The 144,179-nt window shown below is 44.4% G+C and overlaps 2 protein-coding genes across 2 annotated transcripts; both read left to right on the top strand.

Annotated features, from left to right (window-relative positions):
* The first annotated feature begins 24,775 nt into the window (after positions 1 to 24,775).
* RETREG2 (reticulophagy regulator family member 2) lies at positions 24,776 to 49,842 on the top strand. Its single transcript, XM_073634311.1, has 9 exons — positions 24,776 to 26,750; positions 29,308 to 29,414; positions 30,973 to 31,003; positions 32,958 to 33,102; positions 35,412 to 35,496; positions 35,584 to 35,715; positions 38,024 to 38,118; positions 40,490 to 40,625; positions 44,828 to 49,842. The coding sequence occupies exons 1-9, from the start codon at positions 26,485 to 26,487 to the stop codon at positions 45,322 to 45,324; spliced, it is 1,494 nt and encodes a 497-aa protein (XP_073490412.1). The 5' UTR covers positions 24,776 to 26,484; the 3' UTR covers positions 45,325 to 49,842.
* Positions 49,843 to 66,811: 16,969 nt separating this feature from the next.
* ABCB6 (ATP binding cassette subfamily B member 6 (LAN blood group)) lies at positions 66,812 to 134,752 on the top strand. Its single transcript, XM_073634310.1, has 20 exons — positions 66,812 to 67,075; positions 74,800 to 75,341; positions 78,574 to 78,711; positions 88,919 to 89,102; positions 90,966 to 91,058; positions 91,159 to 91,351; positions 91,808 to 91,929; positions 96,424 to 96,533; positions 103,759 to 103,824; positions 107,310 to 107,435; positions 107,523 to 107,599; positions 109,611 to 109,674; positions 113,571 to 113,656; positions 115,831 to 115,888; positions 117,823 to 117,927; positions 120,693 to 120,867; positions 128,003 to 128,115; positions 131,153 to 131,247; positions 131,365 to 131,433; positions 132,244 to 134,752. Exons 2-20 carry the CDS (start codon positions 74,823 to 74,825, stop codon positions 132,398 to 132,400), a joined length of 2,550 nt encoding a protein of 849 aa, XP_073490411.1. The 5' UTR covers positions 66,812 to 67,075; positions 74,800 to 74,822; the 3' UTR covers positions 132,401 to 134,752.
* The last annotated feature ends 9,427 nt before the right edge of the window (positions 134,753 to 144,179 follow it).

The raw sequence follows: 144,179 nt of genomic DNA, 5'->3' as shown, positions 1-144,179 counted from the left end.
TATTTGAGGGGGCCTTCCCCCTGCCAACCCATCTGTTGGGGATTGGTCAGGGCCCTCATGAATACTCCAGGCAGCTCCTCCTAACCTCTCCCCCATTCTTCTGGAAGTTTCCAGCAAGTTCCAGAAGTAGGGGGAGGTACCAGTGATGCTGCCTGCTGAGTCATACCAGCCCTCCCTGGATCACTCACCCGACCCAGATTAAACACAGGCTTGGCTGCCAGCCAACCCTAAACATTTTACCTACTCTAAAAAAAAAAAACCCTATCATTACCTATTCTAGCACACTAGCACATTAATTTGCCTGCATTAACACTAGTAGCACACTAGAGGGTGCTACACCTAACTAGGAGGGTGCTACATGACGATGATTCAACATTGGTTCCTATGGAAGACCATCATAGCCAGGCCTGTCTTGCTTGCTTGACATGGTAGACATTCTACATTCTATGAGGATTAAAGTCTAAATTTTTCATTCTGATATGCTGGCACTTGCACCCTGCAAATGAGGCTTTTAGTCTAAAATCCAGCTGGCAGTTGCCCTCTGCATCCACCAATGGGAAAGGTGCCGAGACAAGAGGGCATCTGAGACTAAATCCAGGTCTGGAATATCTTTATAAACATGTCCCCATGTATTAGAAACTTATACTAATCCCTTGTTTCTGCTGTAGGTTTCCCAAGAACTCTCAGCGACTGTCCGATGACTTATTCACAGATCTCCCTACAGAATCTGACACAATTCTTTCCATATTTTCCTGGCACCAGAACTCTCCATGGGATCAGCAAATTCTTGAAATAGTGATGAATATTTTATCACTGCAGACAAGATACAGCAACAAATCTTTGCCTTCCAATCTGGCTACAGCAGACGAGCAATAAAAAATTATCCTTCAGAAAAAAAAAAAAACCTGGACCTTCTGCCAAACTTACAGCACGCGGCTACTCATCAAACCAATGGTCGCGGTTCTGCCGCCGCTAACTCCTCAGATCCATTAAAGAGACGCTGACGGGTTTTAGGTTTTTCATCAAGAAAACTTACTTCAAAAACTTGGATGGGAAATTGTGACATCCACCCAAGGTCATTGTCTGATATAGGCAGAGCCTTAATCAGCTCCACAGGAAACGCTTTACAAAGGGAATAGATCGCCTTTTCAGCGCTTATTTTAGATACACAAGTCAAAGAAATCTGCTTAGAGTGGACTCTGCATCAGATATATTTTTACATTTTAGGTGCATACATACTAAGCAATGTGTAGGCGTCACCCTTCCGGATATTTATTTAGTACTCCTGACAATGCTTTCTTCTGCTCTTCTTTCCAGTAGGACTGAACTATCTTTGTTCAGGTATAATATAGCGGAGGGGTCATCAAACTGGGTCCCATGGCCAAAATGCGACCCACTGCAAGACTTTAACTGGGCCTTTGATGTAAGGGGGGACCCTGATGGGGATTCTCATGTATAGGGGGGCTCTGATCTAAGGGGTTTCTGATGTAAGGGATGAATGTGATGTAAGGGGGCTCTGATGGGGTCTCTGATTTAAGAGAAGACTCTGATGTAAGGGAGGCTCTGGTGTAAGGGGACACTCTGATGTATGGGGGGACTTTAATGTAACGGGGCAGTAATGGGGTCTCTGATGTAAGGGGGACTGTGATATAAGAGGTCTCTGATGTAAGGGAAGACTTTTATGTAAGGAATCTGATGTAAGTGGGACTGTGATGTAAGGGGGGCTCTCATGTAAAGGGGACTGTGATGTTAGGGATCTCCTGATGTAAGGGAATACTCTTACATAAGGGGGCTCTGGTGGGGAATTTGATGTTAGGGAAGACTCTGATGTAAGGGGTCTCCTGATGTAAGGGGTCTCTGATATAAGGGGGCTTTGATGTAAGGGGTCTCCTGATGTAAGGAGCACTCTGATGTAAGGGGGCTCTGGTGTAAGGGGGCTCTGATGTAAGGGGCACTCTGATGTAAGGGATCTCTGACGTAAGGGGCACTCTGATATAAGGGGTCTCTGATGTAAGGGGGCTCTGATGTAAGGGGGCTCTGATGTAAGGGGCACTCTGATGTAAGGGGTCTCTGACGTAAGGGGCACTCTGATGTAAGGGGTCTCTGATGTAAAGGGCACTCTGATGTAAGGGGGCTCTTATCTAAAGGGCACTCTGATATAAGGGGTCTCTGATGTAAGGGGGCTCTGATGTAAGGGGGCTCTGATGTAAGGGGCACTCTGATGTAAGGGGTCTCTGACGTAAGGGGCACTCTGATGTAAGGGGGCTCTTATCTAAAGGGCACTCTGATGTAAGGGGGCTCTGATGTAAGGAGTACTCTAATGTAATGGGTCTCTGATGTAAGGGGGCTCTGATGTAAGAGTCACTCTGATATAAGGGGCACTCTGATGTAAGGGGGCTCTAATGTAAGGGGTCTCCATGTGTGTGTGTGTGTGTATATGTATGTATTCTTTCTGCTGCCCAGACCCCCCCCTCCCCCCACAGCACTGCTGCCTTCCCTCCTCTCTTCTCCTACCATCTGCTGTGGGGGATTTTTCAGGATGGAGTGTGTCATTTACTGACCCCTTCCTTTTGTGAATGAACATGGTACCAATCACTCACTGTGTGCATTTATAACTGAAGCATAGTAAACTGTGCTTACTATGCTTCAGTTTATGAATGAACAGGAAGACGCTCTGTACAGAGCACTTCCCATTCATTCACTGTCAAGTGGAGCTGAGGCTGCAGAGATTGGGACTGTGAAATCTATGTCCTCGGTCCCTTGCTCTGTCCCAAAAGTGAGACCTCAGGGGTCTTATATTTCACCAAAGCCCCCCCCCCCCCCCCCCCCCAACAGGGCTTTTATTAATAAAAATAAAAAAACTACTGACACTACTGACACTATCCACTGTCCTACTGACATCGACCTCAAAGCGGAGTTCCACCCAAAAATGGAAGCTTCGCTTATCTGTCCCCCCCCCTTCCGGTGCCACATTTGGCACCTTTCAGGGGGGAGCGGGTTCCTGTTTTTGGCAGGTACCCTGTCCCCACTTCTGTCGGGCCTCACCGCAGTGAGGTACGTCAGAAGCCCGGCCCAGAAGTCCGGCCCTGGTTCCCTACTGCATGTGCAGTAGGGAACCGGCTGTGAAGCCGCAAGGCTTCACTCCCAGCTTCCCTTACTGGCTATGGCGGTGGCAGCACCAGAGAGCCGATGGAAACATTGGCTGGGGTGCCAACATCGCTGGATTCCAGGACAGATAAGTGTCCATCTAATAACAGTCAGCAGCTACAGTACTGTATGTGTAGCTGCTGACTTTTAATTTTTTTCCTGCTGGGGATGAACACCGCTTCAAGTGCACAGTCTATTTGCCTTTAGTAAATCAACCCCAATGCCTCATCACCGCCTGTCACATGTTCTCTTAAAAGTGATTAGAATGCAAATCACTCTTCAGAGAGTAAACCTCTTGTGAACAAGCTCTAAGCTGATGTTTTTTTCCTCCATTGAACAATGATTTATAAAATACTGGGGCTCCTTTATTGCATATTAAATTTTAATAGAAAGGTGAACTGATCCTTTAATTTTTAAGCACGGGACAATGGTGCTTTTAGCATTCCTCTCCGAAGCAGTGTGCTGACTTGTACATTTGTATACATTCCCAGTCTATAGGAAGCTCTGTACAAACATTAACAGAAGGCTCTTCATATGATTAAAGCCATCCATTCTCTTTATTAATGTTGTTTCCGGTCACTGAACTCTTTCCAGCTTCATTCTGTTTTATTGATGACCCTAAATTTCTCTGCACATTCCAGAATGGGAAACACCGCCGATATATAGCGCACGCCGCTCATTAAAGAACCATTTCCATTTTTGTAGCATATTAACGCATGTTGTGTTGAGGCATTAAAATGTTACTAAACCCAGGACTCTGCATTCACTAAATCTGGTCTCCAGCAGTACACAGAACATGGAGATGCAATTATTTTAGTAAATATAATCTGCTAAATATCTTTTCTCATCAACAGCATATAGCAGTCTTGTGACTTCGATCAGTGTCTGGGTAAAGCTTGTAGGAGGAGCTTTCATTCTCCTCTGACTGTCCTATGAGGCTGCAGGACCCCTGACCCTCTGTCTGGACAGTGCTGATTGGCCTTGTGCTGATCACATGCACCCTCCCAAGAAAAAAATAAAAACTCTCTAGCAATACACACCAAACTGAGCATGTGCAGAGTGCCCACAAGGCTCTGTCTTATAAGGAGATGGATTGGGGACTTAAGAAGAAGGGGAGGATCAGAGAAGACAGGATCAAACAGCCTTTTTACATTCTAGAATTCCCCATAGGTGTACGATTGGGTTCAAATCAGGAGATATACTTGGCCACTAAATCACTTTCACCGTGTTCTTCTTCAGAAATAACAGTGGCCTTAGATGTGTGTTTTGGATCACTGTCATGTTGGAAAAAAGCGTGATGACCAATGGCATGAAGTGATGGTAGCATCTTCTCTTTCAATATAGAGCAGCACCTTAGTGGATTCATGATATCAATGAAATGCAGCTCTCTGACACCAGCAGCACTCATGCAGAAGGACACTGCCACCACCATGTTTCACAGTGGGCACCATGCATTTTTCTTTGTACTCCTCACCTTTTGCGACACCATACAGTTTTGAAGCCATCCGTTCCAAAAACATTTATCCTGGTCTCGTCACTCCAGAGTACAGAGTCCCAGTAGTCTTCTTTTTTTTAGCACGGGCCCTTGCAAATTCTAGGTGGGCTTTTTTTTGCATGGTTTTTAGGAGAGGCTTCCTTCGTGGAGGACACCCATGCATGCCATTCCTCTGCAGTGTGCGCCATATTGTGTCACGGGAAACAATCACCCCAGTTTGTCTTTCTACTTCTTTGGCCAACTGCAGTGAACATGCATTGTGATTTTCTTCAACCCTTCTCATCAGAAGACTCTCCTGTCGAAGGTGTTAACTTCCGTGGACGGCCTGGACGTCTCTGTGAGACGGCTGCAGCTCCATCTTTGTTACATTTTTGTATCACTTTTGCTCCAGTATTCTGACTGATAAGTAAAGCTTTGCTGATCTTCTTGTAGCCTTCACCTTTCTTGTGTAAAGAAATGATTTTCTTGCTCAGTCCTTGTGACATTTCTCTTCCATGTGGTGTCATTGCTGACAGCATGAAATGGGAGGGCTTTTCTTTGTTAAGTAACGCCCTTTATAATTAACTGTCTGCTGGACAAATTAGACTCATCTGTAATTGCATTCTTGTTAATTAGGATTTTGTTGTCTAAAATTTAGCTTTACTCCTAAGACTTTATTTATACAGCACGGTCTTAAACAAATTTGTTAGGAAAAATACTTTTCGCAACCAAGGTTAACTAATCTTGGTTGCGATCAATGGCCCGCATTTGAGGAGTATTTTATAGTATAGTGTCCCATAGAAAATGTTGATTCTGAAAGGAAAGTAAAGGTTCTTTTACAAATCTGTTGGGGTGTACTTATTTATGCTGAGCACTGTATATCTGAAAATTGATCAATCCTGATGTACTGATGGCCTATCTTATTTCGTGAGGCCTGATAATGCCAGGACAGTATAAATACCCCCCCCCCCCCCATGTATGAATCCACCCCCCCCCCCCCCCCCCCCCCCCCAAATGACCCCTTTTTGGAAAATAGACAGTCCAAGGTATTTAGTAAGAGGCATGGCAAGTTTTTTGAAGTTATATATTTTTGTCATAGTAAGTAGGGAAGTGATCAGGATTTTTTTTTTTACACTTTATCATTGTTTATACCAGTAAATTTCATTGGTATAAGCCAGTGGTTCTCAACCCTGTCCTCAAGTACCCCCAACAGTCCATGTTTGCAGGTTTTCCTTTATTTTGCACAGGTGCTTTAAATAAGAGTCAATGCCTTGGTATTTTGGACAGCTATTTTATCTAAGAGAAATTCCCAAAACATGGCCTGTTGGGGTTGGGAACCACTGGTATAAGCAACCATTTTTACTGAATGAAACGTATTCATTCAATGAGTATTGTTGTGATTAGCAGTGATTGGCCAGAGCTAATCACATGGTACAGATGGGCTGTGATTGCCCCTGTCTGTACCACGTGATCACTGTGACCAATCACAGCTGGCAACACAATTGTACACAATGAATGCATTAAAGGAAGCCATCCATTGTTTACAATTGTCATGTGATTTGCTGTGATTGGTTACAGTGATCCCGATCAGGGCTCTGACAGTGCTCTGTGCCCTAATTGGCAAAGCCTTGCACTTGACCAGCAGTCAGGTGCAAGGCTTCATCCAATTAGGGCCCTAGAATGCACTGTGAAGCGCGCAGTGCATTGTGAGGCACTCAGTGGGCGAACATCCCGCCGAGCGCCCTGCAAATTCATGTGTTTGCTGAACAGGCGAAGTTCGGGCTGAACTTTTGCTCGGCCCGAACCGTTAGCCCAACACTACTCGGGAGCCACTGTCCATTACCAATGTGGAGGAGGAGAGGCGAGGCAGTGGCTCAGTGTCCGTCTTGTTCTGCCTGTGTATGCCGGGCTAAGGATGGCGGCACGTAAGGATGTAGTTCTGAACAGGAGCATGTAGGCAGGTGCAGTCTATTTTCAGGTGGCGCTCAACTGCAGCAGCATTGCAGGGGAGAGGAAGTCAGGAGGAACATGCTTCCATTCCTCTATGGTTTCCAGGGTCACTGGGGAAGCTATCTGATTGGGGGCTGCCGCCCCATGTGACTCTAGCTGCCATCTTGGGTCAAGCAGAGCCTAGTTAAAGTGATTTTAAGTGATTGTCACCTTGTAACACAACCCATTCAGTGTAAAATAGAAATGAAAGGCACAACATTTTTGTATAGATATATCACATGTGGGTAGTGTAGGGACAGGTCACCTGCCTGACAGGGACAGTGATTAGCGGCAGGAAGAGTAGGGAAAGAATTGGGACACGCCATCCATACCATTTGAGTTCGGACTGGCCAGGCCGCACTCTGCCCCTCAAGACAGAGGCTGTCGTTGTCAGGACATCTTTGACCTGCTCTGCTGCATGTTGCTGTCACATGTCCGGTGTCTTTCCGCCAGGTCTGTTGTGAATTTTTGGAATCTACATTAATACAAGTTCTGTTCTCTACAACCAGAGTCTGTGTAATTACTGCCGCTGCACCACGCTGCACCTCCCCACAAGCAGGCACCTGGGGGAATTCCAGCAGGACTCGATAGGTCTTGGCAGGTTCAGGTGCCATCCACATACCTGGAGAGTGTGACCTGTGCACAGCTAGAAAAAGCTAGTTGCCTGGCTGTCATCCTTGGCCAAAGTGTTCAGTACTTTTCCCATCACTGTCCAAGAACAGGCATACAGATCAGCAGTTCTGACTTTTTCTGATTTCACTAGCTGCATGCGTGTTCCAGGACAGTGGCTCCATATAATCAGCATGACAGCCAGTCAACTAGCATTTTTAAATGTTTAGTTATTGCAATTCCTCTATTTTCTTAATGCTGGCTTCCTTGAAAATAAAGGGGAAAAGTAAGTGACTTGGCAGATTCTTACAGATGATGTATATATATATATATATATATATATATATATATATATATATATAGATATAGATCTATATATCTATATATATATATAGATATATAGATCTATATCTATATATCTATATATATATATATCTATATATATATATATATATAGATATATATATATATATACCATGGACAGCATTTGGCTCTGTACAGCTGATCTGTGAATGCCAGTATAGGGATCCCTCTGCTGGCACAAGACTGTTATGACAACTGAATGAAGTTTGAACAGATACAATCAAATTTTTTTTTTATGGACAGTGGCGGCTGGTGCTCCATTTTTTAGGTAATGGAGGGGCTGTGGGGCTGGCGGGCTGGCAGGCGAGTGGGCGAGCGGGGGGGTGGGGGTCATCCGGTACACAGGATCTGTGCTGGAAAGCAAACTGAGCTGCACATGTGATGGGTAGGAAATGTATACTACAGCATATAGTAGCAAGAGAAAGACTTACCCAAAACTCACCGCTATATAGTATAGTTGGTGTGTAGAGTAGTCGGTGCTCTGGCTAATTAAGCTCACAAAAGATCCATAGAAAGGAGAGGCCGGCAACTCGACAGCTTCTCCATAGAAAATATTTATTTGAGCATTACAGCAATAACATCATCCAAAAATTCTGACACATTGCTTTTGATAAAGGCCTAAGGCCGAAACGCGTCAGAGTTCTGGATGATGCTATTGCTGTAATGCTCAAATAAATATTTTCTGTGGAGAAGCTGTCGAGTTGCCGGCCTGTACTTTCTATACTACAGGATATGATTTATATAGACTTATAGAATACATGTATGTATGAGGCAGCAATACGATTGTATACATTGATTTTTAAACTCTTTTTATATTTAAGATACGACAAAAGCAGATGGAATTTAATAGTTTATTGATTGTGTTAGTAAGTACTGTACCTTAAAAGTGTTGAAAATGTGTGCTTTTTGTCCTTGGTTTATTGCATTTATAAAGAATTTGCTGTACTAATGTCTTAGCCATTGCAAATAATCCCCGTAATGTGTCTAATGTGTGTAGCCCCTCTGATTGTCAGCTCCATCTATTGCCCATAATGTGGTATTTTCCAGAAATAACACAATCAGGAAAATACCGCATTATGGCCACTAGATGGAGCTGATGATCATAGGAAATATTAAATACATTTAGGCCTATTTCACACGGGTGCCTCCGCCTGACGGACTCCTCTTGCTCAGTGGGGGATCGCTCTGATGATCCCCGCTGAGCAGGCGGATAAGAGGTCGGTCTATGCTCACTGTGCAGAGCAGAGACGGACAGAGTCCCACTCTCCTCTATGGGGAAAACGAGGGGAAAACGGACCGCCTGTCCATTTTCATTCGATCAAATCTGATCCAATCCGCCAGACAGATGGAAAATAGGACCACCATCCATCTGGATTATGCGGGCAAGATCGAATCGGACGTCACCGCTGACATCCGCCACACCATAGGGGAGACTGGAGGGTCTGATCAGCTCCGTCCGAAAAACTGACAGGCGGATCTGATCGGACAGCCCGTGTGAAAGGGACCTTAAAGCGCAGTTCCACCCACATTTTGAAGTCCTCACCATCCTGCAGTAATTACAAATTGGCATATCATTTTTTTTTCTGAATCGCTTACTTTAGTAATTCTTTATTCTATTCTCACTTCCTTCTTCACAGCCCCGGCCGCGCACGTCATTTCCGGCTTTGCAATGTCTCTTGGGAGATGCGTGTCATCAATCCTAGGAGACAACAGATCATCTTCGTAGACATAACGGGGCGTGCTCTTCCTCTGTCGCCGCCCATTGTTATGACAACAAGATAATCTTCCTGTGGTACGCCCTGTGCATACTGCGCACGTGCAAGATCGGGAGGCCATGCTGGGTAGCCAGCAGCACCATATCCTGGAACAGAATCCTGGTGGGCTTCACATGGCCACAGTGAAGATGGAAGCAAAAGAAGAAAACAAATGTGAGTACATAAAAAATCCAGGAATTGAATAGCGAATTTATTAACCACATGCATTAAAGTATTTAATGCAGCGTGGCAGAACGAATTAGCGAAAAAAAATTTAATAAAAAAAAAAAAAAAAAATCTGAGTGGAACTCCGCTTTAAGTGTTTTTTTTTTATCTTAATGCATACTATGCATTAAGATAAAAAAAATCTGTGTACAGCAGCCCCCCTAATACTTACCTGGGCCACATCTCAATCCAGCGATGTGCCCGAGAGACTTGGTTGTCCGGGACTCTCCATCTTGATTGACTGAAACACAGCAGCGGGAGCCCGCTGTGGTCATTCAAAGTCAGTGAACCAATGAGGAGAGAGAGGGGGTGGGGCCGAGCCGCGGCTCCGTATCTGAATGGACACACAGAGCAGCAGCTCAGCTTGGGTGCCCCCATAGCAAGCTGCATTGCTGTGGGGGCACTCAGCAAGAGGAAGGGTCCAGGAGTGCCAGCGAGGGACCCAAGAAAAGAAGGATCTGGCCATTATAGTTTAAAAAAAAAAAAGTTTTTAAACTTTGGCTGTGTATTTCTTGTCATTCCCGTGACTCGTCACCAGCAACCCAAAATTAATTTTCCCACATATACAGTATGTGCGTTATTTGTTGCTTGTAGCAATTAGAAAATAATCCAAACCGCTAGAAAAATATTAATGTGCGTTGGCGGCTTTTTTTTATTTTTCTGTTCATTAATGAGGCATAAATAGTTCCCGTCCTATAGGATGAGGGATGCTGATCATTACAGAGGAACAGGCAGGAATGAGAATGACTGTGAAAAGGTCAGATTTGCTGTCACTGCCTCTTTATGTCTAATTAGAGCTCCCATAGAAGTGTCTCTGTAATCAGGGTGATGAATATGTATATGGAGTCGGAAAGGATGTGCAAAGGCACCGTACGTACTGAAGTCACAGAAACATGTCAGAGCTCGTATGCACACGGCGGATTGTTGTTACAACATCAAGTAGAAAATGTGGAGGATGCTAACAACCGATATGTCAGTAATCACCCAGAGGTCATCATCCCAGAATATACTTATAACTAAATGTAGCAGCCTGGCCCTAAACAGGGCTGTTAATAAATATACATGTAGCAATAACTCTCAGTGGAGCTGCTGGTTTAAGCGGGCTGTTACCGTCACCTTCGTTACCTTTATTTCACCGGAACCGGGTCTAGGATCTCGTTGAGTTTAACATCAGTCAATGTAGGCACCGGACACTTGAGTATCTTTTCCAATGCTTTAATAAACATGAATTGAAGGAAGTAGCAGGTAATGCCGCGTACACACGAGCGGACTTTACGGCAGACTTTGCCCGGCGGACTTTTCGACGGACTTTATGACGGACTTTCTGAATAAACGGACTTGCCTACATACAATCCACCAAAGTCCATCGAATTCGTACGTGATGACATACGACCGGACTAAAACAAGGAAGTTCATAGCCAGTAGCCAATAGCTGCCCTAGCGTGGCTTTTTGTCCTTCGAACTAGCATACAGACGAGCGGACTTTTCAACCGGACTCGAGTTCGACAGAAAGATTTAAAACATGTTTCAAATCTAAGTCCGTACAACTTTTGAGCAAACAAAGTCCGCTGGAGCCCACACACGATGGAATTGTCCGACGAAATCCCGTCCGCCGGGCAAAGTCTGCCGTAAAGTCCGTTCGTGTGTACGCGGCATAAGAGGTAGAAGGAAAGTTGCAGGGAAGTTCAAATACCTTGTCTTAGTGTAGTATTAGGAACTGAAAGCTTGTAAATGGATATATTCTCTCTGTAGAGTCTAATCTTTGCCCGCCTGGATAGGTTTCTCTCACTAACCTAGCAGCCAGAACGCGACACGAACAAAAGTCTCTGCCACAGACTTGATTGGATTGAAACCCATACAGTCCAGCAAACACAGCACTAGAACCTTTAAGCCGACCCGGCAGTACTATGCGGTAGGGTTACTTTAGGATACGTCCTCCAACTGAGTTACCAGGCCCCTCTCCAGACCAGCACTCTGCATGATCCTTCCATGATGGGTCCTCCCCTGGGATCTTCTCAGTTGTCCAGCTTCTTCCCTCTAGGACAGACAGCCCAGGACCATTCCTCGGCCAGGAGGGTCAGCAGGTGGAACGAAATGAACCCCCAAAAATGGCATCTGTCCCATAAATACCCTCCCCAGAATGCAACTCGGAGGACCACCTCCACCGAGTTATCTCCGGGACAGAGGAGCACTCATACGCTTCAGCGTGTTGCCTTTCCAACACTGATCCATGGCGACAGTGACACCCACAGGCACAGTGTGAAACTACATGCAACTCAGCCAAGCTGGAACAGAGGCAAATCTGACTATGTATGAAACAGATAACCCACTAAATTTACCTATCAACAGTAGATTAAAAATCTACCAGCGCTACATACAGTATCTCACAAAAGTAAGTACACCCCTCACATTTTTGTAAATATTTTATTTTATCTTTTCATGTGACAACACTGAAGAAATGACACTTTGCTACAATGTAAAGTAGTGAGTGTACAGCTTGTATAATAGTGTAAATTTGCTGTCCCCTCAAAATAACTCAACACACAGCCATTAATGTCTAAACCTCTGGCAACAAAAGTGAGTACACCCCTAAGTGAAAATGTCCAAATTGGGCCCAAAGTGTCAATATTTTGTGTGACCACCATTATTTTCCAGCACTGCTTTAACCCTCTTGGGCATGGAGTTCACCAGAGCTTCACAGGTTGCCACTGGAGTCCTCTTCCACTCCTCCATGACGACATCACGGAGCTGGTGGATGTTAGAGACCTTGCACTCCTCCACCTCCTGTTTGAGGATGCCCCACAGATGCTCAATAGGGTTTAGGTCTGGGGACATGCTTGACCAGTCCATCGCCTTTACCCTCAGCTTCTTTAGCAAGGCACTGGTCATCTTGGAGGTGTGTTTGGGGTCGTTATCATATTGGAATACTGCCTTGCGGTCCAGTCTCTGAAGGGAGGGGATCATGCTCTGCTTCAGTATGTCACAGTACATGTTGGCATTCTTGGTTCTCTCAATGAACTGTAGCTCCCCAGTGCCGGCAGCACTCATGCAGCCCCAGACCATGACACTCCCACCACCATGCTTGACTGTAGACAAGACACACTTGTCTTTGTACTCCTCACCTGGTTGCCGCGGCACACGCTTGACACCATCTGAACCAAATAAGTTTATCTTGGTCTAATCAGACCATAGGACATGGTTCCAGTAATCCATGTCCTTAGTCTGTCTTCAGCAAACTGTTCGCGGGCTTTCTTGTGCATCATCTTTAGAAGAGGCTTCCTTCTGGGACGACAGCCATGCAGACCAATTTGATGCAGTGTGTGGTGTATGGTCTGAGCACTGACAGGCTGACCCCCCACTCCTTCAACCTCTGCAGCAATGCTGGCAGCACTCATATGTCTATTTCCCAAAGACAACCTCTGGATATGATGCTGAGCACGTGCACTCAACCTCTTTGGTCGATCATGGCGAGGCCTGTTCTGAGTGGAATCTGTCCTTTTAAACCGCTGTATGGTTTTGGTCACCATGCTGCAGCTCAGTTTCAGGGTCTTGGCAATCTACTTATAGCATAGACCATTTTTATGTAGAGCAACAATTATTTTTTTCAGATCCTCAGAGAGTTCTTTGCCATGAGGTGCCATGTTGAACTTCCAGTGACCAGTATGAGAGAGTGAGAATGATAACACCAAATTTAACACACCTGCTCCCCATTCACACCTGAGATATTGTAACACTAACGAGTCACATGACACCAGGGAGGAAAAATGGCTAATTGGGCCCAATTTGGGCATTTTCACTTAGGGGTGTACACTCAATATTTTACATTGTAGCAAAGTGTAATTTCTTCAGTGTTGTCACATGAAAAGATATAATAAAATATTTACAAAAATGTGAGGGGTGTACTCACTTTTTTGAGAAACTGTAGTTGTGCTAGGTAGTAACTAGCCTGGCTAATTGGTAGGTTTATCCACTGATTCCTGTCCTAAGTCTGAGTTTGGTGTAGTCTCTCTCTTCTGCCAATAGGTGACACTGTTGCTTTTGGCATTAGAATGATGGATTACCATAAATTTAGGTAATGGGTAACTAGGTTGTCTCAACCAATCAGCAGGAGTTACTTTAACCTCTGTATATGCTGGGATAGGCTATTTATTTGGGAGGAGTCAGGTGATCGGGGTTCTATCCCACCAGAGGCTGCAGCCTGGGTGGGTGTGTGTTGAGAAGCTCCTGGTTGCTAGGCCTGAAGCCTGAGGCCTATCCAGGAGGCATGCTGGCTGCTAGGTCCACAAGGCCTATCCAACAGTTCAGGGTTCCGCAAAGGAGGAGCAGCCAAGGTTAAGCCTGAAGCCTGGGGCGGAACCAAATGTGTTATGCCCCGTACACACGGTCGGATTTTCCAACGGAAAATGTGTGATAGAACCTTGTTGTCTGAAATTCCGACCGTGTGTAGGCTCCATCACACATTTTCCATCGGATTTTCCGACACACAAAGTTTGAGAGCAGGCTATAAAATTTTCCAACAACAAAATCCGTTGTCGGAATTTCCGATCGTGTGTACACAAATCCAAAGCACAAAGTGCCACGCATGCTCAGAATAAATAAAGAGAGGAAAGCTATTGGCTACTGCCCCATTTATAGTCCCGGCGTACGTGTTTTACGTCTGAATGATCGGATTTTCCGACAACATTGTGTGATCGTGTGTATGCAAGACAAGTTTGAGCCAACATCCGTCGGAAAAAATCCTAGGATTTTGTTGTCGGAATGTCCAATCAATGTCCGACCGTGTGTACGGGGCATTAGAGGCTCTGCCTGAAGAGAGCATGTTCGTTGGTGAAGATAAAGGAGAAGAAGTTGCCACAAACAAAGACTTGGGGGGCACACCCTAAAAAATGCATTACATTAAAGATGGTGCAGCTATAAGACCATACAAACAGAACAAAAGATTATAGCGCACACATACAAAAATTACATTTAAATCCTGCAAGGCTATTTAAAACACCTGAACATATTCAGCAAATAGGCAAAAATGTGGAGATTTGGTCACACCATATGGACATATGGTGCTTAAGCCCACTACTGCGTCAAAGTACCCATTATCAGTGGGTCCTACACTATTCATAGAATGAAAGATCCTGCTTCTCGACCATGGGAGAAATACACTTCTCTATATGGGAGAACTAAAAGTACTCCTCCTATAACACAGGTGGACACTAATTAGGGATAACGGGGGGATGCATAGTTGCCAACATTGTAAAAAAATTATAGGGACACTTTTTTGCCTGTAGGTGGAGTCTTATTATAATTAGGGGTGGGACATTCGTTTGTAGGCGTGGCATAAAGGGGAAAGAAAAATGCACGTTGCTGCGAAAAATTAGCGTGGTTAAAGCGAAATATTGGGCATGGCTTAAAGAGGGCGTGGCTCAAAGGGGGTGTGGTTAAAGTCTGAGCTGAACGAGGGATGGAGGGAGAGAGAGAGAAAGAGATAGAGAGGGAAGGAGAGAGGAGGAAGGAAAGAAGGAGGGATGGAGGGACAGCAGGCCCAGATCCTACACTACAATAGAAATATGCGTATTCCAGAAAGTTTAACAATCGGCAGATAAAGACACCTGGTGTTAGCGCTTTAATCATCTCGACACCATGGTTGTTATGGTGTCAGGATGATTGAAGCACATTATTTCTATTATTACATTGTAATATAAAATGAAATAATTCAACTCACCATAAGCAGAATCAGTGGGAGCCATGAGTGTGGCACCTGCCAGGTCACCTGCCACCAGATGCCATCAGGTGCCCCCAACGGAGTCCCTTCTTACATCAAGCATTCTCAGCATAGTCCCTCCTTACATCAGGTGCCCCCAGCAGAGTCCACCCTTACATCAGGTGCCCCCTGCGGAGTCCATCCTTACATCAGGTGCCCCCAGCAGAGTCCGTCCTTACATCAGGTGCCTCCAGCAGAGTCCCCCCTACATCAGGTGCCCCCAGAGTCCACCCTTACAACAGGTGCCCCCAGCAGAGTCCGTCCTTACATCAGGTGCCTCCAACAGAGTCCCTCCTTACATCAGTTGCCCCCAGCGGAGTCCCTCCTTACATCAGGTGCCTCCAGCAGAGTCCGTCCTTACATCAGGCATTCCCAGCAGAGTCCCTCCTTACATCAGGTGCCCCCAGCGGAGCCCCTCCTTACATCAGGTGCCCCCAGCAGAGACCCTCCTTACATCAGTGTCCCCAGCAGCGGAGCCCCTCCTTACATCAGGTGCCCCCAGCAGAGCCCCTCCTTACATCAGTGTCCCCAGCAGCGAAGCCCCTCCCTACATCTGGTGTCCCCAGTAGCAGAGCCCCTCCTTACATCAGGTGCCCCCAGCAGAGCCCCTCCTTACATCATTGTCACCAGTAGCAAAGCCCCTCCCTACATCTGGTGTCCCCAGTAGCAGAGTCCCTCCTTACATCTGGTGTCCCCAGCAGCACAGCCCCACCTTACATCTGGTGTCCCAGCAGCAGAGCCCATCCTTACATCAGTGTTCCCAGCAGCAGAGCCTGAGTTCTTACATGAGTGTCCCCATCAGCGGAGCCCCTCCTTACATCAGTGTCGCCATCAGCGGAGCCCCTCCTTACATCAGTGTCCCCATCAGTGGAACCCCTCTTTACATCAGTGTAGCCCCTCCTTACATCAGTGTCCCCATCAGCAGAGACTCTCCTTACATCAGTATCCCCATCAGAGGAGCCCCTCCTTACATCAGTGTCCCCATCAGCTGAACCCCTACCTTACATCAGTGTCCCCATCAACAGAGCACCTCCTTACATCAGTGTCCCCGTCAGCAGAGCCCCTCCTTACATCAGTGTCCCCATCAGCTTAGCCCCTCCTTACATCAGTGTCCCCATCAGTGGAGCCCCTCCTTACATCAGTGTCCCCATCAGCGGAGCCCCTCCTTACATCAATGTCCCCATCAGTGTCAGTGTCTCATTGCTCATAGATAGAGTGATAGAGTATCAGCCTGGTCTTTTGACACTTCCCGCCAGCGCTGTGAGGGTTAAAACAGACTTCATTACAGATTTGGCGCGCTGCAGAAGCAAACCAGTTTCTAGAAAGTATCTGCACCAATCCACTGGCAAGAGGAGGACCCTCTGCTCTGCAGAGGAGGATAAGGAAGTGCTGCTACGTGTGCCTGGTTGTGGGTTGGAGAAGATGGTGCAGATTGGAATTACTATAGTGGATTAGAAGATGTGCGCTCCGGGTGTTGGTTTCGGTCTGAGAGAGTCAAAAAGCTTTCTGACTGACAGCGACTGACAGCAAAGTGCGGTATACACCTAAGGGTATCCTTGCCCTGTATACGGCTGGAGGCTATGAGGCCTTGGGACTGAACTGCGGGAAGTGTTCTGGTCTGGCCACGCATCTGAGGCCTTGGATCGTCTGTGGACGCTGTGGGGAACCCCTGCTCGAGGTAGTCTCACCAGCCCAACCTCCATGGATACTGCAGGCAGATTGGGAAAAGAATGTCGCTATCCCAGCTGGGAGTGATATCAAGAGCCCACCTGCCATCACCCGAGTCATGCACGAAGCTGCTCCTCCTGTCTTGGCGGCTGCCCCAGGACCCAGCGCTTCGGTCGCTCCTCGAGGCCGCGGTCGGGCCCACCTGCTTGCTCTGATGTTGGCGCCACAGAGGAAAAGGGTGGTGGAGTCGGGTAAGCCTGCAAGGGGTGAAAGCAGTGTGCCTGTAGGGGAGATAATACATGTAGCCATTAAGGGAGACAAAATGGTTGTGCCGGTTAAAGCCAGTGCCGAGCGCAACTACCTCCCAGCCGAAGAGTGTTCCACCATAACCAATTCAGACATCCCCTCTGATGGATTATCTGAGCTGTTTTCAGACACTTTGTCTTGGATGGGGAAGTGGAGTGAAAGTGACGAGGAGCAAGAGTGTGACATGGAGGAGGATGAAGTTTCTCCTGCTACTACTGCTAGTGTTAAGATTGAGCTGTCTGCCAATGCAGCTCCGCTGGTGTACATTACTAAACCTTTTGAGGAGGATCGGTGGGCTTGATGGGTCTCCAAAGCTCGCGATGCCAAGCAAATACCCGTTAATAAGTCTGATTGCAAGCCAGATGTTGTTGCTGGGTACCCGGTTTAGCGTGCTCCAGATGCACGGATCCTACCCGGGTATGGAGATCCTAGGATCCTGCCCAGGCTGTCCAAGGTGCAGCGAATCATCATAAGGAAAGTGGCTGAGGAATACGGGTATCTGTACCTCTACTTACTGGCTCATCTAGAGGAGGAAACTCTGAATAAAGAGACCCATTGGTTAGATGAAGCTGTGCGCAGTTTCCTCCGGATCCCTCTACAGGTAGAATTTCCGAAGCTGTCACCAAAAGTTGCTGAGAGATATGTTTCAGTTTTAGCGAGTAAAGCGAGCCCCGCCACAGAAGAGAAGTAGAGCGAGCCCCACCACAGAGGAGGAGGAGAGCGAGCCCAGCCACAGAGGAGATGTAGAAAGAGCCCTGCCACAGAGGAGATGTAGAGAGAACCCTGCCACAGAGGAGAAGTAGAGCGAGCCCCGCCACAGAGGAGGAGGAGAGCGAGCCCCGCCACAGAGGAGGAGAGCGAGACCCGTCACAGAAGAGAAGTAGAGCGAGCCCCGTCACAGAGGAGGAGGAGAGCGAGCCCCGCCATAGAGGAGGAGAGCGAGCCCCGCCACAGAAGAGAAGTAGAGCGAGCCCCGTCACAGAAGAGGAGGAGAGCGAGCCCCGCCACAGAGGAGGAGAGCGAGACCCGTCACAGAGGAGGAGAGCAAGACCCGTCACAGAGAAGGAGGAGAGTGAGCCCCATACCCTGCTCTGTCTACTCTGCTCTGTATACCCTGATCTGTATACCCTGGTCTATGAGACTGATCTGTATACCCTGGTCTGTATACCCTGGTCTATATACCCTGGTCTGTATACCCTGATCTGTATACCCTGATCTGTGAGACTGCTCTGTATACCCTGATCTGTATAGCCTGGTCTGTGAGGCTGATCTGTATACCCTGGTCTGTATACTCTGGTTTGTGAGGCTGATCTGTATATTCTGATCTGTATACCCTGGTCTGTATACCCGGGTCTGTGAGGCTGATCTGTATACCCTGGTCTGTGTCGCCGCCACCCCCTATTCAGGAGCCCGGCCCCTTTTCGGGCGCTGGGCACCTGAATTACAGCGACTGGGTTTTTTTAAGCACCTGAGCGAGCCCCGCCACAGAGGAGGAGAGCGAGACCCGTCACAGAAGAGAAGTAGAGCGAGCGCCGTCACAGAAGAGGAGGAGAGCGAGCCCCGCCACAGAGGAGGAGAGCGAGACCCGTCACAGAGGAGGAGAGCGAGACCCGTCACAGAGGAGGAGAGCAAGACCCGTCACAGAGAAGGAGGAGAGTGAGCCCCATACCCTGCTCTGTCTACTCTGCTCTGTATACCCTGATCTGTATACCCTGGTCTATGAGACTGATCTGTATACCCTGGTCTGTATACACGGGTCGGTGAGGCTGATCTGTATACCCTGGTCTGTGTCGCCGCCACCCCCTATTCAGGAGCCCGGCCCCTTTTCGGGCGCTGGGGAACACCTGAATTACAGCGACTGGGTTTTTTTAAGCACCTGATTAGAGCCATAGGCTCTAATAGGCATCAAAAAAGCGTCAAGCATGGCGCTCGCAGGTCACTCAGCTGTATTAGAAAAGTGAATGAATATTCACTTTCCTAATACTAAACCGCCTCACCGCCAATCAGGTGCTCGGATCTGTTACCCGTCACCTGATTGGCGGAAACGACAGGCGCTGTGATTGGACGCCTATTAGGCGTCCAATCATAGCAGAGGATGGGAAGAGAGGACGGGAGAAGACATCGAGGAGCATCGAGGAGCATCGAGGAGCTGTCCCACCAAGACAGCTTAAGTGCAGACGGCGGGCGGGAGGTACACTAGCAGCATTTTATTTTGGCACTGTGGCTGCATTTGATGGGGCACAGTGGGAGCATTTGATGGGGCACAGTGGGAGCATTGATGGGGCACAGTGGGAGCATTTGATGGGGCACAGTGGCAGCATTTGATGGGGCACAGTGGCAGCATTTGATGGTGCACAGTGGCAGCATTTGATGGCACAATCAGAGCATTTGATATGGCACAGTGGCTGTGTTTGATGGGCACAGTGGCTGCGTTTGATGGCACAGTGGCTGCGTTTGATGGCACAGTGGCTGTGCTTGATGGTACAGTGGCTGCGTTTGATGGCACAGTGGCTGTGTTTGATGGTACAGTGGATGTGTTTGATGGCACAGTGGCGGCAATTGATGGGCACGGTGACTGCATTTGATGGCACAGTGGCGGCAATTGGTGGGCACAATGCCAGCATTTGATGGCACAGTGCGGCAATTGATGGGATTTTTTTTCAGAATTTTTCAGTTTGTTTGCGTCCCCCCAAAAATTTTGAGCACCAGCCACCACTGTTCTACTGGTAAATTATATGGGATTGTTTCTGTTCACTAAACCCTTGGATTACAAATGTGTGCTGTATGGAGTCAAGGACGCTATGCTGGAAGCCACTTCACTTTTGAAGAAAATCTTATTGCTAGTGGAGAACATTCCTGCGGCTGTACTACTGAGCTTTTGCTGGACTGAATGCTGCCAGCACATACAGGGAGTGCCCACTTGAGTCATACTTGCCAGTGTTCTGAAAGTTGCCAATGTGCCTCCCTTTGAAAAGTAATCTGCTTATGTGACGTTCGGCAGGTTTGCTCCTAACTAATGAGGAAGTCTTCCTCAGTCCCTGGCTGTCATGCGGACAAACTGAGGTCATTATTGCAAGGGGACCTGTGTCCAAGAGTGCGGTCCCTTGCACCATGGCTGGGCTGCTTGTTGTCTCAATGCAGCTGTGCCTTTTGTCCCCAGAGTTACCCTTAAAGGAGGAAGGAAACTGCTGGGAAATGTTGTTTTACCTCACATGAAACAACTTTGATGGACTGTGAAACGTCAAAGACATTGGGGTATTCAGCTAGTTAGGTAGAATGAGCTGTGGCAAAGGGGCAAATTCTCACCTTACAATTCAACGATGGACTGATCAATGTACCAGGACTGTTCTTATGCTGGTCATCAGGCGGCGTGAGCGGTGCTGACCTAAATAAACCTCTATTTGCGTTATAAGTAAGTGATAGAATAGGCTAAAGGAAAGTTTCTGTAGACTAGTTGTGGAAGGGGGTGGCATCTTCGGACGAGGATGGGACCCACTTTGATTTATATGCATATAGTTTAGACATATCATAGGGTGTATTTACACTGCTATGCTGTTCTCGGCTCAGGACAATTAACAACTTCTTAAAGTTCACCTATGTACATATTACACTGTATTATCAAAGGGATAGGATGCATTTGCATTGCTGTTTATTTCTCTTTCAGGTGTTCCTGCACCATCGTGTCTTCCTTGGACAAGGAGAGACAGTGACCTGATATGGATAATTATGCTAAAATATTCATGCCCTTATTACTGTATATATTAAATAGATAGTTAGGATATAAGGCTAATGTTGACATGTTTCCCTTAACCAGTTGGGTGGTACACTGCACGTTAAAGTGGTTGTAAACCCTAGCAAAATAAAAAAAAAACCTGCATGACAAAAGCATAATGAGCTAGTATGCAAAGCATACTAGCTCATTATGTATTACTTACCTTAGATCGAAGCCCCCGCAAGCGGTCCTTGTTCACCGCTCTGGCTGGCGACATCGCTCCCGGAGTTACTTCCGGGTATCGAAGGGTCCGGCGCTGTGATTGGCCGGAGCAGCGATGACGTCACTCCCGTGCTTGCGCGCGGGAGCCGCCGGTATTGGCACACTCACTGAAGCAATGGCACGTACAGGCCATTGCTTCAGTTTGCTTCAGTGCGCATGTGCCGATGACGTCGGCACATGCAAATACAGGGGATATCTCTTAAACCATTCAGGTTTAGGAGATATCCAGGGTAGCTATAGGTAAGCCTTATTATAGGCTTCCCTGTAGCAAAAAGTGTGTTGTAAGGGTTTGCAACCACTTTAAACTGTATATATATATATATATATAATGCCTGTTATTTATCTACCCTGTGTGAATTACCATTCGCCTATGTATGTGTTACGCATGTTTATTACCTGTGATATGCTATGTGCATTACTTGTTATTATTATTCCTTTCCTGTTTCCCCACCGATCCCAGTTTTTGCCAGGACATTCGCTCTCAGGCTGGCTTGAGAGCTCAAATTATTTTTGCAAACTCCTAGACGTTATTTTGTAAGCAGGGGGAGGATGTAGCACCCTGATGTTTAGGAAGGGTTGCTAGTAAATTTACCTGCCAGGTATAGTCGCCTTGGCCAATTGATAGGGGATCAATTGATTCCACCCTCATTCTGGAATTGCTGCACTTCTCTCTTTGTTCACTAGATGGCCGAGTATCTGGTGGCATTAGATAAGACAAGGGCATTCCAAGGACAGATTAGGAATAGATAGGGTATCTCAGCCAAGGGGCAGTGATCTTCTTTGGTCCCTTGGCCTGCTGGGAGAGACTATTTATTTGGGTTAGGTCAGGTGATCGGGGTCCTGTGCCACCTGGACGGCTGTCTGGGTAGACGTGTGTTGTGCTGCCCCGGGCTGCTAGACCAAAGCCTGAGGTCTATCCTGGAGACATCTGGCTGCTAGGTTGTCTGAGGGCCTATCCAGAAGCAAGAGAGCAGCATAGGGTTGGTATTGCGGCTTGCAGTCCAACCAGAAGTGACGGTTCTGCCGGCCGGAGAACCCGTTGTGGTCGGAGGTAGAGGGGAAGCTGTCGCCACTGACATGCCGCAACAGCGATCGCCGTGATGCGCGCCCCCGGGGCGTCATATGATGTCAGCTCAGGATATTGCAACCACTTTGCCGACGTCATTTTGCTATATGGCGGGCGGCAAGTGGTTAAGGTGAAAAACCTTCTGTGCTGCAGCTGCCCCCCCCTTTTCCTTACCTAAACCCGATCGTTTCAGCGATGTGCACGAGCCAAACGACTCCAGCTGCTCATTGGATAGATTGATAGCAGTGAGAGCCATTGGCTCCCGATGCTGTCAATCAAATCCAGTGACAAGGGAGCAGGGGGCGGGGCCGAGCCCTGCTGTCTGTGTCAATGGACGCACAAGTGCCCCCCATTGAAATCTGCTCTCCGTGGGGGCACTCGATGAAGAGGAGGAGCCAGGAGCGCCACCAGGGGACCCCAGAAAAGAAAGATCAGGGCTGCCCTGTGCAAAACCCTTGCACAGAGCAGGTAAGTATAACATGTTTGTTATTTTAAAAAAAAAAGATAAAAAATATGAACCTTTACAAACCCTTTAATGGAGACATTTGGGGTCAATGAGACCCCAGATATTTCCTTTACCCTGGAAAGCATGAGATCAAAAAAACTGAAAAAACATTGATCTATGTTCTCCAGGGGAAAAAAAAACTGGCAGTGTTTACATCTGCCAGAGCAGGAAGTGAGGTCACTTCTGGCATCCCAGGAGTCATATTGATGGCCGGGGACCACAGAGTGGGACACGGGAGCGAGCGCACACCAGTGCCCCTGCAGCAAGCGGCTTGCTATTGGGGGCACTGGTCAAGGGGGAGGAGCCAGGAACGCAGACAGGGGACCCCAGAAGAGGAGGATCGGGGCTGCTTTGTGCAAAACTGTTGCACAGAGCAGGTAAGTATAACATGTTTGTTATTTAAAAAAAAAAAAAACCTTTAAAATCACTTTAAATAAAATAATAATTTAATAATTATTATTTCATTATTTTAATTTATTTTAAGAAATGTAAATTTAGAATCACTATAAGTAAAATAACATTTGAATAATTATTATTTTATTAGTATTATTTAATGACTGTTTTAAATATAATTATTTTAATTTAATTTTGATAAATTAAAAAATAAAAATAATTAAAATAGTGACTAAAAATAATGAAATTAAAAAATCAAGTGTTTGTGTGCTGTAAACTTCAGTGTATTTTTTTAACTTAAATTTTGGGCTTGATGAACCTTCGGCCAATAATTGTGCGACATAAAAATTGGACCTACCACTATTTTATTCTCTGGTGCCTCTGCTTGAAGAAAGTTAATACTTTGGGGTTTTAACAAATCTTCAGGCCTAAAATGATTTTGTAAATGTGTGCAAACAAAATAAAAACGCAAAAAACCGAAAGGGCAGCAAAAGCGTTAAAACAGACCTGCCGTCATGTTGTTACTTTAATATTTCATGATTTATTTTTAAATAAATGACAGTCATACTGTAATATCAATCCTGTGTCTCCTCCTACCCCAGCACCTGAGTCATTGTCACCGCCTAGACTCCTCTCCCACACACACCCAGCCAGCTGCTGGACTCACTACAGTGCCCGTAACAAACATGGCCACCGCTGCCACACCACGCCCCTCCCATACAGACGTAAACATGTCACAAGACAGCGCAGGTACGGGGAAGCAGCCATGTTGACTGTGGGCACCGGGTCTCCAATTCCTGGTTCTTTCTTTGTTACAGACACAGCTTATCACGTTCTGCGCCGTCATTCTGAGGGCTGTCGCACACAGGTCCGCCTCGGGGGGGCTGTATTGCCGGGTACACATCCCAGAGCTCGCTTTTCCCGTCAGACACAGCGGAAGGAAGATGTTTCCGGGCACACACGTCACTTCCGCTCAGCTGACGCACCTTTCATAACAACAACAGCCCGACTGGGAGCCCCGGAGAGATGTCCACGGGGGCCGGAGGTGCTGGGCGCTGACAGGGGACAGCAAAACCTGGGGGGTGAGAGGAGGAGGGGAGAGTGTCATCAGAGGGGGTGAGAGGAGGATCGGAGAGTGTCATCAGAGGGGGTGAGAGGAGGAGGAGGAGGAGGAGGGGAGAGTGTCATCATCAGAGGGGGGTGAGAAGAGGAGGAGGGGAGAGTGCCATCATCAGAGGGGTGAGAGGTGGAGGGAAGATTGTCATCATCAGGGGGGGTGAGAGGAGGAGGAGGGGAGAGTGTCATCATCAGAGGGGGTGAGAGGAGGAGGGGAGGGTGTCATCATCAGAGGGGGTGAGAGGAGGAGGGGAGAGTGTCATCATCAGAGGGGGTGAGAGGTGGAGGGGAGGGTGTCATCATCATCATCAGAGGAGGGGAGGGTGTCATCATCAGAGGGGTTGAGAGGAGGAGGGGAGGGTGTCATCATCAGAGGAGGAGGGGAGGGTGTCATCATCAGAGGGGGTGAGAGGAGGAGGGGAGAGTGTCATCATCAGAGGGGGTGAGAGGAGGGGAGAGTGCCATCATCAGAGGGGGTGAGAGGTGGAGGGGAGGGTGTCATCATCATCAGAGGAGGGGAGGGTGTCATCATCAGAGGGGTTGAGAGGAGGAGGGGAGAGTGTCATCACCAGAGGGGGTGAGAGGAGGAGGGGAGAGTGTCATCATCAGAGGGGGTGAGAGGAGGAGGGGAGAGTGTCATCATCAGAAGGGTTGAGAGGAGGAGGGGAGGGTGTCATCATCAGAGGAGGAGGAGGAGGGAGAGTGTCATCAGAGGGGGTGAGAGGGGACTGACCTGTCATCACATCCTGGGGGGGAGGGTGAACTCTGACACTTTCCATTAATAATTAGATTGGGGTCATAGAGTTCTAATTCTGGGCAGACCAGACAGGAGATAGTGGGATCTACTGTGACCATAGAGGAGTTCTATTATCTGGATAGACCGGGGTCAGAGGACAGTCTAAAATCTAATATCTGGATAGATCAGGGCTGGGGAAGATCCAATATCTGGATGGACCAGAATCAGGGAAGTTCAAGTCTAGATAGACCAGAATCAGGGAAGATCTAATCTAGATAGACCTGAGTCAGGGAAGATCTAATATTGAGATAGACCGGAGTCAGGAAAGATCTAATATCTGGATAGACCTGAGTCAGGGAATACTTAATATCTAGATATATTTAAGAGGATCTAAAATCAGCGAAGACTGGTGTTACTGAGCTTATCCATATGCACAGCTTCGTTTAAGAGAATCTATTATTGGGATTGGTGGGCTTCAGAGGGATCCATCGTAGAATAGACTGTTGATGAAGGATCTGCTATAAGGAGACACTTGAGTAATCACTGGGGAAGTCCAGTGTCGAGGAATCTACACTACATTTAGCGAAGACTTATTATCTGGGAAGTCTTGATAAAGAAGGATTCTAATATCAGGAAAGATTGGTGTTAGGGGAGGGATCGCTCGTAGGGTATTGGCGGGAATCTAGTATTGAGATAGGCTAGCTAAGGCGGGATCTCTTCACAGAATAGGTGTATATTGTGGGATCTGGTGATTGAGGATCTACTACCAGGATAGGTTTAGGTTTGGAGGAATCTGATGGTCTTCACTCAGTAGATTGGGCTAAGTGAGGCCACTATGGAGGTTTGCAGGGCTGCAGTGTCAGGAAAATAAAGTTTAGGAAGATATCCGGTATCCTCGTAGGCTGGGTAGGTTTTTCTTATATAATTATTACAGCCAAAAGAAAAGAGGTCATGTTCTAGCATGTTTAGGGCATAGGCTGGGGTGTAATTATAGGTGGATTAAGGAATAATTGATTGTTGCTGGTTATTAGAACTGTTGCATGTAAAGTAAGGGGAGGATTAGAAAAAAAGAAATTATTTGAGGTTGGTAGATAAAGTAAGTTCTGAGTCGGGCATACACATTGGGTTTAAAGGGAGAAACGTAGTGAATAATTTACCAACCAAAATGGTGGTGATGCCAGCTATCTGAGGGGATAGTGCAAACAGAACGCCTGGAACATTTGTTTACTTTTTTGCGCTTCTGCTGGATCTGTTGGCAGTCAGTAGATCCAGGGAATGTTGCGGAGGGACTCGGGAGGAACCTTGCTGTATCCGAGTGCCGACTGCTTACCTTGGCTGCGGAGTTGGAGGAACTACTAAGCAAAGTTGAATCACAATTAAAACCATGAGTGGCGGCAATGGAGAGTCCTCAGCTACTTCAGCAAGAAGGATGCCTAGGGAGGACTTTGCAGCGGGAGATCCATCACAGAATGAAGAGCGGAGTGGACAACTCCCTGGAGCCTCGGAGGAGGACATGAGCTACCTAGAGGCCCACCTGCATCGTAGACTGAAGGAATGGGGACCTTTACTTATTGCGGGGCAGCGACTTCTGGTGTGGGAGCGACCCCTGCCTAGCCTGATAACAGCTGCTGCTGTCCATGGAGTGTTTTGGTAAGATTTTGAGAACCATAGAGGACATCATCAAGTGGTGTATTCTCTTTTTTATTATAAAAATCTGCCAGGTATCCAGATGTGCAGTATTCTTACAACTTTTTCTATTGTAAGGGCTTGTTTACTCTTCCTTCAAAATGTGGCTTTGGACACGCTTTTTTAAAGCACCCTGAATGCCAATCAAAGCACCTGTCACTAAATAATATGGTGATCTTACAATTCTCTTAACACATTGTGTTTGCTTCAAATATTCTACCCCATGTCGCTTTCTTGGTGCTCCAAAGCGTCTCCAAAGCCTCCATAGAAGTAAATTTTTTTTTTTTTTTTTTTTTTTTTTTTTTTTTTTGGTTGAACTAGGTGGACTTGTGTCTTTTTTCAACTTGACTAACTATGTAACTATGCAACGCTCGCTAACAGTATCTTCAGCTTTTGAGAGGCTTTTATTCAGAGTTTGCTGCGCTTTGATTTGGAGATATTGCAGGCATGAGATATTCCAGGATGCACTGGGAAAACAACAAGCGAATCGGAAAGCGCTCACTTCCGGTTCATGTGTATATATGCTGGCAGTGTCCGGTGCAGACATCACATCAGTGTGGAGCAGCAGGAAGGTGAGTAGGTCTGGACTGGAGCGGAGCAATTAGCAGATGGCACACATGGTGTGCAACATGGGAACGTTTAAGCGGAAGGTGAATGGGACTGGAGAGTGAGGACTGAGCGGCAAAGGATGGGTGCCAGAGCAGGAGAAATTAGTAGATGTAAAATGTGGTGTGCAGCATGGAAGGGGGAGGTGAGTGGGGACCGGAGAGAGAGGAGGATCAGAACACCAGAGGATATGCAGAGCTGAGAGTTAATACTTAGTGGGGGATCAGCAGAGCTGGGGGTTACTTCTGAGCGGGGGAGATCAGCAGAGCTGGGGGTTACTTCTGAGCGGGGGGATCAGCAGAGCTGGGGGTTACTTCTGAGCGGGGGGATCAGCAGAGCTGGGGGTTACTTCTGAGCGGGGGGGGATCAGCAGAGCTGGGGGTTACTTCTGACCGGGGGGGGAACAGCAAAGCTGGGGGTTACTTCTGACCGGGGGGGGATCAGCAGAGCTGGGGGTTACTTCTGACCGGGGGGATCAGCAGATCTGGGGGTTACTTCTGAGAGGGGGGGTTAGGAGATCTGAGGGTTACTTCTGAGTGGGGGGATCAGCAGAGCTGGGGGTTACTTCTGAGCGGGCGATCAGCAGAGCTGAGAGTTACTACTGAGCAGAGGATCAGCGGAGCTACTACTGAGTGGGGGATCTGCAGAGTTGGTGGTACTACTGAGCGGGCGATCTGCAGAGCTGGGGGTACTAATAAGCTGGGGATCTGCTGAACGAGGGTACTAATAAGCTGGGGTTCTACTTGGTCCCTTTAAAGCAAATGGAAAATCAACACACAGGGCATTTGCCAGGCCGAGACTGAGGACATGACACAAGAGATGGTCAGAGACTGCAGACATTATACAGGAGATGGTCAGAGACTGCAGACGCGATACAAGAGATGGTCAGAGACTGCAGATGCGATACAAGAGATGGTCAGAGACTGCAGACGCGATACAAGAGATGGTCAGAGACTGCAGACGTGATACAAGAGATGGTCAGAGACTGCAGACGTGATGCAAGAGATGGTCAGAGACTGCAGACGTGATGCAGGAGATGGTCAGAGACTGCAGACGTGATGCAGGAGATGGTCAGAGACTGCAGACGTGATGCAGGAGATGGTCAGAGACTGCAGACGTGATGCAGGAGATGGTCAGAGACTGCAGACGTGATGCAGGAGATGGTCAGAGACTGCAGACGTGATGCAGGAGATGGTCAGAGACTGCAGACGTGATGCAGGAGATGGTCAGAGACTGCAGACGTGATGCAGGAGATGGTCAGAGACTGCAGACGTGATGCAGGAGATGGTCAGAGACTGCAGACATGATGCAGGAGATGGTCAGAGACTGAACACAACACAAAGATGGTCAAAAGACTGCAGACATGATGCAGGAGATGGTCAGAGACTGCAGACGTTATACAGGAGATGGTCAGAGACTGCAGACCTACTACAAGAGATGGTCAGAGACTGCAGACCTACTACAAGAGATGGTCAGAGACTGCAGACGTGATAAGCTCCTTGAGGGTAGGGACTGATGTGAATGTACAATGTATATGTAAAGCGCTGCGTAAATTGACGGCGCTATATAAGCACCTGGAGAATAAATACAGGAGATGGTCAGCGACTGAAAAGAACACAAGAGATGGTCAGAGACTGTGGGCATTAAACAATAGATGTGGGTGTAACCTAGGGTGGTCTTCCTGGATAAACATCCTCCGTAGGATCACCCGCTCCTCCAGACTGACATCCTGGTAATTTGCAGAGCTCCTCCCAAGAGCCAGCTCACTGCTTGCTTTAAGACATTTAGATCTTGCTTGAGCTAAATTGTGACAGGATCTCATTAACCTCCAGTACAGTGCTGTACTTCAATATATTTGTGCTGGTAAATGGAAGGGGACAGATAGGTGTTGACTTTGGTTCTCTTGTAATTGCAGGTTGTTCTCATACTTGTCCCCGCGACCTGTATTTCTGGTCAGCTTCTTCCTCCTATGTATCCTGGGTGTGCAGCACTGGAAGGCCTGGCTACTTCAGTACTGTAAAGGTAACACACCTCTGTCTAATCTTATATAATATTTGCTTGGGTGGAGTGTTTTTTTTAATTGTCTTTTTAATAGCGAAGCAAGAATAATAGCTGTATTAAATCATATTTAAATCAACATCCTCCTTTCAGTTACAAAATATCAAAAAGTTGAAGTCAACATAAAACTGCATTCAGATGCAAGTTAAAATCTGTTTCTATGGCAACAAAAGCATAGATAAGGTCAATATCTGGAGAGAATGGTTAGGGGTTTTATTTATATACTCTTTGTTATTATATTCAGCACTAAAAAATAAAATTGATGAAAGATTTTTTTTTTTTTTTTAATTCGGTAAAAATTTAAATTCCATATGTATGCAATAATACCTTGGATTATGAGCATAATTTGTTCCAAAAGCATGCTTGTAATCCAAAGCACTCATATATCAAAGGGAGTTTCCCCATAGGAATCAATGGAAACTCAGATAATTCGTTCTAATGGCACTGCTAGTGTATGCAGTACCTAATGTGACCAGAGGTGGTGGGCATCAGAGACACTCGGAAACACTCGGAGACGCCTCTGGCCAGCTGCGGTACTGCACACCCCAGAGACTTGAATTCTGCTCGTCTTGTGAGATAACGCTCGTAAATCGAATCAGGATTTAAGAAAAAAATAACGTCTTTGCGAAACGCTCCTAAACCGCGTTACTCGCTTTCCACGGTTTTACAGTATTTCCTATTATACCTGTTTCCAGCCAGCACGTGGCGCTGTAGCCTGCTTCTTACACACTCATATGGCTATTCCTACCTGCTTTGTTAAAAAACAATTGTTTATTGAGATCAATAGCTTAACCTCAGGTTAGGCACACAGATGAATAAGTGATTTGTCACCTCTCCCTCCCACCTCCCTGTGCTCGCTATTGTTCCGTTAAGTCAACCATACATGGACTGGCTGAGATTCAATCCAGCTATGGGCAGGCTGACTGCACCCAAGTCGATCCATCCTTCAACTTGGGTACAACCTGTCAGGTTTTTTTACATGCAGCTATAGTGGCCAGCAGTAATCATTGTATTCTGCCAGCCAGGAAGGCTCCCTGAGCCCAGCCTCCCACTGCTAGTAGAACACAATAGTGCTGTGGGTGGCATTTTCCCATCAACGCTGACTGTGTTTATGGGGGAATTGAGCGATTTTTATTTTTTTGGGTGGAAGGAAAGGAAATCAAATCATGTATGGGCTGCTTTCGACTTTCAGTTCGAGAGAGAGTCTGAAAGCAAGCAGCCTCTGCTGTGTGGTCGCGGTGTACCATGTTTTCAGGCAGGGAAAGATGAAGGGGAAATAATTAGGCAGCTGGCAGAAGGAGAGAAGAACAGGCAGACGATTACAATAGGGAATAGTGGTTTCACCCTGCTGGCTGTGCTGTCTGGCAAAGGAGTATGAATAAAAAGGCTGGCTGAACAAAACTGAGCTGAGCAAATATGCTTGCAAGGAAATTTGTTCTCTTATCTGTATTGGCTTTATGGCTGGATATCTTTTTTTTTTTTTTTTTTTTTTTTTTATTGACTGAACCTTCTTGTTTTACAGTTGAGACTCGGGCAGAACCATCCGGTGACAGGTGAGCACAAGCAAAATGTTTTCTGCAAGATTATATCACTGTTTGTCTATATCTCCTAGATTGTAAGCTCTAGAGAGCAGGGCCCTCTGATTCCTCTTGTACCAAATTGTACTGTAACTGTAATGTCTGCCCTCATTTTGTTAAGCGCTGTGCAAATGGTTGGCGCTAAATAAATCCTGTATAATAATAATAATAATAATAATTATTAGTTATTAAACTGCCAGAGCTTGACTTGGTAAATTACATTTTAAAACATGGCAGCAAGTAGCAAGCAAGAACTCTGTATTCCAGTTGTCTCCACATATTTTATAACAACCAAAATATTGTCTGGGATCCAGCATACAGTGCATCCAGAAAGTATTCACAGTGCTTCACTTTTTCTACATTTTGTTATGTTATAGCCTTATTCCAAAATTGATTAAATTCATTATTTTCCTCAAAATTCTACAAACGATACCCCATAATGACAACGTGAAAGAAGTTTGTTTGAAGCCTTTGCAAATTTATTAAAAATGAAAAACGAAAAAATCCCATGTACATAAGTATTCACAGCCTTTGTCATGACACTCAAAATTGAGCTCAGGTGCCTCCTGTCTCCACTGATCATCCTTGAGATGTTTCGTTGGAGTCCACCTGTGGTAAAGTCAGTTGATCGGACAAGATTTGGAAAGGCACACACCTGTCTATATAAGGTCCCACAGTTAACAGGGCATGTCAAAGCACAAACCAAGCCATGAAGTCCAAGGAATTGTCTCAGAGACAGGATTGTATCGAGGTGCAAATCTCGGGAAGGGTACAGAAAAATGTTTACAGCATTGAAGGTCCCAATGAGCAGAGTGGCCTCCATCATCCATAAATTGAAGATTGGAACCACCAGGACTCTTCCTAGAGCGGGCCGCCTGGCCAAACTGAGCGACTGGGGGAGAAAGGCCTTAGTCAGGGATGTGACCAAGAAGCCGATGGGCACTCTGACAGAGCTCCAGCATTTCTCTGTGGAGAAAGAAGAACCTTCCAGAAGAACAACCATCTCTGCAGCGCTCCACCAATAAGTCCTGTATGGTGGCCAGACGGAAGTCACTCTTCGGTAAAAGGCACATGGCAGCCCGCCTGGAGTTTGCCAAAAGTCACCTGAAGGACCAAATTCTCTGGTCTGATGAAATAAAGATTGATCTCTTTGACCTGAATGGCAAGCATCATGTTTGTAGGAAACCGAGGCACCGCTCATCACCTGGCCAACACCATCCCTACAGTGAAGCATGGCGGTGGCATCATCAGGCTGTGGGGATGTTTTTCTGTGGCAGGAACTGGAAGACTAGTCAGGATCGAGGGAAATATGAATGCAGCAATGTACAGAGACATCCTTAATGAAAACCTGCTCTAGAGTGCTCTGGACCTCAGACTAGGGTGAAGGTTCATCTTCCAACAGGACAATGACCCTAAGCACACAGCCAAGGTAACAAATAAGTGGCTAATGGATAACTATGTGAATGTCCTTGCGTGGCCCAGACTTGAACCCGATTGAACATCTCTGGAGAGATCTGAAAATGGCTGTGCACCGACGCTCCCCATCCAACCTGATGGTGCTTGAGAGGTCCTGCAAAGAAGAATGGGAGAATCTGCCCAAAAATAGGTGTGCCAAGCTTGTAACATCATACTCAAAAAGACTTGAGACTGAAATTGGTGCCAAAGTTGCTTCAACAAAGTATTGAGAAAAGGCTGTGATACTTATGTACATGGGACTTTATTCACGTTGTGATTATGGTGTATTGTTTGGAGAATTTTGAGGAAAATAATGAATTTAATCCATTTTAGAATAAGGCTGTAACATAACAAAATGTGGAAAAAGTGAAGTTCGGTTGATACTTTCTGGATGCACTGTTTGTCATTTGAGAAATTGGTACAAATAAATAGTGCAGTGACCTTGTCTAAACTTAACTGTGCTGTGTATTTGTAGTGAGACGCTGGTTTCTGCAGGAGGCTCGAGTCAGCATCGGCTGCTGAGTGTGCGTGAGCTGTGCCATTACCTGGCTGAGACATGGCTCACCTGCCAGCAGTACAGCCAGGAACTGCTGCTCTACAAAAATCAGAACCCAGGGAAGGTGAGTCAGAATTGCGGGTTATTCACATTTGGTCAGGGGGGTTCCTTGACATGATTTTAAAAGATCAATATTTGTGTTGGATTGGGGATTTGCTGGTTTCTGTGGGTTGCCTCTGTTAAAGACATGGGTGGGATAAATTGTGCATTTATCCTTTTTGCCCCCCTATACCTAATATACACTAACCCACCCTCCCCCCTCCACAGACACATACTTACCATGATCTGACTTCTGTGGTTCCGCTGTTTGTTTACATCCAGCAGTAAGCTTTTATTTACTGCCCTGGCTTTGCTTGTGTATAGCAGCCCCACAGACTTCTATGGGACCGTCTCTGATTATCTCCGGCAAAGTCAGACTGCGCCAGAAATGATCAGAGATGGTCCCATAGTCCGTCTCTGATGGATGTAAACAAACAGCGGAACCACAGATGTCAGATTGAGGTAAGAATGTATCAGTGGAGGGGGAGGGTGGGTTAGGTCAGGGAAGTGGAAGGAGGCAAAAAGGATAAGTGCACATTTTTACCCAAAGAAATACTAGTTGGGTCTTTAATTCATTGTTCCTATGCTATGTCTTTTTTATGTGACCCAGTTTATCTTGTATATCAGCAGTGGAACAGAAAGGGCTGGTTGGGAAACTATTGCAGCACAGTCCTACCGCATTGACAAGGCAAAGTGTCTTGTCTGGTATGTGCCGGTTCACACTACTGTGTTGCAGTGGTGTGCAGGCACGATGTGCTGAAATAAAGTACTGCATGCAGTATGAGGCGATCCACTGACTAGCACCGCTTGGCCGGCAATTAAACTTTATGAAATGTCTGTGTGACATCTCAATAAAGTTTGTTTAAAAAAAGACAAAAACAAAAAAAAAAAAAAAACGAAACACTGCGCTGATCCTAGCCGGATTACTCGGCACTCCAGCCACTGTGCTGCATTGCAATGACTAGTGATGAACCAGCCCTAATGCATTAAATTTGCCAATACAAAGCATTCGATTTTCTTAAACTCCACTCTCCCCATTGCATCACTGATTGGAGAGTTATGTGATTCACTCTATGTGACGGCACCAGGCCAATTACCGGCACCATCACATGGGTGAAATCTATAGTTCTGTGTAAGCTACGACTTGAGCAGAGTGCTGCTTAGGCAGGGGAAAAATATTTAAAGCGGAGCTCCACCCAAGAGGGGAAGCTCTGCTTGTCTGCCCCCCCCCCCCCCCCCTTCTGCTGACCCATTTGGCACCTTTTGGGGAGGAGGGGAGAGCGGGTACCTGGTTTTGACAGATACCCGATCCCACTTCTGGCTCAGTCTGCTGCAACGAACTGAGCCGGAAGTTCGGCCCCCTCCCCCTCCTTCCCCCTTAGCCTTCTGGGACACTTCACCAAGTACTCAGTCATGTTTTGTGAAGGGGTCAAATACTTATTTCACTCATTTATTATGCAAATCAGTTTATAACTTTTTTGAAATGCGTTTTTTTTTTTGGATATTTTTGTTGTTATTCTGTCACTTAGGGGTGTACTCACTTTTGTTGCCAGCGGTTTAGACATTAATGGCTGTGTGTTGAGTTATTTTGAGGGGACAGCAAATTTACACTGTTATACAAGCTGTACACTCACTACTTTACATTGTAGCAAAGTGTCATTTCTTCAGTGTTGTCACATGAAAAGATAGAATAAAATATTTACAAAAATGTGAGGGGTGTACTCACTTTTGTAAGATACTGTACTTTTTTCCTTCACTGTAAATGGCCTACACCAGGGATATGCAATTAGCGGACCTCCAGCTGTTGCAGAACTACAACTCCCATGAGGCATAGCAAGACTCTGACAGCCACAAGCATGACACCCAGAGGCAGAGGCATGATGGGACTTGTAGTTTTGCAACAGCTGGAGGTCCACTAATTGCATATCCCTGGCCTACACCTATAGCAAGGGCATTACTCAACTTTGAGTCGAAGTTGCACAGTTTGTTTTTTTTTTTATCTACAGACACCCCTGATCTGCATAGGCAGTTTTTTTGGTAAAGGTGAACTAACCCTTTAATCATCCGAAATGAATATTCCCGGATCATTGCTCTTCTGTCTTGGAGATGGGGGTAGTGCCAAGGGTGCCTGCTTCATTAACAAACAGGCATGTTCACCTAAAGCAATGGTGCATGTTTAACACCGCAACTGTTTTACTGAGCAAATCAGATCTTCTGGGCTCCATCTCATGTCTAGGTTAGCCTAACCCTTTCTTTTCTGCACTGGGACCTAGGGGCTGGTAACTTCATCTTTTGCATATCCAGTGTATTCATTTTCTTTTCTCTCTGCCTCAGTTCTGTGCCATGGTTTGTTCGTGCTGTGCAGTGCTGGCTGTTGTCGGACATTATGTTCCGGGCATTATGATTTCCTACATAATACGTAAGATCTCCCATAATTGTTGTATCCTTTGGTATGCACATACAAACCTATACCTGTGACCGCAGCACTCTTTTATCTCCCTTACAGTTCTCAGCGTCCTCTTGTGGCCACTGGTTGTATATCGGGAGCTGATCCAGAGGCTGTACACCACTCTAGAACCTGTTCTGATGAAGATAGATTATACTATGAAGGGGGAGGACCTGCCTCGCTCACACAAGAGTAAGTGCTACACTCTGAGGGATTAAAAGAGAAGTGTGGGGTTTTGAATCACTTCAGCACCACTTCAGCCCCCCTCCCGGAATTATTTACCCCCTTAATGACCAGGCCATTTTGTGCGATATGGCACTGTGTTACTTTAACTGACAATTGCGCGGTCGTGCGACACTGTACCCAATTAAAATTGATGTAATTTTTTACCCTCAATACCCCCACAAATAGAGCTTTCTTTTGGTGGTATTTAATCATCTCTGCCATTTTTATTTTTTGCACTATAAAACTTATCCAATAAAATTTTTTTTTTAAAAAACTAATTTTTTCATCAATTTAGACGCATAAGCGTACTGTATATTGATTTGCGCAAAAGTTATCCCGTCTACAAACTATTGGATAGTTTTAGGGACTTTCCAATTTTTTTTTTTTTTCTGGTAATGGAGGCGATCAGCTTTTTTTTTTTTTTTTTTGGAGGACTGCGTCATTGCGGCCGACAAATCTGACACTAAGTGACACTTTTTGGGGACCAGTGACACCAAATACAGTGATCAGTGTATATATGACACTGGCAGGGAAGGGGTTAACAGGAGAGATTAAAGGGTTAAATGTGTTCCCTGCTAGTGTTTTTTAACTGTGTGGGGGGTGGACTGACAGGAAGAACACAGATCTCTTGCTGATTACTAGGAACAGAAGATCTCTGTGTCCTCCCTTGTCAGAACGGGAATCTGCCTTGTTTACATAGGCAGATCCCTGTTCTGCCTCTCTGTGGAGCGATCGTGGGTGGCTGGTGGACATCGGGTCCGCGGGACACGTGAATTGGCTCAATCCCTGTGCAGCGTGCACGCCCACAGTATCTAGTGCACCAAACAACGTACAGGTTTTGCCGCAGTATTTAAGTGATTATAAAAATAAAGCTTTATATTCCCCCCATTGACACCAATGATGGGCTAATGGGACATTATTCATCCCACTGATACCAATGATGGCACACTATTCATCCCACTGATACCAGTGATGGGACACTATTCATCCCACTGACACCAGTGATGGGACACTATTCATCCCACTGACACCAGTGATGGGACACTATTCCTCCCACTGACACCAAGGATGGGACACTATTCCTCCCACTGACACCAGTGATGGGACACTATTCCTCCCACTGACACCAATGATGGGACACTATTCCTCCCACTGACACCAATGATGGGACACTATTCCTCCCACTGACACCAATGATGGGACACTATTCCTCCCACTGACACCAATGATGGGACACTATTCCTCCCACTGACACCAATGATGGGACACTATTCATCCCACTGACACCAATGATGGGACACTATTCATCCCACTGACACCAATGATGGGACACTATTCATCCCACTGACACCATTGATGGGACACTATTCATCCCACTGACACCAATGATGGGACACTATTCATCCCACTGACACCAATGATGGGACACTATTCATCCCACTGACACCAATGATGGGACACTATTCATCCCACTGACACCAATGATGGGACACTATTCATCCCACTGACACCATTGATGGGACACTATTCCTCCCACTGACACCAATGATGGGACACTATTCCTCCCACTGACACCAATGATGGGACACTATTCATCCCACTGACACCAATGATGGGACACTATTCCTCCCACTGACACCAATGATGGGACACTATTCCTCCCACTGACACCAATGATGGGACACTATTCCTCCCACTGACACCAATGATGGGACACTATTCCTCCCACTGACACCAATGATGGGACACTATTCCTCCCACTGACACCAATGATGGGACACTATTCATCCCACTGACACCAATGATGGGACACTATTCATCCCACTGACACCAATGATGGGACACTATTCATCCCACTGACACCAATGATGGGACACTATTCATCCCACTGACACCAATGATGGGACACTATTCATCCCACTGACACCAATGATGGGACACTATTCATCCCACTGACACCAATGATGGGACACTATTCATCCCACTGACACCAATGATGGGACACTATTCATCCCACGGACACCAATGATGGGACACTAATCATTCCACTGACACCAATGATGGGGCATTCCGCTGATATAAATGATGGGGCACTATTCCTTCCACTGGCACCAATGATGGGGCACTATTCCTCCCAGAAACAGTAACAGGTCTTGCAATGGATTCCGTTTTCAGCTTGAACAGAACTCCTGCTAAGCATGCCTTTTGCAGTCGGCCTTTGTGATTCAGCAATATTGCCCTCTCACTCTCTCTCTTTCTCTCTCTCCTCTCTCAGAGAGACAAGTAAAAAAGGAGCAGGAAGAAGGAGAGGAGCCTACAGCAGAGACAGACAGCGAGAGTGAGATTGAGCTCTCCGGCTTCTCTCCAGAGGTAAGTGATCCCATCATGAATTCCTACTGCAAAGACAATTAAACATGAATAAGCTCATCTAAAATTATTAATGTCCATTGTGGTGTTCTGTGAGGCCTCTGAAAAGAAAAACAAGAACTGCTCTAGCTGACTTGTATTTAAAAGTGCAGGTTCCTTGGCTTGCATCTCCTTTGATGGAAGCAAAAAAAATATCTGTTGATAACTTCCTGTCCTCCCTGCCTCTGCTGACTGTTATCAGTGCCATTGTTCCAAGCTATCTCTGTGGATTACAGTACTTGACTCTTGACTCCCTAGGTATGGAGAGGAGATCTTCTGCAGTCCTGACACACTTAAGCAAGCTATAGATTATACAATGGTGGAAGGAAAGAAAATTGCTCGATTTCCCATTAATACTGACTCCCTCAGCGCCATTGTGTTTTGCCAGCAGTGAGCCTTACCTGCCTCACTGGAGCACTGGGCTGTGGAAGGGGCGGGAGCGGTCGGCTCAGGCTCTCAGCGGCTCTCTGAGAGGTTGATCCGGGTGTCAGTCCAGGATGTGGGTGAATCCCGACCATATGGGCAGGCTTTGGCTGTACTTCTCCTTTAAAACACAAGGTAAGACGCTGATGCTATCCGGTCATGCACTGAGCGCTCCCTCCCGATTCTGCTGGCAAGCTGGTTCCAGCTAATTGGTGCTTCTGTCCCACACACAGCCGGAGCAGTAAGCTGGGAATAGAATGCATCAATGTGCCTATAAAGTATAAATCCCTTAACTTTTTAAGGTGCAGTAGGATAGAGAAGCAGAATAATTAATGTCACATTTTGGTCTGCTTTAGGCTTCGTTCAGGTGGAGCGTATTACAGCATACACCTACGAGAGAGCCATGTTTACCTGCAAGGAAATGTTTCATGCGTCCCCGTGCAGGCAGTCCCATAGATGTCAATTGGTACGCAACGGCCGCACGGACACAGCTGCTGCTGCCAATCTGTAAGGTTGCAAAGCCCCCCAACACAGACACTGTGGGGTTGTTTTACTAAAGGCAAAAAGAATGTGCACTTTGCAGGTGCGGTTGGTCCAGAGCTTAATAAATTAGGTGAAGCTTCACTTTGCAAAGAATACCCAATCACCTGCAAGGAAAATACAAAAAACAGCATTTTGCTTACACACGATTGGATGATGGAAGTCAGCAGAGCTTCTGCTCATTTTCTAAGCTCTGAAGCAACTGCACTTACAGAGGAGTGCAAATGCACTTCGCAAAGTGCACAGCCTTTTTGCCTTTAGTAAATCAACGCCTGTGTGTGTGTGTGGCACTTTGTCCTGTTTTGATTGGTGTTGTGAATGCCAAGCTAGCATGATCGACAGCAGCACCCCCCCTCCTTTTTTTTTCTCCCTCTCCCCCCCACTTTCTCCCTCCCCTCCCCCCCCCTTTCTCCCTCCCCTCCCCCCCCCTTTCTCCCTCCCCCCTTTCTCCCTCTCCCCCCTCCCCCCCCTTTCTCCCTCTCCCCCCCCCCTTCCCCCCTCTTCCCCCCCCCCCCCCTTCCTCCCTCTCCCCCTCCCCCCCCCCTTTCTCCCTCTCCCCCCCCTTTCTCCCCCTCCCCCCCCTTCTCCCTCTCCCCCTCCCCCCCCCCCTTTCTCCCCCCCCCCCTCTTCCCCCCCTCTTTCTCCCTCTCCCCCCCCCCTTCTCCCTCTCTCCCCCCCTTTCTCTCTCCCCCCCCTTTCTCCCTCTCCCCCCTTTCTGCCTCTCTCCCTCCTTTCTCCCTCTCCCCCCCCCTTTCTCCCTCTCTCTCTCCCCCCCCCCCCCCTTTCTCCCTCTCTCCCCCCCCCCCCTTTCTCCCTCTCTCCCCCCCCCCTTTCTCCCTCTCTTCCCCCCCCTCCCCCCCCTTTCTCCCTCTCCCCCCCCCCTTTCTCCCTCTCCCCCCCCCCCCTTTCTCCCTCTCCCCCCCCCCCTTTCTCCCTCTCCCCCCCCCCCCTTTCTCCCTCTCCCCCCCCCCCCCCCCTTTCTCCCTCTCCCCCCCCCCCCTTTCTCCCTCTCCCCCCCCCCTTTCTCCCTCTCCCCCCCCCCTTTCTCCCCCCTTTCTCCTTTTCCTCCCCCCCTTTTTCTCCCTCCCCACACACCGCTGTTTAACCACACCACTCAGTAGGAGACAAATAGCAAATTATATGTAACTGACACAGCTTGTGTGTGCCTTGGCTTGAGCTCTGCAGTAGAAGCGCCCAAAGTTCTAGGTTTATGAAGGGATGGGGCTCACAGACGGTACTAGGCACAGCTAAGGATGGGATTTTATGGAGAATTGTTCAACGTTTGTTATTCCTTCGTCCTCCATTGTGGAGGGTTTTTTTTTTTTTTTTGTAGAAGTTGTACGCGTTGCCTAATTTAAATGTTTCTTTCCAGATGGATGTGCGGATCACAGCCTTGGCTCTTTCTATTACTGACTCTGAGCTGTCAGATGAAGAGGCCTCTATACTGGAGAGTGGAGGGTTCTCCGTATCCAGAGCTACTACACCACAGCTGACCGACGTGTCAGAAGGTGAGATAATACAGCTTACACAAGGGAGTGGGCAAGTTCATTTACAGCTAAACTCCAGGCAGATATAGGAAAAAAAATATTATATGCTGTATATGTGTGTATTTCTAAATGCAGCTAGTACGAATACCTGATTGATGAAGTCTCAGCAGCACTCAGAACCAGTATCTCGAGCTATCTGGTAATTTGCAGACCGTCCTTGAGGCTGGGTTCACACTGGTGCGATGTTAGACATCGCATGTGATTCGCATCGCGCTGCTGTGCAGATCACATGCAATGCAAATTCAGCTATACAGATTGTATGGCTGAATTTGCATCGCATTAGCACCAAAATGGTTAAGGACCCTTTTTTTGGTCCGCACCAGAATCGGATCGCATGGGTGTTGACACCCATGCGATCCAATTCTTGCACCATTTGACAGTTCGTACTGCAATATGCGAACCAATCTGGGGGTGTCATTAACTTTCTATTGACACATGCAGCGGTTCGCATATGGCAGTGTGAACTGCCTGCGAGTCCTATGCTATGCGGGAACCCGCAGTGGAATCGCGCTGATTCCCACATCGTGTGAACCGGCACTGAGAGTATTATATATATTTTATTAAAAAAAAATATATATATATATATATATATATATATATATATATATATATATATTGGCAGACATCTTAGGTAAAACATAAAAAAAATGTATCCCCTTCATGACTAGAGCATTTTTCGCTATTCAGCACTGCGCTACTTTAACTGGCAATTGCACAGTCATGCAACGCTGTACCCAAATTAAATTTATATCATTTTTTTTCACACAAATAAAGCTTTCTTTTAGTGGTATTAGATCACCACTGTTTTTTTTTATTTCTTATTATATAAACTAAAAAAGACCCAAAACTATAAAAACGAAAAACCTATATTATCTACTTTCTGTCATAAAACAGATCCAATAAAATGAAATTTCTTCATTAATTTAGGCCAAAATGTATTCTGCTACAAAAAAAAATCCCAATACGTGTCTATTAATTTAAGGTATGGCATCTACAAACTATGGTATATATACTGGAATTTATGCAGCTATAAGCACTATACTTGTAATGGCGGTGATCATTGACTTGTAAACTCAATTAAGGTGTAGCTAATTTTTTCTATACCCACTGTATGCGTTTGTCAACACAGAACTCTGTGCTGTGATTGGCCACAGCAGATCAGCAGGTTTCAGCCATAAATCATTGGCTGAAATCTGCTGACAAACACGTGTTCAATCACAGCATGGGTCAGCAGGGCAAACCCGGAAGAGAGGGTGTGACTTATGGATACGCCTAGCCTGGCTGTACCGCCCGTCCGCAGTAAATGTACTGCGGGCGGACGACAAGCAGTTAAACTTTAAAATGGTTGACTGGTTTATGAACTTCAACTTCGAGGTGATCCCCAACCTTCCTCCCCCACCATGACGCCCCCTAAATCCCTTTTTTTTTTTTTTTTTTGTTGCTTATTACCCCTATACATCCTTTTTTCTGCAGTCTTCAGGCCGGTTCAGTTAGGTCCAGGGTCCTTCTTTGGTGGCAGCGGTGAGCTGCCTTAATATATTAAGGAGCACTGTGAGCCCTGAATTTGTGATGATGCTTCACCATGAGATGTACAGTCAGGTCCATAAATATTGGGACATCGACACTATTCTAATTTTTTTGGCTCTATACACCACCACAATGGATTTGAAATGAAACAAGATGTGCTTTAACTGCAGACTTTTAGCTTTAATTTGAGGGTATTTACATCCAAATCAGGTGAACGGTGTAGGAATTACAACAGTTTGTATATGTGCCTCCCACTTTTTAAGGGACCAAAAGTAATGGGACAATTGGCTGCTCAGCTGTTCCATGGCCAGGTGTGTGTTATTCCCTCATTATCCCATTTACAAGGAGCAGATAAAAGGTCCAGAGTTCATTTCAAGTGTGCTATTTGCATTTGGAATCTGTTGCTGTCAACTCTCAATATGAGGTCCAAATAGCTGTCACTATCCGTGAAGCAAGCCATCATTAGGCTGAAAAAACAAAACAAACCCATCAGAGACATAGCACAAAACATTAGGTGTGGCCAAATCAACTGTTTGGAACATCCTTAAAAAGAAAGAACGCACCGGTGAGCTCAGCAACACCAAAAGACCTGGAAGACCACGGAAAACAACTGTGGTGGATGACCGAAGAATTCTTTCCCTGGTGAAGAAAACACCCTTCACAACAGTTGGCCAGATCAAGAACACTCTCCAGGAGGTAGGTGTATGTGTGTCAAAGTCAACAATCAAGAGAAGACTTCACCAGAGTGAATACAGAGGGTTCACCACAAGATGTAAACCATTGGTGAGCCTCAAAAACAGGAAGGCCAGATTAGAGTTTGCCAAACAACATCTAAAAAAGCCTTCATAGTTCTGGAACAACATCCTATGGACAGATGAGACCAAGATCAGCTTGTACCAGAGTGATGGGAAGAGAAGAGTATGGAGAAGGAAAGGAACTGCTCATGATCCAAAGCATACCACCTCATCAGTGAAGCATGGTGGTGGTAGTGTCATGGCGTGGGCATGTATGGCTGCCAATGGAACTGGTTCTCTTGTATTTATTGATGATGTGACTGCTGACAAAAGCAGCAGGATGAATTCTGAAGTGTTTCGGGCAATATTATCTACTCATATTCAGCAAAATGCTTCAGAACTCATTGGACGGCACTTCACAGTGCAGATGGACAATGACCCGAAGCATACTGTGAAAGCAACCAAAGAGTTTTTTAAGGGAAAGAAGTGGAATGTTATGCAATGGCCAAGTCAATCACCTGACCTGAATCCGATTGAACATGCATTTCACTTGCTGAAGACAAAACTGAAGGGAAAATGCCCCAAGAACAAGCAGGAACTGAAGACAGTTGCAGTAGAGGCCTGGCAGAGCATCACCAGGGATGAAACCCAGCGTCTGGTGATGTCTATGTGTTCCAGACTTCAGGCTGTTATTGACTGCAAAGGATTTGCAACCAAGTATTAAAAAGTGAGAGTTTGATGAAACTGTTGTAATTCCTACACCGTTCACCTGATTTGGATGTAAATACCCTCAAATTAAAGCTGAAAGTCTGCATTTAAAGCACATCTTGTTTGTTTCATTTCAAATCCATTGTGGTGGTGTATAGAGCCAAAAAGATTAGAATTGTATCAGACTGTAAGTCTGAAGCGCCACACCAAAATTTTCGAATCCAGATTCAAGTTTGTTGGGTTTTTTTTTTTTTTAATTCTTTTTCATCACGAGGCATCAACTTAAGAGAAGGTATAGCATACTAGCCCATTATGTTACACTTGCCTGCAAACGAAGCCTCCGAGGTCCCCGCTGGTGGCCGTGTCAATCCTCATCCCTCTTCCTTCCGGGGCCGAGGACTCCGGTTCTGTGACTGGTTGGAGTCGCATGACGTCACTCCTGCGCATGTACCCTTTCTTCAGTGTGCATGTGGTGATGACGTCGACGCAAGCGTATATAATAAATAGCCCCTAAACTGTGTAGGTTTAGGAGGTTTTTCCAGTACCTACAGACAAGCCTATAATAAGGGGAAAGTGGTGTGTAAGGGTTTACAACCACTTTAACCTCCTCATCTGCAGGCTGCCACTGTTTGCTCCTCCTCTCCTGCATGTGTCCCAGTAGAAGCCACGCTATGGGGGTGTTCACATACCGGTGTGCTCCCAAGCTGCGCTTTGTTTGACTGACATCAGCAGGATCCAATGGCTCCCGCTGCTGCCTGAGTCTCCTGTGAGACCAGGAAGAGGGGAGAGTAGAGCTGCAGCCAGGCACAGTGCTGGATCGAGAGAGGACTTGGGTAAGTGTTTAGGTAATGCATTAAGGTAAAAAAAAAAACATTTTAACTTTAGAACTACTTTAACATGTAATAAAACTCCAGGGTTTCAGCACCTACCACTTTTTTTTAGCACCAAGTAAGAGACGTGTCCATCACAGCCTGGGCTCTTAGAAGATGGGTTGGATGATACAGGACATTATTCAACCTGGAAGACCGGCAGCACTGTACCTCTGAGCGCAGTAGAATTGCAGGGAATAGTGCCTGGGATGAGGAGAGAATTGCAGTAAAAGTTGCCTTTTTTTATTGTCACAGGTGCTAAGTAGCAAAAGATAGAATTCTGTTTAATGTATCTGGAACATTTTATTGTTTTCTTTGCTTTTAGATTTGGACCAGCCGAGCTCTGCGCCCGAAGACACTGCTCCTGCCACTGGCGCCACTGATTCTCCACTTTGGTTGGGACACCATACAGGAGACGGGAAACGCTTGCCAACTGCTGAGACCTCCCTTTTACCGACTCAGACTCTGTCCCTGAGCCTAGAGGAGTTGTTGCCCACACTGACCTCCCCGCTTCACTTTGTCAACACTCATTTCAATGGAAGGGGCCAACCTGTAGGACTGGAGGTTGAAATCCAGGCCCGGAGCCAGGGAGACACCCTGCAGAGCCCAGTAGCACCTCATGGCCGCCCGGGACTTTCACGTCCTGAAAGTCAAGAATCCGAAGATGGGGAAGATTTCGAGCTCCTGGAGCAGGGAGAGTTGGATCTGCTGCAAGAGGAGGCGGAGGAAGCTGAAAAGCACCTAGCTGCCATTAGTTCCTCTTCACCAGCTTCTTCTCATCTACAGCCAGAAGACACGGCTTCTAGGCCAGAGAAGCACTAGAGAAAGCTTTTGTCTTATTTCCTCGTATCTTCTCTGTCACTCAAAGTTTATACACCGCTGTACATGTTGCCCCCTGTGGGATGAAAGCGTTGTACACACACTGGGTATTGGCTAAAAGCACAGAAATATCACCAGTTTTCTCTAAGGAGGAATGGTTTTTAATCCAATCAGTCCACCTCTGCCTTTTTAATTTAACCCCATGAATTTGCATATAGTGTTATTACATGCCTGTTACATACGATTGTTCTGTTTTTTTTTTAACAAAACCCCTAATAATCCAGCCAGCCGGCTTCATGACTGGGAACCTCACCAACCCAACAATTTGGTGATCTGACTTGGTTTCATGGAAGAGTGTTGTGCTGGCTGCATGGGGTTTTATTCTGGCTATTGTTTATCAAGTTCTGTAGGTAGCAAGTGTTCATAAATGAATTGTCATCAATATTTCCTCCTGTATTCATCTATTTAATGGGAAGAGAGGCCAAAAAAACATGACCGCTGCATCAATGGAAGTGTACGTTTGGCATTTCTTTACCCTTTTTGTCCGTTCTTTGTTTCCTTAACCTGGCATTGGAGACAGTAGAAATGCAGCTTAATAGGGCTCTGTGTTATGACTCCTTTAGGAATATTACAAGCTTCATTTTAGGTGCATTTCTGCCACATCCAAGTGAATTGAGGAGAGATGAAAGTGGAATGAAAGGAGTTGCGGATGTGTGAATTTTAGTGCATTTGTCATTAATTCAGAATTTATAGCTGAACTGAAATTTGAAGAACTCCATTTGCAGTGGGAATTTAATGGTTAAATACTTGTTTTTGCCTAGGGCAGTGATGGCGAACCTTGGCACCCCAGATGTTTTTGGAACTACACTTCCCATGATGCTCATGCATTCTGCAGTGTAGTGGAGCATCATGGGAAATGTAGTTCCAAAACATCTGGGGTGCCGAGGTTCGCCATCGCTGGCCTAGGGTATAATCAAAAAGCACTTTTACTTAACTATAGATGGTTTCAATCTCGGCCGGTTCAGCAGGGACCAGACGAGATTTGATCCATGTATGGGCAGGCTGATTGTACCCAAGTTGATCAATCAAATATTTTATTTATTCAAAGAACGTGGTCAAGGACAAACATCTGGTTACATGCCTTAAGTTGCAAAAAACCAAGTTGATAAATCAATAGACTTGTGTACAAGACCAGCATGTTGGATTTTTAGCATGCGACTACTGCCAGTGGCTATAGCGGCTAGCAGTAATCATTATGCTCTCCCAGCAGGGACGGCCCCCCATTACCACCCCACCCCCCCCCCTCCCGCCAGGAGAACACAATAGCTTCACGGGAGGATTCCCCCATCAACACATGATTACAGGAAAGAAAATCGCTTAATCTATGGCCAGCTTTACCTTCTCCTTTGCTCCACCAGGTAGCAGGCGTTCTCCTCTTCTTTCCTAGCTCCGGGCTTGTTGTCCTCGCTTAGGCAGGCCATACATTTAATTATTTATTATTTAATAATTATTATTTTCATTAAGTAATTATCTTCTTTTTTTGTTCAACTAGCTGATTGAGGATGGGGAAATCTAGTCATTTGTTTTTATTCAATCTTGATGTAGATGGGGGAAATCACTCCCGCAAAGTTATTGTATTCTGACAGTGGGGAGACTTTCCTACCTGATCAGTGCCACCAGCTATAGCCGGTGGTACTGAACATTCAGGAAAAACCCCAACAGGCTGTTCTACCAATCGACTTCTGTACAACCAGCCTGCTCATACATGGATCTAAATTCGGCCTGTCCCTGCTGAAACAGACAAAATTCGATCCATGTATGTCCGCCTTTACAATACTCGATTGTTTGGTTCTGCATTGTAAGTAATGATGTTGGAGCATCAAAGAGGGGTGATTTGGGGGACTAAAACCGTCAGGAGGAAAGGATGAGGTAAGCAAATGTGCTTAGTAATGGTACCCTAGGCAAAAACGAGCATTTATCCCTTACAGCACCAGCCTGTTACCTCACTAAGAACCAGTGATGTCACTCAGGCACTTTGGGTCATTCTTTGAAACTTTGGTGTGGCCCACAATTCCTATTGTATCCATTGTCCCCTTGTCTGTCTCAAAGGATAGTTAAAAAAAAAAAAAAATGTTCTTTCTTTGCTCTATTGTGTATCAGCACAGAGTGCCCTCCTATTGCATCCTGGAAGACACAGCAGGGCCTCTTGTCCAGTTATTGTTTAAAGTACATGGCATAATAAAGACTGAAAATACTTGACCCTTTAAGGCAGTGGTCATCAACCCTGTCCTCAGGACCCACTAACAGGCCAGGTTTTATGTATTACCTTGGGGAGATGAAGACTAGAATACTGCAATCACTGAGCAGCAAATTATATCACAACAATATCACCTGTGATGTATTTCCGTTATCTTGCAAACCTGGCATGTTATTGGGTCCAGAGGACAGGGTTGATGACCACTGCTTTAAGGGAGTCCTAGTATTTGTAGGTTGTGCTGCAGAACCATATTTCACCACTAGGTGCTGCTGTAGTTGAAAATTTAAATTGCAGATTGTTGTCCCAACAAAACCTGGAAGTTGTTGGAAAGGAGAACACCTCTGTTGTTATTATATTATTATTATACAGGATTTATATAGCGCCAACAGTTTGCGCAGCGATTTACAAAATGAAGGCAGACATTACAGTTACAATACGGTACAAGAGGAATAATCGGAGGGCCCCGCTCGTTATTAATATTATTTGGCATTTATATGGAGCCATCAATTTACATAAAGCTTTACATACTATCAATTCATCTCGGTCCCAAGGAGCTTACAGTCTTAGGCCCTTATCTCATGAGCTCACATACTAGGGGGCAATTTATACAGGAGCCCATAGACCTACCAGCATGTGTGGGAGGAAACCCATGAGCGCACAGGGAGAACATGCAGATCGTGTCCTGGCCAGGAAGAGGACACCAGTGTTCAAAAGGCAGAAGTGCTAACCACTGAGCTTCCTGGTTATACTACATGGGATAGTCCCAAAAGTGGGATTTCCAGTTTTCCTGGAAATACCCTTAACTTGGCCCTAGGTAGTACAGTGTCTTTTACTGAACCAGCATTAGGACCATACGTTCCCAATACCAGCACACTGCAAATGTTCCGTGATCTCCCCGTGCTTTTCTCATTTGGCTCGACTCCTGTTTTCTTCTGCTGGTAAAGGGTTATGTGCCGATAAATCATCTGTGAATAAGCTATGATGTCTGTAAAGGCAGGTCAAGTCCTCTCCTGTCATCGAGAAGTGTCCGCTTCTGAAATAAATCAAATCTTTAAAAATGTAGAACTATATGTAAAACTTTTCTTTTCTTCTTTATTTTGGATAGAGCAAGGGGGATTATAACAGCTGTCAGTTTTTTGGGTTTTTTTGCCATCTGTGTCCCATTGGGGAGATTTCCCTTCACTTCCTGTCCTATAGCCAAACAGGAAGTGAAAGGAAATCTCTGCAAATTAAGGGAATCCCTTGGGGACTCTCAGGTCACCAGAACTAGCGCCCCCATTGGAAGATTTCTCTTTCTATTACTTTTCTGGGGACAACCTAACATTTTCTTTCAATGATAATGGTAAACAGGACAAATGGAGAAGGGGAATCTCCCTAACGGGGACACAGACAACAATAAAAACAGACAGGGGTTCTAATCCCTATCCAAAAAAAGTTTTGCCTTTTAGTTCTACTTCAAATTAGAGCTCTAATATTTATTACAAAATTATATTTGGTTATCTAATTAACGTGATATATTTTATAGCTTTTTTTTTTTTTTTTTTTTTTTTTTTTTTTTTTTTGCAACTGCTGTACCTACATGTATATTATTAGAGACTGAAAACGATTTGGACAATGGATCTTGTGTACAGAGATCAACCAGTGTCTTGGCTCCATGACTTCTTTGAAGGAAAATTCCACCTCTTGCAAAAAAAGATAATAAGTGCACCAATGTTACAAACAAGCTAAAACTTTATATATATATATATATATATATATATTTTTTTTTTTTTTTTTTTGCATTTGAGCCTGCAAAGCATTGCAACCACGATCAGTACCTTGCGGGTGCAATGCTCAGGCTCCTGCAGAATATTCTTCCACCTCCGGTCTTTACATTGGACCCTCAGCTATGGAGATGGATGAAGTATCAATGGTCTGCCCGTGCGGTGCTGTTACTCACTTAAGAGCTCCATTAAGAATGATGGCAGATGGGAATTGTAGCGTTTTCATAACTCTCCAAATATGACATGACTGTATGGGCCAAACCATTGCACTGCCACTTTCAATTTTAAAATTTGACAGGGGCCATCAGGGAGAAGAAACCCCCCCCCCCCCCCCGTATTCTGTCAGTGGGAAGGGGAGCTGTTGACTCCCTTGTTTCATGTTACACCCTAAATATACCTTCAGAAAGGTGGAGTTGGCTTTTAAAGTTCACCTCCAACCAAACTATATTTCTTTTAAAGCCTAACTCCATACTAGGTTAAAAAAAAAAAAAAGAAAGAAAACATGAAAAACTTCACTCCCTAGCTTTGTTTTAATAAATGCATGTCTGGCTGCTATAGTCACTTAATCTCCAATGCTTACCCCTACAGACTTAGCCGGTTACCGATCCATTGCTGCTCCTGTTCCTGGGCTGCATGTCATTCAGCTTGCTTCCTGTGAGCCCAGTATGTCAAGGCTCCACCCCCACCCCCCTGCCCTGGACTTACAGGAAAATGCTGTGGAATGTGGAACTATGTCTTCTTTTAGGAGTCCTGAGCTAGCAGTTGGGCTTTATGTTCTGCTTGGATTGGGGTAGGACTATAACCTCTATCAGGTTTTTACTGCTGTATGTGTCCCTATGGGAGAAATGTCCTTCACTGACCACCAATATAGGGAACATTCCTCCCACTGACCACCAATGTAAGGAGCATTCTTCCCACTGACCACCAATGTAAGGAACATTCTTCCCACTGATCACCAATGTAAGGAACATTCTTCTCACTGATCACCAATGTAAGGAACATTCTTCCCACTGATCACCAATGTAAGGATCATTCTTCCCACTGATCACCAATGTAAGGAACATTCTTCCCACTGATCGCCAATGTAAGGAGCATTCTTCCCACTGATCACCAATGTAAGGAACATTCTTCTCACTGATCACCAATGTAAGGAACATTCTTCCCACTGATCGCCAATGTAAGGAACATTCTTCCCACTGATCGCCAATGTAAGGAACATTCTTCCCACTGACCACCAATGTAAGGAGCATTCTTCCCACTGACCACCAATGTAAGGAGCATTCTTCTCACTGATCACCAATGTAAGGAACATTCTTCCCACTGATCACCAATGTAAGGAGCATTCTTTATTTTTGCTGTGCTGCCAGGGCTGGCATCACAGTTCTGTGCTGGGACCGCGCTCAGTTGCATGCTCCTGACACTGTGACCACGCTCTCGCCACCAGCTCCCAGTTTGCGGTTGGGAGATAGTAGGAGGGGCCCCTGATTACATGACCACTGTGACAGCCAATCACATGATCAGCAAGCCCAGGAAACATCTCTGGTATTAAAGGATCAGTAAAGATAATTTTTTTTTTTTTTTAAATAAACATGGTATACTTACCTCCACTGTGCAGCTCGTTTTGCACAGAGTGGCCCCAAACCTGATCTTCTGGGGTCCCTCGGCGGCTGTCTCAGCTCCTCCCCACAAGGGCTCAACACCTTCATGCGAGCTCCCTCACATGGTGTTGAGTGCTTGCGGGCGCGCTCCCGTGATACAGCCGGCGGCCACAGCCGCTCAATGTATCACTCGGCCCCGCCCCCCGCCGCGCTGCGTCATTGGATGTGATTGACAGCAGCGCGAGCCAATCAATGGCCAGGCTGAGCGGCGAAGAGGATGTCGGGGGCGAGCGTGGGACTTTCGAGGGGTCAGGTAAATAAAACGGGGGGCACTGGGGGGGGGGGGCGGTATAGTCGGATGTTTTTTCACCTTAATGCATAGAATGCATTAAGGTGAAAAAAACTTTTACCTGTACAACCCCTTTAAGATCCCCTTAAATGGCCCACCAGCAGAAAGAGGGTGAAAAGCCCTCAACACGACCCCTTAACATGGATCTAACCCTTTATAAAAAGCCGGCATTAGGGTTGATTTACAAAATGCACATAGACTGTGCACCCTACAAGTGCAGTTGCGCCAGAGCTTAGTAAATGAGATAAAGCTTCACTTTGTAAAGAATAACCAATCGCATGCAAGGAAAATAAAAAACAGCATTTTTGCTTGCACCTGACTGGATGATGGAAGTCAGCAGAGCTTCCCTTCATTTACTAAGTTCTGTAGCAACTCTTGTAGAGTGCTCAGTTTATTTGCCTTTAGTAAATCAACCCCTTTTTGAGCCACGTCATTGAAGCTACAGCAGTTTTCTTAGTAATTTGATATTCTGCTTTCTCATCATGACTGTTCCCAACAGTGGAATGTGTCTGTTTTCTGTCACCCAAGACCCAAGATGTAAAAATGTTTCCCTTCCACAATTGCAGCTTTTGTTGGTACATAGTGACATAGTAGGCAAGGTTGAAAAAAGACACAAGTCCAACCTATGTGTGTGATTATATGTCAGTATTACATTGTATATCCCTGTATGTTGTGGTCATTCAGGTGATTATCTAATAGTTTCTTGAAACTATCGATGCTCCCCGCTGAGACCACCGCCTGTGGAAGGGAATTCCACATCCTTGCCGCTCTTACAGTAAAGAACCCTCTACGTAGTTTAAGGTTAAACCTCTTTTCTTCAAATTTAAAGAGGTTTAAACTCCCTTCCGCGAAAAAGTTTTATCCCTATTGTGGGGTCACCAGTATGGTATTTATAAATTTAAATCATATCCCCTCTCAAGCGTCTCTTCTCCAGAGAGAATAAGTTCAGTGCTCGCAACCTTTCCTCATAACTAAGATCCTCCAGACCCTTTATTAGCGTTGTTGCCCTTCTTCTACAATGTCTACAACAAATGAGAAATGTGAAAAGCAGGGGCGCCGCCCTCCTAATCTATGTGCCCGGTCCTCAATCTACATGCCGGACGCATGGATTCCAATGGGGTTTTTTTTTTTTTTACGCACGTGATTAGAGCTTGAGGCCCTAATTGGTTTAAAAAAAGGGTAGGTTTGGGGTGCAGAAGACTGTGCCCTGAGCCCACCCAGTTGTGTGACAATAGCAAATTATTATTTTCTATGGTCTTCCCGCTTCTCCTCCCGGCCAATCAGGAAGTGTGGAGTAGTGTGATTGGCTGAGAGGAGAAGCGATCAGGGGGGAGGATGTACAGGAAGATCCGGGGACTCTGTAATTGGCCGCCCAGAGCGATCTCTCAGTGCTCTGCATCGGCGCCAATTTAGAGCCCGACTGCGTGATTACCACCCGAGAGGGGGGTTGGGTGGGTTGTTTGCTGCCCCCCCCCCCCCCCCCCCGGCTGGAGCACCAGCCGCCACTGGTGAACTGAGATGTATGTCATTCACGTGGGTACTTTTATCAGTGTCTAGCTAGCTGCTGGGAACATGAAACTCTTCCACCTATAGAGGGCGCCACTAGAGACTGCATTCTCACCAAAATCAAAGGAACGTCCTTATAGTGCGTGACAGGTGCACTTTATTCGTTTTCTGATTTTCATTTTTTTTTTCCCTACCTGGTTCATATAACCTGAATTATTTGTGTAACGGAGCCATACTAATAGTCGTTCAGTTTCTCTGGGAATCATTTGCAACAATAATTCCCTTTATATATTCATTAGACTTTAGACTTAGGCAATTTACCATGTAACATAAAATAAGGATGCAGGTCTTTTTTTAATTCTGTAAAGTAATGAAAGAAGCAAAAAGGTATCACTGACTACCTTCTATAACTCGCACGGAAAATGTGAGCCTTTAGCTGTAATGGAACTACAAGTCCCAGCATACCCACAGCATACCCATCTACCACCCCCGCACACTGGCACTTGTAGTTTCACACCAGCTGGGGGATGCGTATTGCCTAATTTTGCTTTGATGTGTGCTGTCCTGTGTGTGGGGTGGGGGGTCCATGTATATATGGGTGTGTGAGTATGTGTGTGCTCATATTACACTGTATATATGTGTTTGTAGAGGTGTGTCTAGTTGTATCTGTATGTGTGTAGGTGTGCTGGGATGGCCGTATACAGTTTATATGTGTGTACAGTGTATAATAATTAAACTAACCCAATAGTTTAAAAAAAAAAAAAAAAAAAAAAGAGACAGCAATGTACTTAGAGATCACTCATGTTACCCCCCCAACTCATTAATAAACTTCAGTTGTTAAACAATTTCCTTGCCATGTGTCAGAGAATTCTTATTTATAGAGATAATTACACATGACGCCGTCTGCTGCTACAGTCCAATGGGTAAGTGTTACAAAAAAAAAAAAAAGATATAGTCAAAAAGTAAGTAATGTTCACTGGTTTTACACAAAATGTGCATTTTACTGTTCATTAACCACTTCAGCCCCGGAAGTTTGGCTGCTGAATGACCAGGCCATTTTCTGCGATTCGGCACTGAGCCGCTTTAACTGACAATTGTGCGGTCGTGCGGTCGTGCGGCGATGCACCCAAACAAAATTGACATCCTTTTTTTCCCACAAGTAGAGCTTTCTTTTGGTGGTATTTGATCGCCTCTGCGGTTTTTATTTTTTGCACTATAAACAGAAAAAGAGCGACAATTTTGAAAAAAAACACAATATTTTGTACTTTTTGCTATAATGAATATCCCCATTTTTTTTTTTTTAAAGCAAATTTTTTTCTCAGTTTAGGCCAATATGTATTCTTCTACATATTTTTGGTTAAAAAAATCGCAATAAGCGTATATTGATTGGTTTGCGCAAAAGTTATGGCGTCTACAAAATAGGGGATAGATTTATAGCATTTATATTATTTTTTTTTTTTTTTACTAGTAAAGGCGGCGATCTGAGATTTTTATCCTGATTGTGACATTATGGCGGACACATCAGACAGTTCTGACACATTTTTGGGACCGTTGATATTTATACAGCGATCGGTGCTATAAAAATGCACTGATTACTGTAAAAATGTCACTGGCAGGGAAGGGGTTAACACTAGGGGGCGATCAAGGGGTTAATTGTGTTCCCTGGGAGGTGAGTCTAACTGTAGGGGGAGGGGACCGACTAGAGGAAGTGGCGGATCGTGATTCCTAGCTAATAGGAACACACGATCTGTCACTCCTCACAGAACAGGGATTTGTGTGTTTACACACACACTTCCGTGTTTTGTCTCTCGCGATCGCCACGAGCATCGGTACCCCTGCCTGCTATCCGGATCTCGCAAGCCGACGTATAGCTACGACGGTTTGCGGGATCGTGCCGACCTGCCGCAGTAAAATGACGGCGGCTGGTCGGCAAGAGGTTAAAGGATAACTAGACCTTCGTTTTTTTTTTAATAACAAACATGTCATACTTACCCCCTCTGTGCAGTTGGTTTTGCACAGAGGGGCCCGATCCTCCTCTTCTGGGGTCCCTCAGCAGCACTCCTGGCTCCTCCTCTTCTCGAGTGCCCCGTTGGAGGAGCGCTGTCTCTCGGGGCACTCGTGCGGGCACGCTCCCGTGTCCTGCTGCTGCGTCGATTGACACATTGATGCTTTTTAAATGCATTTTTGTTTTTTTTCCTCCATAACAAACTGTGAGTAGCCAGTCAAGTAGCAGGGTTCCCCGCTGACAGCTGAATGTACAAAAAATAATTGCTAGCAAAGAAGAAAAAAAAAAAACTAGCGTGTTCTTCCCACTGACCACCAATGTAAAGAGCATTCTTCTCACTGACCATCAATGTAAGGAGCATTCTTCCCACTGACCACCAATGTAAGGAGCATTCTTCCCACTGATCACCAATGTAGGGAACATTCTCCCCACTGATCACCAATGTAAGGAACATTCTTCCCACTGACCACCAATGTAAAGGGCATTCTTCTCACTGATCACCAATGTAAGGAACATTCTTCCCACTGACCACCAATGTAAGGAACATTCTTCCCACTGACCACCAATGTAAGGAACATTCTTCCCACTGACCACCAATGTAAGGAACATTCTTCCCACTGACCACCAATGTAAGGAACATTCTTCCCACTGATCACCAATGTAAGGAGCATTCTTCCCACTGATCACCAATGTAAGGGACATTCTTCCCACTGACCACCAATGTAAGGAACATTCTTCCCACTGATCACCAATGTAAGGAGCATTCTTCTCACTGATCACCAATGTAAGGGACATTCTTCCCACTGACCACCAATGTAAGGAGCATTCTTCCCACTGACCACCAATGTAAGGAGCATTCTTCCCACTGACCACCAATGTAAGGAACATTCTTCTCACTGATCACCGATGTAAGGAGCATTCTTCCCACTGACCACCAATGTAAAGAGCATTCTTCCCACTGACCACCAATGTAAGGAGCATTCTTCCCACTGACCACCAATGTAAGGAACATTCTTCTCACTGATCACCAATGTAAGGAGCATTCTTCTCACTGACCACCAATGTAAGGAACATTCTTCCCACTGATCACCAATGTAAGGAGCATTCTTCTCACTGATCACCAATGTAAGGAGCATTCTTCCCACTGATCACCAATGTAAGGAGCATTCTTCCCACTGACCACCAATGTAAGGAACATTCTTCTCACTGATCACCAATGTAAGGAGCATTCTTCTCACTGACCACCAATGTAAGGAACATTCTTCTCACTGACCATCAATGTAAGGAGCATTCTTCCCACTGACCACCAATGTAAGGAGCATTCTTCTCACTGACCACCAATGTAAAGAGCATTCTTCTCACTGACCATCAATGTAAGGAGCATTCTTCCCACTGATCACCAATGTAAGGAACATTCTTCTCACTGATCACCAATGTAAGGGACATTCTTCCCACTGACCACCAATGTAGGGAGCATTCTTCTCACTGATCACCAATGTAAGGAACATTCTACCCACTGATCACCAATGTAAGGAACATTCTTCCCACTGATCACCAATGTAAGGAGCATTCTTCCCACTGACCACCAATGTAAGGGGCATTCTTCTCACTGACCATCAATGTAAGGAGCATTCTTCTCACTGACCACCAATGTAAGGAACATTCTACCCACTGATCACCAATGTAAGGAACATTCTTCTCACTGATCACCAATGTAAGGAGCATTCTTCCCACTGACCACCAATGTAAGGGGCATTCTTCTCACTGACCATCAATGTAAGGAGCATTCTTCTCACTGACCACCAATGTAAGGAACATTCTACCCACTGATCACCAATGTAAGGAACATTCTTCCCACTGACCACCAATGTAAAGGGCATTCTTCTCACTGACCACCAATGTAAGGAGGATTCTTCTCACTGATCACCAATGTAAGGAACATTCGTCTCACTGATCACCAATGTAAGGAACATTCTTCTCACTGATCACCAATGTAAGGAGCATTCTTCCCACTGACCACCAATGTAAGGATCATTCTTCCCACTGATCACCAATGTAAGGAACATTCTTCTCATCCCATATCCACATCTTACTGTTAGTTCTAATATCCCATGAGTGTTAGAAATGATAATCATTAGCAGGGGTTTTCAGAGGACTGTAAGTTATTTCAAGGGTTCTTCCATGTAAAAAAAAAAACATTGAAAAGGCTGATATATATGTCCTTTCTCCTCTGCCTGTAGTGGCAGTTCAGGAAAAAACATCCAGAAGTACAGTGGTGTGACCATCAAATACTTCCCCTGATTCCTCACATGCTCTATATATGTATTTTGGAATCTGATTTAGATCCGTCTACCATTATATTAGTTATGTAATGCTGACATACTTATTGCTGAAAAAACTCCACATTTGGTGTCTGGCGGCTGCACCATCCTGATAAGAGAGGCCGAGGGAGGGGTGGACCGCCCAAGAAATGAGACCCGTAAAGTCCTCTAGGAAGCTTCTAATGTCCAAAAACCCGATTCGGAATCTAGATTCGGGAGCCTCAGCGAAAAGACATGCCCGGCCAGCTTCAGTAACCAATCGTTCAAGTGATTGTTCAAGCAGTTCTTCAGCAGTTCTTTAAAAAATAAAAAGTCAGCAACTCCAAATCCTGTAGCTGCTGACTTTTAATAATAAGACACTCACCTGTCCAGGGATCCAGCGCTGTCCTCACCTGAGCCGGCTCTTTAGCCGCCTTCGGGTCCAGGCGCCGCCATGTTTACTTTGGGAAGCCAGCTTCCCACTGCGCATTTTTTTTTTTTTATCAAATTTATTTCAATAAAATGCTATGATAGTTTTCTATTTAAGAAACATTAATAATTTAGTTTATTCAGCATGAAATGGAGCTTAGTTATGCAGCATGAGGCTGTATATTCTGCAATATTTACATTGTGATGCATTCACACAATTTCACAGTAACCATGAGATAAAAGAAAGTTCAGGAATATCCCTTTATCCCATTGTTTTAGAAATCTATGTACACTACAAACTGTATGATTGAATCGGTTCTGATATCGCTGTTTTACTAGCCTGACGGATTATTATTCTAAATAGGAAACCTTCAATGTTGTTTGCAAATATTAAGGGTTCTAACTACCAGCAAGAATAAGTCCCTACATTTAACCCCTTCCCGACCAGCCGCCGCAGTTGCACTGCGGCAGGTTGGCTCCCCTGGGTGAAACGACGTTACCTTACGTCGGTTTGCCTTTTGACCACTAGGTCAAGGCACATGCGTGCCTGCCCGCGGCTTGCTGCTGGAGCCGATGCGAGTGCCCAGTGGGCGCGATGACCGCCGGACACCCGCGATCACTCGTGACAGGGTAGAGGAGACAGATCGTGTGTTCATACTAAGTATGGACACCGATCTCTCTCTCCTGCTAGTCAGTCCCATCCCCCCCACAGTTAGAACACAGATAACCCCTTGATCGCCCCCTAGTGTTAACCCCTTCCCTGCCAGTGACATTTACACAGTAATCAGTGCATTTTTATAGCACTGATCGCTGTATAATCGTCACTGGTTCCAAAAATGTGTCAAAAATGTCCGATCTGTCCGCCGCAATATCGCAGTCCTGATAAAAATCGCTGATCACCGCCATTAATAGTAAAAAAAAAAAATAATAATAATAAAAAGGCCATAAATCTATCCCCTATTTTATAGACGCTTTAACCTTTGCGCAAAACAATCAATATACGCTTATTGCGATTTTCTTTCCCAAAAATATGTAGAAGAATACATATCGGCCTAAACTGAGGAAAAAATTCTTTTTTTTTTAAAAAAATTGTAAAATTCTAAAATTCTAATTTAAAAAAAATAAAATCTAAAACGACGGTAAAGCACCGCTAAAACTAACGCGGCCACACTGTCATGCCCCGTACACACGGTCGGACTTTGTTCGGACATTCCGACAACAAAATCCTAGGATTTCTTCTGACGGATGTTGGCTCAAACTTGTCTTGCATACACACGGTCACACAAAGTTGTTGGAAAATCCGATCGTTCTGAACGCGGTGACGTAAAACACGTACGTCGGGACTATAAACGGGGCAGTGGCCAATAGCTTTCATCTCTTTATTTATTCTGAGCATGCGTGGCACTTTGTCCGTCGGATTTGTGTACACACGATCGGAATTTCCGACAACGGATTTTGTTGTCGGAAAATTTTATCTCCTGCTCTCCAACTTTGTGTGTCGGAAAATCCGATGGAAAATGTGTGATGGAGCCTACACACGGTTGGAATTTCCGACAACACGCTCCGATCGGACATTTTCCATCGGAAAATCCGACCGTGTGTACGGGGCATCAGTGTGAAAGGGCTCTTACGGCCTATGTAAACAAGGCAGACCACCGTTCTGTCAGAGAGGAAGAGAGAGATCTTGTGTCTCTGCTAATCAGGAACACAGATCTCTCTCTTCCTCCAGTCAAGCAATCCCCTCCCCCACAGTTAGAAATCACTCGCTAGGAGCACAGTTAAACCTTTGATCGACCCTGATGATAACCCCTTTCCTGCCAGTGTCATTTACACAGTGACAGTGCATTTTTTTTTAGCACTGATCACTGTATTTGTTCCTTAAAAAGTATCACTTAGTGTCAGATTTGTCTGCCGCAATGTCGTAGTCCCGCTAAAAACCGCTCATCACCGCCATTACTAGTAAAAAATATAAAGGGCCAGTTCACACCATATGCAGTCCAGTGCATTTTTTTTCTGTATCAAAAACGCATAGAAAGTAGGTTATATGGTTTTCAATGGCATAGTTCACACCAGTGGTTCCAGTTCCAGAAAAAAAGTAGAACATGCTGCATTTTTCCTGCACTGGACTGTACTGGAACGCTGTAAAAAGCATCAAAAACTCACGGGAACGCACCTAAACGCACCAAAAACGCACTGGAACACACATGTCCTTATTTAAGGTTAAGGAAAAAAAAGGGGGGGGGGGGGATGCACTGGACTGCATCAAAAACGCACCAAAAAATGCATGAAAAACGCACTAGAACGCATCAAAAACGTTCATGCAAAAAACCATCTGGAGCACATCCGGACTGCGTTTCTATGGTGTGAACTGGCCCAAAAGAAATAAAAGGTCCATAAATCTTTCCCATAGTTTGTAGATGCTTTTGTGCAAACCAATCAATATACACTTATTGGGATTTATGTAGCAGAATACATATTGGCCTAAATTTATGAAGAAATTAGATTTTTTTTTAAATGTTACTGGATGTGTTTTGTAGAAGAAAGTAAAACATTTTTTTTTTTTTTTTTTTTTTCAAAATTGTCGATCTCGCTTTGTTTATAGCACAAAAAATAAAAACAGCAGAGGTGATCAAATACCACCAAAAGAACGCTCTATTTGTGGGAAAAAAGGACGTCACTTTTATTTGGGTAGAGTGTTGCATGACCGCGCAATTGTCAGTTAAAATAACCCAGTGCCGTAGTGCAAAAAATGGCCTGGTCATTAAGGGGGGTAAAACCTTCTGGGGCTGAAGTGGTTAAAGGAGAATTATAAAAAAAAATGATTAGTTACGATTACACATGAAAACATCAATTGCGATACACATGTTACATATCGCCGCGCACGAGTGAGAGCAATATTTCTGGGATCAGACATCCTCTGTAACACCAAACTGATTACCTGCTTTTAAAATATATTTATATTTAAATTTATATTTATATTTTACCAACAAATTGGGAATTTTTAATGTTTTTGTACCCTAAAATTAACTTTAGTGTATTTTTTACAGAAATTTTGCTATTCCTTGACCTTTGTGGTAATATCGTGTGATTGGAACTACCGCTATTTTATTCTCCTGGGTATCTGTTTTCAGAAAATATAGAATGTTTGGGGGTTTTATGTAATCTTCAGGGCTAAAATAATTTTTTTAAGCATGTGTGCTAAAATATGCAAAAAAACAGCTCTGGCAGCAAAAAGGTTAAACATTCAGTCCTTGAAGCGGAGCTCCGCCAAAATTTTTTTATTTTTAAGGTCAGCAGCCACAAATACTGCAGCTGCTGACTTTTAAAACATGGACACTTACCTGTCCAGGGCGCCCGCGATGTCGGCACCCGAGGCCGAACCGTCTCTCGGTCCTCGGGTGCTGCCGACTCCATCTTCGGTAAGGGAATCAGGAAGTGAAGCCGTGCGGCTTCACTTCCCGGTTCCCTACTGCGCATGCGCGAGTCGCGCAGCGCAATACGGCTGGTCCCTGCTGTCTCTGGGACCCGTGTGTTTCCCAGCAGACAGCGGGTGGGGGGACAGGAAGTGGCGTAAATAACCGAAGATTCTGTGGCTATCTATGCCGGAAGTATCTGCACCCCCCTCCCCCCTGAAAGGTGCCAACTGTGACACCGGAGGGGGGGGGGGAATCCGATGAGTGGAAGTTCCACTTTTGGGTGGAACTCCACTTTGAGCTTCAGACAGAGACTTTGCCTAGGCCAATGATGGTGAACCTTGGCACCCCAGATGTTTTGGAACTACATTTCCCATGATGCTCATGCACTCTGCAGTGTAGTGGAGCATCATGGGAAATGTAGTTCCAAAACATCTGGGGCTTGCCATCACTGGCCTAGGCTGAAATAATGTAATCAGTCTGCTGCAGGCAGGAGAAAGCATTTCCTCAGTCTCCTCCCCCAATTGGTCAGACTTAAACATTTATTATTATTTTATTTCAAGTACTTATATAGAGCCGAGGAGAACATTCAAACTCCAAGCAGTTGTCATTTGAACCAGCGACCCCTAGTGCTGCTACTCGGAAGTACTAACTACTTAGCCACTATGCTAAGGGTGCAGCAGATGCTGAGCTGTGTTCAGACATTTGTTAGCACAGCCAAGAAACGCGACCAGGATTTATTATGTCATATTCTGTATTGCCACAATAATTGTCTGTGTTCTCGTAGTGCACTGAATGCGGGTGCCATATACATAAGATTTAAAACCCATTTTTCTGCTTTAAAGTGGCAACTTCCCCGGGAAGTTCTATGGGCACCCAGCATGACCCGGCTCAATAACTGGCTTGTACCAGCACATTAATTGGTGATCAGTTCAATACTTGGCATGTACCAGGAGCTGGATCCATGATGGCTTTATTACTGAGTGCTTACTACGAGTCTGATTTGTGATTTTCCAATATCTGTCAGATGCTGGATCCTGATCTGTATCCGGCTCAATAGATAGCTGGTGATAAAACTGATTTGTGGTCAATTCTACATCAAGTAATAGAACTCAGATACTTTGTTATTAATGGTTCTTAGTGGTAGCGTCCTGCGTGCTTGTGATATAGACCCAATGAGAAGAAGAAGAAGTGCTGTGTATGGGGGCACAGGACCCCGTCTTCAAGCTGAAATAATTTAATTGGAAACTGATCTTTTTATGGCCATGCTTCATCTTCTGCATCATGACTAGGGTCCTGTAAATAGACATCCCCCACCCTAAACACAAAAATCCAGCATTTGCATACACATCCATAATCATCCATTTTTAGAATAAGGCCCCTTGCACCCGGGGGGGTCATCATGCTGCAGTGTGCTCCTCCTATCGCGTTAGTACGTCAAGGAGGGACAAGTCCCACTGCAGGCAGATTGTCAAAGTCTATGAAAGGCTGCATCTGAAGAGGGCTGCACTGGGTGGCACTGGCGTTTAGGGTCCTGTGCTTTCAGGACAAGGTTCTGGAACCCCCGTCACTGAACAGACAGGGCTCTAAACACTGGACTTCCAGGACTACTCTTAGGTCTTCTGCATTCCAGAATTCCATCACTTTAATGGACGGGGTCCTAAATGCTGGTCTTCCAGGACTTTTTCATTCCAGACCTCATCCCTGAATTGAGAGGGCCCTGAACACCGGTCTTCTGGGACTTTTCCTAGGTCTTTTGGATTCTGGAACCTCATCCCTGAATAAACAGGGCCCCAAATATCGGTCTTCAAGGACTTCTAGGTCTTCTGCATTCTGGAGCCTCATCCCTGAACAGACAAGACCCCAAATACCAGTCTTCAAGAACTTCTCCTAGGTCTTCTGCATTCTGTAGCCTAATCCCTGAATGGAGAGGGCCCTAAACATCAGTCTTCCAGGACCTCTCCTAGGTCTTCTGCATTCTGGAACCTCATCCTTGAACAGACAGGGCCCCAAATACCAGTCTTCAAGGACTTCTCCTAGGTCTTCTGCATTCCAGAACCTCATCCCTGAACAGACGGCCTAAATGGAGAGTGCCCTAAACGCTGGTCTTCCAGGACTTCTAGGTCTTCTGCATTCCAGAACCTCATCCCTGAACAGATGGCCTGAATGGAGAGTGTCCTAAACGCTGGTCTTCCAGGACTTCTTCTAGGTCTTCTGCTTTCCAGAACCTCATCCATCACTGAACAGACAGGGCCCTAAATGTCGGCCTTCCAGGACTTCTCCTAGGACTTCTGTGTTCCAGAACCTCAACACTGAACATAGAGAGCCCTAAACGCTGGTCTTCCAGGACTTCTCCTAAGTCTTCTGCATTCCAGAACCTCGTCCCCTGAATGGACAGGGTCCAAAACGCCGGTACTGTTGCTCAGCCCTTTCCAGCTGAAACCTTATATAGACTTTTTCAGGCTGCCTAAACTGAGGAGTATGGACAAGGGGAAAAGAGAGAGAAAGAGAGAGAGAGAGAGAGAGAGAAAGAGAGAGAGAGAAAGAGAGAGAAAGAGAGAGAGAGAGAGAGAGAGAGAGAGAGAGAGAGAGATTTTCTTTTACTTTCACTCCTGGTTATAATGGTAAACAGGACAAATAGCGGTGGTGAATCTCCCTAACGGGGACACAGACAGCAATAAACACCTTCAATAAAGATGCCAGAATCAGCCAATACATCTCACATTTTTAACCAGTCCTGCCCGCCCACTGTACATTTACTGCGGGTGGCATGAGCAATCTGCATCACATACATGTATGTCGCCAGCTGATGGGCATGCAGCACCCAGCTCCCGCGACCGATGTGTCTGCTTTGAGCGGCTGGGGCATTACCTGATCGCTGAGCAATCACACGATCACGATGTAAACACATCGGTTATGATTGGGTTTCATTCATAACAGCTGTGCTTAGTATTGTGATGCTGTGATTGGCCTACCGCTGTCACATGGTACCTGGGCCAATCACAACACCCTGTACCATGTGATAGCTGTGGCAAAATCACAGCACACAATAGTAATCACAGCTGTTATGAATGTAACCCACTCGTGACAGTTCAAAACATTGCTTTACAGTGATCATCACTGCAATCTCAGAAATCAAACTGTAAAAAAAAAAAAAAATCCCTGTTTAAGGCTGGCCATACATTATACAATTTTCTTGTACAACTTTCCTTTAGATTTACCAAAACCATATAATACGAGGTCAAACCTAAACACTCTCAATTTGTTTGCAATCAGACAGACAGGCCCTTATATTACATAGCTGAAGGTAAATCTAAAGAAAATTGAATAAGAAAATTGTATGGTGTATGGCCAGCTTAAGCCCCACCTGTAGTAGGACAGTGTCACTATGGTGACACTGAACTATTATGATGAAAGTATTTTTTAAAAATTTTTTAAAAAATTGAATAAAACCACGTTTAAAAAAGTTTAAAAAATTGAATAAAAAATTATTTATTTTTATTTATTTCTTTTTTTAACATACTGTCACCAGTCAGTATTCCTGATCATGGCCACACCAGTCATATGATGACGCTGTACTGCACTGGTAACAAAAAAAATCATTTTATTTCTTTGCTTTCCAAAAACTTTGGACAAAAAAATACAACTTCAAAAAACTCGCCATGCCCCTTACTAAATACCTCAGACTGTCTACTTTCCAACAAGGGGTCATTTCTGGGATATTTGTACTGTCCTCGTGTTTTAGGCTCATTTCACATAAGTGTGATGTGGGGAATCACACCTGACTCGCAAGGCAGTTCACACTGCCTTATGCAAACTGCTGGGCGTGTCAACACAATGTTAATGACACCCTCGTTTCAGTTCGCATATCGCACAGGACAGGATAGGGGGGGGGACCAGTCCTCCTGTAGGCGGCCTGGGCACACAGCGGGGCCCCGAACAGCAGGAGGAATCGGTGTGGTCTGGCGAAGGGACAATTGCAGAAAGATGCCCTGTGCAGGTCTCTCTGCAGCAGCTGAAAGTCGGTTTCAGTTTTCAGCTGCTGAAATCGTTCCTGTAATTGCCTGTTTTCCCTACTTCTGATCTCCCCGGTGTGCCCCCCCTGTCACAAAACATCTTGGCTTAAATATATCATGAAATGTGATTTGATATATGATTAATAAATAAATATATATATATATATATATATTTTTTTTTTTTTTTAATATATGATTAAATATATGATGAAATGTGATTTGTTTTGTGATCATTTTTTTCTGTTAAAAACGTATGGTTTATAACAGAAAGTAGAAAATATCTTTTTTTTTTTATTTTATTAATTTTTAGTCTTTTTATGTTTATATAACAAAAAAAAATAGAAAACGCAGCGGTGATCAAACACCACCAAAAAAAGCTCCATTTGTGTGGGAAAAAAAAAATGATATAAATTTAATTTGTTTACACTGTTGCATGACGAGTTAAAGTAGCGCAGTGCTGAATAGCAAAGAATGGCCTGGTCATGAAGGGGGGTAAATCTTCCGGAGGGCAAGTGGTTAATGAGATCAAATTGCAGCCATCAACATTTCAAGGGGCCACAAACGACCCTATTAAAAAAAATAAAAAGGGGGTTCCGATCCCTCTGCACTCTATCCAATACAAAAAATAAAAGTTACTTTTAAATGTGCATTTTAACTGCTTCCGAACTGCCCACCGCACATATACTGCGGCAGGGCGGCCCGGCTGTGCGAAACAACCTACCTGTAGGTTGTTTCCTCTTGGGGGGTCCCGGGGGGCGCGCGCAAATCAGGTCTTGCCGATCATTCGCTGGAGAGGCAGAACAGCAGTCTGCCTATGTAAGCAAGGCAGAGCGCCGTTCTGTCAGAGAGGAAGAGAGAAATCTTGTGTTCCTGATAATCAGGAACAGGATTGCACTCTTCCTCCAGTTAAGCCACCCCCCCCACACACACACACACACACACACACACACACACACACACACACACACAGTTAGAAATTACCCCCTAGGGACACACTTAACCCTTTGATAGCCCCTGCTGTTAACCCCCTTCCCTGCCAGTGTCATTTATACAGTGACAGTGCTTTTTTTTTTAGCACCGATCACTGTATTGGTGTCACTTAGTGTCGGATTTGTCCGCTGCAATGTCGCAGTCCCGCTAAAAATCGATGATCACCACCATTAGTAGTAAAAATAAAAATAAAAATGCCATAAAAACATCCCAAAGTTTGTAGACATGATAACTTCTGCACAAACCAATCAATATACGCTTATTGTTTGTTTGTTTTTTTTGCTTTTTACCAAAAATATGTAGCGGAATACATATTGGCCTAAATTGATGAAGAAATTAAATTTTTAAATTTTTTTTATTGGATATGTTTTATAGCAGAAAGTAAAAAATATATATATATATATTTCAAAATTGCTGCACTTTCTTTTTTTATAGTGCAAAAAATAAAAACCGCAGAGGTGATCAAATACCACCAAAAGAAAGCTCTATTTGTGGGGAAAAAAAGGACATCAATTTATTTGGGTATAGCGTCGCACGACCGCGCAATTGTCAGTTAAAATAATGCAGCGCCGTATCGCAAAAATGACCTGGTCATGAAGGGGGGTAAAACCTTCTGAGACAGAAGTGGTTAATATAGGTGCAAAAAAAAAAAAAGTGTTAAATCTGTAATTTCAAAAATTGGATCTCAGTGTGTGAATAGTGTGCAGTGAATGGGCCCCTCTATACACAATGTCATATCAATACAAAAGAATCCTGACATGGGGGCGGGGCTGATTGGCTCTACTAGAGGTCAGCCAGATATCATGAGCCAATCAGAATAGCAGGCAGTGCACGGCTCCGCCCATGGAACAGAAGCCTGGCAGTGATTGGACTAAAGTGATCCCGTTGGAATTCGCTGAGTCACCTTCGGCGGCTCCTCCGCTTGAGCGGAACTGCCGAGTCATTGAATGATAGCCGGCGGGCGTCTGGACCGCGGGGACACCGTCTGCGGGGAGGGAGCATGCGCACTGACAGGGGACACTGAGACTGCCCGACAAAAGGCTTAGAGAATAGAGAGCGCTGAGAGCGACGGCAAGAAGAGATCTACACTGAGAGGAGGAGACAACACTGACCCCCATCCTGGGAGAGGTGAGGAGACCCTGTCATTGGGGGACACAACACACGTGACTGATAGAAACATTCTATAACTGCATATTGTTACATTGTATGTGATCTGTGTGTGTTACATTGTATGTGATCTCTGTGTGATGTTACATTGTATGTGATCTCTCTGTGTGATGTTACATTGTATGTGATCTCTCTGTGTGTTGTTACATTGTATGTGATCTCTCTGTGTGTTGTTACATTGTATGTGATCTCTCTGTGTGTTGTTACATTGTATGTGATCTCTCTGTGTGTTGTTACATTGTATGTGATCTGTGTGTGATGTTACATTGTATGTGATCTGTGTGTGATGTTACATTGTATGTGATCTCTGTGTGTTGTTACATTGTGTGTGATCTCTGTGTGTTGTTACATTGTATGTGATCTCTGTGTGTTGTTACATTGTATGTGATCTCTGTGTGATGTTACATTGTATGTGATCTCTCTGTGTTGTTACATTGTATGTGATCTCTGCGTGTTACATTGTATGTGAATGATGTTGATGACTGCCAGGGGCGGACTGACAACTCATGGGGCCCCCGGACAATAGATTATGGGGCCACACAGTATATATACACACACACACACAATACACACACATTGAATAGGTACTGGAGAGGTGGGGCAGCTATAATCTTGGGATTTTTAAAAAAAAAAACACAGATTTTTACATACTGTCCCTGGTTTTATTGAGGCTGGCAACCCTGATGGGGCCCCTTAGTGGCATGGGGCCCTTGGGCAGTGCCCGAATGGTCAGTCCGCCCCTGATGACTGCACACATGTCCATAGCATGTCCCCGACACACATCCCATGCAGAGCACAGTGCACCCCACCTACTGGACACATGTGGTAGTGCGCTCGGTGATGACATGGGAATATTTGATGGTTTATTATTGGATCTCTGTGTTCTCATCGTTGTACATTTATGGGACACAATACTGTTCCATTGTATGTTCCTTCATCTGATGTGTCGGAGGGAGGGATACACGGGAGAGATTTCTTGTGTCTCCTTTCACACCACACATTGTAATTACATGCTCATGCGTGTTCACATGCATTGTGTTAAATGACATTTTCTGTGTGTTTGGCGTGTGAAGTGACAGCTCCCCGGAAGCTCCAAAATACAGACAACAATTTCTTTTTTCTATATTTATTTGCAGTTGTGTTGCTTGACAATGAAATGTGTTCATGTGTATTATAATGCAGACAGGCTGCACACATTGCATAATGAACAAGGCACATGGAAAACCATTGTTTGGGTTGCAGAGCCGTGCAGCGGGGGGCAGCGTGATGTGCGTTTTATCGCATAACACCACTCTTTTTTTTTTTAACAAACTTTATTAGAAGTGTACAATGTGACACTTTATCCATATCACTGCATAGAAGTGCGATGGGCTGTGCTGCTCTGCAGTGACATGCGGGAATGAGTGGAGCGCTGCAATATTATCCAGTTGCTGACTGCCCTATGACCGCTGTAATGCTACAGGACAGACGCTCTATGCAGAATCACTTATATACAGTATCTCACAAAAGTGTGTACACCCCTCACATTTTTGTAAATATTTTATATCTTTTCATGTGACAACACTGAAGAAATGACACTTTGCTACAATGTAAAGTAGTGAGTGTACAGCTTGTATAACAGTGTAAATTTGCTGTCCCCTCAAAATAACTCAACACACAGCCATTAATGTCTAAACCACTGGCAACAAAAGTGAGTACACCCCTAAGTGAAAATGTCCAAATTGGGCACAATTAGCCATTTTCCCTCCCCAGTGTCATGTGACTCGTTAGTGTTACAAGGTCTCAGGTGTGAATGGGGAGCAGGTGTGTTAAATTTGGTGTTATCGCTCTCACTCTCTCATACTGGTCACTGGAAGTTCAACATGGTACCTCATGTCAAAGGATCTGAAAAAAAGAATTGTTGCTCTACATAAAGATGGTCTAGGCTATAAGAAGATTGCCAAGACCCTGAAACTGAGCTGCAGCACGGTGGCCAAGACCATACAGCGGTTTAACAGGACAGGTTCCACTCAGAACAGGCCTCGCCATGGTCAACCAAAGAAGTTGAGTGCACGTGCTCAGCGTCATATCCAGAGGTTGTCTTTGGGAAATAGACGTATGAGTGCTGCCAGCATTGCTGCAGAGGTTGAAGGGGTGGGGGGTCAGCCTGTCAGTGCTCAGACCATACACCGCACACTGCATCAAATTGGTCTGCATGGCTGTCATTCCAGAAGGAAGCCTCTTCTAAAGATGATGCACAAGAAAGCCCACAAACAGTTTGCTGAAGACAAGCAGACTAAGGACATGGATTACTGGAACCATGTCCTGTGGTCTGATGAGACCAAGATAAACTTATTTGGTTCAGATGGTGTCAAGCGTGTGTGGCGGCAACCAGGTGAGGAGTACAAAGACAAATGTGTCTTGCCTACAGTCAAGCATGGTGGGAGTGTCATGGTCTGGGGCTGCATGAGTTCTGCCGGCACTGGGGAGCTACAGTTCATTGAGGGGACCATAAATGCCAACATGTACTGTGACATACTGAAGCAGAACATGATCCCCTCCCTTCAGAGACTGGGCCGCAGGGCAGTATTCCAACATGATAACGACCCCAAACACACCTCCAAGACGACCACTGCCTTGATAAAGAAGCTGAGGGTAAAGGTGATGGACTGGCCAAGCATGTCTCCAGACCTAAACCCTATTGAGCATCTGTGGGGCATCCTCAAACGGAAGTTGGAGGAGCACAAAGTCTCTAACATCCACCAGCTCTGTGATGTCATCATGGAGGAGTGGAAGAGGACTCCGGTGGCAACCTGTGAAGCTCTGGTGAACTCCATACCCAAGAGGGTTAAGGCAGTGCTGGAAAATAATGGTGACCACACAAAATATTGACACTTTGGGCCCAATTTGGACATTTTCACTTAGGGGTGTACTCACTTTTGTTGCCAGTGGTTTAGACATTAATGGCTGTGTGTTGAGTTATTTTGAGGGGACAGCAAATTTACACTGTTATATAAGCTGTACACTCACTACTTTACATTGTAGAAAGTGTCATTTCTTCAGTGTTGTCACATGAAAAGATAGAAGAAAATATTTACAGAAATGTGAGGGGTGTACTCACTTTTGTGAGATAGTGTATGTAATCACAGTCATTTTTATGGCTCGTTTACACTTGTGGTTTGAGGGCAAAAAAAAAAACCACGGGGTTGAGTCACATTTTTATTGCCCCGGGGTGTACACATGCCGCGGCTGTAAAGCAAAGCATCACCGTCAAGGTTTGTGTACACTCCTATCTTGCATCTTAAAGGGGAGCAGCTAGGCGGCAGTAAAAACGTGGCTCATCGTTCTTAGTGCCCTCCTCCCCAAATACAAGAATTAAATCATCTATTGCATAAGGTTTTCTGTATCACCCACCAAATGCAACCCATTCAACTAAATGGGACCTCACTGCAACCAGACACAGGAGTGAGGTGGGGGTGTGAAATTTTTAAAGGTTAAAACCGTGGTGTGGAGGTGACATAACATCTCCTCACTGCCTGTCAATCACTCTCTGAACCATGGATCACTCTTCAGAGGGCTTAACATAAGTGTAAAAAAAGCCCTTTGGGTAATTTGGGAAAAAGTTTAGATAAGTTGCCACAAAAATAAAACTGTGGGACGTCTCCCTCCATTGTAACCAGGCGTCCGCCTCTGTCTGCTGGTAACAAATACAACCTACACATCGTTCTCACTGAGTGTTTAGGATACAACGGCCTGAACTGGTTGGACATATAATAAAAGGTTATAGTGAACTAGTCAGAAAATGCAGTTGTAGGGATGACAGCGTACGGTCAATTGTAGGGATGACAGCCTACGGTCAATTGTAGGGATGACAGCGTACGGTCAATTGTAGGGATGACAGCGTACGGTCAATTGTAGGGATGACAGCCTACGGTCAATTGTAGGGATGACAGCCTACGGTCAATTGTAGGGATGACAGCCTACGGTCAATTGTAGGGATGACAGCGTACGGTCAATTGTAGGGATGACAGCGTACGGTCAATTGTAGGGATGACAGCCTACGGTCAATTGTAGGGATGACAGCCTACGGTCAATTGTAGGGATGACAGCCTACGGTCAATTGTAGGGATGACAGCCTACGGTCAATTGTAGGGATGACAGCCTACGGTCAATTGTAGGGATGACAGCGTACGGTCAATTGTAGGGATGACAGCGTACGGTCAATTGTAGGGATGACAGCCTACGGTCAATTGTAGGGATGACAGCCTACGGTCAATTGTAGGGATGACAGCGTACGGTCAATTGTAGGGATGACTGCCTACGGTCAATTGTAGGGATGACTGCCTACGGTCAATTGTAGGGATGACAGCGTACGGTCAATTGTAGGGATGACAGCGTACGGTCAATGGTAGGGATGACAGCGTACGGTCAATGGTAGGGATGACAGCGTACGGTCAATGGTAGGGATGACAGCGTACGGTCAATGGTAGGGATGACAGCCTACGGTCAATGGTAGGGATGACTGCCTACGGTCAATTGTAGGGATGACAGCGTACGGTCAATTGTAGGGATGACTGCCTACGGTCAATTGTAGGGATGACTGCCTACGGTCAATTGTAGGGATGACAGCGTACGGTCAATTGTAGGGATGACAGCGTACGGTCAATTGTAGGGATGACAGCGTACGGTCAATTGTAGGGATGACAGCGTACGGTCAATTGTAGGGATGACAGCGTACGGTCAATTGTAGGGATGACAGCGTACGGTCTACGGTCAATTGTAGGGATGACAGCGTACGGTCAATTGTAGGGATGACAGCCTACGGTCAATTGTAGGGATGACAGCCTACGGTCAATTGTAGGGATGACAGCCTACGGTCAATTGTAGGGATGACAGCCTACGGTCAATTGTAGGGATGACAGCCTACGGTCAATTGTAGGGATGACAGCCTACGGTCAATTGTAGGGATGACAGCCTACGGTCAATTGTAGGGATGACTGCCTACGGTCAATTGTAGGGATGACTGCCTACGGTCAATTGTAGGGATGACTGCCTACGGTCAATTGTAGGGATGACTGCCTACGGTCAATTGTAGGGATGACTGCCTACGGTCAATTGTAGGGATGACTGCCTACGGTCAATTGTAGGGATGACTGCCTACGGTCAATTGTAGGGATGACTGCCTACGGTCAATTGTAGGGATGACTGCCTACGGTCAATTGTAGGGATGACTGCCTACGGTCAATTGTAGGGATGACTGCCTACGGTCAATTGTAGGGATGACTGCCTACGGTCAATTGTAGGGATGACTGCCTACGGTCAATTGTAGGGATGACTGCCTACGGTCAATTGTAGGGATGACAGCCTACGGTCAATTGTAGGGATGACGGCCTACGGTCAATTGTAGGGATGACAGTGCACGTGTTACCCCTTTCACTGCCAGGGCTGTTTTTGCATTTGCTTTCTTTTTGCACATGTTATAAAATATCATTTTAGGCCCGAAGAAGATTTTTTCTGAAAGCAGAGACCCTGGAGAATATAACGTCAGTTCCAACTTCTTTTTATGTCACACAATATTAGTGGTTCATTTTAGGGCACATGCAGTAAACACAATATGAGACTGAACTTTTTGGTAAAATATAAAAGACGAGATGTCACCCATGACCCCTCCCTCCTGCCAAGTGCCCCCAGAGCTAGCAGCTTGCTCTCGGGGCACCCAGGCAGGCTCCTGAGCCGCTGCTGTGCGTGTCCTTCCACACACACAGACATGGCTCGTCTCACTCCCGCTCTCTCCCGCTCTCTCCCTCTCCTCACTGGCTGTGATTGACAGCAGTGGGAGCCAATGAGGAGGGAAACTCCCCAGAGAGCCGAGGCTCTCCTGCACTGCACTAGAGGAAGATTGCGCTCAGGTAAATATTAGGGGGGTGCTGCACAGAAGGTAAAAAACCTTGAGCCTTTAGTACCACTTTAGGGCTCCATTCACGCTTTGCGATTTCCTTTTCAACTTTGGATGCATGTGACTTGGATGCAACTTTTGCTTTGACTTTTGTACAACTGTTTGCATTGATAAAATTAACATGCAACTTTTGAGAGTTTACATTGCAGTCTATGGCACTCAGGTTGCATCAAAGCAGTGCAGAAACCTTTTTAAAAGTTGCTACGACTTAAAGTCACTTAGATTTGAACGGCTTCCATTGAAATACATGGGCTGCACTTTGTGTCCAAAGTGGCATGACAAGTCAAACAAGTGTGAATGGAGCCTAAGGGTCCTTTCACACTGGGGCGGTTTGCAGGCGCTATTGCGCTAATAATAGTGCCTGCAAACCGACCCGAAAGTGCCGCTGCTTTCATTCCAGTGTGAAAGCCCCGAGGGCTTTCACACTGGAGCGATGCGCTGGCAGAACGGTAAAAAAAGTCCTGCTAGCAGCATCTTCGGAGCGGTGAAGGAGCGGAGTGTAAACCGCGCCTTCACCGCTCCTGCCCATTGAAACAATTTTGCAAATATGTAATTTTTCTTCACTGATGGGCTGCCTTGATTATCAGTGTAAATGTCCAATGTAACTGGAAAGCCGGTTTGTCCTTTTCTCAGACACTGAAAAGCGCTGAGGAAAGGAAATTCCAATAACTGGCATTTGTTTACATTTGATCACCTGTGATTGGACACAGCTGATCACATGGCAAAGAGCCTACCTCATCGGCTCTTTACCATGAACGATGATGCGCTGTGTTCGAGGGCCACAGCTCACCCCCGATCACCGCGCTGGGTGCCCCCTCCCCTAGGTGCGCGCATGTGAAGGTCGTCATATGACATGCAGTCAGGATGGTAAGGCCACCTCCCGGCCATCATTCTGCTGTAGGCCCCGGCAGGAAGGTGTTTAAAATCCTTCCATGCTCTCCCTACTTTGTAAAGTTTAGTTGGGGACTGGGGAGTGATGTTTAACATATATATACCCTGTCTGTACTGTGCTGGCAGTTCTTCATTATCAGCTGTAAACTAGATTTGAACACTGTCTGTCCTAACGAAGGGTTAGAAGTCTCCCTCCTGCATTCTGTGTTAATGAGGGACAGCTCAGTCTGTGTGGGGACAAAGACACTGTAAAGGCCCATACACACGATCTGACTTTTTGACAACAAACATGCAAATTACCTGTTTTAAGGCAACATCCGACCGTGTGTACGCTCCATCGGACAAACTTTTTCGGTTTTCATCGGACAAATGTTGGCTGTGCGAACAGACAAACTTGGCGGCAGCAAAAGTCCTACGTCGGCAAGTCCAATCGTGTGTATACTAAACCATCGGCCTTTAGTACAAAGTGCAAACACGCATGCTCAGAACCAATGCAAAAGATCAGACAACAATACAGAAGTTGACCAAAGGGTGGCGCCGGAGAATTGAACTTCCTCTTTTGAAGTGTCGTCAGCACGTTGAAACGTCACTACGTTCGTGTTTGTTGCATTAAAAAGTCCTGCCGTGTGTATGCATACCAAGTTTACGGCCAACGCCCTTTGGACAGAAATCCACGGAAAAGTTTGTTTAAAGTCCGATCGCTTGTACGAGGCTTTAGACTGTCCAGAGGTTCTTTGATTCAGCCATGACACTTTCTGTTCACTTCTGGACTGACTGGTTCCTGAATTCTGTTTGTATGTAATCAATCTATCTTACAGAATGTGCTAATGGTGTCTTTTTTTTTTTTTTTCCCCTGCAGGTGCAGTACTGTGCGTTGAGAGAATGGTGGCGCTGCAGAGCTACTGCGATCACAATGGCAGTGTGTCCCAGGCTTGGTTGGACAGCGGCCTCTCGCCATGCTTTTATTTCACCCTGGTCCCGTCTGTGTTGCTCAGCTTCTCTATCCTCCTGGGAACATTGCAGTCAGCCTGCTATGCCCAGCACAGCCGGACGATGGAGCCCAAGTACATCCCCAAGTCTCACCTGTACCGCCTGCAGTTGGCACTGTCAGTGGTGCTGATCCTACAGGCTCTGGGAGGTCTGATCTGGCAGGCTGCGGGTGGCAATGCGCTATACGGGTACATGATTGTGTACGGCTGTCTCTATGCAGGCGCCTGGGCATTCAGCATTTGGCTCCTTCACTTGGAGCGGACGAGGGCCCTGGAGCGAGAGAGGAGCAGGGGCCACGGGGTCGTTCTCCTGCTGTTCTGGGCCCTGGCATTCGCTGCTGAGAACTTGGCGTTCATATCTTGGCAAAGCCCTCACTGGTGGTGGAACTCCATGAACACTGCTGACGAGAAAGTAAGTTTTCATTTGTTTTCTACTAGGAAACTGGGGGAGTAAATAACACTAAAGTAAGCCTAATTTTTTAAAACATATCAAAGGGAAATGCCTATGAAAATGAGGGGCATCTGTAGATCAAAGCAAACTGTGCAGCTCTGATTGAAGTTGGATAATGCCCTTTGCTATAGGTGTAGGCCATTTACATTCCTTATGAAGCCATAGTTCACAACATTCTCAAAACATTTTTAGGGACACTTTTTTTTTGTCTGTAGGCGGAGTATTTTTAATCAGGGGTGGGGGGCGTTCATTTGTAGGCGTGGTTAAGTAGGAGCGTAAAAATGTGTCGCACAAACCATGCCGCTGTGAAAAATGGCCTTGGTTTAATATATGCTAAATATTGGGTGGGGCTTAAAGGGGGTGTGGTTAAATAGAGTCTGAGATGAAAGAGGGATGGAGGGAGAAAGAAAGAAAGTAAAAGAGGGAGGGAAGGAAAGAAAGGGAGAGAAGAGGAAAGAAGAATGGAGGGAGAGATAAAAGAAGGAAAAAGGGACAGAGGGAGGGAGAAGGAAAGAAAGAGGGATGGGGAAAGGGAGGGAGAGAAGGAATGAAAGAGAAAGAAAGAGGGATGAAGGGAGGGAAAGAGAAGGATGGAAAGAAAGAGGGATGGAGGGAGAGAGAGCGAGAAGGAAATAAAGAGGGAGAGAGAATGAGGAAAATAAAGAGGGAGAGAGAATGAGGAAAATAAAGAGGGAGAGAGAAGGAGGGAAATAAAGAGGGAGAGAGAAGCAGGGAAATAAAGAGGGAGAGAGAAGCAGGGAAATAAAGAGGGAGAGAGAAGCAGGGAAATAAAGAGGGAGAGAGAAGCAGGGAAATAAAGAGGGAGAGAGATGGAGGGAAATAAAGAGGGAGAGAGAAGCAGGGAAATAAAGAGGGAGAGAGATGGAGGGAAATAAAGAGGGAGAGAGATGGAGGGAAATAAAGAGGGAGAGAGATGGAGGGAAATAAAGAGGGAGAGAGATGGAGGGAAATAAAGAGGGAGAGAGAAGGAAGGAAAGAAAGAGGGATGGGTGGAGGGAGAGAGAGAAGGAATGAATAAGGGATGGAAAGAGAGTGAAGGAAAGACGAAGAAAGAAAGAGGGATGAAGGGAGGGAAGGGAAGAAAGAGAAAGGGGGGAGGAAGGAAAGAAAGAAAGAGGGATGGAGGGAGAGAGAAGGAAGGAGAAAGAGAGAGAAGGAGAACGATATCTGGGTTTGCGCTAAATAATGCACTTTGTTCTTTGCAGACAGAACGAGACTCTAGTACAGTTCAGCCATAATAAATGTTGTTCTTCCTCACCTCAATCTGTAAGGCGGCCTGCTTCTTTCCCAGGCAGCTCCATGCCATGGGCAGTAAGTGGCACACCCTTTGACTGGAAGGCGGTGCAGCCCGCCCCCTCCTACCTCCTCAGCCAGTAGATGACTGAAGTTTTCTTTGACATCCCTCCCTCTCCCTCCATCACCCAGTCCCAACTACCAGACCACCCAGCTATGGTGGGCGGCCCGGGATGACACATTTCAGAAAAAGGCCCGGTCCTTTAAAGAGAAACTGTGGTCTGCTTACATAATTTGTAATAAAAACATCTTTGCCATTCTGAAGCTTCCCTCCAACCTCTTTGCATATATATATATATATATATATATATATATATATATATATATATATATATATATATATATATATATATATATATATATATATATAATATATTATTTTATATATACTGTGATTCTGTACTTGCCAAATATGCTGGAGAAATCTCCCTCCACTGAGTCTGGCTGCATCCACTGTGGGCAGCGGAAGCTGCTGCCTGTTCACTTCCTGGATTTACACAGACGCACAACTCCAGCTCTGCAGCTCTCATTGGCCCTCTTATGACTCATCCCCCCTCCCTTCCTGGCAAACTCTCACGATAGTGAGTGAGAGAGAGCTGTGCATGATGTCATAAATCTAGGCTAAGCAGACAGGAAGTGGGCTGTATAAGGTATTTACTGGCAGATAAAAAATTTTTTACTATTCAAAGTTAAAACAATAAGGGCAGAAGATTTAATAGATGGAAAGATGAAAAAATGACTGAAGTTCCACTTAGGTGGTAAATATCTCTTCAATTAGAAAAATGACAGCTACAGTGTGATTGGTTGCCTCAAGCAACATGCTCCTTCCAGTTATTTTTAAGTTTGATGGCATGATGGTCAAGAAGGCACAAGCAACTGTGGCATGCCTTGAATGTAACTGTTTGTGTCTTAACCACTTGACAACTGGGCACTTAAACCCCCTTCCTAACCAGACCAATTTTCAGCTTTCGGTGCTCTCACACTTTGAATGACAATTACTCAGTCATGCAATACTGTACCTATATGAAATTTATTTCCTTTTTTTCACACAAATAGAGCTTTCTTTTGGTTGTATTTAATCACTGCTGGGTTTTTTATTTTTTGCGCTATAAATCAAAAAAGACTGAAAATTCGATTAAAAAAAAAAAAATTCTTTGTTTCTGTTAAAATTTATGGCAGAGTATTGGCAGAGTATTGGCAGAGTATTGGCAGAGCATAGCACAGTGTTGCAGAGCATAGCACAGTGTTGCAGAGTATTGCAGATTATTGCCATTATTTATATTGAGCAGCGCTGTGGGCACTAAACATCCAGCCCACAGCGTTGCCATCTCTCCCCCTCTCCCCCGCACTGTACCGAGTGGTACAGAGAGGGGAGGGAGGAACCGGCGTCATGACGTGACGCCAGTTTGTTTACATGTGATCGCTCCGTCATTTGACGGAACGATCACGTGGTAAATGGCCACGATCAGCGGCTATTTACCGTGATCCGTGATGCGCCGGGTCCGGTCACGGATGTTCCCGAGTGCGCACCCCAGGGAGCGCACGGGAGCAACATTGTGGAATGACGTCCATGGACGTCCACCCAGAACTAGCCGACCGCGCTGTTGCCGTCTTTCGGCAATGGTCCGGTCGGCAAGTGGTTAAATAAACTGTTATATTGATGGTTTTTGATCGACTTTAAAATGAAAGTCTGTGTTGTTTATCCTATAATTGACAGTTACAAGAAGTGTAATTTTGAAATGAATCTTTAATTAGATTCAAGAGATCTCATGTCTTTAACTGCCATCCAGGCCTCATTCCAAAGCCCCCCCATGTGTATTCCTTGCTTGATGTGGTGTAGATGCACTTTCTCACTGACCTTTGACCTTTGTCCACGTAGGTGCAGTTTGCTCTGTGGACTCTGCGCTACATCTGCACGCTGTTCCTCTTCACCCTGGGAATTCTCGCCCCCGGCCGGCCACGAAAACCGTACATCATCCTTATCAATGAAGATGAGAGAGACGTTGAGAACACACAGGTGAGAGGTGTCCTCAATCTTAAAGGGAATGCATACACTTATTATTTTCTTATTTTACTTTTTTTTTTTTTTTGTTCAGTACCAAAAAAAAAAAAAAATATATAGTGAGGATGGTAAGTATTCAGACCCCCTTTAAATTTTCACTCTTTGTTATATTGCAGCCATTTGCTAAAATCATTTTAAGTTCATTTTTTTTCCTCATTAATGTACACACAGCACCCCATATTGACAGAAAAACACAGAATTGTTGACATTTTTGCAGATTTATTAAAAAAGAAAAACTGAAATATCACAAGGGAAAAAAAAATTTACTTAAATTATTTTAGCAAATGGCTGCAATATAACAAAGAGTGAAAAATTTAAGGGGGTCTGAATACTTTCCGTCCCCACTGTGTATATGTATGTATGTATGTATGTATGTGTGTGTGTCTATATAGATCTAGATAGAGATATATATATATATATATACACACACACAGTGCTTTTTGTCATGTTTAAAACCAAAACCGTGAATGTATTTTATTGGGACTTTTGTTTTTTGTTTTAATATATTTTTTCATATAAAAGTACAAGATTTGTTGATGCAGGAGTAGCCTGCCAGCAAAGGCAATAAAGTAATAAACATAATATGACATAGTAAGCAGGATAGAACTGTGTGGTTTGGAGCCTATAAACATTACGAGATAACTAATAATACAGTATCTGGTCCAACAAGAGTAACTAACTGGAGGTTCTGCCAAAGTGGTGATCAAAGGAGTGGAAGCAGGTGAACATTCACCCCGGAAATGGGTAGAGATATTACTATAATTATGAGGAAATATCAGACATTTCACATCAAATAATGTACTACTTAATCACATAGATTAGGTGGAATGCCTAGGGGGGGGGATATGAGGGGTTAAGCATTGGAGATGTCCTGGATCCTAAGTTTGCCCAGTGTATTAGCAAGGTCTGCACGCAGGTACCAGTCCGTATAGCGGAAGGAAGTCATGTGAAAAGAGATTTCTTCTGGAGAGAAAGAGTGTTCCATGAAGCAACACCATCTTGCAATAAAGTGTTTTAGTGATGTAGAACGTTGGGTGAAAGTGAAATAGGGTTAAGAGTGCTTGTTTTAGGCAATTTGAGGCGGGATTATGGGAATTTTATGTGATAGACCAACACAAAGTGGTACATAATTGTGAAGTGAAAGGAAAATGATAAATGATTTTCAACCATTGCACGTGCATTTGTATTCAGCCCCCTTTACTCTGATACCCCTAACTAAAATCTAGTGGAACCAATTACTTCAGAAGTCACCTAATTAGTAAATAGAGTCCACCTATGTGTAAATTTTTTTTTTTATTTTTTTTTGTTTCAGTATTTTTATTAAAGAATCTGCATGTTACAAATAATGAGACATGGAACCAATCATCATTACACTTTTGGAATACAGTGCTATCATTGACGTACAGTGAAAAGGCAAAAGTGAAAACCAATCAGAAGAAAAAACCCAAAACAAGATATTGCATATAATAGACATTTAGAACACATAAAACTGTAGAAAGTCTTAGAACCGTAATGGGAACATATGGACCTCCTAGGGGAAACATAGTGGAGTCCTGCTATAAGTATCTTTGTGATACCGGGTATATCGCCACGTCCCCCACGTACCCCTGTCGGGAACTAACTGTACGTGGGTGAGGGAGTCGTCTGTCTAATTTTGAGTTTCTAACATGCCGGTTTCTCGGTTATGAATTGCTCTTTACAGGAAATGTTATGGTTTATGAACAAGTCCCAGTATTATTGCAGGTTCTTGGTGTAATTGTAATCAACTAGACTCTATCTGTGAGGTTAGTAGGTGGCTATGGGGAAAGAGGGAGCGATGGAGAGAGGAGGGGAGGAAGAGTTACCGTGGATAGATGTCCAGTTTATTTAACTTGTGTGTAATTTAATCTCAGCATAAATACAGCTGTTCTGTGAAACAATCAAAGGTTTGTTGGAGAACCTTAGTGAACAAACAGCACCTTGAAGGCCAAGGAACACACCAGACGGGTAAGGGATAAAGTTGGGGAGAAGTTCAAAGCTGGGTTAGGTTATAAAAAAATATCCCAAGCTTTGAACATCTCACGGAGTACTGTTCAATCCATCATCTGAAAATGGAAAGAGTATGGCACATCTGCAAACCTACCAAGACATGGCCGTCCACCTAAACTGACAGGCCGGGCAAGGAGAGCATTCATCAAAGAAGCAGCCAAGAGGTCCATGGTAACTCTGGAGGAGCTGCAGAGATCCACAGCTCAGGTGGGAGTCGTGCTCTCCACAAATCTGCCCTTTATGGAAGAGTGGCAAGAAGAAAGTCATTGTTGAAAAAGCAAAACATTAGGTGTGACGGAATACTAATGCCGCGTACACACAAGCGGACTTTTCGACCGGACTGGTCCGGCGGTCAATTCCACCATGTGTGGGCTTCATCGGACCTGCAGTGGACTTTTTCGGTCGAAAATCTGATGGACTTTAGATTTGGAACATGTTTCAAATCTTTACGTCGGAACTCCACCGGACCCAGTTCCTATCAAAAAGTCAGATCGTCTGTATGCTAGTCCGACGGACGAAAACCGACACTAGGGCAGCTATTGGCTACTGGCTTTAAACTTCCTTATTTTAGTCCGGTCGTATGTCATCATGTACGAATCTGTAGGACTTTGGTGTGAGGCAAGTCCGTTAGTTGGGAAAGTCCGTTAGAAGTCCGCCGAAAGTCCGTCGGACCAGTCCGGTCAAAGTCCGCTCATGTGTACGTTGCATAACACTGCACATCACCCTGAACACACCATCCTCACCGTGAAACATGGTGGTGGCAGCATCATGTTGTGGGGATGCTTTTCTTTAGCAGGGACAGGGAAGCTGGTCAGAGTTTATGGGAAGATGGATGTAGCCAAGTACAGGGGAATCTTAGAAGAAAACCTGTTAGAGTCTGCAAAAGACTTGAGACTGGGGCGAAGGTTCACCTTCTAGCAGGACAACGACCCTAAACATACAGCCAGAGCTACAATGGAATGGTTTAGATCAGTGGTCTCCATACTGCGGCCCTGGGGCCAGATGTGGCCCTTTGCTTGCCCCTATCCGGCCCTTGGAGCACTAGTCTTTCAACAACTGACAGTAATGATGGGGCACCATTCCTCCCTTTGACACCAGTGGTGGAGCACTATTCCTCCCACATATACCAATGATGGGGTGCTATTCTGTCCACTGATACCAACAATAGGGCACTTTTACTTCCACTGACGCTGGGGCATTTTCTACACCCACTAGCCACAGTCCGGCCCCCCTGAACTCTGAATGATAGTAAACTGGCCCTTTTATTTAGAAAGTTTGGAGACACCTGTTTTAGGTCAAAGCATATTCATGTGTTAGAATGGCCCGGTCAAAGTTCAGACCTAAATCCAATTGATAATCTGTGGCAAGACTTGAAAATTGCTGTTTAGAGACGCTCTCCATCCAATCTGGCAGAGCTTGAGCTATTTTGCAAAGAAGATTGGGCAAAAATGTCCCTCTCTAGATGTGCAAAGCTGGTAGAGACATCCCCAAAAAGACTTGCAGCTGTAATTGCAGTGAAAGGCGGTTCTACAAAGTATTGACTCAGGGGGGCGCCATACAAATGCACATCACACTTCTCACAGATTTATTTGTAAAAAAATTTGAAAACCATTTATCATTTTCCTTCCACTTCGCAATTATGTGCCACTTTGTGTCGGTCTATCACATAAAATCCCAATAAAATACATTTACGTTTTTGGTTGTAACAGGACAAAATGTGGAAAATTTCAAGGGGTATGAATACTTTTTCAAGGCGCTGTGTGTGTATATATGTGTGTGCGTGGTGTGTGTGTATATGTATGTGTGTGTGTGTGTGTGTGTGTGTGTGTATATATATATATATATATATATATATATATATATATATATATATATATATATATATATATATATTAGTATACCAGTCCCAGCATGCATCACTGATTGGCTTTCAGGAAGGATTGCAGTTTCCCGGAGATGTGTTTGTACTTTTCAGCCTCAGTTTGCTGAGTAAGGTCGGCTATTGTACCGTCTCTGTAGCACCAGACTGACCTGTCTATACTGAGAGCTCGGGGCCTATAGGACATGGTAATGTTTAATCTGTAATTGCTTAATTGGCACATGTGCGTCAGACAGATTCAATAAACTGACAGCAGGTAATTAGAGGTCACATTTCAGACATTGGATTTGATTGGGCACTCGGGGTTCTTGCACCCTGAGATGTATACGTCCCAAATTGTTCTGCAGCACATGTGCTTATAGGTGATGATCGCTTTGTTTGCTACAATCATTCCACCTGTTCTGTATACCATACACATCCAAATTTAAGGCACCCTACCGCTGATGGCTTACATAGTAATGTTTTCTTGGCAGGAATGTTGAGTTGAAAGGAAAGTTACTTGCGTTTGTATATAAAGTGGCTCATGTGTACAGATGTAAGTCTCCAAACTCAAATAATCTGAGTTCAGGACTTTCCAGCTCTACACATACTCCAGCGAGTTCACGCTGTAGGGAGGAATGCGCCTGCCTCTCTGTGTAGGAACTTCCTGTAATAAAGACCGCTCACTGTTGCTCTCTCTCCTTGTATAGGGTGACTGGTCTTGTCTCCGCCCCCTCCTGTAGGTGCTATGTTCTAGGTCAGAGAATCAAGCTATTAGGGCTGCTTCATACCACATTTTTGCATTCCAGATGCGTTTCTGCATGCACTGGTCTGATGCATTTTTGATGTGTTTTTAATGCATTCCAGTTTCCTGGGTCTTGGTTGTTAGGAGCCGTCACCTGCCAGTGTCCTAACAACCAGTGAATCCTCCCTGCTGTCAGCACAAGGGATGAGGAAATAAGTGTAGCCTCTTTAATCAATTGCTGGAAGTAAAAATATTTAGAGGCTTGTACCATCATCCAGGAGTCTAGAGATTAAGGGATCGGGAGCCTGGTCCCCAACCAGGCATCCACGAGGACATGGGGGCAATTGGACTATTGCGGTACAGTGAGGCAATAAAATTCAATTGTATAACAAATATATAAAAATAATGCAAAAGTTTTATTGATGCAGAAAAAATGATCAGTTACAAATTAAAACATAGTAGCAGTTTATATATATTAATAATTAAATAATTAACCCCAGATGGGGGGATCACAGTGGGGCAATTGATCACGGATAACATCTCAACTAGTTTTGCGGACTACAGTGAAACTAGTTGAGATGTTATCCGTGATCAATTGTCCCACTGTGATTTCTCCCCCCCATCTGGGGTTAATTATTTTGGTGACATATATGAACTGCTACCATGATTGAATTTGTAACCGATCAATTTTTCTGTATCAATAAAACGTTTGCATTATTTTTATATTTGTTATACAATTGAATTTTATTGCCTCACTGTACCATGATAGTCCAATTGCCCCCATGTCCTCGTGGAACCCTGGTTGGGGGCCAGGCTCCCGATCCCTTAGTCACAGCACAAGGGATGAGTCCTCATAGCTTTTCTTTGTTCCCCTGGACAAATCGAGCAGTTAAAACGTAGCTCCACCCAAAAGTGTAACTTCCGCTTATCTGATTGGCCCCTTTTGGTGGGGAGGGGGGAGCAGATACCTGTGTTTTTTTTTTTTTTTTTTTACAGGTACCCTGTCCCCACTTTCAGGAGACCGGGCCGCGGCGAATTACGGCGGCAGCTCGGTCACCCTCCTTCTCCCTCCTCCCTTCCCTTCTGCCAGGCCAGTGAGAGAGCGCTTCACGCATGCGCAGTAGGGACTCAGCCGTTAAGCCGAAAGACTACACTGCCGGGGTTCCCTTACCTGCAATGGCGGCAGCAGCAACCTACCAGCCGATGGAAACATCAGCTGGGGTGTAAACATTGCTGGACTCCAGGACAGGTAAGTGTCCTAATGTTAAAAGTCAGCTGATTTAATTTTTAAAGGGGCAGGAGTAACTCCGCTTTAACCATGCGGTGCGCAAGCCCTACTGCATGGGAAAATAAAAATGTTTGCCCGGGGTTCTTCCTTACAGTAGTATTAAACCCAAAACAAAAAAATTATTATATTGTACCTAACAATCCTTAGAGGTGGTGCCTGCATTGGTTTTCTTTTTTTAGGATTCTTTCCCATATTTTCACCTGGTGATCTAGCAAGTAACACACCTCCTGTCTTCAGGTGCCTCTACTCTGACAGAGACACTTTTGGACGGCATTATTGTAAGTCTGGGGAGAGGGTAGTGTCAGGTGCATTAGGAGATGTAGATGGCCTCGGCTAACAAATTAAAGCTGAACTCCAGCTAACACTTCTTAAACAGTTACAGCAACAGTGTTTGCCTTTTGCGTGTAAAGGTTTTACATAAATGAATAAAAGCTGATCATTGTAAGGACCCTTGTCAGTGGTAAATAGTTTGTCTCAATCCTCTAATTGACACTTTTTTGCTGGACAGCTTGGCCTGTTAAAGGATGTTAAACACTTACGGACCGCCCGCCGCAGTTTTACATTGGTTATTTGAAGAGGAATATCGTTGTTATGGCAGTAGCTATCTTTTATTGGCGGCGGGAGAGGTAACCCCACCCCCCCCCCCGCTGCACTCCGGTGCCCTCCGCCGATTACCGGAGCCGTCGGTATCGATCGGGTCCTTCTCCTGGCTAGACACGGAGACGAGCGAGGGGAGGATGACCCCCACCCGTCTCCATATCATTGGAGGCCGGAAGCGACATCAAAACGTCACTTCCGCCCATAGCTCTTAAAGGGACATTTTTTATTTATTTTTTTTCATTTTTTTCAAATGACAAATTTATTTTTTTATTTTTTATTTTTTTATTGCATTTTAGTGTAAATATGAGATCTGAGGTCTTTTTGACCCCATTTAGGAGGTCCCCCAAAATTCTTATTTAATAAACAAACTAGAGCTGGGTGATTTTCTCCCCAAAAAAATCTGCGATTTTTTTATTTTTTTTTAACTCGATTCACCATTTGAATCGAGGGTTTTTTTTTTTTTTTTTTTATTTATTTTAAAAAACTCGTTTCATGATTTGAATCGAGAGTTTTTTTTGCTTTTTATTTTTTTTTTATGGATACCGCACCGGTCCTGAGGAACTTTTTTGTAGGCGGGACCGCGGCCTTGACCTAGTCCGCAGCGTCCGGCCTCGCGGACTAGGCCGAAGCAGCGGCCTCGCCTAAATACTCCTGCCCGCAGTTCCTCGGGACCGGCGCGGTGTCAGCACCGGTCCTGGTGAAAAAAAAAAAACGATTTTGCTGAAAATTTGAATTGATTTGACCTCTCAACTCAATTCAAGATTCAAATCGATTTCTTTCCCCAGCCCTAAATCGAACATCCCAAGTGTTTACAAACAGTTCAAATGGTAGACGCGTTTCACACACTAACAGGTGCGCTTCTTCAGTAATGAAGACGTGCACCTGTTAGTGTGTGTGAAACGCGTCTACCATTTGAACTGTTTGTAACACTTGGGATGTTCGTTTTATTAAATAAGAATTTTGATGGATCTTGGAGTGCAGCCATTTCTTCAGTGTTGATCGTAGGCGGAGCCGAGGCGGGCCCCTGTGATATCATTAGGCTTCCTGTCTCACCTGGAGCAGCGAGTTCTTTTGGATATTTAAGAGGTCCTGTCATGCTTTTTTTCTATTAGGGATGTTTACATTCCTTGCAATAGGAATAAAAGTGACACTTTTTTTTTTTTTTTTTAAAGACCAGTGTAAAAATATAAGCTAAAATAAATTAGAAGAAAAAATATATATATATTTTTTTTTTTTAAATGCGCCCTGTCCCGCCGAGCTCGCGTGCAGAAGCGACCGCATACGCGAGTAGCGCCCGCGTATGAAAACAGTGTTCAAACCACACATGTGAGGTATCGCCGCGATCGGTAGAGCGAGAGCAACAATTCTAGCCCTAGACCACCTCTGTAACTCAAAACATGCAACCTGTCACCTATGGAGATTTTTAAGGGTAAAAGTTTGTCGCCATTCCACGAGTGGGCACAATTTTGAAGCGTGACATGTTGGGTATCAATATACTCGGCGTAACATTATCCTTCACAATATAAAAAAATTGGGCTAACTTTACTGTTGTCTTACAATTTTTTTGAATTAAAAAATATATTTTTTCCAATACAAAGTGTGCTTGTGAGACCGCTGCGCAAATACGGTATGACAGAAATTATTGCAACGACCGCCATTTTATTCTCTAGGGTGTTAGAAAAAAAATATATAATGTTTGGGGGTCCTAAGTAATTTTCTAGCAAAAAAAAAATCAAACTGGTTTTAACTTGTAAACAACAAATCTCAGAAAGAGGCTCGGTCCTTAAGTGGTTAAAAATAACAGACTTACTGGCCAGATCACCAGGTGAAAATAGAGGGGGGAGGGGAACATAAAAAGAAAACAAATGCAGCCACCACATCTAAGTACAGTGGAACCTCAGATTGCGAGTAACGCGGTTAACGAGCGTTTCGCAATACAAGCACTGTATTTTTAAAATTCGTAACTCGGTTTGTGGGTGTTGTCTCGCAAAATGAGCACGATTCAGGCCAAAGTGTGTGCAGTACCACGTTTGGCCTGAGGTGGGGGGGTGCCGGCGCTGAGCGGCGCCGATCACAGCCGATCGGTGCAGTTTGGAAATGCACGGAAAGGCCCGAGGACAGCTCGGCTGACCTCGGCAAACCTCAGGAATGGAGTCTTTCCGAGGTTTGCCAAGGTTTTCCGAGGTCAGCCGAGGTGTCCTCGGGCTTTTCCGGCTGTTTCTGTGGCTCTCCGGCGCCCCCCCCCCCACCTCTGGCCACATGCGGTATTGCATGCCATTGAAGTCAATGCGGAATAAATTATTTTTGTTTCCATTGACTTCAATGGGGAAACTCGCTTTGATATGCGAGTACTTTGGATTACGAGCATTCTCCTGGAACGGATTATGCTCGTAATCCAAGGTTCCACTGTATGGATAAACTGCAATATCATTTTTGTTTTTGGATTAGTCCTTCAGAGTCTCTGTCACTGATTTTTTGATATTAAAGTCTTGTTTGTTATTTTTTTAAAGCAAAGAATAAATTTTTTTATACTTGCCTCCTCTGTGCAGTAGATTTATACAGAGCAGCCCAGATCTTCCTCTTCTCAGGTCCCTCGGCGGCGCTCTTGGCCCCTCCCTCCTGCCGAGTGCCCCCACAGGAAGCATTTTTCCATGGGGGCACCTGAGCCGAGTCACAGCTCCGTGTGTCCATTCAGACCCAGAGCTGCAGCCCTCCCCCTCTCTTTCCTCACTGACTTTGATTGACAGCAGCGGGCGCAAATGGCGCCCGCTGCTGTCTAAGCCAATGAGAAGGGAGAGTCCCGGACAGCCAATGCTGTCATGCAACATAACTGGATCAAGAGGGGGCGGCTTGGGTAAGTATTAGAGGGGGGGGGGGGGGGGCTGAGGGGAGCTGCTGTGCTGCACACAGAAGGCTTTTTATCTTGATGCATAGAATGCATTAGGATAAAACAAACTTCTGCCTTTAGAACAGTGTTACTTTTGGCAGCAAATTTCAGTTTAGTTTTAGTCTTATTCTTAGGACTAAAATGGCATTTTTAGTTTTAGTCCCATTTTAGTCTTCTGCAATTGTTTTAGTTTTAGTCGTATTTATTCAACTAAATCTCCAGTACATTTTAGTCGTCTAAAATCTAATGGGTGTAATTCAATTGTAATGCATTAGTTAACAATTCTCTACAATACAAACTCATTATATACGGCTGGAGTGAAAAATCTAATATGTTATTTATTATTACACTGAGGTATGAACATGCACTACAGACCAATGTTAATTTTGAAATCAAATTTCAATTTACTTTTAGTCTTAGTCTTTTGACTAAAAGGGCATTTTAGTTTTAGTCGTATTTTAGTCATTTCAGTTGTTTTAGTTTTAGTCCTATTTTAGTCGGCTAAAATAATATTCATTTAGTCGACTAAAATGTTTTAGTCGTTTTCGTCGAGAAAATTAACACTGCTTTAGAACCACTTTAAACTGTGCATGGTGCAATCCAAACAAAGCAGGCGTAGGGAAGATGGCGGGGTTTTCTTTTCAGCAGAGCGGCTAAGAATACACATTTTATTTTCATGTTCTCCATGCTGGATTTGCCATCACCTGCCATAGATAGACTGCTCATGGTTTTATTCCCCTTTTTCTATCCTCTTAGCCTCTTTTGAGGAATGAGAACCAGTCAACATGGCAGGGTTTCTGGAAGAAGGTGCGCCTCCTCGTTCCGTATTTGTGGCCGCGGAAAAATGTACTACTGCAGCTTCTGGTGGTCCTCTGCATGGGGCTGATGGGTCTGGAGCGAGCCATCAATGTCTTCGTCCCCATCTATTACAAGAAAATAGGTGAGACTGGGCTGCAAGCCGTACTTACTCTTGTTTCCTAGAAAAGTGAAAAAGTATTTTTGGTTTTGTTCAGTTTTTTGTAAAATCGGATTTTATCAGCAGATTTATACATTTTACATGACAAAAATAAAATCTACCTGTACAGATTACAGTGTTTTGGTCAGTTTTATTGAATTGTGTTTAAAGTTGTATTAAACCGAAAAGCAAACATTTCTTATATTGCAGCTTACTGATTCTTAGATGCGATGGCTGCATAATCCAGCCAGCACGTCTGTTGTTTTTCACAAGCTCAAGCTCTCCAGCAGAATGTATCAGTTTGCATAGATGGGACAAACCACAACAGTAAAATCAGTCTGTATATGCAGTAAAGCATGCTTGTTATACTCACTGTGGAACCTAAGGGGTTAATCCTCTGCACTGTGTAAAAAAAAAAAAAAAAAAAAAAAAAAAAAAAAAAAAAAGGCTGTTTGATCCTGTCCTCTCTGATCCTCTCCTTCTTCCACTGTCCCCAAATTTATCTCTGGATAAGACACACTAAGGACCAGTTCACACCATAGAAATGCAGTCCGGATGCATTCCAGATGCTTTTCTGCATGTGCGTTTTTTAAGCACTGCTGTGCAGTGTTCCTCCTCCTCCCTTCTTCCTTCTTTCTTCTTTCTCCTTCCTCCTTCCTTCTTCCTTCTTCCTTCTTCTTCCTTCTTCTTCCTTCTTCTTCCTTCTTTCTTCTTCTTCCTTCTTTCTTCCTTCTTCTTCCTTCTTTCTTTCTTCTTCTTCCTTCTTCCTTCTTCTTCCTTCTTCCTTCTTCCTTCTTCCTTCTTCTTTCTTCTTCTTCTTTCTTCTTCTTCCTTCTTCTTTCTTCTTCTTCCTTCTTTCTTCTTCTTCTTTCTTCTTTCTTCTTCTTCCTTCTTTCTTCTTCTTCCTTCTTTCTTTCCATGCATTTTTGATGCAGAAGAAAAACGCACAGGACTGCATGTGGTGTGAAGTCAGTCTGCACATGCTCAGTTTGGTGTGTATTTCTAGAGAGTTTTTTTTTTTTCTTTTTTCTTGGGAGAGTGCATGTAATCAGCACAGGTCAATCAGCACTGTCCAGACAGAGGGTCAGGGGTCCTCCAGCCTTCTGGGTTTAGTAACACTTTAATTTTGTTAAATGAAGAAAAGAACAACTTGAAACCATAACTCCTCAGATGGAAGGCAGATGAGGAACAAAACCCTCATGACCAGGAGCATTTTATAGCCTTGTGACTGGGAACATTGTGGACTTTAAAGTGTATTTCACTGAACCCAAAAGGTTTCAAAAATTTTCAGTGTAGTAGAAGGAACTTGTGGTGGCTGCAGGTACCTATGTTTATCTTCCAATCACTCCCAGTGTCCCTGGATCCTTGTCCAGACAGAGGGTCAGGGGTCCTCCAGCCTCATAGGACAGTCAAAGCAGAATGAAAACTCCTCCTACAAGCTTTAACTAGACACTTATAGAAGTCACAAGACTGCTATATACTGCTGATGAGAAAAGGTATTTAGCAGTTTATATTTCTTAAAATAATTACATGCCAATGTTCTGTGTATTGTGGGAGAGCAGATATAATGAATGCAGGCTCCTGGGTTTAGTAACACTTTAACGCTGGCAGGGGTGCTTACAATGATCAGCTTTTATTCACGGAAAACCTTTATCCCAAAACGAAGAACAAAAGACTGTTTTCTGTAACCTATTATAAAGTGTTGGCTGGAGTTTGGCTTGATTTTATTTTGTGTTTAACCACTTCAATACCGGGCACTTTCATTAGAGGTACACCGAATGGAAATGTTGCTGCCAATCAGATGTGGACTTGTTTGTCATGTGACTATCTGTGTTGTCTCCATCACAGTGGACCAGCTGACGGAAGGATCTGTGTGGCACACGTTGGCTCTCACTGTCTGTGTATACGTACTGCTCAAGCTGCTGCAAGGAGGAGGAGCGGGTGAGTACACGAGGGACGCCATCATTGTAGTGGGTTCTGTCTGCTCCATGTGGCTGTTTTGCTGTAAGTTGGGATTTTTCTTTGTTTTGTGCTTTTTCAGGTGCAACAGGGTTTGTAAGTAACTTAAGAACCTTCCTATGGATCCGGGTCCAGCAGTTTACAAACCGCGAGGTGCAGATCCGCCTGTTCGGCCACCTGCACTCGCTGTCCTTGCGCTGGCATCTTGGACGCAAGACGGGGGAGGTGTTGCGTAGTGTGGACAGAGGGACCAGCAGCATCAATAGTCTACTGAGGTACGACTGACATTACAAGGCCAACAAGAGAGTCATTATTGTACCTTTCAAAGGAATGCCAATGTGACCAACTTAACCACTTGACTTAAACAAAATTGACGTCCTTTTTTTCCCACATATAGAGCTTTCTTTTGGTGGTATTTGATCACCTCTGCGTTTTTTTTTTTTTGTTTGTTTTGTTTTGTTTTGTTTTATGTTTTTTTGTGTGTGTTTTGTTTGTGTTTTTTGTTTTTTGCACTATAAACAAAAAAAGACAGACTATTTTGGGGAAAAAAAAAATACTTTATCTTAAATAATGAGAATTTTATTGCCGCATAAATAGGTCAATAGCAAAAATGCAAAAACTTCTCTTTTCCAAAGGGGGTGAGAGGGAGATGGCTAAAGGTTCTCTTTGATGATGCAATGTTCATATTACTGGCACTGCTTGGCATTGATCAATCTGTTTTTCTCTTACAGTTATATAGTGTTCAGTATACTTCCAACCATTGCCGATATTATCATTGGGATCATCTATTTCACGTCTTCGTTCAATGCCTGGTTTGGGTTGATCATTTTCGTCTGTATGACTTTATATCTCAGTAAGTACTAAGAGAAGGTGCAGGATGTTTTATTTGTAAAGGCCGCTGTTGGCTATGTTGTAATATACTATAATGAAATAAAATGTTTAAAGCTGACCTTCACCCTCCTTGTAAAGTTCCTCCCTCTCGACCCCTCTCCTCCCCAACTCTACACAAATAGGGCAGTGTTTTGCTTTTTTTTTTGTTTTGTTTTTTTTTCGTTACCATTTATTTATTTATTTATTTATTTGCTTTTATTTTTTTCATTACCTTTTTTTTTTTTTTTCGTTACCATTTATTTATTTATTTATTTATTTATTTTGTTTTTCTTTTTTTCGTTACCTTTTTTTGTTTTCTTTTCTTTTTTTTCATTACCTTTTTTATTTTTTCCATTACCATTTATTTTGTTTTTTCTTTTTTTTCATTACCATTTATTTATTTAGTTTTTCTTTTTTTTTTGTTACCTTTTTTTTTTTTCATTACCATTTTATTTATTTATTTATTTTTTTCTTTTTCTTTTTTTCATTACCTTTTTTTTTTTTTTTTTTTTTTTCGTTACCATTTATTTATTTATTTAGTTTTTTTTCTTTTTTTCGTTACCTTTTTTTCTTTTCTTTTTTTTATTACTTTTTTTTTTTTTTTTTTCGCTACCATTTATTTATTTTGTTTGTTTTTTTCTTTTGTTCATTCCTTTTTTTTTTTTCCTTTTTTCATAAAAGTGCTACTCCTCCCCTCCATGCACGTCATTCGCCCTAGACTAATGACATGCATAGCACTCGCTGGCCCACCCGGGATATGTCACATATCCCAGAAGGCCTTGAGTCTTCCAATCAGCTAGTAGGAGGGGGCGGGCCTAATGACACATCATCATCCGCTGAATCCGGAAGAGCCGTTGGGCCTCTCGATGTCATGATTAGGATGGCGGCTCAGGACCGAGCTGCGTCTGGTCACAGAAGGTTGTCAGCGGGACAGCGCTGGATCTGGTGGCTGAGTTAAGTATTCATACTGTGCCTACAACACCACCAGGTAAGTAGGGGTATAGTAAAAAAAAAAAAAAAAAGGGGTGTAAGCTAAAGTTCCTTTTTAAAAAGGTGCTGTAAGACAGCATATCATATTGGGTCACAATGGTTGGGTCACAGCATACTTTTCAGCAGTAACCGTGTAAAACTGAGTACCTACCTTTTCAGTCCTCACTGAAAAAGCCAAGATTTCATTTCTTTTTTTTTTTTTTTTTTTTTTTTTTTACGCAAATCAATGCAAGTCCACCAGAGGCATCCAATTTTAAATTTTTAATTTAATTTATACACAGCGGGAGCTGATCTGCGGGTGCTGCAGACTCTATGTCCGCCAGCACCCCCTGATCATTCAGCACAGAGGCAGAACGGCGATCTGCATTGTTTACATAAGCAGATCGCTGTTCTGTCAGTAGGGAAGGCATTGATCCTATGTTCCTGCAAAGCAATGCCTTCGCCTAGTAAAAAGCACCTCCCCCCCACAGTGCACAAACACTGGCTAGGCACAGCTAACCCTTTGATCGCCCCTGTTGCTAACCCCTTTCCAGCCAGTGTCATTAGTACAGTGACCGTGCATATTTTTTAGCACTGGTCCAGAAAAAGTGTCAGTTAGTGTACGATTTGTCTGCCACAATATCACAGTCCTGCTGTAAGGCCACTGATAACTGACATTACTAGTAGAGCTGGGGAAAAAATCGATATAAATCTTGAATCGAGAGTTGAGAGGTCAAATCAACTCAAAATTTAAGCAAATAGATTTTTTTTTTTTAGATTTTTTTTTTTTTTTTTAGATTTTTTTTTTTTTTTTTTCACCGCGTCAGTCCTGAGGAGCTGCGGGCAGGAGATTTTAGGCGAAGCCGCGGCTTTGGCCTAGTGCGCAGCTTCGGCCTAGTCCGGGAGACAGGATGCCGCGGACTAGGCCGAAGCTGCGGGCTCACCTAAAAACTTCTGCCCGCAGCTCCTCAGGACCGGCGCGGTGTCCAAAAAAAAAAGAAAACTCAATTTGAATCGTGAATCAAGTTTTTTTTTTTTTTTTTTTTTTTTTAAGAAAATCGCAGATTTTTTTTTTTTTGGGAAAATCTCCCAGCCCTAATTACTAGTAAATAAATTTAATAAAAATTCCATAAAAATATCCCACAGTTTGTAGATGCTATAACTTTTGCACAAACCAGTCAGTATACGCTTTATTGGGATTTTTTTTTACCAAAAACATGTAGTAGTATACATATTGGCCTGAATTGATGAAGAAATTTTAGCTTTTTTTACATTTTTTTTTTTTTTTTTTTGATTGCATATGTTTTATAGCAGAAAGCAAAAAATACTTTCTGCTATTAAAAAAAAAAAAAAAGCGGCTTGCAGGACTTTTTTTTGGCGTCCTGCCGGCGCAGCGCCCCGGTGTGAAAGCACTCTGGCTTTCACACTGGGATTGCAGGCGAGGCTTTTTTTCAGGTGCTATTTTTTGCTCTAAAGCGCCTGAAAAAACGCCTCCAGTGTGAAAGGGGTCTAAAGCGGAACTTCAGTCATTTTTTTTTTCATCTTTCCTTCTATTAAATCTTCTGGCCTTGTTGTTGTTTTAACTTTGGATAGTAAAACATTTTTTTTCTGCCAGTAAATCCCTTATACAGCCCACTTCATGTTTCTTGTCTGGTCATTAGCCTAGGCTTATGACATCATGCACAGCTCTCTCTAACTCTGGTGAGAGTTTGCCAGGAAGGGAGGGGGGGGGGTGAGTCATAAGAGGACCAATGAGTGCTGCAGAGCTGGAGGTGTGCCTCTGTAAATCCAGGAAGTGAACAGGAAGCAGCTTCAGCTGCCCACAGGTATATAGTTGCATAGTAGGTGAGGTTGAAAAAAAGACAGTAAATCAACCCCTTTTTTGAGTCATTGAAGCTACAGCAGTTTTCTTAGTAATTTGATATTCTGCTTTCTCATCATGACTGTTCCCAATAGAGGAATGTGTCTGTTTTCTGCCACCCAAGACTTCTGTAAAAATGTTTTCCTTCCACAATTGCAGCTTTTGTTGGTACATAGTAGGTGAGGTTGAAAAAAGACACAAGTCCATCAAGGCCAACCTATGTGTGTGATTATATGTCAGTATTACATTGTATATCCCTGTATGATGTGGTCATTCAGGTGCTTATCTATTATTATTATGATTATTATTATTATACAGGATTTATATAGCGCCGACAGTTTACGCAGTGCTTTACAACATTAGGGCAGACAGTACAAGTACAATACAATTCAATACAGGAGGAATCAGAGGGCCCTGCTCGTTAGAGCTTACAATCTTATCTAATAGTTTTTTTAAACTATCAATGCTCCTCACCGAGGCCACCGCCTGTGGAAGGGAATTCCACATCCTTACCGCTCTTACAGTAAAGAACCCTCTACGTAGTTTAAGGTTAAACCGCTTTTCTTCTAATTTTAAGGGGGACATGCTTTGTTCATATTTCATGTCTGAGGTTTACAGCCACTTTTAAGTATTCAAAGTGATCAAGTTGTTCGCTTTTCACACGATTGTATAAATTAAATGAATGCTTATACATATATAGTCAGAGGCAAGAAGGGTTCCCCTAAGTGGACTTTTAAGGCACTCAGTTATATCGTATGTGAAAAGTGTAGCAAAATATACAAAATAATATAATAGTAAACAAATTTTATTTATGGATAAACAACATTAAAAAATGATAACGAAACATTGATTCATCTAAACAATACGTTTCTATCACCATACAGAGTATATGCATGAAAAAACCTCCCCACACCTAGTGATAGAAACGTATTGTTTAGATAAATCAATGTTTCGTTATCATTTTTTAATGTTGTTTATCCATAAATAAAATTTGTTTACTATTATATTATTTTGTATATTTTGCTACACTTTTCACATACGATATAACTGAGTGTCTTAAAAGTCCACTTAGGGGAACCCTTCTTGTCTCTGCCTTGAATACTGGATGTGGCACTGTTCTCAACATAGGTTAGCCATTTGTCTTCTTCCTTGCTTATATATATGTATATATTATTATTTTTTTTTTTTTTTTTTTTTGTGAATATTCTCAACGTCTTTAGGCCCCTTTCACACTGGGGCGGGAGGTGCATTGGCAGTAAAGCGCCGCTATTATTAGCGGCACTTTACCATCGTTTCAGCGGCGGTATTCGGCCGTTAGCAGGGGGGCCGTTTTACCCCCTCCGCTAGCGGCCGACAAAGGGTTAAAAACCACCGCAAAGCGCCACTGCAGACGGTATAGCAGCGCATCGCTCCAGTGTGAAAGCCCTCAGGGCTTTCACGCTGGGGACACAGCAGCGGCTGTTTCGGGTCGGTTTGCAGGCGGTATTTTTAGCGCAATAGCGCTTGCAAACCGCCCCAGTGTGAAAGGGGTCTTAGTAAATTCAGCCATAAACTCTCAGCTCAGATTCTGTCAGGTCCTCCTTCTGATTGGCGCGTCATCTGCTGTCCGGGTGAAAGTCCTCTAACAATCTTATTTCTGATTCGCAGCTCTCACTATCATCATCACCGAATGGAGAACGAAATACCGCCGGGATATGAACACCAGAGACAATGAAGCCAAATCCCGGGCCGTAGACTCTCTGCTGAACTTTGAAACGGTGACTTTTTTTTTTTTTCTTTTTTTTTTCTGTTTTGTAAACTGATGGGCCCTGATGTGTGACATTTATATGGTTTGTGTGGGAGTGACGGGGAAAAACGGAGGACAGTTGGAACAGATGGGACTTTGTATGAAGCATGCAGTCTCAGGGACAACCAGCTATCAATAGTATAACTGCTTATATAAGTACAATAGGACCATAATCAGCAAGATAAGATCAACGAATGATAGTGGTAATGTAACCCCTGGATAGGATCTTAAATACACCTACACATGTATAAAATACACAGTCTCAGGGACAACCAACTATCAATAGAAAAAATATTAATCTGTTTATTAAGATACAATAGGACCATGATTAGTAAGATAAGAACAATAATTTAATAGTGGTAGTATAACCCATAAATTATATTTATACAGTGGGGCAAAAAAGTATTTAGTCAGCCACCAATTGTGCAAGTTCTCCCACTTAAAAAAGATGAGAGAGGCCTGTAATTGTCATCATAGGTATACCTCAACTATGAGAGACAAAATGTGGAAACAAATCCAGACAATCACATTGTCTGATTTTTGAAAGAATTTATTTGCAAATTATGGTGGAAAATAAGTATTTAGTCAATATCAAAAGTTCATCTCAATACTTTGTTATATATCCTTTGTTGGCAATGACAGAGGTCAAACATTTTCTGTAAGTCTTCACAAGGTTGTCACACATTGTTGCTGGTATGTTGGCCCATTCCTCCATGCAGATCTCCTCTAGAGCAGTGATGTTTTGGGGCTGTCGCTGGGCAACACAGAATTTCAACTCCCTCCAAAGGTTTGCTATGGGGTTGAGATCTGGAGACTGGCTAGGCCACTCCAGGACCTTGAAATGCTTCTTACGAAGCCACTCCTTCGTTGCCCGGGCGGTGTGTTTGGGATCATTGTCATGCTGAAAGACCCAGCCACATTTCATCTTCAATGCCCTTGCTGATGGGAGGAGGTTTGCACTCAAAATCTCACGATACATGGCCCCATTCATTCTTTCATGTACACGGATCAGTCGTCCTGTTCTCTTTGCAGAGAAACAGCCCCAAAGCATCATGTTGCCACCCCCATGCTTCACAGTAGGTATGGTGTTCTTTGGTTGCAACTCAGTATTCTCAAAAATAAAGATAATCTTGTGAGCCACAACAGTCCTGTGCCAAACGTGTACTAGTCTCCAGCTGCGAGCGCAGATCACGTTTCATATACCGTGCAAGCTATACTAATGGAAAATATGCGCTGCGCTGGAGTGAACCCAATCTTCTAAATAATGAGATGTGTAAAATAGCTAAAAATATTGCAGTAGCAAATCTTACAAAATAAAAAAACAAATAGATTCATGTAAATCTAGCGTATATAAGTGCAATGTGCATATAGATAAATGATATACAATGATAATAGTAGATATAGAAAAACAATAATTTATATTGCAAATGGTGAAGTGCATAAACAAAGGCAAAAAGTGCTTAGTGCTCCGTAGTAGACATCACCGATGTCCTAGTACATAATCGCAAAATGATGGGGGAAAAAGTCTCATAAACTGTAGCAAAACTGTGCGTGTAGATGGTGTCCATATGTGATGTCATCCGTCATGCTCATACATCCTAGGTGCTGGGTCACACGCTCTGAGGTGAGCAGATTAACCTAGGGGGGCCACTGGAGTGCACCAGAGCATGGTTTGCAGCACCTAGGATGTATGAGCATGACAGATGACATCACATATGGACACCATCTACACGCACAGTTTTGCTACAGTTTATGAGACTTTTTCCCCCATCATTTTGCGATTTATGTACTAGGACATCTGTGATGTCTACTACGGAGCACTAAGCACACTTTGCATTTGTTTATGCACTTCACCATTTGCAACATAGATTATTGTTTTTTTTTATATTTACTATTATCATTATATATATCAATTATCTATATGCACATTGCACTTTTATACGCTAGATGTACATGAATCTATTTGTTTTTTTTATTTTGTAAGATTTGCTACTGCAATATTTTTAGCTATTTTACACGTCTCATTATTTAGAACATTGTTTTCATTGCAGCGCAGCGCATATTTTCTATTAGTAACTCAGCATTCTCTCTCCTCCAAACACGACGATTTCTGTTTCTACCAAACAGTTCTACTTTGGTTTCATCTGACCATGTGACATTCTCCCAATCCTCTTTTGGATCATCCAAATGCTCTCTAGCATACCTCAGACGGGCCCGGACATGTACTGGCTTAAGCAGGGGGACATGTCTGGCACTGCAGGATCTGAGTCCCTGGCGGCGTAGTGTGTTACTGATGGTAGCCTTTGTTACGTTGGTCCCAGCCCTCTGCAGGTCATTCACTAGGTCCCCCTGTGTGGTTCTGGGATTTTTTTCTCACCGTTCTTGTGATCATTTTGACCCCACAGGGTGAGATCTTGCGTGGAGCCCCAGATCGAGGGAGATTATCAGTGGTCTTGTATGTCTTCCATTTTCTAATTATTGCTCCCACAGTTGATTTCTTCACACCAAGCTGCTTGCCTATTGCAGATTCAGTCTTCCCAGCCTGGTGCAGGTCTACAATTTTTGTTTCTGGTGTCCTTCAACAGCTCTTTGGTCTTCACCATAGTGGAGTTTGGAGTGTGACTGTTTGAGGTTGTGGACAGGTGTCTTTTATACTGATAACAAGTTCATACAGGTGCCATTAATACAGGTAATGAGTGGAGGACAGAGGAGCCTCTTTAAAGAAGAAGATACAGGTCTGAGAGAGCCAGAAATCTTGCTTGTTTGTAGGTGACCAAATACTTATTTTCCACCATAATTTGCAAATAAATTCTTTCAAAAATCAGACAATGTGATTGTCTGGATTTGTTTCCACATTTTGTCTCTCATAGTTGAGGTATACCTATGATGACAATTACAGGCCTCTCTCATCTTTTTAAGTGGGAGAACTTGCACAATTGGTGGCTGACTAAATACTTTTTTGCCCCACTGTATATGTAGTTTGTGTGTTTTACTTTGGTTGTGAATATTCTTTTTCAATTAGGATCGGATCCCTGTTCTATGCAGGGTGTGCATAAAAATGTGTAATAAAGAGTTAATCTTTATTACTTGATATTATTTGTGTATTACTCTGTGTAACCTTGCAGATAGTTGGGTGTGTTGCAATATTTCAACAACTCGTACAAAGTATAATAATAAAAGAAATATATTAGTTTGGATTATACATATCATTAAAAAAATGATAAACTAGAAATATAAATATATCATCCTTCCAGTTCAGGGGAGTCCTCAACTTCTAACCAGACGTACCTGGAAATGACGTCCTTCTGTTTCCAGGGGCTGATGTCTTATTGAGGGGCCTCCTCGTTTTAAACATTTGATCTTTGGATAGCCGCATCCTCAGCTACATTAGGGTAGAAATGACAGCTGTGTCCCCGGAAGTGATGTAATATATATCACTTACGGGATCATTAGTTGTAGGAGGGATTGATGAATGGATGTTCCCAAGTTCCTCCTACTCTCACAGGACAACCTGTTTAATATGGTCCCTGGCTACCCGGGGGAACGGGAGAGCCCAGGAACCACTGCGGGTTCTGCTCTTTGAGAGCCCCATAAAAGTGATCGGGCCGCTCTACAGCTGCCTGATTTACTTTTATCTGCAAGCCCTTCGCCGGCTCTTAAAGCCAGTACCTAGCTCACAGCTGCAACAGGAGTCATGAGTATGATTATTGTCTACCATGACATATATAAATTGACCGGACACTTTATTAGGTACACCTTGCTAGTACCGGGTTGGACCCCCTTTTGTCTTCAGAACTGCTTTCATTCTTCGTGGCATAGATTTAACAAGGTGTTGGAAACATTCCTCAGATTTTGCTCCATAGTGACATGATGGCATCACGCAGTTGCTGCAGGTTTGTCGGCTGCCCAAAGGTCCTCTATTGGATGAGATGTGGTGAGTGTGGAGACCATTGGAGTATAGTGACCTCATTGTCCAGTGGTGAGATGATTGGAGCTTTGTGACATGGAGCATTATCCTGCTGGAAGGAGCCATCAGAAGATGGGGACACTGTAGTCATAAAGGGATGGACATGGTCATCAACAATACTCAGGTAGGCCGTGGGGTTTAAACGATGCTCTATTGGTACTAAGGGGCCCAAAGTGTGCCAAGAAAATATCCCCCACACCATTACACCCCCACCACCAGCCTGAACCGGTGATACCAGGCAGGATGGATCCATGCTTTCATGTTTACTCCAAATTATGTCCTGACCATCTGAATGTTGGAGCTGAAATGGAGACTCATCAGACCAGGCAATGTTTTTCAAATCTTCTATTGTCCAATTTTGGTGAGCCTGCGCGATTTGTAGCCTCAGTTCCCTGTTCTTGTATTGTGCGTTCAGAGATGGTATTCTGCATACCTTGGATGTAACGCGTGGTTATTTGAGTTACTGTTGCCTTTCTATCATCTGGAACCATCTACCCATTCTCTTCTGACCTCTGACATCAACAAGGCATTTTCCTCCACACAGCTGCCGCTCACTGGATATTTTCTCTTTTTTGGGCCATTCTCTGTAAACCCGAGAGATGGTTGTGTGTGAAAATCCCAGTAGATCAGCAGTTTTTGAAACACTCAGACCAGCCCGCCTGGCACCAACAACCATGCCATGTTCAAAGTCACTTAAATCCCCTTTCTTCCCCATTATAATGCTTGGTTTGAACTTCAGACAGTTGTCTTCACCACGTCTATATGTCTAGATGCATTGAGTTGCTGCCATGTGATTGGCTGATTACCAGTTTGTGTTACCAGGCAATTGAACAGGTGTACCTAATAAAGTGGCCACTGAGTGTATATGTGTGTATGTGTATAAAAAAAAAAAATATATATATATATATATATATATATATATATATATATATATATATATAAAATAAATATATATATAAAATATATGAAAATATCTAAATATAATTGATAAGTTAAAGCTAATATAAAGTTACTTGTAGATCAATACCTGCTACTTGATAACCTATCAATGCTGTTGATTGGTTGTCTCTGGTGGAAAAGCTCATTTACTTTTTCCGTTGTCTTTGGAAGCAAGTCCCAATGTATCCAATGTATCGGTTGCCAAGAACTACCTGTGCGGTTTTACCAGTCAGATTACGACATGCCTTGGGAAATGACCAGAAATACAACCACAAAATATAATTCTATACAAAGAAACGAGTGTCTCATTAACCATATAACCTGTTTTCTATGGTAACCATGTTGCAATTATCAAATAAATATCCAAGAAAATAAAATCACTCTGACAACAATTGTGTGCCTCGTTAGCGCTGTGTATAAACCTCAGAAGCTGCACTCCCACAACCAATGTTCTCAGGAGTAACTCGTCAGAGAATATTGACCTTATTATTAAAGTAGAAGTCAAATCGTTTTTTCTCACATAAGGGTTATAATCCATCAGTATGTTTTTTTTTTTTTTGTCTGCCATCTGTATCCCATTGGGGAGGTTTCCCTTCACTTCCTGTCCTATAGCTAAAACAGGAAGTGAGAGGAAATCCCTGCAAAGTGAGGGAATCCTGGGTTGTCACCAGAACTAGTGTCCCCATTGGAAGATATCTCCTCTCTTTTTCTGTTTTGGTGACATGCCAAAAATTTTTGGATTTTCTTTCACTTTCAATGAAAATTGTAAACAGGACAAATAAGAAGGGTGAATCTCCCTAATGAGATCACAGACAGCAATAAAAAACCTGACCGGGGTTCTAATCCATCTCCACTCTATCCAAAAATTAAATTAAAAAAAACTTTTGCCTTTTTATAGATTAAATAAAGGTCTGCAGAGCTTATTTTTTCAATTGCATCTCTCACGATTTGTCTAGTCTTCACAATCCTCCTCTCCCGTGCAAAGTAGAGCTGCACGGTTCTGGCTAAAATAAGAATCATGATTTTTTTGCTTAGAATAAAGATCACGATTCTCGCGGCGTAACATCATCTTTCACATTACGCAAAAAAATTGGGCTAACTTTACTGTTTTGTTTTTTGTTAAATTCATTAAAGTGTATTTTTTCCAAAAATATTGCGTTTAAAGGACCGCTGCACACATTTAGTGTGACATAAAATATTGCAACAACCACCATTTTATTCTTTAGGGTCTCTGCTAAAAAAAAAAAAAAGTGCGTGTGTGTATATATGTATAATATATATATATATATATATATATATATATATATATATATATATATATATATATATATAATGTGTGTGTGTGTGTGTGTTTGGAGGTTCTAAGTAATTTTCTAGCAAATACAGATTTTAACTTGCAAGCAACAAATGTCAGAAAAGGGCCTGGTCTTTAAGGAGGAACTGCACTCTGCTCACATAATTTGATTGTGTGAAAAAAAACATCTTTGCCATTCTGAAGCTTCCCTCCAACCACTTTGCATATTATTTTATATATACTGTGATTCTGTACTTGCCAAATATGCTGCAGAAATCTCCATCCACTGAGTCTGGCTGCAGCCATTGTAAGTGTGGGCAGCTGAAGCTGCTGCCTGTTCACTTCCTGGATTTACACAGACACACAGAGGCACGCCTGCAGCTCTCATTGGCCCTCTTATGACTCAGCCCCCCTCCCTTCCTGGCAAACTCTCACAATAGTGAGAGAGAGCTGTGCATGATGTGATAAGCCTAGGCTAATGACCAGACAAGAAACAGGAAGTGGGCTGTATTAGGCATTTACTGGCATAAAAAAAAATGTTTTACTATCCAAAGTTCAAACAACAACAAGGCCAGAAGATTTAATAAATGGAAAGATGAAAAATTGACGGAAGGTCCATTTTTAAGTGGTTAAACTGACCTCATTTACAGACCAAAGTTCATCCCTTTGATCTAAAAGAACAAAATGGTACAATGTTTGTCTTTATCTCGCCTGAGCACTTCACTAGCTTAGAATCGCATAAGGAAAGGGAAATCCTCTGCAAGTGTTCAGAGACGGGAGCACAAACCGAGATGCACAGAGCTCCCATCCCTGCATACTTGTCATACTTGGCTGTACAGGGAGAGTCCGCACAAACGATGTGCTCCCATTTACTTGTATGAGATCGCTGCAATGCAGCTCAGCGATCGCACAGAAAAGTAAATAAGCGCCTGCGGGGCTGAGCCCCTATGGGAATGAGCCCTTAATGCTAACGTGTTTCTGTCTGTCGCATTTCAGGTGAAATATTATAATGCTGAAGACTATGAGGTGAACAGATTCAATGATGCCATACTGAAGTACCAGGTCAGTGGATAGACACCGTGTTCCAGGATTAGTTTACTTTTGGTTCGGATTCTGTCCAAATAAGATTAGGGCCTCGTGCACACCAGTGTTCATTTGGATGTCGAATTTCGATTTTACTTTTAGTCCTAGTCTTTTGACTAAAATGCCATTTCAAATTTAGTCGTATTTTAGCCATCTGAATGTTTGTTTTTTTTTCGTTTTAGGTGTATTTTAGTCGACTAAAATCTCCGGTATATTTTTCGTCTACTAAAAATCCTATAAGTTTAGTTAAATTGTAATGCATTATTTAAGCATTTCTCTAGAATTGCTAAACTCATTATATACTCCCGGAGTAAAAAAATCTAATAACATGTTATTTCTGATATTAAGGTTTGAACACTCACCACAGACACAGATTTAGCTGTTGTGATATATAACCAGTGTTCATTTTGACGTCAAATTTCGGTTTAGTTTTAGTCATAGTCTTTTTTTGACTAAAATGCCATTTTAGTTTTAGGCCCCTTTCACATATACGGACCGTTCGTCCGTTTTTTACATACATCCGTGGACGAATGAAAAACGGACATCAATGCATGTCTATGTAAAAACAACTAACGATCATCTATTTTCATTTGCTTCCATCAACATTATTTTTTTTTTTTTTTTTTTTTTTGTTTTTTGTTTTTAAATAGCTAATAGTCCTATTTTTTTTATCCGTCAAAAAAATGGATCGGACAAAAATCGGATGTAAACTAAGAAATGGTCAGTTTTTCATCTGTTTTTGCATTGATTGTTAGGGGCAACCAGTCACTGTGTGTGTGGGTGGGGGGATGGGGATGGGGGGGGGGTCAGTGTGTGTGTAAGGAAAGGGGTAGGACAGGAGAAGAGCAGTATACATAGTGAGGGGGCAGTCTGTACAGACGGGGTCCCTCACTTGCCAACGCTGACTGTCATTGTCAGCTTAACCACTTGCCGACTGCTGCACACCGATATACATCGGCGCAATGGCAGCAGTGGGCAAATAGGCATACCTGTATGTCCCCTTTAATTGGCGGAGTTAGCGGGTGCGCGCGCCGCGTACAGCTTGACCGTGCCCGCGGGACCCGTGGACTCTATGTTCGTCGGTCTCACGGTGATCGTGTCACAGAGCCGCAGAACGGGGAGATGTCTATGTAAACAAGGCATTTCCCCGTTTTGCCTTGTGACATGACAGAGATCGCTGCTCCCTGCTATCGGGAGCAGTGATCGCTGGCACGTGAGTTGTAGCCCATCCCCCCCACATTTAGAATCGCTCCCTAGGACACACTTAACCCCTTGATCGCCCCCTAGTGTTTAACCCCTTCAATGCCAGTGTCATTTACACAGTAATCGGTGCATTTTTATAGCACTGATCGCTGTGTAATTGTCAATCGTCCCAAAATAGTGTCAAAAGTGTCCGATGTGTCCACCATAATGTCTCAGTCACGATAAAAATCGCAGATCGCCGCCATGACTAATAAAAAAAAAATAATAATAAAAATGCCATAAAACGATCCCCTATTTTGTAGACACGATAACTTTTGGTCAAACCAATCAATATACACTTATTGCGATTTTTTTTTTTTTTTTTTTTTAACAAAAATATGTAGAAGAATGCATATCGGCCTAAACTGAGGAAAAAATGTGTTTTTTGTTTTTTTTTTTTTTCTATATTTTTGGGGGATATTTATTATAACAAAAAGTAAAAAATATTGATTTTTTTTTTTCAAAATTGTCGCTCTTTTTTTGTTTACTGCGCAAAACATAAAAATCGCAAAGGCGATCAAATACCACCAAAAGAAAGCTCTATTTGTGGGAATAAAAGGACGTCAATGTTGTTTGGGTGCCACGTCGCACGACCGCGCAATTGTCAGTTAAAGCGACGCAGTGCTTTGGTCAGGAAGGGGGTAAAATCTTCCGGGGCTGAAGCAGTTAAAGCCCCATACACACTATTAGATTTTCTGCAGATTTTTGTCTTTAGATTTACCAAAACCATGTAGTGCAAGGGCCTGCCTGATTGCATCCAAATTGAAACTCTTAAGGTTTGACCTCATATTATATGGTTTTGGTAAAGCTGAAGACAAAAATCTGCAGAAAATCTAATGTGTATGGGGTCTAATTGTCGGCTCTTTTTCTTCTATACTTAAAGCGGAGTTCCACTCGTGTTTTTTTCACTTGCTCTATTCGTAATCCCCATCCTCCATTCGCTTTTTAAATGGTAATTTTTTTTTTTTTTTCTAAATACCCGTTATTTATAATTTTCTGGAGCACTTCCTGCTCCCTCCGCCTAGGCGATTACGTCATTAGGCTCTTCCCATGGACACCTGGGATATCCGGCGTCGCGTATCACAGGAGTCCTAGGGAGTCGCCTAATACCGAAATCTTGTGCTATTTTCCCGTCAGGAAATGACGCGAAGGGGAGGAGTTTGGCGCCATTTTCAAGGAGGAGCATCTACAGGTAGGAAGTGAGGGGCTGCTCATTTCCGAAGAACAGCTATAATTTTCTTCAAGAAGTGATGCGGGCACAGAATAGATGATGCGGGCACAGAATAGATGATGCGGGCACAGAACAGGTGATGCGGGCACAGAACAGGTGATGCAGGCACAGAACAGGTGATGCGGGCACAGAACAGGCGATGGGGGCACAGATCAGGCGATGCGGGCACAGATCAGGCGATGCGGGCACAGATCAGGCGATGGGGGCACAGAATAGGCGATGGGGGCACAGAATAGGCGATGGGGGGCACAGAATAGGCGATGCGGGGCACAGATCAGGTGATGCGGGCACAGAATAGGCGATGGGGGGCACAGAATAGGCGATGGGGGGCACAGAATAGGCGATGGGGGGCACAGAATAGGTGATGGGGGGCACAGAATAGGTGATGGGGGGCACTGAACAGATGATGCGGGCACTGAACAGATGATGCGGGCACTGAATAGATTGCGGGCACTGAATATCTACAGCCGGCAGAATATCCTTATCATAAAAAAACGAGATTTTGATGGGTCACGGGTTGCTATTACAACCTGGGCGGGAATACACGCAAAGCAGGATTCGGGAGCACGCCCGCACGGGTGTCCACCCAGGGGAGCACTTCTCCAACGTGGACACCCGATGCGGGGAGGAGCTACCAGAGCCGCCGGGGGACCCCAGAAGAGGAGGATCGGGGCCACTCTGTGCAAAACAAACTGCACAGTGGAGGTAAGTATGATATGTTTGTTATTTAAAAAAAAAAAAAACGAGGGTTTATAACCCCTTTAAGATTTGTTTTACCCTTAGGCGCAAAGGGGGTTAAAATTGTCTTATATTAACTTGTCTGTTAGCCCTGATGAAGGGGGAGCTGTGAACCCCAGAAACGTGTTGTCTTTATCTTCTTATCTTTTACCAAGAATAATAAAGCCCATGCAACACAGCCCCTTTGGTTTGATTTGTCAGTCTGTTTTCTTCATTGGACTGTATGTTCTTCAGTGTTTTTCTCTCTTTTTAGGTGTCGGAGTGGAAGGTTAATGCTACGCTGGCTTTTTTAAATCAGACCCAGAACCTTATCATTGGTCTGGGGCTGTTGGCTGGCTCGTTGCTCTGCGCCTACTTCGTCACTGAAAATAAATTTAAAGTAAGTTAAAATAATTAACCGTGTCCCTTTGCCGTGTGTGTATATAGATGGATATCCTCTCTCTGACTTGCTTTCTTGTATTTGCAGGTCGGTGACTATGTGCTTTTCGGCACCTATATCATCCAACTCTACACACCACTCAACTGGTTTGGTACCTACTACAGGTAAGTTGTGCTGAGAAGCCATGAGATAATACAAGGATCAAATGATTTATTGTAATATTGGAATCTGTTTGTAGAGGGACACCGTCTTCTGCATGGCTGATAGGCAGGGTCTATAACATTAAATATATATATAGGAATATACTTGCTAACATTTCAGTCCCGGTCCCTGGAACACAGTTAACCCAACCAAAGTTCCGCCTAAGGCCCGCCCAGACTCCGGATGGTCCCTCCCACCTACAGCAGCGGCCTGTTTAAAGTGGTAGTAAAGTCTGTTCTACCACTTGTACCTACAGGCAAGCCTATAGTAAGGCTTACCTGTAGGTACGGTACTGAGAATATCTCCTAAACTTGCACAGTGACGTTACCGGCGCATACAGTGCCAGACCTTCAGAGCCCGTACCGTAAACAGTGGCTCGTGACATCATCTCGCCCCCTGCCACTCATAGCCAGAGGACGCGAACCTGGAAGCAAGACCAGGGGAAGGTTTCAACACACTCAGTGGTGACAGCGTGGTGCTGAAGGGCTTTGTTCTAAGGCAAGTCTCTCTCTCATAATGTGCTAGTATGCGATGCATACTGCAGGTTCCACTCAGAACAGGCCTCGCCATGGTCGGCCAAATAAGTTGAGTGCACGCGCTCAGCGTCATATCCAGAGGTTGTCTTTGGGAAATAGACGTATGAGTGCTGCCAGCATTGCTGCAGAGGTTGAAGGGGTGGGGGGTCAGCCTGTCAGTGCTCAGACCATACACTGCACACTGCATCAAATTGGTCTGCATGGCTGTCATTCCAGAAGGAAGCCTCTTCTAAAGATGATGCACAAGAAAGCCCGCAAACAGTTTGCTGAAGACAAGCAGACTAAGGACATGGATTACTGGAACCATGTCCTGTGGTCTGATGAGACCAAGATAAACTTTATTTGGTTCAGATGGTGACAAGCGTGTGTGGTGACAACCGGGTGAGGAGTACAAAGACAAGTGTGTCTTGTCTACAGTCAAGCATGGTGGTGGGAGTGTCATAATCTGGGGCTGCATGAGTGCTGCCGGCACTGGGGAGCTACAGTTCATTGAGGGAACCATGAATGCCAACATGTACTGTGATATACTGAAGTAGAGCATGATCCCCTCCCTTCAGAGACTGGGCCGCAGGGCAGTATTCCAACATGATAATGACCCCAAACACACCTCCAAGATGACCACTGCCTTGCTAAAGAAGCTGAGGGTAAAGGTGATGGACTGGCCAAGCATGTCTCCAGACCTAAACCCTATTGAACATCTGTGGGGCATCACCAAATGGAAGGTGGAGGAGCACAAGGTCTCTAACATCCACCAGCTCTGTGATGTCGTCATGGAGGAGTGGAAGAGGACTCCAGTGACAACCTGTGAAGCTCTGGTGATCTCCATACCCAAGAGGGTTAAGGCAGTGCTGGAAAATAATGGTGACCACACAAAATATTGACACTTTGGGCCCAATTTGGACATTTTCACTTAGGGGTGTACTCACTTTTGTTGCCAGCGGTTTAGACATTAATGGCTGTGTGTTGAGTTATTTTGAGGGGACAGCAAATTTACACTGTTATACAAGCTGTACACTCACTACTTTATATTGTAGCAAAGTGTCATTTCTGCAGTGTTATCACATGAAAAGATAGAATAAAATATTTACAAAAATGTGAGGGGTGTACTCAGTTTTGATACTGTGTGTATATATATCTAGAGGAACCAATTACCTTCAGAAGTCACCTAATTAGTAAATAGAGTCACCTGTGTGTAAATTAATCTCAGTTTAAATACAGCTGTTCTGTGAGGTTTGTTAGAGAAATTTAGTCAATAAACAGCATCATGAAGGCCAAGGAACATACCAGACAGGTCAGGGATAAAGTTGTGGAAAAGTTTAAAGCAGGGTTAGGTTATTTATTTATTTATTTTATAACCCAACATTTCACAGAGCATTGTTCAATTCATCATCCGAAAATGGAAAGATTCTATGTGAATGTCTGTGTTGCTCTGTTACAGGATGATTCAGAATTCATTCATCGACATGGAGAACATGTTTGAACTGTTCAGTGAAGAAGAGGAGGTGAGCAGCCTTGTCTGTTGTCTGATCTCTTCTAGATCCATCAATAATGATCTAGTACCGGGGTCTGCCTGATTGGATATGACTCGGTCTGAGTAGTCCATCATGTTAGAGTTTTGATTGTACAATTGGATTGTAATGTGTGTGACCACATTCAGGGCTCATTCATACCATCTGGGATGTGTTGTGCTCCATATAACCCCCCATCTGGTGTGTGTTGTGGAGGGTCAATGTTATCATACAATGTACTTTTTACCTTTCTTTTTTTTCAATTCAGCTCTATGGGGTGTGAGTTGTGCTGCATTTTAACACAACACTATACACTCACCGGCCACTTTATTAGGTACACCTCGCTAGTACCGGGTTGGACCCCCTTTTTGCCTTTTATTCTTGGTGGCATAGATACAACAAGGTGTTGTAAACATTCCTCAGAGATTTTGCTCCATAGTGACATGATAGCATCACACAGTGGCTGCAGATTTGCCGGCTGCACATCCATGATGGGAATCTCCCGTTACACTGCATCCCAAATGTACTCTATTGGATGAGATCTGGTGAGTGTGGAGGCCATTGGAGTACAGGGACCTCATTGTCCAGTGGTGAGATGATTGGAGCTTTGTGACATGGTGTATTATCCTGCTGGAAGGAGCCATCAGAAGATGGGGACACTGTAGTCATAAAGGGATGGACATGGTCAGCAACAATACTCAGGTAGGCCGTGGTGTTTAAACGATGATCAATTGGTACTAAGGGGCCCAAAGTGTGCCAAGAAAATATCCCCCCCACCATTACACCACCACCACCAGCCTGAACCGGTGATACAAGGCAGGATGGATCCATGCTTTCATGTTGTTTACGCCAAATTCTGACCCGACCATCTGAATTTTGGAGCTGAAATCCAGACTCATCAGACCAGGCAACATTTTTCCAATCTTCTATTGTCCAATTTGGTGATCCTGTGCGAATTGTAGCCTCAGTTTCCTGTTCTTAGCTGACAGGAGTGGCACCCGGTGTGGTCTTCTGCTGCTGCAGCCCATCTGCTTCAAGGTTGGGTGTGTTGTGCATTCAGAGATGGTATTCTGCATACCTTGGTTGTAACGAGTAGTTACTTGAGTTACTTTTGCCCATTCTCCTCTGACCTCTGACATCAACAAGGCATTTTCCTCCACACTATTGCCGCTCACTGGATATTTTCTCTTTTTCGGACCATTCTCTGTAAACCCGAGAGATGGTTGTGCGTGAAAATCCCAGTAGATCAGCAGTTTTTGAAATGGTCAGACCAGCCCGTCCGGGAACCAACAACCATGCCACGTTCAAAGTCACTTAAATCCGCTTTCTTCCATATTCTGATGCTCAGTTTAAACTTCAGCAAGTCGTCTTCACCACATCTAGATGCCTAAATGCATTAAGTTGCCGCCATGTGATTGGCTGATTAGAAATTTGTGTTGGCAAGCAATTGAACAGGTGTACCTAATAAAGTGGCCGGTGAGTGTACATACGATCGAGACACATATATAGAACACACTCAGATCCATAGACCGGCCACTCCTATTCATGAACAATCCTGGGTGCTGCGCATTGTTGTTCATCAACTCCACTCTCCATTAAGAATATGAAAAAATATATCACCTGCGCTCCACTTGGCTCATGTTGCAGTATTTTTAATATTGAATGAATTGATTGCATGCACTGTCTCCATAATAATGTCTCCACCCAAAAACCCAATTCATTGCTTCATAAGAAATACTGGAAGAGGAGCCAAGTGGAGTGCAGCTGATATATTATTATACATATAGAAGACAGTTTTCTATGTGCCCTTGTGTTGAGCCTGCACTGATCTATTCTGATCTATTCTGATCTATGCAGAACATTGCACCTAATGTGATAGACTTGTTGGGGTCTGATCACATCTGTTAGACATGTGCACTGCCGAAAAATGTGTTCGATTTAGTTTTTCGTTTGTTTTTGTTTTGTTTTGTTTTTTTTCGTTTTTCAGGTCATTCGTTATGATAGAAATGCGTTATTTCGAACAAATTCGTAACTTCGGAAAAATTTGAATTAGTTACGTTCCATTCGTTTAGATGCGGTATTCGTTATTTTGATCATTTGTAATAATCCGAAATTAGAAAATACGAAAATGAGAACAAACAATCCAAAAATTTGAGAATCCGAAATAATAACTAACTAATAATAACTATTAAATTATAGGTATTGGAAATTCCTTTCAAATTTGGCTTTTAGTGAACGTACCAAATACAAATTTATCCGAAGTTTCGAATTATCCGAAATAACGAATGCCGCATCTAAACGAATAAAATGTAACAAATTAATAATAGTAAATAATAATAAAAAGTTTTTATTATTATTAATTAATTACATTCCATTTGTTTAGATGCTACATTCGTTATTTCGGATCATTCGTAACTTCGAATAAATTCATTTTTACTATGTTCACTAAAAGCCAAATTTGAAAGGATATTCCAATACCTATAAATGAATAGTTAGTTATTATTAGTTAGTTATTATTAGTTAGTTATTATTAGTTAGTTATTATTTCGGATTCTCAAATTTTTGGATTGTTCGTTCTCATTTTCGGATTTTCCCATTTTCGTTCTTATCTTTTGGATTTTCGAATTTCGGATTTTAGTAATAGTTATTGTTAGTCATTATTTAGAATTTTCGTTCTTTTTCGGATTTTCGTTCTTTTGAATTTTCATTCTTTTTTTCGGATATTCTTAACTTCGGACTTTCGAATTTCAGATTTTCGAATTTCTGATTTTCATTCTTTTTGAATTATTTTTTAGATTTTCGTTCTTGCGAACTTTCGGATTTACGTTCTTTAGAATTTTCATAAAAATTCAGTTAGAATCACTCCCTAGGACACACTTAACCCCTGCAGCACCCCCTCCTGGTTAACCCCTTCACTGCCAGTCACATTTACACAGTAATCAGTACATTTTTAATTGCACTGATCGCTGTATAAATGTGAATGGTCCCAAAATAGCGCCAAAAGTGTCGGATGTGTCCGCGATAATGTCGCAGTCATGATAAAAAACGCTGATCGCCGCCATTACTAGTAAAAAAAAAACTTATTAATAAAAATGCCATAAATCTATCCCCTATTTTGTAGACGCTATAACTTTTGCGCAAACCAATCAATATATATGCTTATTGCGATATTTTTGGAAAAAAAAAAATGTAGAATATGTATCGGCCTAAACTGAGGGGAAAAAAAAATTGTATATATATTTTTGGGGGATATTTATTATAGCAAAAAGCAAAAAACAATGCATTTTTTTCAAAATTGTCGCTCTTTTTTTGTTTATAGTGCCAAAAATAAAAAACGCAGAGGTGATCAAATACCACCAAAAGAAAGCTCTATTTGTGGGGAAAAAAGGACATCAATTTTGTTTGGGAGCCACGTCGCACGGCCGCGCAATTGTCAGTTAAAGCGACGCAGTGCCGAATCTCAAAAAGTATCCCCTTTAAATGCTATGTAACTATTTTATTTCCATCTGTGCAGCGCCATGCACTGAGCTTATGAAGAGTCCTGCTTGCTGCACCCTCAGTGAATTTCGTGAAAAATGCAGCAAAAACGCATCTTCCATTATAGTCAATGGCAGCGCACCAAAAACACAACACAATTGTTTTTAAGTGCGTTTTTTTTTTTTTAGTCACTTGTCCATTTTTTTTTTTCCCAGGTGACCAGGGAGGAAAACGCATGAAAGACCTATTTATGCGTTGCATTGAATTTTAATACAACGCAATCAAAACACATTAAAAACGTGTATTAAAATCGCATTTTAGAACACACGGATATGAACGGGTCCTCAAAGTTTAGCCTGGATGTGGTTGATCGCCCTCGCTAATCGCTGTCTTGTGTTGTCTGTATTCCACAGGTGAAGGATTTGCCGAATGCTGATCAGCTGAGGTTCCGCACAGGAAAAATTGAGTTTGAAAACGTCTATTTCAGCTATACAGACGGGTGAGGGTACAACATGGCTCAGTATGGGGAGGAAAGCACAAATCTTTATGTATTGCACTGTGTATAGGAGAAGGAATTGCTTTTTACACGAGTTGAAGGGACCTGGAATACTGGGGGTTATTTACTAAAAGTGGGGAGTGCAAAATCTGGTTCAGCTTTGTATTGAAATCAATCGCTGTGTTCACCGTGTTTTTTTTTTTATTTTTTACCATGGACAGCCGGCTGTTACTCCTTGCGAATTCACATCCGACTTCCTACTGCACACGTGCGAACCGCGCTACGCTTTGTGAATGGCCCTTCTGGGACCTGCGATGTGTCCCAGAAGTTTGCAGGCGGGGGGGACTTCTGGGGGATCACCCCGGCAACCCCACCGGAAGTGGGAGCGGGGACTTGTCAAAACCAAGTACCCACTCGCCCCTACCAAAAAAAGGTGCCAAAATTAGAAGAGGAGGGAGGGGGTTGCATAAAGTGGAACTTCTCCTTTAGGGTGAAGTCTCACTTTAAGGGGCGTGCCGGGGCAGCTTGTGTCGACCATTTCCCCCAAACAAAGGTATTTAAAGATAGGATCTTTGAGCTTAAAAAATTTGAGCGGTAGGTAGGTAGGTGGGTGAATGCCAGAGAATATATTCTATTTTGGGGAGTAAAATAATTTTAATAACATCTATTCTGCCCATAACCCAGAGAGGGAGACAGGCAGCGGACCGTTCATTAGGGGCGACCAGGCGCCACACCCTATATGCAATGGATAGATTCATGCATAACACAAATTTATCCACAGCCACCCCCTATTCATGCGTCTGGCCAGAGGCTCTAATAGGCTTCAAAATACGGTGGGCTCTTTGCGACCGGAGCCCACCCAGGTGTGTTAAAACAGCGAATAAATATTCGCTGTTGTAACACTGATCCTCAATTTGGCCAATCGGGAAGCGGGTCTGATACCTGTTGCACGATTGGCTGAAAGAACAGGCGATCCTATTGGACGCCAAGAGGAGGGGGGGAGGAGAAGAGCTGCTGGCCGATGCCTGGATGCCCGTTCCCCATCGCCGCTCCTCGGATGCCCGATCCCCACTGCTTCTCAGATGCCCAATCCCCACCGCTTCTCCTCCTCAGATGCCCGATTCCCCGCTGCTTCTCCTCCTCGGATGTCTGACCCCTGCCGCTTCTCCTCCTCGGATGCCCGATCCCCGCCGCTTCTCCTCCTCGGCTGCCCGATCCCCGCCGCTTCTCCTCCTCGGCTGCCGGATCCCCGCCGCTTCTCCTCCTCGGCTGCCGGATCCCCGGCGCTTCTCCTCCTCGGATGCCCGAACCCCGGCGCTTCTCCTCCTCGGATGCCCGATCCCCGCCGCTTCTCCTCCTCGGATGCCCGATCCCCGCCGCTTCTCCTCCTCGGATGCCCGATCCCCGCCGCTTCTCCTCCTCGGATGCCCGATCCCCGCCGCTTCTCCTCCTCGGATGCCCGACCCCCGCCGCTTCTCCTCCTCGGATGCCCGATCCCCGCCGCTTCTCCTCCTCGGATGCCCGATCCCCGCCGCTTCTCCTCCTCGGATGCCCGATCCCCGCCACTTCTCCTCCTCCTCGGATGCCAGATCCCTGCCGCTTCTCCTCAGATGCCCAATCCCCGCCGTTTCTCCTCCTTGGATGTCTGCCGATGCCCGCTGTCTAGATGGGGTACGTGCTGGTGGACTGACCAGCAGAAAGCGTGCGGGGGGGGGGGCTTCGGTTGTTTGACGCCCCTCCAAACAAAAGACTACCAGCTGCCACTGGAGACGGGTCATGATTTCTTAGGCTCTGCGAATTCAGGTTTTAAACCACATCCGATTTGATAACATGTGAACCGGACCGGCTTGCAATGGAGCCGGTTCACACATGTCTAGGAAGTCCGCGGCCCGTTTTTGAAAGAAAATTCCTGCGTGATTTTGGGTGTGGTTCAGGTGCAAATTCAAGTAAAAGTTTTGTACCTGAACCGGTAAACAAAACCACTCCGGACTGCAAATCGCAGCCAGACTTGTGTGAAACTCGCCTTACAGTTATTTCACCTCCATTTTTCTGAAGCCTTTTGGTGAACCCTGACATAAAATCCATGATATGATCATTCTTCACTCAGATGACCATTTGACAATTACATTTAAAAAACACACACAATGTTTACCTGTTTCTTTTTTGTACCACCGTAGGCGCGAGATCCTGCGAGATGTCTCTTTCACTGTGATGCCGGGGCAGACTGTGGCACTGGTGAGTTTTATTCCATGTGTGACGCAGATCATTGTGTAAATCGAGAGTCTACAACAGGGGTGATCAACCCGTGGCTGGCAAAGCCCTCTGATGTGGCCCACAAGCTCAAACAAGCGAAGGTCATCCTCATGCTCTGGGATGGCGAGTCGGCAAGACCAGATCACGATCAACGGGTTACCGACCTGCCATCCCAAATCATTCGAGTGCATGGAGCCGACAGCGGAGGGAGCAGGAGCCGCATGAGCTGATGTTTCCTGTGTAGCGCCGGCTCCTGTCGCAGGCGGAGTGATAGCAATTGCACTTCACCTGGGACCTTTTCTAGCAGTCTGGAGAGCGATATCAGCAGAAGCTTGTTTTAAAGGGTGTAGATCGCTCTGGACTGACTTGATCGATCACTGGTTATGATTGGGAGGTCAGAAGGGCAGATAAAAAAAGTTTTCCTTCCAAGAATTGGTGCCCAGCTTGTTATGGAGAGATGGTGAGCCCTGTTGTGGGCCTGGGCTGCTACCTCGGGGTGCGGCCTTGTGAGGCAGCATGCCAAGCTTCAGCTGACATCTGGAAAATCATAGATCTGATACAGACAGACCCAAAGAAAGGGGGGAGTCCTCTGACTTTATTTCTGTCATCTGTACTCCCAATAAAGAGTTTTTATATTCTCATCCAGTGGCGGCCCATGAACTGTGGGCGCATGGGCGCTGCCCCCTCATCCATGCGTCCGACCCCTTTCAGGACGCCGGACGCATTGATTCCTGTGGCGGGAGGGGGTGGTACTTTTTTGAAGCACCTGATTAGAGCCAGAGGGCGCCCTGATCCTACCCAAGTGTGTGACGATAGCGAATGAATAGTCACTATTTTCACACTAACCTTCCTCCCCGACAATCAGGAGGCAGGGCGTCAGACCTGTTTCCTGATTGGCCAAAGCACCAGGGCACCCAATTGGATGCCTGGCACTTAGGAAGAGGAGCGGACTCAGCGGAGGAGACACACGGTGGAGCGGAGGTTGCGGTCACTCTGGTGCACTCACTGCACTGAGAGAAGCTGCTGCCTGGCGGTAAGTGCCAGGGGGGTCTGTCAGAAGTGTGCTGGGAGGGGGGGTTGGGGGTGCTGCCAGAGCCATGAGGGGGGTCAGTGGGTACATGTGGCTGCGTTTGATGGGAACAGTGGCTGCATTTGATGGGCACAGTGACTGGCTGCAATATTTTTCGGTTTGCCCCCCCCCAAAAAAATTTTGAGCACCAGCCGCCACTGTTCTCCTCTATTGTACATTGGGCGCTCCTTTACACACACTCTGGTCAGCAGAAGCTGGAAGAGGAAAAGGTCAGTGTATTAAACAATACACATACATACACTGCACTTTTGCAATCGGCATTTTAGCACTTTAAAAAAGAAAAAAAAAAGCTATTGGGCTGCTTTAACACTGATCTGCGGTTGCAGTACAGAGCACCTGTGGATTTCCTGTGGGTTAGCTACACTGATCCATAGGCTTCTATTATTATATCCTGCGGGTTTGGTGGGCTTTCAAAAAATGTGTCACTCCTGCAAGATGTAATGGAAAGTCTATGGCTCAGTGCAGCTAACCCGCAGGAAAGCAGCAGGTGGACTGAGCTGCGCCCACGGTGCAGGTCAGTGTGAACGCAGCCTTATAGGGGGCTCAGGACAGTAAGGGCTTATTTACATTTGTGGTTTGGGGGGGGTGGTAAAACCCCACAGTATATTGTAGCCTGCGACCGGTTACCAAATCACTTAAGTGGCCCTCACTTTTCAAAAGATTGAGCACCCCTGGTCTACAACCTCTGTGTGTTCAGTTTACTGGAAGCCACATTTACTGAGAGCTTCAGAGCTTTAAGGTGCTCAGCACCACAAGGGGTTGTAGGGGGGCTAACACTTGGCCACATGTAGAATTTTTAGATTAAACTTTTTTCTTGTCCTTCCAGGTGGGGCCCTCGGGGTCAGGAAAAAGCACAATTATTCGCCTTCTTTTCCGTTTTTATGATGTGAAAGGAGGCAGCATCCAGATCGATGGGCAGGATATTACCACAGTGAGTGTGCCAAGCGGATCCTTAGAGCTATCTCTGTAATGTGCACTGTGCTTATTCTGCAGGCAGTATACATAAAACAAACTGATAAGAGGAAGGGGTTTGTTTGGCAGAAGAGGTGTTAGATGTCTATTCCGCTACCTCCCAGCAGTTTTTATTTATTTTTTTTAAATTAAAGTGTCACTGAACTCAAAAAGAGAAGTTTTGCTATGCTATAAGGAAAGTCTAGAATTGTTAATTGTCCCAAAGAATTACCTAGAATGTTTTAACTTTTGTCTGGTATTCCTCCTGAAAATTTGCAGTGTAATTCCTGGTATGTGAGTTTGCCTAGATGTATATCTGCAGTGTGAGATCACCTAAAGCACTGTTGTCTCTGATTTGCTGCTCCCACCAGATTTTGAGAGAGTTGCTGTTTGCTTTGCTTTGAGGCTCAAAGCAGTGGCGTCACTAGGGTTGGTGTCACCCGGTGCCGAAAAAATTGGTGTCACCCCCCTCCACCAACTACCTCAGTACAGACCCCCCTCCACTAACTACAGACTCCAGTCCATCAATATAGCCCCCCTCCCTCAGTACAGACCCCCTTCCATCAATATAGACCCCCCACTAAGTACAGACCCCCTCCATCAGTACAGACCCCCGCTCAGTGCAGACCCCCTTTCCTCAGTATAGACCCCCCACTAAGTACTGACCCCCCCATCAGTACAGAAACCCTCCCTCAGTGCAGAGTCTGCAGACCCCCCTCCATCAGTATCAACCTCCCACCTCAGTGCAGACCGCCCCATCAGTACATACACCCCCCTCAGTGCTGACCCCCATCAGTATAGAATCCCCACTCAGTGCAGAGCCTCCATTAGTATAGAATCCCCCTCAGTGCAGAGCCTCCCATTAGTATAGAATCCCCCCTCAGTGCAGAGCCTCCATTAGTATAGAATCCCCCTCAGTGCAGAGCCTCCCATTAGTATAGAATCCCCCCTCAGTGCAGAGCCTCCATTAGTATAGAATCCCCCTCAGTGCAGAGCCTCCCATTAGTATAGAATCCCCCTCAGTGCAGAGCCTCCCATTAGTATAGAATCCCCCCTCAGTGCAGAGCCTCCATTAGTATAGAATCCCCCTCAGTGCAGAGCCTCCCATTAGTATAGAATCCCCCTCAGTGCAGAGCCTCCCATTAGTATAGAATCCCCCTCAGTGCAGAGCCTCCCATTAGTATAGAATCCCCTCAGTGCAGAGGCCCCATTAGTATAGAATCCCCCTCAGTGCAGAGCCTCCCATTAGTATAGAATCCCCCTCAGTGCAGAGGCCCCATTAGTATAGAATCCCCCTCAGTGCAGAGCCCCCATTAGTATAGAATCCCCCAGTGCAGAGCCCCCATTAGTATAGAATCCCCCTCAGTGCAAAGCCTCCCATTAGTATAGAATCCCCTCAGTGCAAAGCCTCCCATTAGTATAGAATCCCCCCAGTGCAGAGCCCCCATTAGTATAGAATCCCCCAGTGCAGAGCCCCCATTAGTATAGAATCCCCCCAGTGCAGAGCCCCCATTAGTATAGAATCCCCCCAGTGCAGAGCCCCCATTAGTATAGAATCCCCCCAGTGCAGAGCCCCCCATTAGTATAGAATCCCCCCAGTGCAGAGCCCCCCATTAGTATAGAATCCCCCCAGTGCAGAGCCCCCCATTAGTATAGAATCCCCCCAGTGCAGAGCCCCCCATTAGTATAGACACCCCCCAGTGCAGAGCCCCCCATTAGTATAGACACCCCCCAGTGCAGAGCCCCCATTAGTATAGACACCCCCCAGTGCAGAGCCCCCATTAGTATAGAATCCCCCCAGTGCAGAGGCCCCATTAGTATAGAATCCCCCCAGTGCAGAGCCCCCCATTAGTATAGACACCCCCCAGTTCAGAGCCCCCCATTAGTATAGAATCCCCCCAGTGCAGAGCCCCCCATTAGTATACTATATAGTATACTTAGCGGTGCGTGCCGCTACCTACGGGTGTCACCCCTCTGGCGGGTGTCACCCGGGTGCGGACCGCACCCCCCGCACCCACCTAACAACGCCACTGGCTCAAAGAAAGGGAACAAAGGAAATACCCAGTAGGGATGCTAAAATACCCAGCACCTCTAGATATGGAGGATCACTTGACTTATTGGCTTTTCTGTCTTATGACAGCACTTGCACTTGGTGATTGGCCAAGCACTGTCACATGGGGTGAGGAGGAGTCCTCAGCCCTGTGTAAGCTCCATCTAGAGCAGTGTTTCTCAACCTTTTTTCAGTCAAGGCACCCTTTAAAATTGTGCTCTCGAGGCACCACATTCTAAAATGTACAAAAAATGCAGAAAACCCGTGGCTTTGTGTAACTAAAAGGCAGGTTTGATCTTCCTGCTGGCTTGTTATACAATATTTGATCAACTTTTAGGCATTTTGCCAAGACACCCCTGAAGAAACCTCAAGGCACCCCGGGGTTCCTGGGCACCCTGGTTGAAGAAGGCTGGTCGAGAGCCACTCGTAACTGTCTTGCTTTATTGAGAGGGGAAGTCGGGAGAAAGTGCATCTGTGGAGGGAGTGGAGGGAAATTTAAGTTGTTTTTTTCCTGAATGAGCAAATCGCTGATTTACTTTTAAAATATTACAGCATCCCTAACCTAAAAGGGTTTTATTTTTTAAAACCTTTTATTTTCGGAAGAAGAAACTCTTTCTCTGGTGCTCCTGGAACTGATGAATGTCACATGGTTTTGTTTACAATTTCTCATTCTTTTATTGGTTCCTCTCTCTTAGGTTCTGCAAGCCTCTCTTCGCTCCCACATCGGGGTGGTGCCTCAGGACACGGTGCTGTTTAATGATACCATTCGGAATAATATCCGCTATGGACGCGTCAGCGCCAGCGATGAGGAGGTGGAGCAAGCGGCAGTTGCGGCTGATATTCATGAACGGATCCTCTCCTTCCGTGATGGTGGGTGAATGACGGGTTGCCATAAATAGGTGTAGGAAAATGCTCTCTGTGTTTCTAAAATGCATATAACTGGGAGGGGAAGTTATGTTTATAGAAGCTGAAATAATCAATATACTATATAATCAATCATATACTATAACTTTACATACAAAAACACTAAGCAAAGTGGTAGAGCTTCCAGCAGGTTTGCATGTGGTTTCTCCCACAAGCCGCTACATCATTACAGGACACAGTAATGGGGCTGGCAGGCGGGAACCACAAATCCCAGCAGGGACCAAGCATCCAGAACATCTGGTGGTATCAGATTCCATTGGTGCCCGTAGCCCTTCAAGAAAGCACAGTTTGGAGTCCACCCACCAGAAAATAAGTCTTTTACAGGGTGGCTCTGATTTAAAGCTAAATTCCATGAATTCAGCCACTTATTAAAAAGTGAAGACACACTATGAGTTAAGTCCAAGCAAGTGCATGCTGCCTCCTGGACTTATCTCTATTATTTATTTCTGACAGGTTTGTGGCTCTGCCAGAACATACACTCCAGACAATTGTGTTTGTAAGAGAGGAGAGAAGAACACAGAGCAGCTATGCCCACCACTCCCCTCTACTGCCCATTCACAGAAGCCTTTATATTTTGTGAAGGAGTTCACATAATACAAAGGCTTCCGTGACTGTGCAGTAGGAGGGGACAGGTGGGCATAGCAGTCTAAGCGAGTCTACTCTTAAAGATGCAGGGACCAGAAGGTCCAGTGTCGAGTTTTCGGACCTACAGCAATGGCCTTCGCCCGGGACTGCAATAAAACAGTCAGATGTAAATAGTAGAGATAAGCCTAGGAAATGTCATGCACCTCCTTGGTTAACCCATAGGGTTTTCGCCTTCAGATTTTATTTTTATATTTAAATAAAACTTTGTACTTTTACTATACTTCTTTACTTTGGTGTGACCACTGCCTACAAAGTCCCAGGGGCACTCTCTCTTGTTTTCTAAATAATAGAGATAAGCCCAGTAAATGTCCTGCACCTTCCTGGATTTAACTCATAGTGTGTGTGTTCACTTTTTATAAAGGAAGTGAGTTCCTGGAGTTCAGCTTTAAGGGTCGCTTAAAGGTTCACTTGTGCGACCTGAAAGTTTGATGCAACGTGAAGCAATGCCTGTGTAGTCTTGAGGTCTATGGACCTCAAGTCACATCAAAGTCGGACCAAAGTAGTGCAGAGACTAGTTTGAAGTCGCTGCGACTTGAAATCGCACAGATATGAATGGTATTCATTGGGAATCATGGAGTTACGACTTGTAATGTGAGGTTTGTTTTAACAGTGAGAGACAGAATAACAACAAAAATATCCATAAAAACACATTTCAAAAAAGTTATAAATTGATTTGCATTTTAATGAGTGAAATAAGTATTTGATCCCCTATCAATCAGCAAGATTTCTGGCTCCCAGGTGTCTTCTATACAGGTAAGGAGCTGAGATTAGGAGCATTCTCTCTTAGTATTGCGTATTGTGAGTACCTGAGTGTTGGGAGTACCTGTGTATTGTGTGTACCTGTGTATTGTGTGTGGGTGTGTGTGTGGATTGTGTGTACCTGTATATTATGTGTACCCGTGGACTGCGGGTACACGTGTGCTGTGAGTACCTGTGTATTGTCTTGTTGAGTACCTGTGTGTTGTATTGTTGAGTATTAGTGTCAGGAAGCTAGTTGTTAGGTAATCTGGACAGGGTATAATCCCCAGTCCTCATTAAATTAGGTGCGATGCCCGACGAGTGTGGAGATGCGACTCTTTGTACATCTTGCGGCATGTATGCGTTCCTTGATCATCCGATCGAGGGCGAATACTGTTGTGCAAAATGTAAGCACATTGTTTCCCTAGAAGCCCAGGTTATGAATCTAGGGAAGCAACTGTCAGCACTGAGAAGACCCTCCATACTAAAGGAGAGCCAGGAACGTACCCGGCAGGGGCCAGCACAGAGGCGGGTGGAGACAAAGAGGTGCAGGCACTAGAAAAGAGTAGATGGATGACAGTCAGGAGGGGTAGAGGGGGAAGTGCCAGGGAGGCTGATCCTGGGCTGGAGCATCCCAACAAGTATGCTCCATTGAGTAACATTAGTGAAACTGGTCAGGACCAGCACTGTTGGAGATGAGGGGACTCTCCTAGCTGCCAGGGGAAGAACTCCTCCAGTGAGAGTGGGGGGGGCAGCAAAGGGAAAGGAAAGACAGATTCTGGTGGTAGGGAACTCGATACTTAGAAGTACAGAGAGGGCAATCTGTAACAAAGACCTGAAGCGCAGAACTGTATGTTGTCTACCGGGCGCTCGGGTTCGGCACATCACGGATCTGGTGGACAAATTACTCGGAGGGGCTGGGGAAGACCCGGCTGTCATGGTGCACGTTGAAACCAATGACGAAGTCAGAGGCAGATGGAGTGTCCTAAAGAACAATTTTGGGGACTTTGGCGCTAAATTGAGGAAAAGGACCTCCAAGGTAGTATTCTCAGGAATACTAACGGTACTTCAAGCCACACCAGAAAGGCAGAGGGAGATTAGGGAAGTAAACAAGTGACTGAGGAGCTGGTGTAGTAAGGAGGGGTTTGGGTTCCTGGAGAAGTGGGCCGACTTCTCAGTCGGTCACCATTTCTATAGAAGGGATGGACTGCACCTTAATAAGGAGGGTGCGGATCTGCTGGGAGTGAAGAAGGCCAAAAGGTTAGAGTGGTTTTTAAACTAGGCGATGGGGGGGGGGGGGTTGGGGGCGCCAGAGGTAGAGATAGTCAGCACGGAACATATTCCAGAGGGTAGTATTGGGGGTATTAGTGGCAGGTTGACTAAAACACATAAACCCAAGGTATAGTAACAGGTCCTACTTGCAATCTCGGAACACCCAATAAGAGGACAGTATGTGACCCGTCTAAACTACATGGTATGTTCACCAATGCCAGGAGCCTGGCAGACAAGATGGGTGAACTAGAGATACTGTTGTACGAGGAAGATTTAGATTTTGTGTGAATTTCAGAGACCTGGTTCAACAGCTCTCATGATTGGCTGGCAACCATTCAAGGGTATTCCCATTATCACAGGGATAGAGAGGGTAAAAAGGGGGGAGGGGTATGCCTATATATCAAGAATAATATACAAGTGAATGTGAGAGACGACATCAATAAGGGAGCTAGGGAGGAGGTGGAATCCTTATGGGTAGAGCTCCAAAGGGATGAAGCTAAGGGAAAAATAATACTGGGAGTATGCTTTAGGCCCCCTAATCTGAGGGAAGAGGGGGAGATGGACATCCTATCACAATTTGGATTAGCAGCAAGGATGGGAAGTGTTATCATAATGGGGGATTTTAATTATCCAGACATAGACTGGGCGGAGGGAACCACTCATTCGTCTAAGGCTCGCCAGTTCCTAAATGTCTTGCAGGACAATTTCATGGGTCAGATGGTAGACGCACCAACTAGAAACAAAGCGTTACTAGACCTACTGATTACCAACAATACAGACCTGATCACGGATGTGGAAATACGGGGCAAATTAAAACAGCAATCACAGGTCATTTCGTATAAATCACACAAATAGTAAACATAAGGGGAATACAAAGACACTGAATTTCAAAAGAGCCAACTTCCCTAAACTAACAAACCTTGGTAGAAGATATAAATTAGGATAAAATCCTTGGAACAAAGAACACGGAGAAGAGAAGGGGTTGCTTAAATAAGGGCACTGCCCAGTGCATCCCATTGAGAAATAAATTTAAAAGAGGGAACAGAAGTCCTGGATGGCTTAACTCCAATGTAAAAATGCATATAAACGCAAAGGAGAAGGCGTTCAAAAAATACAAGGCTCATCATCAGCATTCAGACTTTTCAAAGAATGCAACAAGAAATGTAAGGGTGCAATTAGGGCTGCTAAGTTAAAACACAAAAGACACATAGCGGAGGAGAGCAAATAAAATACCAAGAAATTCCTTTAAGTATATAAACAGTAAAAAAGGGAGGATGGACCATATTGGCCCCATAAAGAATGAGGAAGGACATCTGGTTACAAAGGATGGGGAGATGGCGAAGGTATTGAATTTATTCTTCTCAATCTCCATGGGGGAAACAGGGGGGCTTCAGTAACCAAAACTGCAGTGTTTATCCTCAGGACACATCATAGGAAGGACCCTCAAGGTTAACAGAAGACAGAATCAGAAATAGACTTGGGAAACGTAAACATTAATAAATCACCGGGACCAGATGGCTTGCACCCGAGGGTACTTGTGGAACTCAGTTAAGTAATTGCCAGACCATTGTTCCTAATTTTTACTGACAGTCTACTGACTGGAATGGTACCAGCTGATTGGAGAAGAGCCAATGTAGCACCAATAATTAAAAAAATGGCCAAAATGCATCCCTGGGAATTACAGACCAGTTAGCCTAACATCAATAGTATGCAAGCTCTTGGAGGGGATGGTAAGGGACTATATACAAGATTTTAGTAATGAAAACGGTATCATTAGCAGTAATCAGCATGGATTCATGAAGAATCGTTCTTGCCAAACCAATCTATTAACCTTCTATGGAGAGGTGAGCTGCCATCTAAATAAAGGAAGGCCCGTAGATGGGGTGTATCTGGATTTTGCAAAAGCATTTGACACAGTTCCCCATAAACGTTTACTGTACAAAGTAAGGTCAGTTGGCATGGACCATAGGGTGAGTACATGGATTGAAAACTGGCTATAAGGGTGAGTTCAGAGGGGGGTGATAAATGGGAAGCAATCGGAATGATCAGGAATGGGAAGTGGCGTCCCCCAGGGATCTGTGCTGGGACCATTTCAGAAATGCGCTGCACCAAAAATCGCAGTAAAAAACGCACCAAGCTCCACTCTAAAAAAAGTTCTGAAGCTTCTTTGGGGTGATTGCTGCGTGTAGGGCAGCCCATTCAGGTGGATGGGCTGCCCTATTTGTGATGAGTGAAAATGCTCCAAAACACCTCCTCCCCGCTAAAAAAAAAAAAAAGTGCATGTGGGAATGTGAGTTTCCGCTATGCAGAGATGTGAACAGGGCTTAACAGCTGAGTGTTTCTGTCCACTCCCTTCTATGTACTTTTATAAAGATGGCCATATACTATGCAATCTGATTGTATATTGTGTATTTAGTGAGAAGGGTGATCACTGATTGATTGCATTTCATTTAAAAAAACGTGCATCTGGGAATGGATGGGTGGATGATGCAGGATGTGTGCTAATGAGCTCAGCTGGTCAACTCCTTCCTGTGTCATGACCTAAAGTCTGTAAGGACGCAAGACAATAGAAGCAATAGATATGTTTGGAATCATGGATGGAGGACAGTAAGGTACGTGTCTGTAGATTTTATGGAAAGCTTTGTTATTTTTGCCAAAAAAGTACATGAAAAGGGGAACTGTAATTTAGAAAAAAAAAAGGTGAACTTGGCCTTTAAAGGGAGTGTTCCTAATCTCAGCCTGTTACCTGTACAAAAGACACCTGTCCACAGAAGCAATCAATCATTCAATCAGGTTCCAATCTCTCCACCATAGCCAAGACCAGAGAGCTTTCCAAGGATATCGGGGACAAGATTGTAGATTTACACAAGGCTGGAATGGACTACAAGACCATCACCAAGCAGCTTGGTGAGAGGGTGACAACAGTGGGTGCGATTATTCGCAAATGGAAGAAACACAAAATAACTGTCAATCTCCAATGGTCTGGGGCTCCATGCAACATCTCACCTCGTGGAGTTTCAATGATCATGAGAACGATGAGGAATCAGCCCAGAACTAAACGGGAAAATCTTATCAATGACCTCAAGGCAGCCGGGACCATAGTCACCAAGAAAACAATTGGTAGCACACTACACCATGAAGGACTGAAATCCTGCAGTGTTGGAATTTTTGTAGTATCTCATTTGGTCTTATGAGTTTTGGAGCAGCGGCTGGATCTTTACATTTTTTCACAGGCATCCTTGTTTGCAAATCACGGGCCTGGCTCTCTGATCCCCTCAAGAAAGCACATGTACAGGTCTGTCTGAAGTTTGCTAATAAACATCTAAATGATTCAAAGGAGAACTGGGTGTGTGTTGTGGTCAGATGAGACCAAAATTGAGCTCTTTGGCATCAACTCAACTTGCCGTGTTTGGAGGAGGAGGAATGCTGCCTATGACCCCAACATCACAATCTCGCCATCAATCAGGGTGGTGGAAACATTATGCTTTGGGGTGTTTTTCTGCTAAGAGGACAGGACAACGTCACCGCATCAAAGGGACGATGTACGGGGCCATGTGCCGTCAAATCTTGGGTGAGAACCTTCCTCCCTCAGCCGGGGCATTGAAAATGGGTCGTGGATGGGTATTCCAGCATGACGATGACCCAAAACACACAGCCAAGGCAACAAAGGAGTGGCTCAAGAAGAAGCACATTAAGGTCCTGAAATGGCCTAGCCAGTCTCCAGACTTTAATCCCATAGAAAATATGTGGAGGGAGCTGAAGGTTCAAGTTACCAAACTTTAGCCTCGAAACCTTAAAGACTTGGAGAGGATCTGGAAAGAGGAATGGGGAAAAATCCCTCCTGAGATGTGTGCAAACTTGGAGGCCAACTACAAGAAACGTCTGACCTCTGTGATTGCCAACAAGAGTTTTGCCACCAAGTACTAAGTCATGTTTTGCGAAGGGGTCAAATACTTATTTCACTCATTGAAAATGCAAATCAATTTATAACATTTTGAAATGCGTTTTTCTGGATTTTTTGTTGTTGTTATTCTGTCTCTCACTGTTAAAATAAACCAACATTTAAAATTATAGGGCAAACGTACAAAATCAGCAGGAGATCAAATACTTTTTTCCCTCACTGTACAATGGGTATATCCGTGCAGGTAAAACTATTGTATTGGCTCTAGCAATGCTGTCACTAGGGGCAAATCCCCAGCACCACGATCAATGAATACATCACTCGCCTGCTCCTACTGCATCACTGGCTGAAACTCTGCAGAATCAGGCTGGCCAGTGACAGAGCAATGCTATAGGAACAGATGGGCCCTGTAGTGTTTCTCTCCATGGGACCACACTCACTAACTGATTGCGTTTTAGTATCCCAAGAGACAGGTTCAGATTCTGGGGGAAGTGTTTTTTGATTTCTTTATTTTTCTGTCTGCAGGATATGACACACAAGTCGGGGAACGGGGTCTGAAGTTAAGCGGTGGAGAGAAGCAACGAGTCGCCATTGCACGAACCATTCTAAAGTCGCCACAGATTGTCCTTCTAGATGAGGTGATTCTGAGCTAATGTCACACACCGTCCTCATCCGTGGGTGGTTGAGCATTCTTTCAGTACCTAAAGTGTGAAACTTCAGCCAGATCCTTCTTTTTTGATGTTTGCTGGTTTTTAGGTTTGTATAGCTTGGGGGAAGGGTTGGAATCTCTTGTCTGATTTTAAGGTAATGCCACGTACACACGATCGGATTTTCCGAGGGAAAATGTTGGATGTGAGCTTGTTGGCGGTAAGTTCGACCGTGTGTATGCTCCATCGGACATTTGTTGGCGGAATTTCCGCTTACAAATGTTGGCTAGCAGGTTCTCAAATTTTCCGCCAACAAATGTTTGTTGTCGGACTTTCCGATCGTGTGTACACAAGTCCAATGCACAAAAGTCCACACATGCTCGGAATCAAGGACGAGCTGGAAGCACTCGGTCTTGTAAAACTAGCGTTCGTAATGGAGATACCACGTACGTCTTGTACGTCACTACGTTCGTAATTGTTGGCCAACATTGGTGTGACCGTGTGTATGCAAGACACGTTGGAGCCAACGCCCTTCAAACAAAAATCCACGGTTTTGTTGTCAGAAAGTCCGATTGTGTGTACGGGGCATAAGTCTTTACTGAGGAACTATATGTAGGCTGTCATTGCCAACTTCTGATTAAAATGCAAGTTCCCTGGCTATCATGGTAATCCAGTAACTTTTTGGATTTGGAGTCCTGACTTTGATTTTTAGTAGAGGGATGGAAAGAAATTGCCGCTTATGTAGCATGCCTATGTCCAAGAAGAGCAAGTGCAGGTAGGATGGAGCTCATCCACCCTCTCAGGGCAGAAACACAAAGACTTGTTTGGATCACTTTTATTGTTATGACAAGGGATCCCTTCTGAAAGCATGGGCTGTGACAGGTCCTCTTTACTGAGACATCTGGGGTTTTATTGTCCCCAGATCTCTCCTCTGCCCCTAAAAACATCTGAGACCTAGATCAGTTTGATCGGGTGCTTTCACAAGCCTGTAATGGCTTGTTTACATCCCGCCGAAAGCGTAAGTGACAAAATACATCTCTATGGTAAGCCGGCAGAAGCGTCTTCAGTCCCGCGCTCCCCGGTGGGACGGTAAAGCCCAGAAAGGTAGCGGGAGGTGGCCTTATCGCCCCAGTCCCCGCTGTTCTCATCTTCTCCTGAGACATAGCCCCATCAACCCCCTCCATATCAATGTTGATAAATGACAATCTAGGTTGTGACTTTTTTCCTCAAAGAAGACATTGTCATTGGTCACTGCGGTCATGTGCCTGCGTTGACTGGTCAACTGCCTTTAATAAACATTGGGGAGGGTTTTTGTAGTTGGGCTACCTTTTCATTCTTTATGAGAAGATGAACGTAGCCTTTATGTGCCACTTGTGTTGCCATTGGGGACATTTCCCAGTTACTTCTTTGCGGTCACCCAAATGGAAAATGGTTGGAAATTTTTCCAATGGAAATACAGCAACAAAACTTTTTTTCTTTTTACCAGCGCAGTTTAGAAAGGGTTTTCTCACTTTATTTGTATTAATTTTATATATTCTTCCACACTTCCTATCTGGTCACCGCACAGGAGACGTCTTCCTATTAGGAGCGCTGACTGCATTAAAAGCTCAACAAAGCTCCTAACCCTTGCCCACTCCCCAAAACTTAAAAGGGGCTGGAAATCCCCTTTTTACAATGAAATTGCAAATAAAGACAATTTGATGAACCACTGCTATAGGTTGTGCTGACATATATAAAATCAAAGGGGTGAACAGCGCTGATCAGCAGACATAAATAGGACCCTCAGAGGCAAAGTAAAAACTTTTTATTATTGTTAAAAAAATAATAAAATGTTCACCAAGGGATACAGCAGTCAATTGATGGTCCTGCAGAGACTTGGATTAAAAAAACTGACAGTACCTGGAGGCTGGAGCCGCATGGATGACACAGGGGCTTAGGGGAACCCAGCACAAAGCTGTTGGACAAAGAACACAGGAGCACCGCTGGTGGGGGGCCCGTCCAGAACCGTAAGGCCAGTGGATGGGCCCCCCATCAGTGGTGCTCCTGTGTTCTTTGTCCAAAGGCTTTGTGCTGGGTTCCCCTAAGCCCCTGTGTCATCCATGAGGCTCCAGGTACTGTCAGTTTTCTAATCCAAGTCTCTGCATGACCATTAATTGACTGCTGTATCCCTTGGTGAACATTTTATTATTTTTTTAACAATAATAAAAAGTTTTTACTTTGCCTCTGAGGGTCCTATTTATATCTGCTGTTCAGCGCTGTTCACCCCTTTGCTTTTATTTTCTGTCCTCATTTGTCTATGAGTTTTGGACAACAGCAGTCACAACTACATTTTAATTTTTCTTTTTGACTTTTCACTTGGCCTCTGGTCTGTGCGCCTGGACTTTTGTTTTTATGCTTACATACAGTACATGACTTTGGGGTTAATTTACTAAAACTGAAGAGTGCAAAATCTGGTGCAGCTGTGCACGGTAGTCAATCAGCTTCTAACTTAAGGTTCTTCAATTGGGCTTGGTTCATATATGAGCCGCATGCGGCTCACAGCAGGGGTCTAGTGCTTGCTGGTTCACCGTTTCAGGTCCGATCTCAGCCCGAATTTTGGGCTGAATTCGGACCTGAAACAGACCAAAAGACGCTTTTTCTGCAAAACACACTGGGCCTGCTGCGGAGATATGTGAACCGGCTCCAAAGAGAGCTGGTCAGAATCTCCTGCTATTGCGAATTGGATGCAGGAATCCCGCATCCAATTCGAAATGGTGTGAACCTTGGCAATAAAACCTGGAAGCTCATTGGTTTCTATGCAGAGCTGCACCAGATTTTGCACTCTCCTATTTTAGGAAATCAACCCTTTAGAGTTTAAAAACGAATTTCTGAAAGTACACTCCTTGGAACCTGTTCAATAAGCAGCCATGTTATATGTTGTTTCATCAGCTGCTTCCCAGACGTCCATATTGGCAGTAACACTTGGTGCCCTCTGTACCGTGCTCCTCCCCGATTTACTGATGCTATTTTTCACCTGTCTGTTTTTTAGGCTACATCAGCACTGGATACTGAAACAGAACGCAACATCCAAGCTTCTTTGGCTAAAGTTTGTGCCAATCGCACTACAGTTGTTGTTGCTCATCGGTGAGAATCAATCTGTTCCTCTTTCTGTGACGTTTTTAAAAGGGGGGCATTGCAGTGGTCTGTTTGTGGTTTGACTGTGGTTTTCATCCCTGATTATTTTTACTCCTTTGTTTCCAGACTCTCCACTGTGATCAGTGCAGATCAGATCCTGGTTCTGAAAGAAGGACAAATTCTAGAGAGAGGAAGGTAAGGGCAGCACTCTGGGCAACCTGGCTAATAAAAATAGTACAGTTTATTAAAGCTTATTCGCCACATCCTGGAAAACATTAGGGCAGAGTTTGTTCTTAACACCCATCTGGTCAACGCCAAAGGCGTTTCATCGGTTTTCCGATCTCTGCTTGATTAGCTGCATTGGAGGTCAGAGGAGACATTGTGTTTTAGAGACATCAGGGTCTACTAAACACCCAAACATGTTACCTGCCCTTTAGAACACACAAACACAATTTAATACCCAATTGTTTGGTAAAACATAAAAGATGAGGTTGCGTCAAGTAAATGGGCTAACAAGCTCCCTACAATATGTGGTAGCAATAAAGTTAGAACAAAAATTGAAAAGTGTAAAAAAATGTTTTATTGAAATTAAAAGCACCACCCCGCCAGTTATGAAAAAATGTAGGTACTGTAGTTTGTCACTATTTCACGAGCACATGCAATTTTGAATCTTGCCCGGTTTGGTATCTATTTACTTGAGACAACCTCATTTTTAATATTTTACCAAAACATTGGGTATTCCATTGTGTTTGTGTGGACTAATATTCATTTTAGTGTATTTTTTCCTGAAAATATGTGTTGTATAAACATAAAATATTTCAATAACCGCCATTTTATTCTCAAAGGTCTCTGCTTTCAGCCCTGGACAGTAAGTGGTTAAAAAATGATTATTTGTGTCCGTGTATTGAAGCGTTAAGATGTGGTTGGCTGAAATTGGCAAATGGTGATCTTTGCTTTTCTTTGATCAATAAATCCTTTCATCTCTGTTCTCTTTTTTGCTTTTAGACACGAGGAGCTTCTCTCTAAAGGAGGCATCTATGCAGGAATGTGGCAGAAGCAGCAGAGCAACAACGAGTCCTCCTCTGACTCCGAGACTGAGAGGAAAGACAAAATCTCAGAAAAGCTACAACAGCCCAAGCCAGCCCTAAGGAAACCTCACTAGACAGCAGCGTAAAGCCGCTTTGTGCTGCACGGCAAGCTGTGGACAATGTTGGGTAGAGAAAGGATTGTCCTCCTCAGCATTCTGTAGGAAGTGAGAGGATTAATGGCAGTGATCACATCTCCTATTATTAGCAGAGGTAGGAAAGGGCCGTGCTGGAACAAAGCTTCTGCTTTGACATAACCCATGTTGGGAAAACGCTGCAGAAACCATTTTTTTCACATTTAGGATCTTGCAGGTTTTTGCCAAACGTGAACTCAGTGTAGCTCTTACAACCATACCTTCTAGAACCTGCAGCTCATCCCAAACACTGGCACCCTTGTGCTCATTGGCCCATTGTGGTGAATGAGGCTGCACGGGGTACTGATATTTCAGTTTTTGGTGGGCGTTTGCGGAATCTCTGGTCTGTCAGACTCCAGTAGTGACATTTCCATGCAGTAAAATGTCTATCTTCAAGTACATCCTGCAAAGATTTTGACCATCAACTGGCTTAGAATGAACATGTGCTGCAGGGCAAAGCAATACGTTCACTTAAATGCCCAACCAATCCCCTTCCTTTGCCCAGTTGCTTATACCCATTTTTCCTTCACTGTCCCATTGCTATTTTTGCACAGTGGAAAGAGAAAAGACCCTTTGTAATCTAAGTTTGGTTTTATGGGGAAAAAATGTTTTTGTTTATTTCATTATTATTGCCAAAAATAACTTAGATTTTCAGAGCAGCCCTGAGTTTCAAATATGCGTAACATATCCTCAATGTACTTTTCACGTTAATGTCCAGTGAGTGGTAGATATAATAATTATTGACATGGCTTCCCTAAGACCTGAATGTTACTTCAAGGGTTCCTCCATGTTATAAAGGTTGAGAAAGGCTGTTTGTGTGCTTTCAACTTTGAGGAAGGTTCCCTGTTCCAGCAAGAAATTGCTTCTGTGTACAAAGTCAGCTCCATTAAGACATGGTGTTATGAGTTTGGTGTGGAGGAACTCAAGTGGCCTTGACCTCAACCCTACTGAATACCTTTGGGATGTACTGGACTAAACAAGGTCTTCTCAACCAACATCTCCATAAAGACATGGTTTTCTGTGGAGGACCTCAACCCTGCTGAACACCTTTGGGAGAAATTGGAATGAGCAAGGTATTCTCAACCAACATCTGCATAGAGATATTTTTTGATGTGGAGGAACTCAAATGGCCTGCACAGAGCCATGACCTCAGCCTTGCTGAACACCTTTGGGTTGAATTAGAATGAACAAGGTCTTCTCAACCAGTAACTGCATGAAGACATGGTTTGATGAGTTTGAATGGAGAGACTTAAGTGGCCTCCACAGAGCCCTCTGACTGAATGGGCATAAATTCCCCCCTAAACATCCTCTGAAATCTTGTTGAAATCTTTCCCAGAAGAGCTGGGGGATGTAAACTCCATATTGTACCCCATGGGTTTGGAATGGGATGTCCAAAACGTTCATATAGGTGTAATAGTTAGTTGGGTGTCTACAAACTTAGCGCAATATAGTGTATATGGCCGCTGTACAGGACTGGAAATCATGGCGGCAAAGCCTTACCACTGGAAAATATGATTCAGCCAGGAACCACACAAAACTGAAAAATCATTTTTAGACTTCCCTTCATTTTAAGACTATAAAAGGCTGCTATAAGGTACAGGTCCTTGCACGACAATTTTTCTGCAGTCTACTCACAGTCAGATTTTGCTTGGATTTAATCTGTCAGATTAGCAAAATTTAGCTACAGCTGTGTATTGTGAGGGCACACCTGATTATATATATTTGACTGGATTGTGTTGACAGGCCTCCACACTACATATATGATACAGAATCTGCCTGTGAGCTGCTAGTTTTGGAGTTCATGTAGTTGGGTGTTGTTGCCGAATGCTGTTGCAATAGAGTGCGACATTGCTCAAATGTGAGAGTCTGAGTGCAAAACTCAGCAAAGGTTGCGCTCAACCTGCTTTGCATTTGACGTGCATTTCAAACACAAGAAACAAACTCACATGGGTGTCCATGTGCAAAAGCCTCTGCGACCTCAGGGTGGAAGATTTTAGCTCGCTCTTTTTTTTAATTCAGGATTTGTATAATGATACGGGTGCTTTGAATAGGGACATAATTTATATTTTATTGAACAGTGAGCCTCATGGAAAACAGAGAATTGAGTGATGCTGTCTGTGTTGTCCTTAGCGAAGGATTAGTTGCTTTGATCTGGTTGTTATGGACTCCGTGCATTTTTAAAATCATCCAAAACTCTTTTGAGGCCCTGCATCCTTTATTTGTGGACAAGAACACTGACAATATAATATTTAAAATGCACTGACACTAATAAATACAAATATTTAATAAGCGTCAGATATTTGTGTGTGTTTTTTTAATGTAAATTTTTTGTAGACCTTTGGTCATGATCCCGGGGCAGATGGGGGAGGAGGTGACGCATGGGGGGGAATCACAGGGGGCGGATGGGGCCCAGTGATGACAGTGTGTCCAGCTCTCCCACCGGCTCACATTATACAGGTATCTGCACCCCCTCTCCCCTGAAAGGTGCCAACTGTGGCACCGGAGGGGGGGGGAGGAATCCGATGAGCGGAAGTTCCACTTTTGGGTGGAACCCCGCTTTAAGAGCTGTAATTACTAAACCCTTCCTCTGATTTGGCTGTGCATACCCTCAAATAAAACCCGAGAGTGTGCACTTTCAGCCATTATATAACTATAGCTTGAATATGTTTTGGTAAATACCTTTAAAAAAAAAAAAAATTGTGCCTGTGTCCAAATATATATGGACTGAACTATATGTGTGTGTGTGTGTGTGTGTGTGTGTATATATATATATATATATATATATATATATATATATATATATATATATATATATATATATATATAAATATACATACACAATGTGTGTGTCCCATCTCTCTCCTGCACTCACCCTCTCCACTCACCAGTGCTACCCCATTGTCCTCCTCCGTGGCCCACCACTGGGCCTCTTCTGGCTTTCATGATGGAGGAGGAGGATGATGTTAGATCAGATGACTGAGCAGAAGACTGCTGGAAGACCAGATGCAGTATGTATAGGAAATGTAAAGCAGTACACATTATACCTTGAAGACTGAGGTAATCTTGTACCATAACAGAAGTACTGCAGGAGAGAGCTCAGGATTAAAGGTGAGTAAGGCCTTTATTCAATATGAAGGCTTTACTTCCAAATTTACAATTTCCCAAGGTATACACCAAATTTGTCCTATTTCCCCCAATTTGTTCATCTTGGTGATCAAAGCCCTAGCCATGGCGATTCACTATAATCTTGATATAAAAGGCCTAGAGGTTGCAGGTCATGAACCTAAAGTGTGTAGGTTTTGTGGACCGCACTGCTCTCTTCCTCATCAATCCTCTTATTTCTCAACCCAACTTGTTTCAACAGTTTTGCCGCTTTTGATTCCATTTCTAGACTATAAGTTACCACAACAAATCTCGAACCTTCAATATTAATTTAGGAGCACATCTGGCCTCACGGTCACAGCTGCCCTTAACCTTTATACTCTTCATTTCCCACTAAAAAAAGCAATCAGAATACATATAATGAATAGCTATGACTCAATAGGGTTTATTTACTACAACTGGAGAGTGCAAAATCTGGTGCAGCTCTGCATAGACACCAATTAGCTTCCAGGTTCTATTGCCAAAGCCTAATTGAACAAGCTGAAGTTAGAAGCTGATTGGCTACTATGCACCAGTGTTAGCAAATCTACCCCCATGCACAGAAATAAGATATGTCTGTGCTCAAATCCAAATAGCTTTACATATACTGTATAATTTATCAGGTGCTAAAGGGGTGTGACCACATGAATACCAGAAAAAAGTTTACATAAACCCTCTGCACATTGCTATACACCCTTCTGCACTTCTAGCAAACTTTGCATAAGAACAGGAATTTTTAGTTGAGATTATTTATTTGGGGTACTTATATAGCGCCATCAATTTACACAGCGCTTTACATATACAGTGCTCAGCATAAATGAGTACACCCCAACAGATTTGTCAGAAAACCTTTAGCCCAGGTTCACACTGACAGCGGGAATGAAATTTCATTCCCGTATATCAGTCCCAACTTCGGAGGTGATATCAGAGACACCTGTGCGGGTTCCTGCACAGATGTCTATTGAAATCGCACCCAAAGTCACCAAATGTAGTACAGAAACTACTTTTGGGAATCGGTGTGGCGCTAGCAATGGCCGCCGATTTGGCATGCGATTTGACATGTTAAATTGCATGCCAAATTGCTGCAATGTGAACCAGGGCTTACTGTCCTTTCAGAATCAGCATTTTCGATGGGACACTATTAGGGGTGCAACAGATCGTCACCGATCCGTTATCCGAACGGGTCAACCTGTTCGGATCGGCACACCATCGATCCGCAGAGCGCTCCGCTGCCTCGGCCTTAGGAAAGGCCGCGGCTTCGGCCTAGCTCCAGAGCGGCGGCCATCTTGGTACACCCGGCGGCCGTTTACCACGTGATCGCTCCGTCAAATGACGGAGCGATCACTTGTAAACAAACCGGCGTCATGTCATGATCTGTACAGTGGAGGGGAGAGATCGGATGGCAGCAGCACTGTGGGCTGGATCTGTAGTGCCCACAGCGCTGCTCTGTGACAATTGCAGTCAAACCCATGGATCCATCCATCCATGCTCAGCCATCCCTCCATACTCTGCCATACTCTGCCAATACCCTGTCATACTCTACCAATACTCTGCCATACCCTGCCATACCCTGCCAATACCCTGCCAATACCCTGCCAATACTCTAGCAATACCCTAGCAATACCCTAGCAATACTCTGCAATACTCGGCGATACCCAGCCGTACCCAGTCATACTCAGCCAATATTACAGTGGGGGAGATGTCCATTACAGTGGGGGAGATGACATAGATAGTACAGTGGGGACTATATGGTGGTGGAATTTTCACAGGTTTTTGCAAATTCAATCATTATTTGCTGATCCGAAAAATGATCCGATCCGTGACTCTGATCCGAGTAACGATCCGATCCGTGAGTTTTTTGATCCGTTGCACCCCTAGACACTATGCTACAAAACACTCCCACAAATGCGGACCATTGATTGCAACCAAGATTTGGTAATTTGCACACACAAAGTATTTTTCCTAACAGATTCATTCACGACCATGTTGCAAAAATAAATAAATTAAAGTCTTAGGAGCAAAGCTAAATTTTGGACATCAGAATCCTAATTAACGAGAATTCAACCACAGTCTAATCATTCATTAAACAGGTGTCTAGCACACAGGTGATTATAAAAGGGCGTTACTTAGCCACTTCACGCCCGCTCAAATGACAGCGGAGTGCTGCGGCTCTTGTTCTGGGACGACAACGACGCGGTGCGACCCCAATCTCAGCAAAGAGTCACGGCCGCGGCTCTTTACCCATGTGATCGGCCATGTCCAATCACAGCCGATCACATGTGAACAAGGTGCCATTTATCGGCTTTTCATCTCTCACACTGACAGAGTGTGATGTGAGGAGAGCTGATAAGTGGCATCTCCTTACAGGATAAACATGTCCTGATTACAATGCAGCCCCAACAGTGCCCATCAGTGACACCAGTCTGGGACCATCAGTTATGCCAATCAGTGCCACCCATCATTGCCCATAAGTGCCGCCTATTAGTGCCACCCCATCAGTGCAGCCTTATCAGTGCACATCAGTGTAGGAAATTACTTATTTTAAAAAGTTGCTGACAGAAACTAAGAAAAACTTTTTTTTTTTTTCCAAATTATTGGTCTTTTTTCATTTATTTAGCAAAAAATAAATAACCCAGAAGTGATTAAATACTACCAAAAGAAAGATCTATTTGTGTGAAGAAAATGATAAAAAAATTAATTTGGGTACAGTGTTGTATGACCGCGCAATTGTCATTCAAAGTGCAACAGCATTGAAAGCTGAAAATTGGCCTGGACAGGAAGGGAGTGAAAGTGCCCGGTATTGAAGTGGTTAAAGAAAAACCCTTCCAATTTCATGCTGTCAGCAATGGTCCCACATGGAAGAGAAATGTCACAAGGCCTGAGAAAGAAAATAATTTCTTTAAACAAGAAAGGCGAAGGCTACAAGAAGCCTCTCCTAAAGCCTTTGCACAAAAAAGACCACCTAGAATTTGCCAGGGCCCATGCTAAAAAAAGAAGACGACTCCGGGACTCTGTACTCTGGAGTTATGAGACCAATATAAATGTTTTTGGAACTGATGGCTTAAACTGTATGGTGTCACAAAGGTGAGGAGTACAAAGAAAAATGCATGGTGCCTGCAGTGAAACATGGTGGTGGCCGTGTCCTTCTGTGGGGCTGCATGAGCGCTGCTGGTGTCGGGGAGCCACATTTCATTGATGGTATCATGAATCCACAGATGTACTGCTCTATATTGAAAGAGAAGATGCTACCATTACTCCGTGCCCTTGGTCGTCGTGCACTTTTCCAACATGACAATGATCCAAAACACACATCTGTTGCATTTCTGAAGAAGAACACGGTGAAAGTGATTCAGTGGCCAAGTAGGTCTCCTGATCAGAACCCAATCGAACGTCTATGAGGAATTCTGAAGAGACAAGTGGAGCATCACTCTCCATCCAGCATCCAGGATCTAAAAGAGGTCGTTCTTGAAGAATGGAAAAAGATAGAAGTTGCATCATGTCGCCAACTTGTTCATTCCATGCCTAGAAGACTTGGTGCTGTCCTTACAAACCATGGAAGTCATACAAAATACTAGATCAGGGGCAAATCTGCCGCAAGGCCAAAAAGGCATTTGTCTTGGGCAGTAGTTCTCAGGGGGGCGGTGCCGCTCTCATGCTCTCTCTTCCTGTCACTTCACCACGTTGCACTGAATCCCACAAACCCGATGCCCTGCAGCTGTCGGCTTCCCCTCCTCTGCCCTCCCACCGACTTTGGGAGCTGCAGGGCATCCATAGAGGGTTTGGTTTGTCCAATTAGATTCCTCCTATGCTCCTCCGACCCCCCCCCCCCCTCCTTTAGCCCACCTCCCTGATTGCCAGACGCCCCTTCCATGGAATTGCTGGCCTGGCTCTCCCACCCCCCCCCCCCCCCCCCTCCCGCCGGCTGCAGCCCCTGATAGTGCTGGAGATATGGATGGATGAAGAAAGAATACAGACAGTGATCACAGTACTGATCGCTTCTGTATTCATTAATCGCTAATCACTGATAGTAAGCTGTGTTTACTATTTGTCAGTTTGTGAATGAAATATAGTAAACATTGTTTACTATATTTCATTTTATGAATGAATAGGAGTCATTATAAAGACTCCTATCTCATTCATCCACAGTGCAGCTCAGGGTCTTTGGAGACCCCTGTTGTCCCCTGGTGTTTAGACCCCTGATGTCTCTCCAAAGCCCCCCCCCCCAAAAAAAAAAAAGTTTAAAAAAAGTTAAATAAAAAAAAAATTGTAACTGTGCCAAAAAAATTAACAAAGTTGTAAAAAAAAATTAAATAAAACAAAAAACATAGTAAGAGCCCTTTCACATGGGTTCCTCAAGAGACAGATGACGTCACTTCCCGGTCACGGCCGAGACCGGACGTACTATATGTGAAGTCGTTTGTTCTGATTTTAAACTGTAAGTCTACCGCCTTTTTCTTTTTTTTTTTTTTTTTTTATAAATATATTTTGGACTACTACACCATGGAGATTACTTTATATTTCATGTGAGCGGTATATGGAGGGAAGTAATTACCTGTCTAAAGTTCTTATTGGCATCCGTGGAAATCATGTCCAGTCTGATTGAAGGTCCCCGGTATAGGCATTTACTGTTTGGATTCTGGAGACATCCATTACACCCAAGCTCAACTAGACCTGTAGGGGTCTTCATGTGAGGTGAGAGGGTGGGGCAAACCACAAGTGCACTTCGGATGGAGGAAGTGGTTTATGATCTGGATTCATTGATTTCTCTTCATACAAGCACTTTCATCTATGAACTTTTTTCTGATCTGGATTCATTGATTTTTCTTCACACAAGCACTTTAATTCATGAACTTTTTTTCTGATTGAGCACTTTTATACTCATTGTATTGCATTGTCACTTTATTATTACGGCACCTTCTGGTGCGTGAAGTTCACGTTATTTGATGCACTGTCACTTTCTGTATTTGCATATTATCAATTTTTTTTCTCTGATGTTATTGCTCATTGAGTGAGCGCCACATTTACTGTTATCAAATGTATTGAATATACTTCACCCTGCCCATTAATCTCCCTATGGAAGAACCTGCTCTGTATGTAGAATCCCTCATGCCTGGTGCTTGTCAAAATTAGAAGAGTGAACAAAGCAAAACAATTAACGAGAAATGGCGGACCAACACATTCAACAAACGTGACGTGTTTAGTTGCGGTATACTGTGTCTGCTTGAGAAAGTTGCCAGGATGGCGACAAAACGTGTCTGAGCAGTTCGCTGTGTTGCTCCACCATAACAGTCTCTGTTCACATCTGCGCATTTTGGGAATGAGCGCAGAAACTGGAATGTGAAAAAAAAAAAAAAGTGCGGCACGGTTGCAGTGCCATTCATTGCTAATGGTACCTTAAATGTGGGAAGCCAATGCATGTTTTGCCGCATGTAAAAACAAGCACCAAACATGGCAAAATGCGCGGTAAAGAAGCGTGAAAACCAGATTGCGCCAAAAAGTTCCATGAGCTACTTTTGCCACGTTTGTTGCAAACTGGGCAGCCCATTGAAACCAATGGCCTGCCCTATGCGTGTCGTGCTAAAAAAATAAAAACACAAATTTTTCTTTTAATTTGACGTGCTAGATGTCGATGAAATGTGCACAAACATCAAAACTGTATAGCTCTATAGTGCATAGTTAAATTGCAAATTATTAATGTAGCGGTACCCCCATGGGGGCTGCTGGTTTGTTCTATTTCCCACTGGCTATCCTGGCTACTCAGGGCTACCCTTACCTCTGACACCTCGGGTTCCATGTTATCAGTAAAAGGGCACACACACACAGATGGTGATTGAATAACTTTAGTAGTTTACTGAAAAGAGATTGTATTCAATTTTGGAGAGAAAACCTCTTAAGTTCTTTTATACAAATAAACAGTTGAAATGAAGATATAAACAGATGCTCACCCTAACATATACACAATTAATAATTGGTACGTGCGGGCATACCTCCAAGTAGGACTGAGGCTCAGAGTGGTAATACCTTTTACTCTGGGCACCTTCCCAAGTCCAGCCAGGCCGTGCAAACACACGAGAACCCTCAGCACACTATGGAGTGCTAGTTAACAACACAATACAGTATAATTGCTTATGAGCTTCTCCCTTCAGTGTAATGCAGTTCTCCGAATATGTAAATGAACACAAAGCCTTACAATGAATGATAAAGTCTCTTGTCTTCTTTCTTCAGCTAGCCATATTATACTGCAGTATTTGTATTCCAGGAAATGAACAGATGACAAATAACATAAAGTAGTAGATAATAGTGTGCTTAATTATTCAACACTCTTGTAACTTTCCTTTGATGAGAATAGAGTTTAACCGTCAATCAGTGACTAGTGGAGTGCAGGCTTTGAGGCCTATAATAAACACAGTCTATTAGATGAGGCCGTTTCGTGGAACTGCAGGTCTCAGCACACTCTGAAGCACTCTACACCGTGTAGTCAAGTGTTATATAAATCTTGGGTAAACAGCCCTCTCACCACACCAGGCCAGGACAGTCGAAATGCTCCACTCCTGTGATCTCAGTTTCGCTTCCAGCCAGCACCGTCACGCTATGCCGCTCCGCTAGATGACCGGGAACCCTCGGTTGGCTCCGTTAGGTGTTCTGATTCCTCCGACTCGATCACACTGCTGATCCAGCACACTGTGGTTTGAGTCTCTCCACTAGAGGGAGACATTTGCTTAAGAAACAATACAGTGCTGGTTCTTATAACTTGTAAAACTTCTTGCATTGCGTCCTAATATTCAACCAAGCATGGCTACATTAAATTATCAAGTGCAAAAATATCAAAACTGCAGGAAAGAGGTTTTTAACAATATTTCCCAAAGTCCATTTCACAATTCTGTCATTTAAATCCCATGTGCGTAGTGTGCTCAAAATCACATCCGTGCTATTTTTGGAAGACTTCACCACTTCATGCATCACCACCACTCTCTGAAATGGTCACTCACCAGAGCCTAGAAAAAACTTTGCCTTTGGTTCATATTGAGATAACCGCTCCACTTTCCTGACGTTTCTCTCAGCTAAATTGCCACTAGTTACTCCTCAAATCTTGATATCTCATAAGAAGTAAATAGCCATCATTGCGCAATATGCTTTTATAAAATTTATTTAAACCAACAAGGTAAACATCCCCAATTCTAAAAATGTGCACTCACAATTCAGGTGCCTTTAGACCGGCACTGAGTCATTCCAGCAGTGTGTTTTTTGGGTTAGTTCTGCCGCTTCGTCTCCGGGATCGGTGTGCGTTTCAAGCCTCAATCTGGTACAGGTTGGGACAGGAAGTGACGTCAGCGGTTACCCAGAGGCTTACTTATGTCAGAGGATTTGTTTAATCTCGGTGTACCACCTGAGGCTAGTCACTTCACTGGGTATATGTAAGGGTTAACAACCACTTTAAGGGACTGTGATAGCCATGATCTCTAGCAGTCTCATGTAATATGTTTTCAGTCTCCGACTTCTTTTGTGGCATGTCCTCAGTGTCTATCATCTCTTGTTAAAGAATGGTCCTGTTGGGGGTTGCCTTTGGCATATCGACCGGACCGGTCCAAGCGTTGACATCTATCGATCTGGTCTATATGTCAAAGGCAACCCCCAACAGGACCATTCTTTTACAACTCTCAATAGCAGCCCTGATGAAGGCTCCTTAGACCCTAAAGAGACCCTAAGGATCCTAAGGGGTCCTTAGACCCCCAAAACGCATTGGCCTCATTTTATTGCTGTGACTTCAAATAAAACGTCTTTAATACCTGCATTTACTGAATACCGGGCGCTCTTTTACTTTCACTTCTTCCCAAGCATACGCAGAGTCGACCACAAGGCCGTACCCCAAGGTAGCAGCCCAGGCCCTAACAGGGCCCACCACCACCTTTTCCTCAAACCGGACACGAACCTCTGGGAACAAACTCTTTCTATCTGCCCACACCTTGCATACCTTACAGCAGTGACGAGCCAGTCCAGCACGATCTACGCTCCCTCTCATAATCTATCATCTCTTGTGACATGTCTGCAGTCTCTGGAAGGTTTCTGTAGCATTACATTCACTGAATATTATGTGGGGTTCCTTTGTGATGTCTCGGCCACACTTGAGGCCCACTAATTCAAGTAAGTTGACCAGCACTGATCTAAAGGGACCACACTTGAGGTCCCCTATATCAAGGAGGTTGACCACCACTTATCTATAGATAAAAGCTTTTTTTTTTAAATTGAATATAAAAATTTAAAATTTTTACATTTTTTTTATATGGTTTACAGTTCACAGTTAAGTTTAGGGACACACACCCGCACTGAGACTTACGAACAACTTCGACTTACGAACAAACCTACAGTCCCTATTGTGTTCGTAACTCGGGGACTTCCTGTATAGATCCTAATGGAGCCAAAGGTGTCAAGAGACACCATTCTATCAGTTCAGAATGGAGATTCACAAATATTTATCTCCAAAGCCTCCTACACTTATTGCACATGACCCCAAACATACACTATATTACCAAAAGTATTGGGACGCCTGCCTTTACACGCACATGAACTTTAATGGCATTCC

The sequence above is a fragment of the Aquarana catesbeiana genome, linkage group LG06, assembly GCF_042186555.1.
Source record: "Aquarana catesbeiana isolate 2022-GZ linkage group LG06, ASM4218655v1, whole genome shotgun sequence".
NCBI lineage: Eukaryota > Metazoa > Chordata > Amphibia > Anura > Ranidae > Aquarana > Aquarana catesbeiana.
The sequence above is the reverse complement of the archived record's forward strand: the minus strand, read 5'-3'. Positions and strand labels throughout refer to the sequence as shown.

Bases quoted from the DNA above. Each gene is read 5' to 3' on its own strand.
- ABCB6 (XM_073634310.1), top strand. From the start codon at position 74,823: ATGGTGGCGCTGCAGAGCTACTGCGATCACAATGGCAGTGTGTCCCAG. The intron at 89,103-90,965 runs GTGAGACTGGGC...TCTCCATCACAG, and splicing joins CATCTATTACAAGAAAATAG to TGGACCAGCTGACGGAAGGA. The intron at 131,248-131,364 runs GTGAGAATCAAT...CTTTGTTTCCAG, and splicing joins ACAGTTGTTGTTGCTCATCG to ACTCTCCACTGTGATCAGTG.
- RETREG2 (XM_073634311.1), top strand. From the start codon at position 26,485: ATGAGTGGCGGCAATGGAGAGTCCTCAGCTACTTCAGCAAGAAGGATG. The intron at 29,415-30,972 runs GTAACACACCTC...CTTGTTTTACAG, and splicing joins GCTACTTCAGTACTGTAAAG to TTGAGACTCGGGCAGAACCA. The intron at 35,497-35,583 runs GTAAGATCTCCC...TCTCCCTTACAG, and splicing joins TATGATTTCCTACATAATAC to TTCTCAGCGTCCTCTTGTGG.